The sequence below is a fragment of the Macaca nemestrina genome, chromosome 7, assembly GCF_043159975.1.
Source record: "Macaca nemestrina isolate mMacNem1 chromosome 7, mMacNem.hap1, whole genome shotgun sequence".
NCBI lineage: Eukaryota > Metazoa > Chordata > Mammalia > Primates > Cercopithecidae > Macaca > Macaca nemestrina.
Genome location: NC_092131.1, coordinates 44396495 through 44518390, shown reverse-complemented (window position 1 = coordinate 44518390; position 121896 = coordinate 44396495). Strand labels below are relative to the sequence as shown.

The window sequence follows — 121896 nt, the reverse complement described above, 5'->3', positions numbered from 1 at the left end:
GCCCAGGCAACAGAATGAGACCCTGTCTCTGAAAAAAAATAATAACAACAACAAAAAAAAAGAGGTGGCCAGACATGGCAGCTCACGCCTGTAATCCTAGCGCTTTGGTGGGCAAATCACTTGAGGCCAGGAATTCAAGACTAGCCTGGCCAACATAGGAAACCTTGTCTCTACTAAAAAATACAAAAATTAGGCCAGGCGCAGTGGCTCACGCTAGTAATCCCAGCACTTTGGGAGGCCAAGGCGGGCAAATCATGAGGTCAGGAGATCGAGACCATCCTGGCTAACACAGTGAAACCCCGTCTCTACTAAAAATAAAAAAATCAAAAAATTAGCCAGGCATGGTGGTGGGCGCCTGTAGTCCCAGCTACTGAGGAGGCTGAGGCGGGAGAATGGCGTGAACCCGGGAGGCGGAGCTTGCAGTGAGCTGAGATGGCACCACTGTACTCCAGCCTGGGTGACAGAGAGAGATCCTATCTCAAAAAAAAAAAAATAAAAAATAAACATATATATATATATACACACACACACACATATACAAAAATTAGCTGGGCATGGTGGCACACACCTGTAATCCTAGCTACTCTGGAGGCTGAGGCAGGAGAATTGCTTGAACCTGGGAGGTGGAAGTTGCAATGAGCCGAGATCGCGCCATGGCACTCCAGCGTGGGTGACAGAGTGAGACTCCATCTCAAAAAACAAACACACAAAAAATAAAAGAGGCTCAAAGTATTTTTGCTCTAAGCTTATCTATTTCTCTTCCTCATTGTAACCTCTAAAATTGCACCAGGACTGAGAGTCCAGTTTATCATCCTAGCCCTGCCTTTAATAATGGTCTGGCCTTGGTGTTTTGAATATGTGCCTCCCAACCGTCCCCTTCTTTTCCTTTGAGGCCCGCACCCTCCCTCACTTCATGTGATTCTGATGGGACTGTTACTCATGGTGCTTCCTTCTTCCCTCCCTCCTCCCCCAGAGATATGGGTACATGACTCAAGATGAGTACATGACTCAACTGGGTCTTCCCCAAGATTTGCTTTTTGAATGCTGGAGGAGGGATGCCTCTCTTCCTCTTGGATCAGAAACCATGAAATGATATAACTGTCTCCCTTTTCCTTCGTTCATCCTAGTGGAAGCCAATCCTTTAGAAGAGACTTTGGCAAATGCCAAGTTCCATCAGCCTTGTTGGAACTGCTAGATTCAGCTATACCTAAGCTAGTTTCAGTTATATGAGCCAGTAAATTCCCTTTTTTGTTTAAGCTACTGTAGAGTTTGATTTCTACAATGGAAACCCAAAAGAATACTGGCAGGCAAGTCACTTAACCTCTTCAAGCTTCAGTTTACTTTTTAGACCCTGAATCTGAGGTTTTCTAAATGTTGAGAACTAAATGAACCCTTTATGAATCTTAAGCATGAAAGGAAATAATTTAAAGTGACCCTGCCAGGAGTTCTTTCCTAATGTAATTGATCAAGTGTAATTTATTCTTGTTTTGTTTTTGTTTTTGTTTTTTTGAGACGAAGCCTCATTCTGTCACCCAGGTTGGAGTGTGGTGGCGTGATCTTGGCTCACTGCAACCTCCACCTCCTGGGTTCAAGCAATTCTCCTGCCTCAGCCTCCTGAGTAGCTGGGATTACAGGCACGCACCACCAAGCCTGGCTAATTTTTGTATTTTTTAGTAGAGAGAGGTTTCACCATATTGGTCAGGCTGATTTTGAACTCCTGACCTCATGATCCACTCACCTCGGCTTCCCAAAGTGCTGAGATTACAGGTGTGAGCCACCACACCCAGCTGATTTCTGTTTTTCTTCAAAGTTTAGACTCAAAGAAGATATTCTTAAGAGTTATGCATTTTTGGCCGGACGTGGTGGCTCACACTCATAATCCCAGCACTGTGGGAGGCTGAGACAGGCAGATGGCTTGAGGTCAGGAGTTCAAGACCAGCTTGTCCAATATGGTGAAACTCTCTCTCTACTAAAAATACAAAAAATTAGCCTGGCATGGTAGTGCAACCTGAAATCCCTGCAATTCGGGAGGCTGAGGTGGAAGGATCACTTGAACCCAGGAGGCAGAAGTTGCAGTGAGCCAAGATGGTGCCACTGCACTCCAGCCTGGGTAACAGAACAAGACTGTATCTCAAACAAAATAAATAAATAAAATAAAAAATAAAAACTATGCATTTGCTAAGTGACAGGGAGCTCAGGAAAAAAAAATTGAAAAAGGAATTATGCATATAGAGTTAAATCCTTCTAGAACACAAGGAAAGAATAGTGCAATGACCTACTAAACATGGAAATAAGCCTTATTTAGCAAACTGTATGCTGCTTTTCAATAGGTTATTTTTACTGAGTCTCTTAATACATCAAGGCCATGTTTTAGAAAATGCAACCTACAATTGAGTGTTACATCTAGGCTTCTTATCTATCATAGAGAAAGAACATTGTTTTTGAGATATCAATATAATTGGGTAAAATCTATGCACATAGTACAAATCAGAGCTAACACATTCTAAGGGGCAAGACAACCAAAAGAGGGTGAAAACTGAAATCTGAGCACACTGTTATTGAAACAAAATAAACCAATAAGGACAATGCATAGTATGGTACTTGTAAAAATCTCATATGGTACTGGTAAAAATAACTGCAAGCATGTGCATAGCAATTTAGTGCATTTTCATATGCACTTTTTAATTTAAGCCTTAACTCTGTAGATACATATTATTTTCATTTCAAAAATAAGAAAACTGAGGATCAAGGAGGTTGCCCAATGTCAGACAGCTAGTAACGAGTGGAGCCACAATCTGAATCCTGTTCGTCCAAGGGTCAGGTCTTTTCACACTATATACCAGGTTATCTCTGTGTTTAAGTCATTTGCTGCTAGTATATCCAAGTAATTGAATATGTGGCTACTATTTTCTCTGTCTTACAAAGGAATGACTAATAAGATACAGAGGTTAACTGTGACCTTTTATGAGATCATAAAGTAAAGAAAGTAGAAACAATGGTCCAAGTCCTGCATCACTATAACTCCCATTCATTGAACACTATGAGCTAGGAACTGTGGCAGACACTTTACTTGTATTATCTTGGTTTTTGTTTTGTTTGTTTTGTTTTGTTATTTGGTTTGGTTTTTTTTTTTTTTTTTAAACAGAGTCTCACTCTGTCACCCAGACTTGAGTGCAGTGGCACAATCTCGGCTCACTGCAACCTCCACCTCCCAGGTTCAAGCGATTCTTCTGCCTCAGCCTCCTGAGTAGCTGGGATTACAGGCGCCCACCACCATGCCCGGCTAATTTTTGTATTTTTAGTAGAGATGGGGTTTCACCATGTTGGCCAGGCTGATCTCGAACTCCTGACCTCGGGTGATCTGCCCTCCTCGGCCTTCCAAAGTGCTGGGATTACAGGCGTGAGCCACCAAGCCTGGCCGTATTATCTTGTTTAATCCTCAAAATAGCCTATTGATGTAGGCACTATTATTCCATTTTTTTAGATGCAGAAACTAAGATACAGAAAGCTTAAGTTTCTTTATTTTATTATTTTATTTATTTATTTATTTATTTATTTATTTATTTTTGAGATGGAGTCTCGCTCTGTCCCCCAGGCTGGAGTGCAGTGGCGCGATCTTGGCTCACTGCAAGCTCTGCCTCCCGGGTTCACGCCATTCTCCCGCCTCAGCCTCCCGAGTAGCTGGGACTATAGGTGCCCGCCACCATGCCCAGCTAATTTTTTTGTGTTTTTAGTAGAGATGGGGTTTCACCGTGTTAGCCAGGATGGTCTCAATCTCCTGACCTTGTGATTTGCCCGCCTCGGCCTCCCAAAGTGCTGGGATTACAGGCGTGAGCCACCGCGCCCAGCCTTTATTATTATTTTTAGAGACAAAGTCTCTGTCACCCAGGCTGGAGTGCAGTGATTCAACCATAGCTCACTGTAACCTCAAACTCCTGGGCTCACGCAATCCCCCACTCAGCCTCCCAAGTAGTTGGAACTACAGGCAGGTGCCACCATATCTGCTAGAAAGCTTAAGTTTCTTTTCCAAGGTTATACATCTAGTAAGTGGCAGAGCTTGGGTAGGAATTCTAACTAGAAGAAAGGCGCTGAAATTCTAAACTAGTTTATTACCTTTCCCCCGTGGAAATCCTCTATACCAGCAGTCCACAACCTTTTTGGCACCAGGGACTGGTTTTGTGGAAGACAATTTTTCCACTGACTGGGGTGTGGGGACTTGGGTAGGTGGTTTCAGGATGAAACTGTTCCACCTCAGATCATCAGGCATTAGATTCTCATAAGGAGCATGCAACCTAGATCCCTTGTGTGCACAGTTCACAGTAGGGTTTGCACTCCTATGAGAATCTAATGCTGCAGCTGATCTGACAGGAGGCCGAGCTCAGGCAGTAATGCTGCCTTGCCTGCCGCTCACCTCCTGCTGTCCAGCCCAGTTCCTAACAGGCCTTGGACTGATACCAGTCCGTGGCCCAGGGTTGGGGACCCCTGTTCGACACATTCTGGTCTATATATAGTGCTGTGTAGAGTATCTAGAAAACATAATGCCTTTCCAGCTCGTTTCCCTTGATATTTAAGTCTTTTTCAAAACACATAAAGAAACCCTATTCTGTCTTTGGAGAGAAGCACACTTTGCAGGTAGAGTTAAATTTCAGTGTGAATCCAAATCAAGCTTATTTTTTGTGTCTTAAGATTTTTCTTTTTAACATGCCCTAGCATTAGAAAAACTTTCTTCTTAATGATCAGAAAATGTTGTAGGAAACTTCGGTTTAAAGAGCTTTGAAAACAAGGATAGAGGCAAGTACATTTCCAGTACTTGAAAATGTTCTGTTTGATGGCATTTCTAAGTCAAGGAAGCATATATTCTGATTTGGAAGGTTGATGACCCAGTTAACAAGCCAATTGGCAAATGGAACAGAGTATTTATGAAAAAGTATTTTTGAAAAAAAAAAACGCATTGAAAGAGACTCATTCAAAGTATATAATCACAGCTGTCTTGACCCCTAAAATGAAACAAGTTATAATTAGCTAAAAGTCACTGCCTTCATTGGCAAACTGTGGCAAACGCTCAACTTCAAGAGAACTCATCATCTCATGATGATCAGTATATTTCCATAAGCCTTTCAAACACATCATATAGAAGTTTCCTAACCAAATTTCCATTATTGTATTTAATCATTGCCTCATACATAACATTCCATATATTGAAGTACCTACTTAGCACTCTGGGGCAACTCAAATATGAAAAAGACATAAATACTATCACTCGGCTGGGCGTGGTGGCTCATGCCGGTAATCCCAGCACTTTGGAAGGCAGAGGTGGGTGGATCACGAGGTCAGGAGTTTAAGATCAGCCTAGCCAAGATGGTGAAACCCCGTCTCTACTAAAAATACAAAAAAAATTAGCCGGGCATGGTGTGGGCACCAGTAATCCCAAGTATTCGGGAGGCTGAGGCAAAGAATTGCTTGAACCCAGGAGGCGGAGATTGTAGTGAGCTGAGATGGTGCCACTGCACTCTAGTCTGGGTGACAGAGCGAGATTCTGTCTCAAAAAAAAAAAAAAAAAAACCTATCACTCTACTGTAGTACAAGATAGTATGAACGAGGACTAATTACTATGAAAGCCCAGAGTTTGGAGCAATACCTTATGACCAGGAGGAAAAAAAGAGAGAAAGAGAGGCGGTGATACTGGTTATACTCAGAATTCTCCTTCGTGCCTGGCCTGGCATACTTGGCCTGCTTTTTGTTTGTTTAAAGTATTGTTTACGGCCGGGCGCGGTGGCTCAAGCCTGTAATCCCAGCACTTTGGGAGGCCGAGACGGGCGGATCACGAGGTCAGGAGATCGAGACCATCCTGGGTAACACAGTGAAACCCCGTCTCTACTAAAAATACAAAAACTTAGCCGGGCGAGGTGGCAGGCGCCTGTAGTCCCAGCTACTCGGGAGGCTGACGCAGGAGAATGGCGTGAACCCGGGAGGCAGAGCTTGCAGTGAGCTGAGATCCGGCCACTGCACTCCAGCCTGGGTGACAGAGCAAGACTCCGTCTCAAAAAAATAAATAAATAAATAAATAAAGTATTGTTTACTATGAGAGGCCAGGCACGGTGGCTTGCGCCTGTAATTCCAGCACTTTGGGAGGCTGAGGCGGGTGGATCCCTTGAGGTTAGGAGTTTGAGACCAGCCTGGTCAACATGGTGAAACCCTGTCTCTACTAAAAATACAAAAAGGCCGGGCGCGGTGGCTCAAGCCTGTAATCCCAGCACTTTGGGAGGCCGAGATGGGCGAATCACGAGGTCAGGAGATCGAGACCATCCTGGCTAACACGGTGAAACCCCGTCTCTACTAAAAAATACGAAAAACTAGCTGGGCGAGGTGGCGGGCGCCTGTAGTCCCAGCTACTCCGGAGGCTGAGGCAGGAGAATGGCGTAAACCCGAGAGGCGGAGCTTGCAGTGAGCCGCGATCGCGCCACTGCACTCCAGCCTGGGTGACAGAGCAAGACTCCATCTCAAAAAAAAAAAAAAAAATACAAAAAAATCAGCAAGTGTGGTAGCACACACCTGTAATCCTCAGCTCCCAGGGAAGCTGAGGCAAGAAAATTGCTTGAACCTGAGAGGCGGAGGTTGCACTGAGCCAAGATTGTGCCACTGCACTCCTGCCTGGGCAACAGAGCGAGACTCCATCTCAGAACAAAAAAAAGAAGATTGTTTACTGTGGGCCGGGAACTGTCTAAAGTGGTTCATAAAGAATATTTATTTTCGCCAGGTGCAGTGGCTCATTTCTGTAATCCCAGCGCTTTGGGAGGCTGAGGTGGGTGAATCACCTGAGGTTAGGAGTTCAAGAGCAGCCTGGCCAACGTGGTGAAACCCCGTCTCTTCTAAAAATACAAAAATTAGCCGAGTGTGATGGTGGGCGCCTGTAATCCCAGCTACTCAGGAGACTGAGGCAGGAGAATCACTTGAACCCGGGAGGCGGAGGTTGCAGTGAGCCGAGATTGTGCCATTGCACTCGAGCCTGGGAGACAAGAGTGAAACTCCATCTCAAAAAAAAAAAAGAATATTTATTTTCATTTTACCAAGTGCTCCACCAGTATTAAGTTCTTCCTTCTGCTCCTCTCTTCTCCATGGTAGACCTTCAGAGTTGGAAATTAAATATTTCCCTCACTCCCTCTGTTCTGCAATATTGAGGCACTGATCAGGATCCGGGATTCTCCTGAGATGGAGCAGCAGGAGCTTTACCAGGGACTTACTGGAGCTGGCATAGGCACAGGGGGATAATTGCTATTAGGATTCTGGGCAGGGATGCACTTAGCCTCAGCAAGCAGGGACTAGCCGTAGGATGGAAAAGCACTCAGGCCTTTTTGTCTCTGTCCCTTGCTGAGATTGGGCTTCAGTCATTCTCCTCTCACTTTCTCTGAGGGGCAGGCTAGGTCGGGCAAAATGGCAGGTCAAGCTCCCATTTTTGCATTGTCTCCATTTAATAGAGCAGCCAGAACATAAGCGAGGATCCCTTAGTGTTAATTCAAAGTTCCTGGGAAAGGGACCCTAGCCCAGGTTAGCTCAGGTACCCTCACCTGGTCCAATCCGCTGTGGTCAGGATAGGAGACTCACTGCACAAAATGAGTGTTGGGAGGCTTTCTGCTGTTTCCACGTGCACTGGAGGAGAAAAAGAGAAGAAGCTTGACATTTTGGGCTGGATGATTCTTCACGTGGGGGTGGTAGGGAGAAGAGTAGGAGCAGTAGCCCTGAGATGTACCCAATAGGTGTCTACTTAGGACATATTTATTTCCTCAAATTTGTGAAAGTAGAATTCATGGTTTAAGGACATGAATTATTATTATTATTTTTTTTTGAGACGGAGTCTCACTCTGTCACCAGGCTGGAGTTCAGTGGCGTGATCTCGGCTCACTGCAACTTCCACCTCCTGGGTTCAAGCGATTCTCCTGCCTCAGCCTCCAGAGAAGCTGGAATTACAGGCACGTGCAACCACGCTTAGCTAATTTTTGTATTTTCAGTAGAGATGGGGTTTCACCATGTTGGCCAGGATGGTCTCCATCTCTTGACCTCGTGATCCACCTGCCTCTGACTCCCAAAGTGCTGGGATTACAGGCATGAGCCACCGTGCCCAGCCCCAGGATATGAACATTTTTAAGTTCTTTTTGTATTGTGGTTGTTTTTGAGACGGAGTCTCATTCTTGCCCAGCCTAGAGTGCAGTGATGCGATCTCAACTCACTGCAACCTCCACCTACCAAGTTCAAATGATTCTCAGACCTCAGCCTCCCAAGCAGCTGGGACTACAGGCACAGGCCACCAGGCCCGGCTATTTATTTATTTATTTTTGCTTTTTTTTTTTTTTTAGTAGAAATGGGGTTTTACCATGTTGGCCAGGCTGGTTTCGAACTCCTGACCTCCAGTGATCCTCCCATTTCGGCCTCCCAAAGTGCTGGGATTACAGGCATGAGCCACCATGCCTGGTCATATTTTTAAGTTCTTGATAAAGTTCTGCCACGTTGCCGACACTGTTACCCACTTTCTCCTCTCATCTTGTTAATTACAGAGATAGAATAGACAAAATATAGAAACAGCTGGGCGCGGTGGCTCATGCCTGTAATCCCAGCACTTTGGGAGGATGAGGCAGGTGGATCACCGGAGGTCAGAAGTTCGAGACCAGCCTGACCAACATGGTGAAATTCCGTCTCTACTAAAAAGGCAAAAATTAGCTGGGCATGGTGGCGGGCGCCTGTAATCCCAGCTACCTGGGAAACTAAGGCAGGAGAATTGCTTGAACCTGGGAGGTGGAGGTTGCAGTGACCTGAGATGGAGCCATTGCATTCCAGCCTGGGCGACAAGAGCGAGATTTTTCTTTTTTTTTTTTTTTTTGAGACGGAGTCTCGCTCTGTCTCCAGGGCTGGAGTGCAGTGGCCAGATCTCAGCTCACTGCAAGCTCTGCCTCCCGGGTTCATGCCATTCTCCTGCCTCAGCCTCCCGAGTAGCTGGGACTACAGGCGCCGCCACCTCGCCCGGCTAGTTTTTTTTTTTTTGTATTTTTTAGTAGAGACGGGGTTTCACCATGTTAGCCAGGATGGTCTCGATCTCCGGACCTCGTGATCCACCTGTCTCGGCCTCCCAAAGTGCTGGGATTACAGGCTTGAGCCACCGCGCCCGGCCCACTAGAGCGAGATTTTTCAAGATAATTAAATTATGGCTCATCCATACTATAAAATACTAGGCAGCCATTAGATACAAGGGAGATGTTTTAGGCCCACTCCAGAATGCCAAAAAAGAAAAAAAAGAGAGAGAGAGAGAGAGAGAGAGAAATATAAGGGACGTGTATATTATATGGAAAAGTGTGTGTGATATCACATGAAAAAAACAGGCCACCGAACTATAAATAAAGTAGTATCCAGGCCGGGCGCGGTGGCTCACGCCTGTAATCCCAGCACTTTGGGAGGCCGAGGCGGGCGGATCACAAGGTCAGGAGATCGAGACCACGGTGAAACCCCGTCTCTACTAAAAATACAAAAAATTAGCCGGGCGCGGTTGTGGGCGCCTGTAGTCCCAGCTACTCGGGAGGCTGAGGCAGGAGAATGGCGTGAACCCGGGAGGCGGAGCTTGCAGTGAGCCGAGATCACGCCACTGCACTCCAGCCTGGGCAACAGAGCGAGACTCCGTCTCAAAAAAAAAAAAAAAAAAAAAAAAAAAAACTTTTTGAAAAGTATTGGAAGGATATACATGGAACTGTTAGTAGTGAATATCTTTGGGCATGTACTGTGGTAGATGATAAATATTAAATTATACAATTGGGTAGTGATATGGTTTGGATCTGTGTCCCTACCCAAATCTCATGTTGAAACGTAATCCCCAGTGCTGGAGGTGGGGCCTGATGGTAGCTAATGAGATCATGGGGACAGTTTCTTTTTTAAAATTATTATTATTATTATTATTTTGAGACAGAGTTTCGCTCTTGTTGCCCAGGCTAGAGCGCAGTGGCATGATCTCAGCTCACCACGACCTCCGCCTCCCAGATTCAAGCAATTCTCCTACCTCAGCCTCCCGAGTAGCTGGGATTATAGGCATGCACCACCACACCAGGCTAATTTTGTATTTTTAGTAGGGACGGGGTTTCTCCATGTTGGTCAGGCTGGTCTTGAACTCCTGACCTCAGGTGATCCACCTGCCTCAGCCTCCCAAAGTGCTGGGATTACAGACGTGAGCCACTGCACCCAGCCTGATCTTAAATTTCAAAATACATACTTCCTAATCTGCTGACCACAAAGTTGTGTGGTTTTAATTCTGACACTTTACATGATAAAGAAGTGAATGGGCAGTGAAATGCACGAAACCCAGGCAGCACTAATATGCAGGAGACATAATGTATGAGTAATCTCAAAGTTAGACGATTGAGAGTTGGTTTATGGATCAGAGAGATTGATTTACCAATGGTTCAGTAATTGAAGAGTAAATTGATTCAATGTGACATTGCTGATTGCAGTGGCAGATTACACACAATTTGCCAAATGAACAACAAAAATCATCTGACACATTTTTCGGTTTCTCTATTTTTCTGGGAATGTCATTTTTTTTCTATTTGCCTGAACTATAACTAATTTTAAAGAAATCGAGCCCTTTATTTAGCAGAGGTGGGAGGGAATGAGAGGAGAGGTCAGTATTAACTAGGCACCTATCCTGTGCAGTCATGCTAGACTGTTACCGAGTTCTTCCAATAACCCCAGGAAGTAGGTGTAATATTATTTACAAATGAAAAAACTGAGATTTTGAAGGGTAAAGTTAACTTTCTAAGACATACAAGAGGATTTGAAATTAGATGTGAATCTAGAATCACTCCCCTTTCTTTCATTATCACACAACCAGATCAATTTCCCTAATGATGCAAATTTAGACAGCATGTTGGGTTTCAATTAATAAATGGAATGTATTCTAAAACTTGAAAAGCTTGTCAAATAGTAAAACTGAGATGCAGGGCTTTCCAGTGCACAATATACAGTAAGAGTAACAATACACTGGTGATATTAGAAAGATGAAACAAGTTCCATGTTCTTCTCTAGAACTGTGATGAGCCTAAAGCCATCCAAAGCATATGGAAACCACTAGGTATATCTTCCTTAGGTTCTGGAGTGTCATCAGAGGGAATGACAGAGTAAAGACTTTTGAAAAGATACTCTTTCATTAGAGCACTGAAAACACTGACAAAAATTGTCAAAATCAATTTCTTTGGAACACTGTACAATAACAAAAGTTTTGCAGCAATTCCAGGAGCGTTATTCAAGAAAAATGGCTGGATCTTGGTAAGAACAGTGAACTTTGTGACAATTTATCTTGTTCTATTCCCCTCCCCATCTCTTTGGGTCCACAGCAATCTTGAAAACCAGCTACTCTGTGTCATGGTGAACGAACAGCCTAGCAGCCACTGTAGAAAACCAAATGGGTTTAGAGCTCCCCAAAGCACCATTCACAGAGAATTCTCATCATTTGACCTGCCTGACTATTCCCTGGAAACTTCCACTCACAGGGCTTTTCTTTATTTGATCTGACTCAGAACTCAGTGCAAAAAGTCTTTTCCCTGAGGGCATTGGTCAAAAACAATCAGTAATAATTATTAGCATTACAGTTGCTATGGTAATGTTAACAACTGGAGCAAACCGGAAGCTGACCAAAAAACACGAAAAGAAAATCTGGAGGCTGGGTGCAGTGGCTCACGCCTGTAATCCCAACACTTTTGGAGGCTGAGGCAGGTGGATCACCTGAGGTCAGGAGTTCAAAACCAGCTTGGCCAACATGATGAAACTCCATGTCTACTAAAAATACAAAAATTAGCCAGGCATGGTGGCACATGCCTGTAATTCCAGCTACTTGGAAGGCTGAGGCAGGAGAATCACTTGAACCCAAGAGGTGGAAGTTGCAGTGAGCTGAGAGCACGCCACTGCACTCCAGCCTGGGCAAAAAAGCAAGACTCCAAAAGCTGAGGTATAAGATATCCACAGGGAGCTTTGGAAAACTCTTTAACGTATTCCTTGATATCTACAAGTCCTTGAGCATGTGCAAGGTTGTGCACTTGCCCAGAAAATGCCTGAAAGTCCCTATATTCTCATCTCTGTCAGACCCTAAGGCCCTTCACAAGCAGAAAGTAAAGGCTAAGGCAGAGTTGTGAAAATCCTGCCTGAGCATTGAAGACAGGCCCCACACATACAATCTGTCAGGAAAGGCTGCGAGACGTATTGGTTCCTGGAATTTGAGGAACTTTGCGTCCAATAATCAGCTGACGCCTAAGCTAACTGAACAGATTTCAGTGCCATACCCTTGAAAAGGAATACTGATTTGGCTGGGTGCAGTGGTTCATACCTGTAGTCTCAGGTCTTTGGAAGGCCAGGCATTTGAGACCAGGCTGGAAAACATAGTGGGACCTATCTCTACAACAATTTAAAAAGAAAAAGGAAAGAGACTCAGCTGGGAGCGGTGGCTCACGCCTGTAATCCTAGCACTTTAGGAGACTGAGGCAGGTAGATCACCTGAGTTCAGGAGTTCGAGACCAGCCTGACCAACGTGGTGAAACCCTGTCTCCACTAAAAACACAAAAATTAGCTGGGCGTGGTGGCGGGTGCTTGTAATCCCAGCTACTTGGGAGGCTGAAACAGGAGAATCTCTTGAACCTGGGAGGCAGAGGTTGCAGTGAGACAAGCTCGCCCCATTGTACTCCAGCCTGAGCAGTAGAGCCAGACTCCATCTCTCCCACTGCCCCGCAAATAAAGAAAGAAACAAAAAGGCATAAGAATGATAAAATGGACTTTGGGGACTCAGGGGTAAGGGTGAGAGGTGGGTGAGGGATAAAAGATTGCACACTGGGTATAGTGTACACTGCTCGGGGGATGAGTCCACCAAAATCTCAGAAATCACCACTAAAGAACTTATCCATGTTACAGTCTTGCCAGTGCACCACAAGGTAGCAGTCTCTCCTTGCCTGAGGTAGTACCCGGAGTCCTTTGTCTCACGACCAAGAAAGTTAAGGAGTGCGGACATCCAGGATGAGGTTAGAGCAAAAGTTTAATAAGAGAAAGAAGAAAGCTCCCCGCTGCGGAGAGGGAACCTGAAGAGGGTTGCCGTTTTCCTACAGCTAAATGCAAAGGCTTTTATAAGAAACCAGTGAGGGCTGGGCATCTCATTTGCATAAGGCGTGAATTTCTGTTAGCTTACCCCCGTCCTCCTAGTGCGCATGCGAGCCCTTAGCTTGAGTTACTCCACAATGCTTTGTTCCCCTTACTACGCAATTGTCGGAAGACAGAATTTTCCATTGCTAGCATGTCTGGGCAAGTCACCTGTGCAACCTTTCTTATCTGTGCGACTGTGGGCGTGTCTTAGGCAAGCCCCTTTGTGCGAGTTCCCTTATCTGTGCCTGCAGGCTGTTCTTTGGTTTGAAAGGATTCCACCGAGGACCCACCCTAACTGGCTGCCGGACCGGGTTTTTTTTCTCTCCTCTATCATAACCAAACACCATCTGTTCCCCAAAACCTTATTGAAATAAAAATCAATAATAATTTAAAGAAGAAAGTAAAAGAAAAAAAAAAAAAAAAAACTAGCTGGGTGTGGTGTTGCATGCCTATAAGTCCTAAACGCTCAGGAGGCTGAGGCAGGAGGATTGCTTGAACCCAGGAACTGAAGGCTGCAATGAGCTAGGATTGATTACGTCACTGTGCTTCAGCCTGGAAGACCAAGAAAGACCTTGTCTCTAAAAAATAAAAGGAATACAAACTTTACAACATGGGTTCAGGAAGTCACTAAACAAAGAGCAGCAGTAAAAATCCTGGGGAAAGAAGGGAATCCAATTCAATTATTGCCATGTTATATTATGCCATGTTATATTATTTTAAATCCTCAGTTTCCAACAGAAAATTACACAACATGCAAAGAACAAGAAAGTGTGTCCCAGGCACAGGGAGAAAACAGTCAATAGAAACTCCCTGAGGAAGCCCAGACTTTGTACTTACCAAACTTTAAGTAAGATATTTAAAATATCTTTAGGCCAGGCATGGTGGCTCATGTCTGTAATCTCAGCACTTTGGGAGGCTGAGGTGGGAGGATCACTTGAGTTCACGAGTTCGAGACCAGCCTGAGCAACACAGTGAGACCTTGTCCAAAAAAAATAAATAAATTGGCCAGGCACGGTGGCTCATGCCTGTAATCCCAGCACTTTGGGAGGCCAAGGTAGGTGGATCATGAGGTCAGGAGTTCAAGACCAGCCTGGCCAACATGGTAAAATCCCGTCTCTACTAAAAAGAAAACAATAATAATACAAAAATTAGCCAGGCATGGTGGCACATGCCTGTAGTCACAGCTACTTGGGAGGCTGAGGCAGGAGAATTGCTTGAACCTGGGAGGCAGAGGTTGCAGTGAGCCAAGATCGCACCACTGCACTCCAGCCTAGGTGACAGAGTGAGACTATGTCTCAAAAAAAAAAAAAAAATAGGCCAGGCGCGGTGGCTCACGCCTGTAATCCCAGCACTTTGTGAGGCTGAGGTGGGTGATCACTTGAGGTCAGGAGTTCGAGACCAGCCTGGCCAATATGGTAAAACCTAGTGTCTACTGTTTGGGTGAGGGAGAAGGGACAAAATGGAGGAAGGTGAACAAGATGGCACAGTCCCGATTGCTTCCGGGTTCTTCATCACCAACTTTCCTGCGCCCGGGAAAGTGCAGGACAACCGAGCATGCGCCAGGTGACGTGAATCCGAAGAGATCGAAACTTACCCGGCCACGCCTACGGAGACACCCTTATCACGCCCTTATCCTGCCCACTGCCCTCCCCCTTCCAGTACCAATGCATAAAAGTCTGCCACCGGCAGGAGCCGGGGTGACTTCCTCGGCCCCCGCATTCATGGAGGTCTCCACATTCGTGGACCGGAGAACCTCACTGGAGAGCACTGGGGTAACTTCCCTGGCCCCCCATACCTGAGGACCAGAGAACCTCGCCGGAGAGTGTAGGCATATTTGCAATAAAAGACTGCCACTTTCTTATGTACTTTGGCCTCATGTTTAATTATTTAGCTCTCTTTAAATTAAATTAAATTAAATTAAGACATCTACTAAAAATACAAAAATTAGCTGGCATGGTGGCAGGCACCTGTAGTCCCAGCTACTTGGGAGGCTGAGGCAGGAGAATTGCTTGAAGCCGGGAGGTGGAGGTTGCAGTGAGCTGAGATCACACCACTGCACGCCAGCCTGGGTGACAGAGCGAGACTCTGTCTCAATAAACAAATAAATAATAAACTACCCAGGCGTGGTGATGCACGCCTGCTGTACTCCCAGCTACTCGGGAGGCTGAGGTGGGAAGATCACTTGAGCCCAGGAGTTCAAGGCTGTAGTGAGCCATGTTCATATCACTGCTTTTCAGCCTGGGTGACAGGACAGAAGCCTGTCTCAAAAAAAAAAAAAAAAGAGCTAAAGAAAAGCATGAGAAAAATGTCTCAGCAAAAAATATAGAATCTCAATGAAGACATGAAAAGCTAGAAATACATATTTCTCTATATATAACCAAATAGAAATTCTGGAGTTGAAAGTATAACTGAAATGAAAAATTCTCTAGAGGTGCTCAACAGTAACCTCTAGCTTGCTATACTAATTAATTACAAAAGCTTGAGGCTAGGTGTGGTGGCTCATTCCTGTAATCCCAGCCTTTTGGAGGCCAAAGTGGGCAGATCACTTGAGGAGTTTGAGACCAGCCTGGCCAACATGGTGAAACCCGTCTCTACTGAAAATACAAAAATTAGCTAAGCGTGGTTGCACGTGCCTGTAATTGAAGGGGTGGCCTGCCTCTCCACACCTGTGGGCGTTTCTCGTTAGGTGGAACGAGACTTGAGAAAATAAATGAGACACAGAGACAAAGTACAGAGAAAGAAAAAGTGGCCCAGGGGACCAGCGCTCAGCATACAGAGGACCCACGCTGGCACCAGTCTCTGAGTTCCCTTAGTATTTTTATTAATAATTATCTTTACCATCTTAGAGAAAGGGAAGTGACAGGATAATAGGATCATCCTAGGGAGAAGGTACAGCAGTAAGACATATGAATAAAGATCTCTGTGACATGAATAAGTTTAAGGAAAAGTGTTGTGTCTTTTTTTTTTTTTTTTTTTTGAGAGGGAGTCTCGCTCTGTCGCCCAGGCTGGGATGCAGTGGCCGGATCTCAGCTCACTGCAAGCTCCGCCTCCCGGGTTTACGCCATTCTCCTGCCTCAGCCTCCCGAGTAGCTGGGACTACAGGCGCCCGCCACCTCGCCTGGCTAGTTATTTTTTTGTATTTTTTAGTTGAGATGGGGTTTCACCTTGTTAGCCAGGATGGTCTCGATCTCCTGACCTCGTGATCCGCCCGTCTCGGCCTCCCAAAGTGCTGGGATTACAGGCTTGAGCCACCGCGCCCGGCCAAGTGTTGTGTCTTGATATGCATATGCAAACATCTTCATAAACCTTTTTAGTGCATAAAGAGCAGCATTGCTAGCAAGTCCCACCTTTCGCCCTAAGGCGGTTTTCGCCTTTCTCAGTAAACAGAACATACAATCGGGTTTTACACCGAGATGTTCCATTGCCCAGGGACGGGCAGGAGACAGATGCTTTTCTCTATCTCAACCGCCAACAACCGCCAAGAGGCCTTCTTTCCTCTTGTACTGGTCCTCAGCACAGGCTCTTCACGGGTGTCAGGCTGGGGGACGATCAGGTCTTTCCCATCCCATGAGGCCATATTTCAGACTATCACATGGGGAGAAACCTTGGACAATACCTAGCTTTCCTAGGCAGAGGTCCCTGCGACCTTTGGCAGTGTACTTGTCCCTGGGTACTTGAGATTAAGAGAATGGTGATGACTTTTAACCAGCAAGCTGCCTTCAGGCACTTGTTTAACAAAGCACACCCTGCACAGCCCAAAATCCTTTAAACCTTGAGTCACCACAGCACATGTCTCTTGCAAGGACAAGGTTGGGGGTAGGGTCACAGATTAACAGCATCTCAAATACAGAACAAAATGGAGTCTCTTATGTCTACTTCTTTCTATATAGACACAGTAACAGGCTGATCTCTCTTCCTTTTTCCCACATGTAATTCCAGCTACTTGAGAGGCTAAGGCACGAGAATTGCTTGAACCTGGGAGGTGGAGGTTTTGGTGGGCTGAGATGGTGCCACTCAGCCTGGGTGACTAAGACTCTGTCTCAACAACAACAACGAAAAAAGCTTGGGAGTGTGTTTGGGAAGAGACTGCCGTATTATCATTGACATCATTAGTTATCTCTGCCTTTTCCTTTCTGCAATGTTTGAGCAGAAAAGGCCCAGATTGGCCGGGCGCGGGGGCTCATGCCTATAATCCCAGCACTTTGGGAGGCTGAGGCAGGTGGATTACCTGAGGTTGGGAGTTTGAGACCAGCCTGACCAACATGGAGAAACCCCCATCTCTACTAAAAATACAAAATTAGCCGGGTGTGGTGACACATGACTGTGATCCCAGCTACTCTGGAGGCTGAGGTAGGAGAATTGCTTGAACCCGGGAGGCGGAGGCTATGGTGAGGCGAGATTGTACCATTGCACTCCAGCACTCCAGCCTGGACAATAAGAGCGAAACTCCGTCTCAAAAAAAAAAAAAAAAAATGTCCCTGATAACTCAGTTTGTCCTGACCTCTCATTTAATAGGTCAGAGAACCAGACAGGTTATGAGATCTTGCTAAACTCAGCTTGGCTCCCGATGTAATTTGTGATTTCTTGATGTAATGCCTTAAGACCTACAAATTAACATGATCAAGAATTTAGCCGGGCGCGGTGGCTCAAGCCTGTAATCCCAGCACTTTGGGAGGCCGAGACGGGTGGATCACGAGGTCAGGAGATCGAGACCATCCTGGCTAACACAGTGAAACCCCGTCTCTACTAAAAAATACAAAAAAATAGCCGGGCGAGGTGGCAGGCGCCTGTAGTCCCAGCGACTTGGGAGGCTGAGGCAGGAGAATGGCGCAAACCCGGGAGGCGGAGCTTGCAGTGAGCTGAGATCCGGCCACTGCACTCCAGCCTGGGCGACAGCGCGACTCTCCCTCTCAAAAAAAAAACAAAAAACAAAAAACAAGAATTTAAAGTAGATATGCTGCAGGGATGGGGGGAGTGGCTATAAATCTCACCTATTCCCATTTGAGCTAGCTCCATTCTCCTCCAGTGTTTCAAGAAATACCTTCAGGGAACCGCTGCTTTCTTTCTCCCACAATCTGTAGTTCTCTTGCTTTCCAGCTTGGGCCAGCAGGATGGCTCCTGCAAAGAAGGATGGCAAGAAGAAGAGCCTTTCTGCCATCAACATTCACAAGGGCATCCATAGCATGGACTTCAGGAAGTGTGCCCCTTGGGCGCTCAAAGAGATCCAAAATTTGCCATGAAGGAGATGGGCACTCCAGATGTGCACATTGATACTAGGCTCAACAAAGCTGTTTGGGCCAAAGGAATAAGGATTGTCCCATACCGTATCCCTGTGAGGTTGTCCAGAAAACGTAATGAGGATGAAGATTCAACAAACAAGCTCTATACTTTGGTTACCCATGTACGTGTTACCATTTTCAAAAATCTAGTCAATGTGGATGAGAACTAACCACTGATCGTCCAATACATCAAATGAACTTATAAAACAAACAAACAGAAATACTTTCTATTTCTCATCCTAAGCTTTTTTTTTTTTTTTTTGACCGGGTCTCACTCTGTGGCTCAGGCTGGAGTGCAGTGGCACAATCTCAGCTCACTGAACCTCCGCCTCCCAGGTTCAAGAGATCCTCCCACCTCAGCCCCCAAGTAGTTGGGACTACCTGGCTTTTTTTTTTTTTTATTTTTTATTTTTTATTTTTAGTAAGGACAGGATTTTACCATGTTGCCCAGGCTGGTCTTGAACTCCTGAGGTCAAGCAATCTGCCCACCTCAGCCTCCCAAATTGCTGAGATTACAGGTGTGAGACACTGTGCCTGGCCTAAAAACTCTTTTTTTTTTTTTTTTTTTTTGAGATGGAGTCTCACTCTGTCACCCAGGTTGGAGTGCAGTGGCGTGATCTCGGCTCACTGCAACCTCCACCTCCCAGGTTCAAGAGATTCTCCTGCTTCAGCCTCCCTAGTAGCTGGGTTCACAGGCACCTGCCACCACACCCAGCTAATTTTTTGTATTTTTAGTAGAGACAGGGTTTCACCATGTTGACCAAGCTGGTCTCGAACTCCTGACCTCAGGTGATCCACCCACCTTAGCCTCCCAAAGTGTTGGGATTACAGGCATGAGCCACTGCACCCGACCGTAAAAATGCTTTCTTTACTGAAATAGTGGCATTGCTGCTTTGATAGACTATTATGATTACATGGATTGGATTTGGGCCACATACACAAATGCTTGTACTAAGCATTGGTACTAAGCAAGTGCTTAGTACAAATTTATTTCAATGAATATTGATTAAAATATTAGTAGTCCTTTCCTCAGCTTCTTTCTTGCTGCTGTTTCTTTGCATTTAAAGGGTAAGAAGTAGGAGGAACAGAGAGACAGTTCTTTCCCACAGGTAGGCAGTAACATGGCATCGTCACTGCTATCCTGGGTCTCCTTTCCATTTCAGAAAATTCAAAAACTCATTTTACCTAACTGATCAAATTATTGAGTCCTTGAGTAACTTGAATAGCACACAAGCCACACCTTAATTTTTGTTTGTTTGTTTTCTTTTTTTTTTTTTTTTTTTTTTTTTTTGAGACGGAGTCTCGCTCTGCCGCCCAGGCTGGAGTGCAGTGGCCGGATCTCAGCTCACTGCAAGCTCCACCTCCCGGGTTCCCGCCATTCTCCTGCCTCAGCCTCCCCAGTAGCTGGGACTACAGGCGCCCGCCACCTCGCCCGGCTAGTTTTTTGTATTTTTTTAGTAGAGACGGGGTTTCACCATGTTAGCCAGGATGGTCTCGATCTCCCGACCTCGTGATCCGCCCGTCTCGGCCTCCCAAAGTGCTGGGATTACAGGCTTGAGCCACCGCGCCCGGCCTGTTTGTTTGTTTCTTTGAGACTGAGTTCCATTCCTGTTGCCCAGGCTGAAGTGCAATGGCGTGATTTCGGCTCACTGAAACCTCTGCCTCCAGGTTCAAGCAATTCTCCTGCCTCAGCCTCCCAAGTAGCTGGGATTACAGGCTCCCGCCACCACACCCAGCTAATTTTTTTTTTTTTTTTTTTTAAATAGAGACAGGGTTTCACCATGTTGGCCAGGCTGGTCTTAAACTCCTGACCTTAGGCGATCCACCCACTTTGGCCTCTCAAAGTGTTGGGATTACAGGCGTGAGCCACCACACTGGGTCCATCCCTTAATGTTCTGATCACTTGATTATCTTTCTAGCTCTATTACCATTCATTCTCCCTACTTTACACTTTATGCTTAAGCTAAGAAAAACTACTTGAAATTTCCTGAATGCACCATGAAAATAATGCAACCACTCTGCATTGATTGTATATAAAACATGAAGATGGCCAGGTGTGGTGGCTCACGCCTGTAATCCCAGCACTTTGGGAGGCTGAGGCAGGTGGATAATTTGAGGTCAGGAGTTCAAGACCAGCTTGGTCAACATGGTGAAACCCCGTCTCTACTAAAAATACAAAAATTACCCAGGCATGGTGGCGGGTGTCTGTAATCCCAGCTACCTGGGAGGCTGAGGGAGGAGAATCTCTTGAACCTGGGAGACGGAGTTTGCAGTGAGCCGAGATTGTGCCACTGCACTCCAGCCTAGGCAACAGAGCAAGACTCAGTCTCCAAAAAAAAAAAAAAAAATGGCCAGGTGCAGTGGCTCACACCTGTAATCCCAACACTTTAGGAGGCTGAGGTGGGCAGATCACTTGAGGTCATAGTTCGAGACCGGCCTGGCCAACATGATGAAACCCCGTCTCTACTAAAAATACAAAAATTACACAGGTATGGTAGTGCGTGCCTGTAGTCCCAGCTACTCAGATGGCTGAGGCAGGAGAATTGCTTGAACATGGGAGGTGAAGGTTGCGGTGACCTGAGATCATGCCACTGCACTCTAGCCTGGGCAACAGAGTGAGACGCCATCAAAAAAAAAAAAAAAAAAAAAAAAAAAAGTGGAGGTAAGAATATGTGACAAAAGGCTGGGCGCGGTGGCTCAAGCCTGTAATCCCAGCACTTTGGGAGGCCGAGACGGGCGGATCATGAGGTCAGGAGATCGAGACCATCCTGGCTGACACGGTGAAACCCCGTCTCTACTAAAAAATACAAAAAACTAGCCGGGCGAGGTGGCGGGCGCCTGTGGTCCCAGATACTCGGGAGGCTGAGGCAGGAGAATGGCGTGAACCCGGGATGTGGAGCTTGCAGTGAGCCAAGATCTGGCCACTGCACTCCAGCCTGGGCGGCAGAGCGAGACTCCGTCTCAAAAAAAAAAAAAAAAAAAAAAAAGAATATGTGACAAAAATAGCTAATTGTCCCCCATTATCTGTTCTCCCCTTTCACAGGTATAGAATGCCAAATTTTTAGGTGGAGATGTGATACCCAGAATAAATACTGTATTTCCCAGATAATTTTGCTGCTAGTTGTGGTTATGAGACAGTTATGAGACTGTGTTGGGCTAATGGGATGGATGTGGACTAAGAACCTGCATAAAATGATAGTTTTTAAGATCGTTTGTACTTCTTTCTTCTGTGCTATCTGGAATGTGGACGTGATGGCTGGAGCACTAACCAACATCTTGGACCATAAAGGATGAAGGACACACCTTGCTTTTGGAATAGTTGGATAAAGACGTCTAGATCTTTGTAGAGACAGAAATAAATTGTCTGACTCTTTAAACCACTGTTATTTTATTTTATTTTATTTTATTTATAATTATTTTTTTGAGACAGAGTCTGGCTTTGCTGCCCAGGCTGGAGTGCAGTGGCGTAATCTCACCTCACTGCAGCCCAACCTCCGCCTCCTGGGTTCAAGTGATTCTCCTGCCTCAGCCACCCAGGTAGGTGGGACTACAGTAGGTGTGCGCTACCACGCCCGGCTAATTTTGTATTGTTAGAAGACACAGGGTTTCAGCGTGTTGGCCAGGCTGATCTCAAACTCCTGACCTCAGGTAATCCGCTTGCCTCAGCCTCCCAAGTCCTGGATTACAGGTGTGAGCCACTGTGCCCAGCCTCACTGTTATTTTAGGTCTCTGCTCCAAGCAGCGGAACCTGCTTGCTTTGTAAAGGCTGTTCCCACTGCCTGACAGTTTGCTTGATGTATTGGTCTAGGTTCTCTAGAGAAACAGAACCAATAGGATAGATGGATGGGAAAATAGATAGGTAGGTAGGTAGGTAGGTAGGTAGGTAGGTAGGTAGGTAGGTAGGTAGGTAGGTAGGTAGATTAGATAGATAGATAGATAGATAGATAGATAGATAGATAGATAGGGGATTTATTAGGAGAATTGACTCGTGCAATTATGGAAGCTGAGGCCTCATGACATGCTGTCGAAAGGTAGAGGACCAGGGAAGCAGGTAGTGTGGCTCAGTCCAAGTCCAGAGGCTTGAGAACCAGGGGAGTCAATGGTGTAACTCTCAGTCCAAGGCCAAAGACCTGAGAATATAGGGGTCTGCTGGTGCAAGTTCTACAGTCCAAAGACTGGACAACATGAGGTTCTGATGTGCAAGGGCAAGAAAAGATGGGTGTTTCGTTGAAGGGGAAGAGGGGGAGTTCTTCTTTTCCCTGCCTTTTTGTTCGATCTGGGTCCTCAATTGATTGGATGGTGCGTGCGCACACTGGGTGAGGGCAGATCTTCCTTACTTGGTCCACTGATTCAAATGCCAATCTCTTCCAGAAATACCCTCAGAGACATACCTAGAAATAACGCTTTACCCGCTATGTGGGTATCCCCTTAATCCTGTCAAGCTGACACCTAAATTAACCATCATACTCAACAAACTTCTGTTTATCTTTCAAGACCGAGATCAATCCATTTCCTCCTCTGTGCAACTTCTGATTGCCACCTGGGGATTTAATTCTTCTTCTTTTTTTTTTTTTTGAGACGGAGTCTCGCTCTGTCGCCCAGGCTGGAGTGCAGTGACCGGATCTCGGCTCACTGCAAGCTCCGCCTCCCGGGTTTACGCCATTCTCCTGCCTCAGCCTCCCGAGTAGCTGGGACTACAGGCGCCTGCCACCTCACCCGGCTAGTTTTTTTGTACTTTTTAGTAGAGACGGGGTTTCACCGTGTTCACCAGGATGGTCTCGATCTCCTGACCTCGTGATCCGCCCGTCTCGGCCTCCCAAAGTGCTGGGATTACAGGCTTGAGCCACTGCGCCCGGCCAATTCTTCTTTAGCTTTATACCAGTTCTTAATCTTTTGCATACTTTTATAGCAAGCTGCACATTTCCATTTATAAATTTGTCTCCTTACTAAAACAATCTCTCACTTAAAAAATAATTGGAGATATCTTTTTTTTTGGAGACAGAGTTTCACTTCTGTTGCCCAGGCTGGAGGACAATGGCATGATCTCGGCTCAACCTCCGCCTTCCAGGTTCAAGTGATTCTCCTGCCTCAGCCTCCCAAGTAGCTGGGATTACAGGCACCCACCACCATGCCCAGCTAATTTTTTGTATTTTTAGTAGATATGGGGTTTCACCATGTTGGCTGGTCTTGAACTCCTGATTTCAAGTAATCCGCCCTCCTCAGCCTCTCAAAGTGCTGGGATTTCAGGCTGGGATTACACCACGCCCGGCCTGAGATCTCTTTGAATAAACATAAAAAACCTCATGGCTCGTGCGGATTCTGAAACTGCCCACCAAATCTACTGCAATATTGAATATGCCAATCCTGCAAGCCACCACTGCCTATCCAAAGATTCTGATGTACTTTTTTTCTTTTTTTGAGACAGAGTCTTGCTCTGTTGCCCAGGCTGGAGTGCAGTGGCATGATCTTAGCTCGCTGCAACCTCAGTCTCCCAGGTTCAAGTGATTCTCCTCCCTCAACCTAACATGTAGCTCGGACTACAGGCATGCACCACCACACCCTGCTTTTTTTTTTTTTTTTTTTTTTTTTTTTTTTTTTTTTTTTTTAGTAGAGACAGGATTTCAACACGTTGCCCAGGCTGGTCTGGAATTCCTGGGCTCAAGTGATCGACCCACCTCGGCCTCCCAAAGTGCTGGGATTACAGAACCACTACGCCCGGCACTGATGTACTTTTTTTTTTTTTTTTTTTTTTGAGACGGAGTTTTGCCCTTCCCACCCAGGCTGGAGTGCAGTGGTGCGATCTTGGCTCATTGCAACCTCCACCTCCCGGATTCAAGGGATTCTCCTGCCTCAGCCTCCTGAGTAGCTGGGATTACAGGCGCTTGCCACCACGCCCAGCTAATTTTTTGTATTTTTAGTAGAGAAGGGATTTTGCCATGTTGGGCAGGCTGGTCTCAAACTCCTGACCTCAGGTAATTCACCTGCCTTGGCCTCCCAAAGTGCTGGGATTACAGGTGTGAGCCACCGCACCTGGCACTGATGTACTTTTTAGGATAAGAATATGCTTCCTCCCCTCTCCTGGTCCACTCAGTTGATCCGTTGAATAGATACCTATTTGGTTGGGCACTGAGGTAGGAGATGCTGGGGAAAAGAGGTTTGGGTTCTGCCCTCGAAGAGCCTGCAATGTGCTAGGTGAGACAGATCCTCAAATGATAATATGATATATGGAGAAGAGAAAGTAGGAGGAAATAATTCATTCTGTTCTCAGGCACAGGTTATGATGATGCCTGGACTACATTCTGAAAGAATAATACTCTACCCAATGGACTGGGGAAAGGGGAGATAAGGATAACAGAATATGTAATGGGCAGAAGGAACACGTATGAAGGCACAGAGGCTAAAATACGTTGTTAATTTTAGTCAAGAGCATTGCACTCAGGTCTTAGGAAGTTTCCCTGCAAACCCATTTGCAAAACATTTCTTAGGGTGAGTTACCTCTACAGATGGTGCATCTCGTCGATTATGTCTTGATTTATCTCTGTTTTAATTCTGAGGACAACGTTTCCCCGAGCCTGTTCCCTAGACTCAATACCACTTGGTAATGACTGAAGCTGTTAATTATACTCGTCCTGGAAAAACTTTCCCTAATGCCAGTTCAAGACCCCACCGTTGACTCATCCTGCAGTTATGTACATTCAGGAGCTCTTCCTTCTAAAGGCTTATTCTTTTTGCTGACATTCGGAACACTTGGAAGACTGTATTGTAAAAACTTCCTGGTTAGTTTTTAGCTATTTGTCTTTAGTTAATAGCAGGTTTGTCAGTTTCCTGTTGTCTGTCTTTATTTTTTGCATGTGAATATATGTTCCTTTATTTTTTCACATTGCATTATATATATATATATATATATTTTTTGAGTTGGAGTTTCACTCTTGTTGCCCAGGCTGGAGTGCAATGGCGCAATCTCAGCTCACCGCAACCTGTGCCTCCCAGGTTCAAGCGATTCTCCTGCCTCAGCCTCCCAAGTAGCTGAGATTACAGGCGCATGCCACCATGCCTGGCTAATTTTGTATTTTTAGTAGAGACGGGGTTTCTCCATGTTGGTCAGGCTGGTCTCGAACTCCTAACCTCAGGTGATCCGCCTGCCTTGGCCTCCCAAAGTGCTGGGATTACAGGCGGGAGCCACCGCACCCAGCCATTGCACCATATATTGTGTAGGAAATATTTAAAAGTAAAATTTGGGGGCCAGGTGCGGTGGCTCATGCCTGTAATCCCAGGACTTTGTGAGGCTAAGGTGGGTGGATCACCTGCGGTTGGGAGTTCGAGACCAGCCTGGCCAACATGGCAAAACCCCATCTCTACTAAAAATACAAAAATGAGCTGGGCATGGTGGTGCACACCTGTAATCCCAGCTACTTGGGAGGCTGAGGCATGAGAATCACTTGAACCCAGGAGGTGGAGGTTGCAGTGAGCTGAGATCATGCTTCTGCATGACTGGGAAACAGAACGAGACTCCGTCTCAAAAAAATAAACAAAAATAAAAGTAAATTTTTTGGAGCAATTTCAATCTTTGGTACTGAGGTACTGAGGTTTAGGGTATGACTGAACCCATCATCCAGGTAGTGAGCATCACACCTGACAGGTAGTTTTTCAGCCCTTGCCCCACTCCTTCTCTCCCATCTCTAGTAGTCCCCGGTGTCTACTGTTCCCATCTTCGTGTTCATGTGGACTCAGTGTTTAGCTCCCACTTATAAGAGAACAGGCAATGTTTGGTTTTCTGTTTCTGTCTTTCTTTTTGTTTTTTGTTTGTTTGTTTGTTTGTCCTTGTTTTGAGACAGAGTTTTGCTCTTGTTGGCCAGGCTGGAGTGCAATGGCATGGTCTCTGCTTACTGCAACCTCTGCCTCCTGGGTTCAAGTGATCCATCCACCTTAGCCTCCCGAAGTGCTGGGATTACAGGCGTGAGCCACCACGCCTGGCCTCTGTTTGTGTCTTAGTTGGCTTGGGATAATGGCCTCCAGTTCTATCCATGTTGCTGTAAAGGACATGATTTCATTCTTTTTCTATGGCTGCATAGTATTCCATGATGTACATGTACCACATTTTCTTTATCCAGTGCACCACTGATGGACACCTGGGTTGATTCCATGTTTTTGCTATTGTGAACAGAGCTGTAATGAACATATGAGTCCTCTTGGTAGAAAAATGTATTTTCCTCTGGGTATGTAACCAGAAGTGGTATTGCTGGGTTGAATGGTAGTTCATCACTTAGTTCTTTTTTTTTTTGAGACAGAGTCTCCCTCTGTCGCCAGGCTGGAGGGCAGTGATGCAATCTCAGCTCACTGAAACCTCCGCTTCCCGGATTCAAGTGATTCTCCTGCCTCGGCCTCCTGAGTAGCTGAGACTACAGGTGTGTGCCATCACGCCCGGCTAATTTTTGTATTTTTGGTAGAGATGGAGTTTCACCATATTGGCCAGGCTGGCCTCTATCTCCTGGCCTCATGATCCACCCGCCTTGACCTCCCAAAGTGCTGGGATTACAGGTATGAGCCACCACACCTGGCCCATAACTTAGCTCTTTCAGAAATCTTCAAACTGCTCTCCACATTGGCTGGACTAATTTATATTCCTACCAACAGTGTATAAGTGGCTGGGCAGAGCTGCAACACTCTGCCTGGTAATTCCTTTTAAAGTTGGATTGAGTTTTCTGTAAGCCTGGATGGCTATTCTGGATCTGAATGCCACCTGTAGGCACCTGGAGGTGCTGTTTTCTCTTAGTTTCCATTGTTCTTTACTCACATCTCTGCAGATACATGTACGACATGCTGTAGATTTTTACTTCCATTTCTGACGGTTCCCCAGTGCATGTAGCCATCAATCATTACCATCATTAGCACTGACCAAAGCCAAATAATTGAATTAATAACAGTAAGTGTCCCATCTTGTCAATAAGTTTTTTTTTTTTTTTTTTTGGTAACAGGAGCCTCATTACTTGGCCATGAGTGATAAGGACAGAGTTAGAGTGCTTAACCTTCATATCAATCTGGCCATGCAAATGTATTCATTAATAGATGTTTAATTAATAGTTCCCTCTAGATTAGGATTGCTTGTTTTTTGCAGCAATGTGGTCCTTTTGCTTCTCTTTACTGCTGCATCTGTTGCAAAGCAAACAATCACTGCCAGCCGTGGTGGCTCACACCTGTAATCCCAGCATTTTGGGAGACTGAGACAGGCGGATCACCTGAGGTCAGGAGTTCGAGACCAGTCTGGCCCACATGGTGAAACTCCGTCTCTACCAAAAATACAAAAATTAGCCAGGCGTGGTGTCGGGTGCCTGTAATCCCAGCTACTTAGCAGGCTGAGGCAGGTGAATTGCTTGAACCCAGGAGGCAGAGGTTGCAGTGAGCCAAGATTGTACTATTGTACTCCAACCTGGGTGACAAGCGAGAGTGAAACTTCATTTCAAAAAAACCAAACCAAACCAAAACAAAACAAACAACAACAAAAAAACAATCACGGCTGGGCACGGTGGCTCACGCCTGTAATCCCAGCACTTTGGGAGGCCAAGGCGGGCGGATCACGAGTCAGGATTTTGAGACCAGCCTGGCCAACACAGTGACAGTGCAGTGGCACGATCTCGGCTCACTGCAACCTCCGCCTCCCAGGTTCAACCGATTCTCCTGCCTCAGCCCCTCAAGTAGCTGGGATTACAGGTGTGCACCACCACGCCCGGGTGATTTTTGTATTTTTTAGTAGAGACAGGGTTTTACCATATTGGTCAGGCTGGTCTCGAACTACTGACCTCAGGTGATCCACCCACCTCTGTGTCCCAAAGTGCTAGGATTACAGGCATGAGCCACCACATCGGGCCCATTATCACACAATTTTGTACTTACATAATGCTTTCCAGCGTTCAGAGAACTTTCATATTCATTATCTTGCATGATTCCATCACTACAACACTGTTGGCTAGTACAGTCAATTATGCCATCTCCGTTTTATAAATTCATTCATTCAACATTATTTATCGAAGACTATTATGCACCAGGCATTGCTATGTCCTGAACATTCAAAGATGGAAACTCATGGTCCCTACTCTTACATTAACAAAAGGTATCTTTGGAAGTATGTGTTGTTGTTGTTGTTGTTTGAGACGGCCAGGCTGGAGTACAGTGGTGCCATCTTGGCTCACTGCAACCTCCGCCTCCAAGATTCAAGCAATTCTCCTGCCTCAGCCTCCCCAGTAGCTGAGATTACCGGCGCCTGCCACTATGCCCGCTAATGTTTGTATTTTTGGTAGAGATGGAGTTTCACCATGTTGGTCAGGCTCCTCTCGAACTCCTGACCTCAAGTGATCCACCCACTCCACCTCCCAAAGTGCTGGGATTTCAGGCATGAGCCACCGTGCCCAGTCAGGCGTATGTTTTTAAGGGACATTTTACTTTTACTTTTTACACTTCATTTGAATTTTTTTTTTTTTTTTTTTTTTGAGACGGAGTCTGGCTCTGTCGCCCAAGCTGGAGTGCAGTGGCCGGATCTCAGCTCACTGCAAGCTCCGCCTCCCGGGTTTACGCCATTCTCCTGCCTCAGCCTCCCCAGTAGCTGGGTCTACAGGCGCCCACCACCGCGCCCGGCTAGTTTTTTGTATTTTTTAGTAGAGACAGGGTTTCACCGTGTTAGCCAGGCTGGTCTCAACCTCCTGACCTCGTGATCCGCCCGTCTCAGTCTCCCAAAGTGCTGGGATTACAGGCTTCAGCCACCGCGCCCGGCCTTTTTTTTTTTTTTTTTTTTTTTTTGAGATGGGTTTTGTTCTGTTGCCCAGGCTGGAGTATGGCGGCACAATCTCGGCTACTTGCAACCTCCACCTCCTGGGCCCAAGCGATCCTCTCACCTCAGCCTCCCAAGTAGGTGAGACTACAGGTGTGCACCACCACGCCCAGCTAGTTTTTCTGCAGTTTTTTTGTTTTTTTGTTTTTTTTTTTTTTGAGACGGAGTCTCGCGCTGTCACCCAGGCTAGAGTGCAGTGGCCGGATCTCAGCTCACTGCAAGCTCCGCCTCCCGGGTTCACGCCATTCTCCTGCCTCAGCCTCCCGAGTAGCTGGGACTACAGGCGTCCGCCACCTCGCCCGGCTAGTTTTTTGTATTTTTTTTTTAGTAGAGACGGGGTTTCACCATGTTAACCAGGATGGTCTCGATCTCCTGACCTCGTGATCCGCCCATCTCGGCCTCCCAAAGTGCTGGGATTACAGGCTTGAGCCACCGCGCCCGGCCGTTTTTCTGCAGTTTTTAAAGAGACAGTCTCGCCATGCTGCCCAGACTGGTCTGAAACTCCTGAACTCAAGCGATCTGCCTGCCTTGGCCTCCCAAAGTGCTGGGGTTATAAGGTGTGAGTCACCATGCCGGTACAGAAGTGGCAGTTAAGCGGAGACAGAAAAAAAATGAGTAAAAGTTTGCCAAATGAGTGGAGAGAGAATTTCAAGCAGAGTAAGCGTGAATGAGCATGGTATATCCCGAAAGAACTACCTACTGTTCAGTGTTGCTTCACATGAAGTGAGGGGCAAATGATGTAAGTTAAGGTTGCTTAGGTAAGAAAGAGTCAAATAATGAAACAGAGATGTTCAGAATTTGCCCTATAGGTGTAAAATTATCTCCACGAAGAATTTTATGTTGGGGAGAAACATGGTCGGATTTGTCTCACACTGTTGGCAGTGTGTGTGATGGAAACTGATCATTCTCTAAAAGGCTAATGTGGTCAAGGCAATATTAATATCTGAATGCAGAACCTCTGAGCCCAGGTTTAGTGAGTTTTCTATTAAGCCATGTTGACTCCCCTATAAAGCAATAAAAGATTCCACTACTCACTGTATTGATTTGTTAGTGAAATTTAAACTCTTGACTAAGGGGATAAGAAACTATTTCATGTAATCACTAAGCAACCCAACCTTGTCTTTTATCCCTCTGGGGGGATATGCCTATTAAAAGGAACTTTTCTCTTGAATTTCGTCTCTTCATTTGAATGGAAGTGAACTTACGATTCATGAATGCTTCAGATATGTGACAGCATCATTTCCACTGAACAATTTGTTCCAGGGCTTATATACCCTTTATAAATTCATGCAATTTTTGTTCTAAGTTTAATTTCTATTGATACAGTGTAATCCCATTTTCTCCAGTTCATTTCCTAAGATTGCGTATCAAGTGCAAAGATGTGAGGACAGCAGCCTTTAGTAGGAGAGTTTGCTTCTTTCGTGAGACGATAACTCATCCTGGAGTGTTGAATCCCCTCTTTACTTCACCCTCCAGTCCCCATCAGAGGGCTTCAGTTGGCCTCGTGTGCAGCAAGCCGGCCAGCACGGAATCTTCCACTTGGTGTGATAATGCTTTTGCTTCCAATGCTCCTCACCCCACCCGCCCATACCCCAGAGTCCATGCTGTGTGGCAGAAGAGAAGGGGAAGAGGGTCCTGCACTATCAGCACTCCCTTGGGTTTTAATCCCTAGAGCGCAATCCTATTAATCTGAAAGGACCTTATCATTAGCATTCCATGGGTTTCCCATCTCCTCAAACCTTCATGGCTGGTATGATCCTGTGTGATCATCAGAGCTTTACTCTGAATTCATCCTAGGGATGGTGTCATCATTCTGGCAAAATTCATGTCATTAAATGTCTCTTTGCCATCTGTGTTCCACTTCCTGCTTGCTCCTCTCTCTCCTGGGGCTAAGTTCAATTTTTTTTTTTTTTTTTTTTTTTTGAGACGGAGTCTCGCTCTGCTGCCCACGCTGGAGTGCAGTGGCCGGATCTCAGCTCACTGCAAGCTCCGCCTCCCGGGTTCACGCCATTCTCCTGCCTCAGCCTCCCGAGTAGTTGGGACTACAGGCGCCCGCCACCGCGCCCGGCTAGTTTTTTGTATTTTTTAGTAGAGACGGGGTTTCACCGTGTTAGCCAGGATGGTCTCGATCTCCTGACCTCGTGATCCGCCCGTCTCGGCCTCCCAAAGTGCTGGGATTACAGGCTTGAGCCACCGCGCCCGGCCAATTTTTTTACACTATTCCTAGCAACATGGTCTTCTTATTCATGCACGCACTGGTTCATGTATCCATTCTTTTTGAGTGCTTATTCTATGCCAACTACTGTGCTAGTTACTTGGGGCACAGTATTGAACAACACAGGTCCTTCCATCAGGAATCTTCTGCTCTAGTGACCCTGATATTGGGGGAGGGCGTTGTTAAAAGTAAAGAACAGCTTGTTGACTGAGACTGGGAGGAAATGAAAGCGTCTATAGTTGCCAACAGTGTAATTGATGCATCTTAAGTAAGAAGTTTAAACATATTTTAATGGTTATATATGAGCACGATTGCTATTTTCAATTTAATTAGAGGGAAGGCAATATGCCACCTCTTCACATATTGCACTACACTCCGTGAGAATGGGGCTATTTGTTTAAAAGTTAACATGATTCTTCAAAAAACTAAAAATAGAATTACCATATGATCCAGCAATTCCACTTCTGAGTATATATCCAAAAGAACTGAAAGCAGGATCTTGACGAGATATTTGTACACCCATGTTCATTGCAGTATTACTCCCAATTGGCAAGAGGTAGAAGCAGCCCAAATGTCTGTGAACACATGAAAGGATAAAGAGAATGTGGCATATACGTACAATGGAATATTATTCAGCATTAGAAACAGAAGGACATCCTGCCACATGCTACAATATGGAGGAACCTTGCGAGTATTATGCTGAATGAATAAGCCAGTTATAAAGGGACAGATTCTGTAGGATTCCACTTATGTGAAATGTCTAGAGTGGAAATCCTGGACACAGAAAGTAGAATGATGGTTCCCTGGCACTGGCAGGAAGGAGAAATAAGGAGTTGTTTGATGCGTACAGAGTTTCAGTTTTGCAGGATGAAAAAGTTCCAGAGATCTGTTACACAACAATGTGAATACAGTTAACATTACTTAGTTCTACACTTACAAAATGGTTAAGTGAGTGAATTTCATATTACATGTGTTTGCCACAATTTTTTCTTTTTCTTTTCTTTCTTTCTTTCTTTCTTTCTTTTTTTTTTTTTGAGACAGTGTCTCACTCTGTTGCCCAGGCCTGAGTGCAGTGGTGTGATCTCGGCTCACTGCAACCTCCGCCTCCTGGGTTCAAGCCATTCTCCTGCCGCAGCCTCCCAAGTAGCTGGGATTACAGGCACGTGCCACCATATCCAAGGCTAATTTTTGTATTTTTAGTAGATAAATGTTTCACCATGTTGGTCAGGCTGGTCTCAAACGCCTGGCCTCAAGTGATCTGCCCTCCTCAGCCTCCCAAAGTGCTGGGATTATAGGCGTGAGCCACCGTGCCCGGTCCGCAATTAAAAATAAATTTAAAAAAATACTTTAACTCCGGTACAGTGGCTGGAGCCTGTTATCCCAGCTATTCAGGAAGATTACTTGAAGCCAGAAGTTCATGATCACCCTGGGCAATATAGCAAGATCTTGTCACATACACACAAATGAAAGTTAACATGCTCAGGAGACTGAGGCAAGTGGATTGCTTGAGCCCAAGAGTTCAAAGCCAGCTTGGGCAATATAACAAGACTCTGTCTCTTAAGAAAAGTCAGGCCGTGCGCAGTGGCTCACGCCTGTAATCCCAGCACTTTGGGAGGCCGAGGCAGGCGGATCACCTGAGATCAGAGTTTGAGACTAGCCTGACCAACAAGGAGAAACCCGTCTCTACTAAAAATAAAAAATTAGCTGGGCGTGGTGGCACATGCCTGTAATCCCAGCTACTTGGGAGGCTGAGGCAGGAGAATCACTTGAACTCGGGAGGCAGAGGTTGAGGTGAGCCGATGTCACGCCCCTGCATGATGTTGTTGCCTGGGCAACAACAGCGAAACTCTGTCTCAAAAGAAAAAGAAAGAAAGAAAAGTCAACACAGTTAATACAGAAGCAGCTGTGGGTATGGTAGAAAGGGTAGTGAAGTGGAATCAATTAGAAGGTCAGGGTTGCAGACCTGGCACTGCTAATTCCTAGCTGTGTGACGTAGGGCTTACATTTAACCTCTAAGCCTCCGTGTCCTCACTGGTAAAGTGAAGATCATGCCTCCTATTGCGAAGAGCTTTGCAAGGGTTAAATACAATGATGTGTGTGCAGGATGGCCAACACTAAAGCATGATTCAAAAGGAAGGCATGGTGATAACGATGGATTTCTCTATAACTCGGCTTTCCCACTGTCATGTCTGGCCATATCTGGGCATGGTGGGGCATTGAGGGACCAGCTCCAGCTTCTTCACTTTTCCATCCATCCTACTTTCTCCACATCAGGACATCAGGTTAGTTTATCAAGTTTAACTGCTGGCTGGCGTGGTGGCTCAAGTCTGTAATCCCAGCACTTTGGGAGGCCGAGGCAGGTAAGGTCAGGAGTTCAAGACCAGCCTGGCCAATATGGTGAAAGTCCATCTCTACTAAAAATACAAAAAATTAGCTGGGTGTAGTGGCGGGTGCCTGTAATCCCAGCTACTCGGGTGGCTGAGGCAGAAGAATCACTTGAACTTGGGAGGCGGAGGTTGCGGTGAGCCGAGATCGAGCCAGTGCATTCTAGCCCAGGTGACAGAGTGAGACTCCATCTCAAAAAAAAAAAAGTTTAACTGCTAAAACTTGACTTTGTTTCTCCTTTGGCCCCTCTCTCCAATATCATACTATTTAATTTAGAGGGGCAGTTTCTTCTAGTGTACAGCGAATAAAAATATACAAACTATTCTTGCTGTTCAATCTGCTAATTAACTTCAAATCTGAAAGAATAAGTTTTGTAAGATTCAGTCACCCTACAAGTATTCATTAGTGTCAAGCATTGGCTAACGAATACAGTAATGAACAGTGGACAAGATCATTGCCCTCAAGGACCCAATCATTTTAGCAAGTGAGACAGGTATTAAATAAGTAAGCAAAAGTATAGACTGTGATCATTGCTAGGAACGAAATAATCAGGGTGGTGTAATGGAGAATGACTTCAAAGGCAGGGACTCCTTAGATAATAATGCACAGGGTGTGGTGGCTCACACACCTGTAATCCTACCATTGTGGAAGCTGAGGCAGGAGGATCACTTGAGCCTAGGAGTTTGAGACCAGCCTGGACAATATAGAGAGACCTTGTCTCTACACAAAAACTAAAAATAAAAAAAAGTAGCCAACATGGTGATATGCTCCTGTAGTCCTAGCTGCTCAGGAGGCTGAGGCAGGAGGATCACTTGAGCCTAGGAATTTAAGGCTACAGTGAACTGGGATCATGCCAGTGTACTCTAGCCTGAGCGACAGATCAAGACTGTTTTAACAACCAAATATATATATATATATAAAATGTAGCTTATTTGCTAATATTGTTTAGCCTCTCAAAGAAAAATTAGGGTGGGAATGGTTACAATATGCCATCTTCCATGAATATATCCAAGTCTTTTAAATTCTACCTCAGGTTTGTATACTTGCTGTTTCCTCTGCCAAGAATGTGCTGCCTTCAACTTTTTAACTCCTTATCTTTCAGGTCTCAGTTCAAATATTGTCTCCTGAAAGCAAAGCAAAGCTTTCCAAAAAGCTAGTAAGGTTTATACATACCATGCTTCTGCAGTCATGTGCCACATAATGACATTTCAGTGACAGATCACATATATGATGGAAGTCCCATAAGATCATAATGGGTATTTTCACCGCACCTTCTCTATGTAGTGGCACGATCTCGGTGCACTACAACCTCTGCCTCCTGGGTTCAAGTGATTCTCCTGCCTCAGCCTCCCAAGTAGCTGGGATTACAGGCGCCTGCCACCATGTCCGGCTAATTTTTGTATTTTTAGTAGAGATGGGGTTTCACTATGTTGGCCAGGCTGGTCTCAAACTCCTGACCTGAGGTGATTCGCCTGCCTCGGTCTCCCAAAGTGCTGGGATTACAGGCATGAGCCACAGAGCCCGTCCCCTTCTGTATGTTTACTTACTATTGTGTTACAATTGCCTACAGTATTCAGTGCAGTAACATGCTGTGCAGGTTGGCAGCCTAGGAACAACTGGGTATACCATATAGCCTAGGTGTGCAGTAAGGTATACCATCTAGGTAGTGTAAGTATACTATCATGTTCTCACAACAAAGTTGTCTAATGATGCATTTCTCAAAATGTATTCCCATCATTAAGTGATGCATGGCTGTATTTCTTTTCTGTTGTTTGTTTGTTTTTTGAGACGGAGTCTTGCTCTGTCACCCAGGCTGCAGTACAGTGGCACCATCTCGGCTCACTGCAACCTCCGCCTCTTGGGGAGCAATTCTCCTGCCTCAGCCTCCTGAGTAGCGAGGATTACAGGCACCTGCTGTGGCACCCGGCTAATTTTTGTAGTTTTAGTAGAGACAGGGTTTCACCATCTTGGCCAGGCTGGTCTTGAACTCCTGACCTCGTGATCCACCCGCCTCAGCCTCCCAAAGTGCTGGGATTACAGACGTGAGCCACTGTGCCTGGCCTTTTCTGAATATTTGTAATTGATCTGTCTTAGTCTTCTGTTGTATCTGATTAGATGTTAAATTCATCCATTGAGTTAACTTAGTGACAGAATGTCCATTTGAATTTTTATAGATATGTTACTGTTGAAATTATCCACCTTTTCATCTTTTTAAATGTTTCATATGTTAATCAGTAATTACTTTTAAATTTTTTTCATTCAGGAAGTTCCTAAATTATTATTTTAAGCCTTTTTCTGCAAATGCTAATCTTTGGATCTCCTTTTATTGTATGTTTTTTCCCTCTAGATTATCAGTCTATGGTTTTGTCTTTTTTTTTTTTTGAGACGGAGTTTCACTCTTGTTGCCCAGGCTGGAGTACAATGGCGCGATCTCGGCTTACCACAACCTCCGCCTCCCGGGTTCAAGCTATTCTCCTGCCTCGGCCTCCCAAATAGCTGGGATTACACGCATGCGCCACCACGCCCGGCTAATTTTCTTTCTTTTTTTTTTTTTTTTTTTTTTTTTTGTTGAGACGGAGTCTCGCTCTGTCGCCCAGGCTGGAGTGCAGTGGCGCGATCTCCGCTCACTGCAAGCTCCGCCGCCTGGGTTCACGCCATTCTCCTGCCTCAGCCTCCCGAGTAGCCGGGACTACAGGCGCCCGCCACCACACCCTGCTAATTTTTTTTTTTTTAATTTTTAGTAGAGACAGGGTTTCACCGTGTTAGCCAGGATGGTCTCGATCTCCTGACCTCGTGATCCACCCGCCTCGGCCTCCCAAAGTGCTGGGATTACAGGCGTGAGCCACTGCACCCGGCCTTTAATAGCCTCATTTCTTTTTGACCTTTCAATATTCACATGAATGCCTCTTATTAGTGAATGTGCCAGACTAAACTGGATAGGAAAGAGGATTCTGAGAAATGCAGTTCCTAGATTCTCTGCAATGCAGAGAAACCCTTAAAATGGGGGTGTTTGTGATGCCAAGTTGACAACAAACAATTCAGCTTAAAAAGGGCATTTGATCCAATGTCAGATTTGGGGCTACAAACTTTTCTTCAGCATTTTCATCACAGAAAACAACTCAAAATTTAGCAGTAAAACACAAAGCAAACAAAACAACTACAGCCTGACAATCTGTTAGTGTAATTCAACTGGAATACCAAATTCCAAACCAAAAAGCTGTTATTTGAATTATTATTATGAGATGGAGTCTCACTCTGTCACCCAGGCTGGAGTGCAGTGGTGCGATCTCAGCTCACTGCAACCTCCGCCTCCTGGGTTCAGGCAATTCTTCTGCCTGAGCCGCCCGAGTAGCTGGGACTACAACTGGGACTACAGGCGCGCACCACCACGCCCGGCTAATTTTTTTTTTGTACTTTTGGTAAAGACGGGGTTTCACCATATTGGCCAGGCTGGTCTCGAACTCCTGACCTCGTGCTTTGCCCACCTTGGCCTTCCAAAGTGCTGGGATTACAGGCGTGAGCCACCGCGCCTGGCCTCAATTATTTTTAGTGCAATTTTCTCTTGAAATACTTAGACCTGGCGCAGTGGCTCATTCCTGTAATCCTAGTACTTTGGAAGGCCTAGGCTGGTGGATAGCTTGAGATCAGGAGTTTGAGACTAGCCTTGGCAACATGGTGAAACCGTCTCTACAAAAAACACAAAAATGATCTGGGCATGGTGCTGCCTGCCTGTAAATTGTGTCACTGCACTCCAGCCTGAATGACAGCGTGAAACTCTGTCTTAAAAAGAGGAAGGAAGGAAGGAAGGAAGGGAGGGAGGGAGGGAGGGAGGGAGGGAGGGAAATGCTTGGCTTCGGTTGAGTGTTCTTTGTAATCCAGCTGGTAAGAGGTAGTTGAAAGCAAATATATGTGTAATTTATTTCGTTTTTCATTTTTTTTTTTTTTGAGACGGAGTCTCACTCTGTTGCCCAGGCTGGAGTGCAGTGGTGCGATCTCGGCTCACTGCAAGCTCCACCTCCCAGATTCACACCATTCTCCTGCCTCAGCCTCCTGAGTACCTGGGACTACAGGCGCCTGCCACCATGCCCGGCTAATTTTTTTGTGTTTTTTTAGTAGAGACGGGGTTTCACCAAGTTAGCCAGGATGGTCTCGATCTCCTGAGCTTGTGGTCTGCCCACCTCGGCCTCCCAAAGTGCTGGGATTACAGGCGTGAGCCACCGCACCTGGCCTATTTACTTCATTTCTTATTTCTCTCTGTTTTTACGTGGACCAGTCTGCTGGTACAATAATGGTAAAATAACAGTGGACCAACTAACATTTATACTGTTGCTTTCAGTAACTTATTGGGGAATTCACCTAATAAAGTTGCATGAATATATTACTGCTTTAGAGCAATGGCTGAACTTCCAGATGTTGTTGCTGTTGTTTTTTTTTTTTTTTGGTTTTGAGACAACGTCTCTCCCTGTCACCCACGCCAGAGCGCAGTGGTGTGATCACTGTGCTCTGCAGCCTCAACCTCCAGGCCCAAGTGATCCAACCACCTCAGCCTCTTGAGTAGCTGGAACCACAGATGTACACCACCACACCTGGCTACTTTTTTTGTTTTTTTGCAGAGATGGGGTCTCACTATATTGCCCAGGCTAGTTGTCTCAAACTCCTGAGCTCAAGCAATCTGCCTGCATTGGCCTTCCAAAGTGCTGGAATTACAGGTGCGAGCCACTGTGCCCAGCCTTGAACTTCAAGTTTTTTTTTGTTTGTTTTTGTTTTTTTTTTTTGAGACGGAGTCTTGCTCTGTCGCCCAGGCTGGAGTGCAGTGGCCGGATCTCAGCTCACTGCAAGCTCCGCCTCCCGGGTTTATGCCATTCTCCTGCCTCAGCCTCCCGAGTAGCTGGGACTACAGGCGCCACCACTTCGCCCGGCTAGTTTTTTGTATTTTTTAGTAGAGACGGGGTTTCACTGTGTTAGCCAGGATGGTCTCAATCTCCTGACCTTGTGATCCTCCCGTCTCGGCCTCCCAAAGTGCTGGGATTACAGGCTTGAGCCACCGTGCCCGGCCGAACTTCAAGTTTTTTAAAGGAAGATAGGGTTTTCCAGTGATAAGTGATCAGATCTATTTTTTTTTTTTTTTTTTTCTGAGACAGAGTCTTGCTCTGTTGCCTAGGCTGGAGTCCAGTGGTGTGATCTCGGCTCACTGCAACCTCTGCCTCCCTGGTTCAAGTGATTCTCCTGCATCAGCCTCCCAAGTAGCTGGGACTACAGGTGCGTGCTGCCACTCCCGGCTAATTTTTGTATTTTTAGTAGAGACGGAGTTTCATCATGTTGGTCAGGCTGGTCTCCAACTCCTGACCTCGTGATAACGCCCGCCTCCACCTCCCAAAGTGCTGGGATTACAGGTGTGAGCCACTGCGCCTGGCCCTGATCAGATCTTTAAAGAGAAAACAAATTAATAGTATAGACTCATAAAAGTAGTATTGGAGAAGAGAAAAGAAGCAGACTGTAAGTAAATAGAAATAGCAACAAATACAAAAACAACAAATAATACCTAGGTGCCACTGTCCAATAGAATATGCAATCTAATAATTTCCACAGCTTAAGATCATGTTATCTTTTGTTTTTCTTTTCGGGACAGGGTCTGACTCGGTCACCCAGGCTGGAGTGCAGTGGCATGATCTCAGCTGCCTGTAACCTCTGCCTCCTGGGCTCAAGCCATCCTCCCACCTTAGTCTCCCAAGTAGCTGGGGCTACAGGTGTGCACCACCACGTCAGGCTAATTTTTGTGTGTATATATATCATATATATGTAATGTATATATTCTCATATATATATATATATATAGAGAGAGAGAGAGAGAGAGAGATGGGGTTTTGCCGTTTTGCCCAGGCTGGTCTCAGACTCCTGGGGTCAAGCGATCTGCCTGCCTTCACCTCCCAAAGTGCTGGGATTACAGGCGTGAGCCACTGTGCCCCGCCAAGATAATGTTATCTACATTAGAGTTACCTTTAATTCTTGCTATTTTGTAGACCTTGTTTTCAGCTTCTTTCTGAATTTTCTCTTAGAGAGCAAGGGAGCAGTGATGCGCAGGTGTGTATACAGAAATGCAGGCTCACTAACTGGGCAAGGACATGAGCTTGTTGGGGCCACTTGAGACCAGTTGGGGAAAGAGTTTGAGGCTCAGTGGTAATTGTGGTGGTAGCTGGACTAACGCAGTGTTGAAAGTGAGTTCACAAGAGGTACAAGATTTTCTCCTGGTCGGGCACATTGGCTCACACCTGTAAACCAACACTTTGAGAGGCTGAAGCAGGAGGATCATTTGAGCCCAGGAGTTCGAGGCTGCAGTGAGCTGATTGTGCCACTGTACTCCAGCCTGGGCAACAGAATGAAACTCTGTCTTAAAAAAAAAAAAAGAGAATCATAGGCAAAGAAATAGACCCTCTTCCACTGGATGTTGTTGAATGTGGATGTATCACTGGTACTGTTACAGTCATCTTATGAACTTGAAGGTAACTAGCTGACAAGCTGAAGATTTGCAGAACAAAAAAAATGGAGAGCCAGGGCGGGGGGCCGGCGGGTGGCAGTCATCTGTAGCTCCAGCTACTTGGAAAGCTGAAGTGGGAAGATTCCCTGGGCCCAGGAGTTGAAGGCCAGCCTGGGCAACACAGTGAGACCCCATCTCCAAAAAAAGAAAAAAGGTAAGAATTTGGATTCTTGCTCACAACCAATCCTGGAAATGTCCCACTTCTGAACTTACGTGAGGTATTTTTTTTTTTTTTTTTTTTTTTTTTGAGACGGAGTCTCGCTCTGTCTCCCGGGCTGGAGTTGCAGTGGCCGGATCTCAGCTCACTGCAAGCTCCGCCTCCCAGGTTCACGCCATTCTCCTGCCTCAGCCTCCCGAGTAGCTGGGACTACAGGCGCCTCCACCTCGCCCGGCTAGTTTTTTTTTTTTTTGTATTTTTTAGTAGAGACGGGGTTTCACCATGTTCACCAGGTTGGTCTCGATCTCCTGACCTCGTGATCCACCCGTCTCGGCCTCCCAAAGTGCTGGGATTACAGGCTTGAGCCACCGCGCCCGGCCTTTTTGTTTTTTTGAGACAGAGTCTCACTCTGTTGCCCAGGCTGGAGTGCAGCGGTATCATCTTGGCTCACTGCAACCTCCACCTCCCAGGTTCAAGTGATTCTCCTGCCTCAGCCTCCTGAGTAGCTGGAATTACAGGTGCCTGCCACCACACCAAACTAATTTTTGTATTTTTAGCAGAGATGGGCTTTCGCCATGTTGGGCAGGCTGGTCTCAAACTCCTGACCTCAGGTGATCCACCTGCCTCAGCTTCCCATAGTGCTGGGATTACAGGCATCAGTCACCGTGCCTCGCCGGAATTTTAAAATTTTATGTAGGAATGGGGTCTCACTATATTGCCCAGGCTGGTCACGAACTCCTGAACTCAAGTGGTCCTCCTACTTCAGCCTCCCAAAGTGATGGGATTACAGAAGTGAGCCACTTAGTCTGGCCACATTTGTATGTTTGCTGTGTGCCTGTTACTAGCTCCCAAACACACCAATATCTATTCAAAGTGACTTTCTTTTCAAATTTATTTTCTTTCTCCTTCTGTCTTCCTCCCTTTTTCTTTCTTTCTTTCTTTTTTTTTTTGGAGACAGAGTCTCACTACTGTGTTGCCGAAGCTGGAGTGCAGTGGCACCATCTCGGCTCACTGCAACCTTCGCCTCCCAGATTCAAGAGATTCTCCTGCCTCAACCTCCCGAGTAGCTGGGATTACAGGTGTGCACCACCACGCCCAGCTAATTTTTGTATTTTGAGCAGAGATGGGGTTTCATCATGTTGGCCAGACTGGTCTTGAACTCCCAACCTCAAATGACTGGCCCACCTCCCTCCCTTTTATTTCTATACCCACTCCCATTCCTTTCTCCCCCATGCCAGGTAACCATTCTATGGTGTTGATACATAAAATCGTTACGAGTTCTTGCATAAAGTGAATTGTTGGTTATAATATTTTAATTAATATAAATGGTTTTCCCCACACATGCATTCTTCCTGCTTTCACTGGGTACTATGTTTTATGATTGAGCCATATGGCTAAGTGTACATCTTGTCTCTGGTTTTTAACTATTGCTACTTCATTGTGTACGTTCACCACATTTTTACCTTTCTCCAAGTGTAGATATCCAGGTTGTCTCTGACCCCATGATGTCAAAAATAATTCCCAATAATGGATATTTATGAAAATCTCTTTGGGATATTACACCAAGCACAGCAATTACTAGGTCAGAGGGTACATGAACACTTAGGTATGTTCTTGCTCTCCAGAATAGGTACATCCATCTACACTTTTTTTTTTTTTTTTGAGACGGAGTCTCACTCTGTCGCCCAGGCTGGAGTGCAATGATCTCAGCTCACTGCAAGCCTCCCGGGTTCACGGCATTCTCCTGCCTCAGCCTCCTGAGTAGCTGGGACTACAGGTGCCTGCCACCACGCCCAGCTAACTTTTGTATTTTTTAAGTAGAGACAGTGTTTCACCATATTGGCCAGGCTGGTCTCAAACTCCTGACCTTGTGATTGGCCCACCTTGGCCTCTCGAAGTGCTGGGATTACAGGCGTGAGCCACCGTGCCTGGCTGTTTACACTTTCATCAGTGGTGCAAGTTGGGTTTCTTCAGGCCCACGTGCCTCCAACATTTGGTGTCATTCAATTTTACAATTTTTGTAACTCTAAATAGTATAAAGTGGCCATTTAAAATTTTCATTTCCTTATTTTATCTTTTGGGACAGGGTCTCGCTTTATTGCCCAGTCTGGCTTGCAGTGGCTCGATCATGGCTCACCACAGCCTCAACACCCTGGAATTAAGCAATTCTCTCACCGCAGCCTCCTGAGTAGCTGGGACTACAGACACGCACCACTATGTCCGGCTAATTTTTGTATTTTTTGTAGAGATGGGGTTTTAACATGTTGCCCAGGCTGGTCTTGAACTGAAGTAATCCACCCACCTTGGCCTCCTAAAGTGAAGGAATTATAGGCATGAGCCACCACACACAGCCTTTCCAACACTTTCTTCTATTACAGTTCTAACCTTTTGCCATTTAATATATCTGGAGTATAGCTTTGTGTTATGAAGGGATCTAACTTTGGCTGGGCACAGTGGCTCATGCCTGTAATCCTAGCATTTTGGAAGGCTGAGGCAGGTGGATCACCTGAGGTCAGGAGTTCAAGACCAGCCTGACCAACATGGTGAAACCCCATCTCTACTAAAAATACAAAAATTAGCTGGGCACGGTGGTAGGCACCTGTAATCCCAGTTACTCAGGAGGCTGAGGCAGGAGAATCGCTTGAACCCAGCAGGCAGAAGTTGCAGTGAGCCGAGACTGCAACATTGCACTCCAGCCTGGGCAGCAATTGCAAATTTCTGTCTCAAAAAACAGAAACAAAAACAAGAAAAAAAAATTAGCTGGGCGTGGTGGCAGACACCTATAAACCCAGCTATTCAGGAGGCTGAGGCAGGATAATTGCTTGAACCCAGTGGGAGTGGAGGTTGCAGTGAGCCGAGGTCATGCCACTTCACTCCAGCCTGGGTGCAAGAGCGAACCTCTGTCTCAAAAAAAAAAAAAAAGAAAAGAAAAGAAAAGAAAAAAGACAAAGAAAAAGAAGAAGTGATCTAGTTTCATTTTTCTCTAGCAAGACCGTATCCTCAACTCCATCTAATAAAAACTCTTCCTTTTTCATGGTGTCATCTTTGTAAATATTAAGTTGCCATATATCCATGGGTTGTCTCTGGACTCTATTCATTTGCATTATTCTTAGGTCATGTCACAGTTTTTACTACTATGATTTCGTAGAACGTCTTAGTATCTTAGTATCTTAGTAGGGAAAATCATATCTTTTTTTCGGGGGATGGAGTTTCACTCGTCGCCCAGGCTGGAGTGCAATGGAGCAATCTTGGCTCACTGCAACCTCCACCTCCTAGGTTCAAGCAATTCTTCTGCCTCAGCCTCCCATGTAGCTGGGATTATGGGCGTGTGCCACCATGCCCAGCTAATTTTTGTATTTTTTAGTAGAAATAGGGTTTCACCATGTTGGTCAGGCTGGTCTCCACCTCCTGACCTCAGGTGATCCACCAGCCTCGGCCTACAAACTGCTGGGATTACAGGCGTGAGCCACTGTGCCTGGCCCTTCCATATAAATTTTAAAGTAAGCTTGAGTTCATCAAAAGATCCAACCGGAATTTTTATTGGGATTAATGTAATCTGCTTTTTCACATTAAATTTAGAATGTTCACTTTTATAATATTGCCATCTCATTGGAAGCAAAGAATGTTCCTTAGATTATTTTCTATGTCTTCATTAGAGTTTTAAAGCTTTCTTCAGATAGACCTTGTGTAACCTTGGTTAATTCCTTGATATTTTACATTTTTATACCTATTGTGAAATGATATGCTTTGGATTTTCGTTGGCTGATCTGATTTATACTGGCGACCTTGCCGAGTCTCTTAGGAGTTAGAATAGTTTGTTGATGGTTGAATTTTTTAGGCAGATATCATTTGCAAAGGAGAGGTTTTGTTTTTGCTTCTCTTCCAATCCTTACATGCTATAATTGTTTTTCTTTCCTTATAGTATTAATCAGGATTCATACTACTATGATAGGCCTCTCCAGTGACTCGTGGTCTCAAAAGGAATGCATTGAATCTAACATTTCTCCACTAAATGTAATGTTTACTGTAGGTTTTGGTGTTTTGTTTTTCTGTTTTTTTTTTTTTGAGACGGAGTCTCGCTCTGTCGCCCAGGCTGGAGTGCAGTGGCCGGATCTCAGCTCACTGCAAGCTCCGCCTCCCGGGTTCACGCCATTCTACTGCCTCAGCCTCCGGAGTAGCTGGGACTACAGGCGCCCACCACCTCGCCCGGCTAGTTTTTTGTATTTTTTAGTAGAGACGGGGTTTCACCGTGTTCGCCAGGATGGTCTCGATCTCCTGACCTCGTGATCCGCCCGTCTTGGCCTCCCAAAGTGCTGGGATTACAGGCTTGAGCCACCCCGCCCAGCCCTTGGTTTTTGTTTTGAGACACAGTCTCACTCTGTCACCCAGGCTGGAGTGCAGTGGTGCGATCATGGCTCACTGTAGCCTCCCACCTGAGCCTCCCAAGTAACTGGGACTACAGGAACACACCACCACACCTGGCTAACTTTTTGTATATCTATTTTTAATTTTTGTAGAGATGGGATTTTGCCATGTTGCCTAGGCTGGTCTCAAATTCCTGGGCTGAAGCACTCTGCCTGCCTTGGCCTTCTGAAATGCTGGGATTACAGGTGTGAGCCAGCAGACCCAGTCCCTACTGTAGGTTTTTATTGTATAAACTTTCACCAGGTTTAAGTACTGTATTGCTAACTTAGCCAGGTGTGGTGGTGTCCCAGCTACTCAGGAGACTGAGGCAGGAGAACTGCTTGAATCCAGGAGGTAGAGGTTGCAGTGAGCCAAGATTGCACTCCAGTCTGGGCAACAGAAGACCCTGTCACACACACACACACACACACACACACACACTCTATTGCTAAGTTGATGTTTATATTTTTCATAAATAGTTGTGAAACTTTCCCATGTTTTTCTGTATCAATTAAGAAAATCTTGGCCAGGCGCAGTGGCTCACGCCTATAATCCCAGCACTTTCGGAGGCCGAGGTGGGTGGACCACCTGAGGTCAGGAGTTTAAGACCAGCCTGGCCAACATGGCGAAACCCCATCTCTACTAAAAATACAAAAAAAATTAGCTGGGTGTGGTGGTGGGTGCCTGTAATCCCAGCTACTTGGGAGGCTGAGGCAGAAGAATTGCATGAACCTGTAAGGCAGAGGTTGCAGTGAGCCCAGATTGAGCCATTGCACTCCAGCCTGAGCAAAAAGAGTGAAACTTGGTCTCAAAAACAAAAAGATAATCTTGATTTTTTTTTCCGTTTGTCCATCACTGTCATAGATTTTCCTATTTTGAGTCATGCTGGTATTCCTCAAAGTCTACTTGGTCATGTTTTTTCTTTTTAAAGATACCATTGAATTTGGTCACCAAATATTTTTAAATGTGAATACATATTGATAAGCAAAATGGAACTATTTTCATTTTTATCTGGTTTGGGATCAACATTACATTAGCCTTATAAGTTATTAAGATAGCTGCCCTGGCTTTTCTTTCCTATTTGGCATTTTTGTTTTGTTTTGTTTTTGGTAACAGCTTTTACTGAGATAGAATTCATTTATTTAAAGTGTACAATTCAATGGTTCCTAGTATATTCATAGTTGTATAACTATCACCACAGTCACTTTTAATACCCCCTCAAAGAAATCTCAAACCCTTTAGCTGTCACCCACCAATCATCCCATCCTTCCCCCTCCTCCCAGACCAAGGTAACCTCTGACACATGTTCTTTCCCTATAGATTTCACTATTTTGGCCATTTCATATAAAGGAAATGGTTCAATATATGGTCTTTTGTGGCTTTTACTTAGCATGTTTTCAGGATTCATCCAAGTTGTGGCATGTATCAATATCAGTATTTTGGGGCTGGGTGTGGTGACTCATGCCTGTAATCCCAGCACTTTGGGAGGCCGAGGCAGGTGGATAATTTGAGGTCAGGAGTTTGAGAGCAGCTTGGCCAACCCGGTGAGACCCCATCTCTACTAAAAATACAACAATTAGCCAGGCGTAGTGGTGTGCACCTATAATCCCAGCTACTTGGAGCCTGAGGTAGGAGAATCGCTTGAACCTGGGAGGCAGATGTTTCAGTGAGCTGAGATCGTGCCACTGCACTCCAGCCTGGGCGACAGAGTGAGACTCTGTCTCAAAAAAAAAAAAAAAAAAAAAAAGATTCATTCATTTTTATGGCTGAATAATATTCCACTGAATGGATATACCACATTGTTTGTTTTGTTGTTTTGTTTTTTTCACAGCCAATTTTCATACTGTTGTTTCACATTCTCACAGCCCTCAGCACATGCCACATCCCAGCCCAGCTCTGGGACTTTGGTTCAGGGCTCAGAGCCTCTGGTCTGGGCTGATCGAAAACCTCCTTTGATCCTGTGGCAGTAGGTGGACCTTGGCTCTGCTCGTCCCTACTCAGAGCTCAGGGCAGTGCCCCATGCAGCTGCCCCACTTCCACGAAGGCCTCCACGCGGCAGTCAATGTCTTCCTTATTGTGCACTGCTGAGATCTGTACCCAGATCCGGGCCTTGCCCTTGGAGACCACGGGGTAGCTGAACCCAATGACAAAGATGCCTCTCTTCAGCATGTCATCCGCCATGCAGGAGGTCAGCTGGGCATCACCCAGCATCACAGGGCGGATAGGGTGACTGGCTCCCGAGACAGTGAATCCAGCAGCTTCCATCTTACTACAGAACCACTGGGTCTTGGCAGCTGTAGAGTGGATGATGGTGTTGCTCTCCAGGAGCAGATTTAGGGCCTTGGAAAGGCAGCCAACAACAGCAGGTGGCAGACTGTTAGAGAAGAGGTAGGGCCGGGCGGCAGCAGGGACACCAGGGGCCCATGCCCTGTCGTGTAGCCCCCTGTTGCTCCACCCAGGGCCTTCCCCAGGGAGGAGTTGATGATGGTGACCTGGCCCATCACGTCCAACAGCTCATCTGTGCCCCCTCTTGTGGGTCCCTTCAGGAAGCCAGTGGCACGGCATTCATCCACAAAGACCAGGGCGCCATGTCTAGAGGCGAGGCGGCAGATCTCCTGTGGAGGTATGCTGTCGCCATCCATGAAAAAGGCCCCATCGGTGGCCACCAGGCGCAGCCGATGCTTCTGGGCCTCCTGCAGCTTCTAGGTCGGCCACGTCCAGGTAGCGATAGCGGTTACTTGTGGGCCTTGCACAGGCAGATGCCGTGGATGATGGCGGCATAGTTCATCTCGTCCGACAGCACTGCATCCTTAGAGGTCAGGAGGGCCTCAGAGGCCGGCATTGGCGTCACAACAACTGGAATAGAGGATGGCATCCTCCCGCTGGTGGAAGCGGGTTATTTTTGCTTCTACATTCTTGTGGATGCTTTGGGTTCCACGGACGAAGCAGACAGAGCTAAGGCCAGCTCCAAAGAGCCTTCAGACCTGCCTGAATCACCTCGGGGTGGCTGCTCAGGCCCAGGTAGTCGTTGGCACAGAAGTTGAGGATTCCTCCAGAGACGCCGTCCACGCGGATGTGCGGCCCCTGACGGGACGTGATGACCCGCTCACTCTTCCAGGTGCCAGCTCCGCGGATCCCTTCCAGCTCCCCCTCCAGAATGCCGCGCAGCTGGGCCAGCGCTGACTGCGCGCCGCCCCGCAGGGCACTCCGGAGAGCTCCGCGCGCCAGGCGTTCCCAGCCCACATTGCTCTCACCTCGCCAGAGCGCGCCTGCCTGCCGGAAAGCCATGCGCACTGCCCACATTGTTTATCCATTCATCTACTGATGAACACTTGGATTGTTTCCACCTTTCGGCTAGTATGAATGTTACTATGAACACTCATGTCCAAGTTATTGTGTGGACATATGTTTTCAATTCTTCTGGGCATATACCCAGGAATGGAATTGCCAGGTCAAATGGCAATCGTACAATTGCTTGAGGAACTTCTAGACTATTTTCAGCTCCACCATTGTACACCAGCAGTGTATAAACGTTCTAACTTCTCCACATCTTTAGAAGACACAATTTTTATTACTATTATAGCCACCTAATGGGTGTAAAGTGTTTCGGTTTGCATTTCTCTGCTAATGATATTGAGTATCTTTGCATTTCTCTGCCAATGATATTGAGTATCTTTGCATGCGCATACTGGCCATTTGTATACCTTCTTTGGAGAAATGTCTATTCAGATCCTTTGATCAATTTTAAAATTGGGTTGTCTTTTCAATATTGAGTTTTAAGATTTCTCCATAGTTCCTTATCTATGATTTGCCAACATTTTCTCTCATTCTATGGGTATTCTATGGGTTAATATTCTATGGATTAGTAGTCTATGGGTTGGTGCAATTACTTTTGTACCAACCTATCTTTCTGAGGGTCTCTTTTAATTGGTGAGTTAAATCCACTTATACTATTTACACTGTTCTCCACATGGTCAAATGCACTGGGTAACCTGTAAGTTGATTTTTCTCCCTGGACAGCTCCCTCCTGACATCCTCTGTCCTGCTCCAATCTGGACTGAATACTCTAGCGCTGCAAAGCTGTTATCTTGCCACAATGCTGGGTTAGTTCCCTGATTTTTGCTATCTCTGCTCTTCCTTGATTTACTTCCTTAATTTCTGTGGAGTATATCCTTCAGCAGCCTTTGAAAAAAATGGCATGGAGAGTAAAGTTTGAGATTTTGTGCCTGCAATGTTTTTAACTTCATGCATGAAGACAGCCTGATTGGTCATAGAATTACTGTTTCCTGGGTTTGATCAATGAGAGTTTGGTTACAAATGGATACTTTGTTAGCTATATCAATTTGGTTTCTGAGGTTCAGAAAACTAGGAAATATTTACTTGACAAGGGATATCTCAAAAAATTTATCATCTATTTACTGCATGAGTTTGGAGAGCTGGAAATTCAATAGGAATCTGTCCTCAGAACTCTGAAGGCATTGATCCACCATCTTTTGTCATCCAGATTTGCTAATGAGAAGTCTAACACAAATGTAAATCCGTTCCTAAGTGATTTTTTTTCTGGACATTTGCAGGATCTTCTATTTACTCTGGGGGTTCTGAAACTTCACAGTGCTATGCCTTGATGTGGATCTTTTTCATTCATTACACTTGACACTCTGCTATGCCTTTTAATCTAAAGATTGAAGTTCTGGAATAGCCACTGTATTAGTCCATTTTCACACTCTATAAAGAACTGCCCAAGACTGGGTAATTTATAAAGGAAAGAGGTTTAATTGACTAAGAGTTCAGCATGGCCGGGGAGGCCTCAGGAAACTTACAATCATGGAAGAAGGCAAAGGGGAAGCAAAGCACCATCTTCACAAGGCTTCAGGACAAACAGTGAGGAGTTAAGGGGGCAGAGCCCTTTATAAAACCATCAGATCTTGTGAGAACTCACCCACTATCACAAGAACAGCATAGGGGAAACCAACCCCAGGATCCAATCACCTCCCACCAGGTCTCTCCCTAGACACGTGGGGATTATGGGGATTACAATTCGAAATGAGATTTGGGTGAGGATGGCCGGGGGCGGTGGCTCATGCCTGTAATCTCAGCACTTTGGGAGACTAAGGCGGGCGGATCACAAGGTTAAGAGATCGAGGCTAGCCTGGCCAACATGGTGAAAACCCGTCTCTACTCAAAATACAAAAATTAGCTGGGTGTGGTGGCACACGCCTGTAGTCCCAGCTACTCGGGACGCTGAGGCAGGAGAATCACCTGAATGCGGGAGGCAGAGGTTGCAGTGAGCCGAGATTGTGCCACTGCAGTCCAGCCTGGCGACAGAGAGACTCCATCTCAAAACAAAAACAAAAACAAATTTAGGTGAGGACACAGACAAACCATACCAGTCATTTATGTTATTTCTAATAACCCACTGCCTCCATTTCTATTTTAACTTTTTTCACTTTCTAAAACTGTTAGTCTGGTTTTAGACCCCTATATTTATCTTCTGTGGCTTTCATCTTTTCTCTTTGTCTCTTTCAGTTCCCCTTTCAGGAATATTTTCTCACCCGCATCTTCCAACACTATTAATTACTTTTGAATTTTAAATATTTTTAATTTTAAAGAGCCCTACTGTTTTGATACTGCTTCACTTCGAATTGTTTTATGAATGTGATTTCTCCAGATATCTTTCAAACTAATTCTTTCATTCACTACGTAGCACTGTCTTGTATTTTAAAGATTCTGAAAAACACAATTTTTTAACGCTTAGGTAGTGCTACATCAAAACATCAATGTACTGAAGATTTTAAGCAGCATGCGGCATCATCAGATGTTTTTGTTTCTTCCCCCTCATTTCCCCACCCCTACCAGATCTGTTTTTGATGTTTAGCCTAGAAGTAGCAAGAAGGATGAACTAAAGCAGATTAGGGATCAAGCTGGTAATCCAGGTGAGAAATAATGAGTCTTCTCTAAGGTAATAGTGGTGAGGTAAAGGCAAAAGGATAGCTGACAAACATTAGGAGGTGAAATGGCAGGACTTGGTGAAAAACTGGTTAGGAAAAGAGGGAAGAGGAAAGTCCAGGTTATCCTCAAATTTATGGTTTGGACAACAGGAAGAATAGGAATTTCTCCAAGTTGAGTCCTATTATAAACATTTTCAGTTTTGTATTTCACTTTGAGTCTCAATCTACCAAGATAACTTCCTTTCAATCAGCAAAACACCTGTTTACTACTTACTAACAATATTAAAGATGCAAATATTTACTAAACATATTTTTCTCATTTTACATACATGGCTATCATTTTATTTCTAAAAAAGTTTAATTCTATTTACTCACTAAAATACTTACATTTAAATACTCCAACATAATACATTAGGTGTATTAAATATAGAGATGCTCCTCAAATGAAGAATATAGTCTGATCTGGTTTTATACACAATAACGACAATTTAAAATGTAAAAAACTGGGCTTAAAAAATGCAGCCAACCACCTGTTTTACTAAGTTTTACCAGGTATCTCCTTCTAAAAGTTCCTTATCAGAGCTATTTCTTTAAACCCAACATTTACTACATTAACAGATGGATTCTTTAAATGAGAAATTTTACTTTCAACTCACTGATTTTATACTTAGAGGCTTTAAAATTTTTTAGAATATGTGAAGACCGGAATTAAACCATTCTCCCCGTATTTTTCCTGGACTGTTTGCTGACTGCTTGTTTTTACATAAAGCTTTAAACATGTCTACCATGGGTAGTAAACAAAAAGGACTACTTGAAACTATAAAACCTACCAAAGTGCCAAATGCATTATCACTGCTTTTTCCTTCTTTTATAAGAATCATTACTATGAACTCGTACTCGTTGGTGCACAGAAGATGCTATTTTCATGCTCTCTTTCTTAGTAAAGGTCTTCTCTATAGCTCCAGGTTTCCAAAGTAACAACTGTGCATCTTCTCCTCCAGTCAACAAAGAATCATCTTGCACATTCCAACAGAAAGAACGGACTGTAGCAGCATGCCCTCCCTGAAGGCTAGTCACATGAGTCAGTCCTGATGTGCTGCAGTTCATCAAGTGAATCCTTCCTGTGTTTGTTCCTCCAATAACATGCAATGTGTCTGTCTTTTCATGGTACAGGCCACCAATCAAATAGTCCAAAGAATCTTCTTTCATGTTAACTGCCTCTCTGACATCCTGGATGTTCAAACGTGTAACTGGTTCATCAGTATCCAGATGATTAAGATCCCACCAATAAAATCCTTCATCATGTGTCATGCAGTAAATCTGTTTATAACCTTTCCCAGACCAACCAATACAGCTTACTGATGAAATTGAGTTACAGGTTGTAACCAGTGCATCCTCCTCATTATCAACATTAATATCAAATACATTTACCAGGCCATCAGATGAACCTGAGACTACCATGTTGGGATTGCTGGGATGGAAACGTACTTGAGTGACATCATCACTATGTGTCTCTGAATATGCACCAAGTGGGTCTTTAGTTGTAGATAAATCCTGAGAATTCATCCTTGCATCCCAAAACACCAACAATGCATCATCATCAACTTTTTCTGTACCAGCACAAATAATATGATCATTACAATTAATATCAAAACTGATAAAAATATTGGAAGGGTAACCCTTGAAGAGCTGAACAGGTTTTTCTCTGGCTACTCGAGCATCCCAACATTTCACAGTGCCATCAGTACATGCTGAATATACACTATCACAGGAATTTGCAAATCTGACTCCATTAAGAAGTCCAGGATATCCACTAAATTCTCGTAGTACATTTAACCTTTCTTTATCATATATTCTGATTGATCCATTAGAACATAAAACAGCAGCCACATTTTCTGTTCCTGCTTGGACAGTCTTTGATGTGTCTATACCAAGAAGGTAAGTGGGCTCTTTGGTTCCTGAGGAAGATTTAACAATGTGCAGATTAGCAAACTGTTCCTCAATCTTTTCCATATCAACAGCAGCATCCAAGGGTAGTAAAACTCTGTAAAATAAATAAATAAATAAATAAAAATAAAAATTAATGCTTAACAATGGAGATACATAAAAAATTTTAACCTGAAGTTTCTCTAAAATTGCAAATAAATCAAGAACATTTTCCTCTGAGGGCTGGCATGAATCAATCAATCAATAGAAATGTATTCTAATACTATAATCGTTTCTTTACTATGATGTAACTAAAACTCAGTTGCCTTCTAATTCAATCACTCTTTTATACTGAATTTACTGCCAGGAGTGGTGGCTCACACCTGTAATTTCAGCACTTTGGGAGGCGAAGGCAGGAGGACTGCTTGAGGCCAGGCATTAGACACCAGCCTGAACAACAAGGTAAGACCCCCGTCTCTTCAAAAAATAAATTAGCAGGGCATGGTGGCCTATGCCTGTAGTCCTAGCTACTCAGGAGGCTGAGGTAGGAGGATTGCTTGAGACCAGGAAGTTGAGACTACAGTGATCCATGATCATGTCACTGTCCTCTAGCCTGGGGAATGAAGTGAGACCCTGTCTCAAAAAAGAAAAAAAAAAAAAAAAAAAAAGCTGAATTTACTATATATATTTTATGCTAGTAAGAGAATAAAAAGCATGTGCAAACACCACCCAGCAGTTCTTTTTAGCTCAAACCCAATTAGTGGTTCTACTCAAGTCATCCTCAGCATTGGCAAGGATCTCCACTTTGGAATAATCTTCTCCTGGCCCCAGCTGCCTTACACAACTTTAGAATTTAAACATAGATATGTGGGGGGGGCGGGGAAAGGTTTCCCCAAAAAATTCATGCCTTAATCCCTGGAACCTGTGAATATGGTTACAAAGGAAAACTGAAGTTGCACATGGAATTAAGGTTTTAATCAGCCTAATTTAAGGCTAACCTTAAAATAGGGAGATTATCCTAGATTATCTATTATCCCCCTGGCCCAATATGGTAACAAGTGTCTTTAAAAGTGGAAGAGGGAGGCAGAAGAGTCAGAGGAAGAGGTTCCCATAGAAGGCAAAGACACAGAGAGATACAATGTTGCTGGTTTTGAAGACAGAGGCTGAGGGTGGCCTCTAGAAACTAAAAAGCAAGAAAAGATTTTCCTCTAAGCCTCCAAATGGAAATGCAGTCCTGTTGACATCTTAATTTTAATTAAGCCCAGTGACATCCATTTTGGACTTCAGACCTCCAGAACTGTAAGATAATAAACTTACGTTATTTAAACAACTAAGTTTGCAGTAATTTGTTATAGCAGCAATAGGAAACAAATACAACAGAGGTTCCCAGTATAGAATCCCAGAGAAGTGCTTCTAAGGCAGTAGCAGCTTGCCATGGTACAATTGGGATTTGATCCTAGGTATTCTGGCTTCAGGCTTCACACACGGTGCTCTACACCACCATACTAGACTGCCTCTCCAGGGTGGGCTGTATGTAGGACAAGTTCAAGGTCAGAAAAACATGCATGCCTAGTAACACTATCATAAATCCTTCTATTGTGCTTTCTCATCAATGAATATTCTTTCTAGCCTGTGTAACAAATTCATTTTCATTCTTAAGACGAAATGTTTTTTCTGTTGCTTTGGTGATATCTTCTTAAGCATCTGTCTTTTCATCTTTAAAAGGAGAAATGAGTACTAACTCAAGAACTGTTAGGAAGTTTAATGCATGCCATGTGTTCTGCACAACGTCTGGCATATCATAGTACATACACAATAGATGTAATAGGCCAGGCGTGGTGGCTCATGCCTGTAATCCCAACACTTCTGGAGGCCGAGGCAGGGATCACTTGAGGTCAGGAGTTCGAGACCAGTCTGTCCAACATGGTAAAATTCCGTCTCTACTAAAAATACAAAAATTAGCTGGGCGTTGTGGCACACACCTGTAATCCAGCTACTCGGGAGGCTGAGGCAGGAGAACTGCTTTAGGCAGAGGTTGCAGTGAGCCAAGGTCATACCACTGCACTCCAGCCTGAGCAACAGAGCGAGAATCTGACTAAAAAAAAGAAAAAAAAAGAAAAAAAAAGATAGCTGGACACGGTAGCTCACACCTATAATCCCAGCACTTTGGGAGGCCGACATGGGCAGATCACCTGAGGTCGGGAGTTCGAGACCAGCCTGACTAGCCAGGTGTTGTGGCACATGCTGTAATTCCAGCTACTTGGGAGGCTGAGGCAGGAGAATCACTTGAACCCAGGAGGCAGAGGTTGCAGTGATCCAAGATCGCACCATTGCACTCTAGCCTGGGCAACAAGAGTGAAACTCCATCTCAAAAAAAAAAAGATGTACTTTAGTAAGTTGGATTTGGGTTTATTATTATTATTATTATTTTTATATTTTTAGTGGAGATGGGTTTCATCGTATTAGCCAGGATGGTCTCGATCTCCGGACTTCGTGATCCGCCCGCCTTGGCCTCCCAAAGTGAGCCACCATGCCTGGCCTGGATTTGGGTTTAAAATAGAAATAGAAATAAAATAGAAATAAGCATTCCCCCTAACTTTTAATTTTCAACATTTATTTTTACTTATTTTTTTCCTTTGGAGATGGCATCACAGCTCATTAATTTTCAACATTTATAAGTGCACACACACAAAAAGCTCCAATGCACAGACACAGTTCACCCTCTAGGTTCACTGTTAACTTCTTGCCACATTTGCTTTCTCTCTATATACATACACGCACACACACACACACACCCCCCACTGCTTTTTAAAAATGAACCCTTTGATGAGAGTTAGCTGCAGACAAAATATCACTCCATTCCTAAATACTTCACCATAACAGCATCTCTCCAACCTTCTGTTTTTCATGTCATGGAATTTTTTGAATATCCTATTCTCCAACAACTTTCATCCAAAGAGTTCAGGATCTATTGATTGTTCTTGCCTGAATCAATGATTATGCTAGAATCTGCAAAACAGTCATTTTCTAATTCTATCATTCTTTCTACCTCAGCAGGCATTCTTCTAAAAACAAGAGCTTTTTTCCTTTCTCTATTTCTTTGACTAGAAAATCATGATTCTTAAAAATTGTGTATCACAATCTATTGCTTTGTTGCTTTTTGATGCTCAAAGTGTCTGGACTTGGCCATTAAGACCCTTCAAGCCAGCTTCTGTAGCCTTTTGACAGGACCCCATCAGTCTGTAAACCCTACATGAGAAACTCCATGGAAGCATTAGGTAGCTCTAAAAATGGTGTGCTTCCCTCAACTTAAGTATTCAGACATGAAATGACCATTTTCCAGTAATGCTGGGGTAGTCACCTCCACAGCTGCTGAGGTAACTAGAACAGTTCTGTGGTTTTCCCGCCAGATGAAATGGCCTTACCTTGACCACATCAGGTTTGCTCCTGCCTCAGGACTGCAGCAACAGCTGTTTGCCTGGAGTATTCTTTTTTTTTTCTTTTTTTTTGAGGTGGAGTCTCGCTCTGTCACCCAGGCTGGAGTGCAGTGGTACGATCTCCGCTCACTGCAAGCCCCGCCTCCTGGGTTCACACCATTCTTCTGCCTCAGCCTCCTGAGTAGCTATGACTACTGGTGCCCGCCACCACACCCAACTATTTTTTTTTTGTATTTTTAGTAGAGACGGAGTTGCCCTGTGTTAGCTAGGATGGTCTCGACCTCCTGACCTTTTGATCTGCCTGCCTCGGCTTCCAAAGTGCTAGGATTACAGGCGTGAGCCACCGCGCCCGGCCTGCCTAGAGTATTCTTTCCCTGCATGTCTGCATGAGTGACTCCTTCCTGTTATCCAGGTCTCAGCATATGTCACCTGCCCAGAGAGAGTCTCTCCCCCACCAATCAACGTGAAGAAGTCCCTGGTCATTTCCCATCACATCCTTATCCTGTTTCATTAAAAATTAAAAATGCTGGCCAGGTGCAGTGGCTCATTCCTGTAATCCCAGCACGTTGGGAAGGCAGGGCAGGCAGATTGCTTGAGCCCAGGAGTTCGAGACCAGCCTGGGCAACAAGGCTAAACCCCATCTCTACAAAAAATCCAAAAATGAGTTGGGTGTGGTAGTGTGCGCCTGTAGTCCCAGCTACTCAGGAGGATTGCTCAAGCTCGGGAGGTGGCGGTTGCAATGAGCCAAGATCATGCCACTGCACTCCAGCCAGGACAACAGGGTAAGACTCTGTCTCAAAAAAAAAAAAAAAGACAAAATTTAAAATGTTTAATTATGAAGTATTTCAAATGTACAAAGGTGTAGAAAAAAGTATAACAGACACCCAAATATGTACCACCAATACTTAACAAATATTAATACAACAAATATTAATACTTTTTACTCTATCTGCCTCAGTTTAACAAAATGGAACATTACAGACACAAGTAAAACACTTCACTCCAATAATTAAGAATTTAGAATAATGGCACCACATTTACGTGTATCTTTCTTACAATTTGCTCTTTTCACTCAATATAATTTTTAAAAAGTCCTGTTTTAGTGGTGAACGTATTACCTGACTCTTTCTTGCTTATTGGTTAATAAGTGGTTGCTGAATACATTAATGCGTAATTGATTCAACTTTCACACATTAAAATCACCACGTAAGGACGCTGTGGTCAACGACAGACCACATTTATGACAGTTAAGATTATAATGGAGGCCAGGTGTGGTAACCCATGTGTGTAATCCCAGCAATTTGGGAGGCCAAGGCGGGCAGATCACTTTAGCCTAGGAGTTTGAAACCAGCCTGAGCAACACAACGAAACCCCGTCTCTACACAAAAAATACAAAAATTAGCCAGGCATGGTGGTGCATGCCTGTAGTCCCATCTACTCGGGAGGCTGAGGCAGGGGAATGCTTGAGCCCGGGAGGTTGAGGCTGCAGGGAGCTGCTGTGATTGCACCACTGCACTCCAGCCTTGGCGACAGAGCAAGACTCTCTCTCACTCTCTCTATATATATGAGCTGAGAAAGTTCCATCATCTAATTGTGGTCCCTGCAAATTCATGGCACAATGCATTACTCATGTGTCTGTGGTGATGCGGGTATAAAGAAACCTACTGCATTGCCAGTGATATAAAAGTATTGCACATACAATTATGTACAGTACATAACACTTCATAAAGACAATAAAGGACTATGTTAAGGGTTTATGTTACTGGTTTAAAAGTCCAATACTATACTTTCTTTTTTTGAGACGGAGTTTTGCTCTGTCAACCAGGTTGGAGTGCAGTGGCACTATCTTAGCTCACTGCGACCTCTGCCAAAATGCCCAGCTAATTTTTGCATTTTTAGTAGAGACAGGGTTTCACCATGTTGGCCAGGCTGATATCGAACTCCTGATCTCAGGTGATCCACCCACCTCAGTCTCCGAAAGTGCTGGGATTACAGGCGTGAGCCACCATGCCCGGCAAGCCTATACCTTCAATCGTTATTTTAGAGTGTACTTTCTCTACTTATTAAAAGGAAGTTAACTGTAAAACAGCCTCAGGCAGGTCTTTCAAAGGGTATTCCAGAAGGCACTGTTCTCATAGAAGATGACAACTCCATTTGTTATTGCTCCTAAAAACCTTCCAGTGGGACAAGACATGGAGCAGAAGACCACAAAATTGATGATCCTGACCCTGTGTAGGCCTAGGCTAATGTACATGTTTGTCTTTTTTTTTTTTTTTTTTTTTTTGAGGCAGGGTCTTATTCCATCACCCAGTGCAGTAGTGCCATCATGGCTCCCTGCAGCCTCAACCTCCCAGGCTCAGGCCACCACATCCAGCTAATTTTTTTGTATTTTTGGTAGAGACAGGGTCTCACTATTTTGACCAAGCTGGTCTCAAACTTCTGGGCTCAAGCAGTCTTCCTGCCTCAGCCTCCCAAAGTGGTGAGACTAGAGGCATGAGCCACTGCCCCCAGCCTGTGTCTTAATTTTTAATAAAAGAGTTTTAAAAGTAAAATTAAAAAATAAAATAAAAATTAAAGTAGAAACAGGCTTATGGAATAAGGATATATGAAGAAAATATTTTTGTACAGCTGTACCATGTGTTTGTGTTTTAAGCTAAGCATTATTACAAAAGAGGATAAAGTTAGTATCACGATGAGTGCTCTCTACAGGTATACCATTTGTTATCATTTATACCATAATTTTATTATACCTTTTTATGTTTAGATATACAAGTACTTATCATTGTGTTATAACTGTTTACAGTATTCAGTAGAGTAAAACGCTGCACAGTGTAGTACAGGTCATACTGTATAGCCCAAGTATGTAGTAGGCTACACTATCTAGGTTGGGTAAGTACAGTACACTGCATGATGTTCACAGGATGAAACTGCCTAATGACCCATTTCTCACTGTTAGGCAATGCATGACTGTAATCACAATTGGATTTCAACAAATGCTAGGCTATGTGCTCGAAACTTCTATCCAGTTTTTAAATCCTAATCATTTAACCCTATGAGGCAGATACTATTATCACTATTTTACAAAAGAAATTGAAGCTCGGAGAGACTAATCTGCCCGTGCTTTCATAGCTACTAAGTGAACATATTGGAGGAGTCTGGTTTGAAATTCAAGTTATAACTTCAAAACCTGTGAATCTGTGTTCATTCCAATGTTAAGCTATTGATCTTCTATGTAAGTATTAAAGTAATGCTGTCAACTTTAATCCAGGGATATGCCCAACAGGCTTTAGAGGAGGAATTACATGTAAATTATATGTATCAGAAGAGAAAGGAAGCAGTATATGATTGTAAAAACATGTAACAACCCAGAAAAGGGTTACAATAAACAATCATCCTTTACTTTTAATTTTTCATGTGATATACTTTTCTAAAATCTTTTTTTTTTTTTTTTTTTTTGAGACGGAGTCTCACTCAGTCACCCAGGCTGGAGTGCAGTGGCACCATCTCGGCTCACTGCAAGCTCCGCCTCCCAGGTTCACGCCATTCTTCTGCCTCAGCCTCCCAAGTAGCTGGGACTACAGGCATCCGCCACCATGCCTGGTTAATTTTTTATATTTTTAGTAGAGACGGAGTTTCACCGTATTAGCCAGGATGGTCTTGATCTCCTGACCTCATGATTTGCCCACCTTGGCCTCCCAAAGTGCTGGGATTACAGACATGATAAAACTTTTTCTTATGGAATTTGCATGAAGTAGAGAACAGTAAAAGAAATCCCCACATGCCCATTATCCAGCACAATTATATTTCCCAAAAGTTATCAGGGATGGAGAAGTCAGTTATACATATTTTACTGAAGGGCAATTAAGAAACCCCAGGCTGGGCATGGTGGCTCACATCTGTAATCCCAGCACTTTGGGAGGCCAAGGCAGGCAGATCACCTGAGGTTGGGAGTTTGAGACCAGCCTGACCAACATGGAGAAACCCGTCTCTACTAAAAATACAAAATTAGCCGAGCATGGTGGCACACACCTGTAATCCCAGCTACTTGGGAAGCTGAGGCAGGAGAATCGCTTGAACCCAGGAGGCGGAGGTTAGAGTGAGCCAAGATCATGCCATTTGCACTCCAGCCTGGGCAACAAGAGTGAGATTATGTCTCAAAAAAACAAAACAAAACGAACCCCAATGGACAAAATGATGAAACTCTTCAAATTCTTCCTTCCCGACCCCCACACTCCCGCATGTGGCATCAATATAATTTCCGGACTGATCCCAGCTCCAGGGACAGATCCTGATTAGCTCAAACCAATCACAGTAACCCTACCCCCCTTACCAGTTCAGAAACCTTACATTTTGGGCAATCTGGGCATGCAGTCCCTTCCCAACTAAAAGTACCCAGACATGAAACACTAACTTTAAAGTGGACGGACCCAAGCCAACTAATGAACAGCGCTTTTACACCATATCTACGAGCTTCAACATTTTCTGATTATTTAAGTCAGTTTGCAGCAGAAATTTTTTAAGTACAGCCAGAACCACCTTAACTAACTAGAGATAATCAAATAAAGTCTTGGGTATATCACCAAGTACTGACCTAAGGTAAGAGGCCCCTATAAAGAAAGATTTAAGAAACATTTTTTAAAAAGTCAAATTTCTAGGGCCGGGAGTGGTGGCTTACGCCTGTAATCCCAGCACTTTGGGAGGCAAAGGCGGGTAGATCACCTGAGGTCAGGAGTTTGAGACCATCCTGGCCAACATGGTGAAACCCTGTCTCTACTAAAAGCATAAAAAATTTAACTGGGCATAGTGGTGGGTGCCTGTAATCCCAGATACTTGGGAAGCTGAGGCAAGAGAACTGCTTGAACCCTGGAGATGGAGGTTGCAGTGAGCTGACATGGTGCCACTGTACTCAAGCCTGGGCAACAGAGTGAGACTCCATCAAAAAAAAAAAAAGTCAAATTTATCCACCTGGAGCATGTGCTGGCAAGAAAAAAAAAAGAAAAAAAATATATATATATATAAAAAATCCCAGCACTTTGGGAGGCTGAGGCAGGCGGATCACAAGGTCAGGAGTTCGAGACCAGCCTGGTCAACATGGTGAAATCCCGCCTCTATGAAAAATACAAAAATTAGCCAGGCATGGTGGCGCATGCCTGTAATCCCAGCTACTTGGGAGGCTGAGGCAGAAGAATCGCTTTAACTCCCAAGGCGAAGGTTGCAATGAGCCGAGATTGTGCCACTGCACTCCAGCCTGGGGGATAAGAGTGAGATTTCATCTCAAAAAAAAAAAAAAGGTCAAATTTCATTCACATTATTTAATTAATTAATTTGGAGATAGGATCTCATCCTGTTGGCCTCGCTGGAGTGGAGTGGTACAATCACAGCTCACTGCAGCCTCAGCCTTCCGGGCTCAAGTGATCCTCCTGCCTTAGCCTCCCAAGTAGCTGGGACTACAGGCACACACCACCATACCTGGCCAATTTTTAAACTTTTTCTCCAGAGACTAGGTCTCATTATGGTGCCCAGGCTGCTCTCGAACTCCTGGGCTCAAGTGATCCACCTTGGCCTCTGAAAGTGCTGGGATTACAGGTGTGAGCCACTGCATCCTGGTCTTCATTCACATTAAAAAGGGTGACTTTGGGCTGGGCATGGTGACTCATGCCTGTAATTCCAGCACTGTGAGAGGCCAAGGTGGGCGGATCACTTGAGGTCAGGAGTTTGAGACCTGTCTGGCAAACATGGTGAAACTCCATCACTATTAAAAACAGAAAAATTATGCAGGCATGGTGACACACTCCTGTACTACTTGGGAGGTTGAGGCACAAGGACTGCTTGAACCCGGGATGTGGAGGTTGCAGTGAGCTGAGATCACGCCACTGCACTCCAGCCTGGGCGACAGAGTGAAACTCTGTCTCAAAAAGAAAAAAGGGAGGGGTACTTTGATCTTTTGTTCTCCCTGGCTCCCTTACTGTTTTTGTTCAAAAATAAAAAGGAAAAATGAGATACACAGAGGAACTCTCAGAAGACTCTCTCTAAAAATCTATGCTCAGTAATAATGGTAGGATCCCTGATTCCAAACACATCAACAAAATGCGAAATGATCTAATTTATCTTACTTTATTTTTTGAGGTGGAGTTTCACTCTGTCACCCAGGCTTGAGTGCAGTGGTGTGCCCTTGGCTCACTGCAGCCTCTGCCTCCTGGGTTCAAGTGATTCTCTGCCTCAGCCTCCCAAGTAGCTGGGATTACAAGCACCCACCACCACACCCAGCTAACATTTGTATTTTGACTAGAGACAGGGTTTCACCACACTGGCCAAGCTGGTCTCAAACTCCCGACCTTAGGTGATCTGCCCGCCTCGGCCTCCCAAAGTACTGGGATTACCAGGCTGGGCGCAGTGGCTCATGTCTGTAATCCCAACACTTTGGGAGGCTGAGGCGGGCAGATCACAAGGTCAGGAGTTTGAGACCAGCCTGGCCAACATGGTGAAACCCCATCTCTACTAAGATTTTATACAAAAACAAGCCAGGCGTGGTGGTGCACGCCTGTAATCCCAGCTACTCGGGAGGCTGAGGCAGAAGAATCACTTGAACCTGGGAGGCAGAGGTTGCAGTAATTGGAGATTACGCCACTGCACTCCAGCCTGAGCAAAAGAGTAAGACTCTGCCTCAAAACAACAACAACAAAAACAATTTAATGTAGAATTCCATCTGGCTGGGCATGGTGACTTACACCTGTAATCCCAGCACTTTGGGAGACTGAGGCAGGAGGATCACTTGCAGCCAGGAGTTCAAGACAAGCCTGGGCAACAGAGTAAGTCTTTTTCTCAAAAAAATAAATAAATAAATAAATAAAAATAAAAAATAAAAAATCTGTCTAGCAAGTTTCTATGTTTTAGTAACGTATTTATATTTTTGAATATATAACATAGTCACATGGTTCAAAATTAAAAAGGTCCCCAAACTATCTTAGAACATCTCTGTCCTCAAGTCCCTTTCCTGTCCCAGGAGGCAATGTTACTAGTTTCATATAAATATTAGTAATTTCAGAGGCTGTCAATTTGGAGTACAATGTAAATACTGCAGTGAGGTTCTCAACAAAAACCAGCCAGTGTGGCACATACACACACGTGCACGTGCACACACACACATGCACACACACACACATGCACACACACACACGTGCACACACACGCACACACACACACACAAATAGGTTTAAGAAGCAAAACCCCTAGTGCTGGCAATTTGGATGAAGACCATGCCTGCCGCCTTTAAGAAGTTGGGAGACAGAAAAGTAAACAATTACAAAATAGGAAGACAGGTGGCCAGGCGTGGTGGCTTGGTGGCTCACGCCTATAATCTGCTCACTTTGGGAGGCTGAGGCGGGTGGATCATGAGGTTGGGAGATCCAGGCCATCCTGGCCAACATAGTGAAACCCCATCTCTACTAAAATACAAAAAATTAGCCGGGCGTGGTGGTGCACCTGTAGTCCCAGTTACTCGGGAGGCTGAGGCAGGGGAATCGCTTGAAGCCAGGAGGCGGAGGTTGCAGTGAGCTGAGATAGCACCACTGCACTCCAGCCTGGCACAGAGCAAAACTCCCATCTCAAAAAAAATAATTAAAAAAAAAAAAAAGAGAGACTGGTGCTAGGACAGGGGTGATAGAAACACAAAGCAGACGTATGCAGAAGGCACAATTTTTGGCATAAAGAAAATAAACAACGAATATTAATTTCCTTTCTATTTTCATTTCATTTAGTCATTTAAATGCATTTCATATTTTATTTTATTTTATTTCTCGAGATGAAGTCTCACTCTGTCACCCAGGCTGGAGTGCAGTGGCGCGATCTCGGCTCACTGCAAGCTCTGCCTTCCGGGTTCACACCATTCTCCTGCCTCAGCCTGTGGAGTAACTGGGACTACAGGCGCCCGCCACCATGCCTGGCTAATTTTTTGTATTTTTAGTAGAGACGGGGTTTCACCGAGTTAGCCAGGATGGTCTCGATCTCCTGACCTGATCTGCCCACCGCGGCCTCCCAAAGTGCTGGGATTACAGGCGTGAGCCACCGCGCCCGGCCTTCATTTCACATTTTAAAAGCTACGATTCTTACAGCTTTTTGGAAACTTAACACAGTTTACTTTTATATTAACTATTTTAAAAAACAACATGCAATGTTCATGAACACAAAATTAAATAAACAACCCTCAAATCTGAATAACTATAGCCGTACCAAATTGAGCTGGTGCTTTCTTAGATTTTATTTTTCATTTTGTAATTAAAAATACATTTCTAAAGAGCATATGGCCGGGCGTGGTAGCTCCTGCCTGTAATTCCAGCACTTCGGGAGGCCGACTAACCAGAGCCTCAGGAGTTGGAGACCAGCCTGGCCAACATGGTAAAATCCTCTCTCTACTAAAAATATAAAAATTAGCCGAGGGTGGTGGCACCCACCTATAATCCCAGCTACATGGGAGGCTGAGGCAGGAGAATTGCTTATACCTGGGAGGTGGAGGTTACAGTGAGCCAAGACCGCGCCACTGCACTCCAGCCTGGAGACAGAGAGAAACTCTGTCTCAAAAAAAATAAAAATAAAAATAAAACAAAACTCAAAAAGCATATGAACTTCACTATGTTTCAAAAGATGACTGTGTTTCACTGCCCAAGGTTCTCAGTGAACTCTCTCAAGATTCTTATCTTTTAGTTAGATACCAATCAGAATGGTTTGAGATGTAAACTATTAAAAATGCCCTTCAGTTCCTTGGAGAAAGAAGAATTTAAAAGGAAAAACAAAAAGACATAGGAGCCAAGAACTCCACTGGCCACTCTAAAGCAATCTCAACAACAAAATAACAATACTCATCTGAGCGCAGTGGTTCACGCCTGTAATCCCAGCTGCTTGGGAGGCTGAGGCAGGAGAATCGCTTGAACCTGGGAGGTGAAGGCTGCAGTGAGCCAAAGTCATGCCACTGCACTCTGGCGGGGGCAAGAGTAAGACTCCGACTTAAAAAAAAACAAAAAACAAAAAACAAAAACAAAAAAAACTCTTGGATTACAATCCAAAGAATAAATATCCATGAGTCCATACTGATAAAAACGAAATCAGTAAATGAGGTAGAAGGAACAAATCTGCCTTATAGAACTCAAGTAACATGTAGATATACTCCCTCTAGAAAGTAGAGTTGAATTATCCTCCCCTTGAATGTAGGCTGGACTTGGTTACTTGCATTCAAATAATAGAGTACCGAAACAGTAAAAGATAGTAACCTCACTGTGGAGAAGCTCAGATGATATCACTGTGACCAACTGATCAAGGGTAACATCATCAGCAATATGTCATGTTCCTATCATGAACCCTCTGGTATGATAAGAAAGGCATTCCATTCACCTCTGTGATATTCTTCCCCAAGTAGAAAACCCCAGTCTAATCATGAGAAAACCTCAAACTAACCCAATTTGAGGGATATTCTTTTTTTTTTTTTTTTTTTTTTTTTGAGAAGGAGTCTCACTCTGTCACCCAGGCTGGAGTGCAGTGGCACGATCTTGGCTCACTGCAACCTTCACCTCCTGGGTTCAATCAATTCTCTTGCCTCAGCTTCCTGAGTAGCTGGGACTACAGGCATGCACCACCACACCTGGCTAATTTTTGTATTTTTAGTAGAGATGTGGTTTCACCACATTGATCAGGCTGGTCTCGAACTCCTGACCTTGTAATTCACCCACCTTGGCCTCCCAAAGTGCTGGGGTTACAGGCATGAGCCACTGTGCCTGGCCAATTTGAGGGATATTCTACAAATACCTGGCTAATACTCTTCAAAAGCTTCAAGATCAGACCAGGCACAGTGGCTCATGCCTGCAACCCTAGCACTTGGGGAGGCTGAGACAGGCGGATCTTGAGGCTAGGAGTTCGAGACCAGCCTGGCCAGCACGGTGAAACCCCATTTCTACTAAAAATACAAAAATTAGCCAGGAATGGTGGCACACACTTGTAGTATCAGCTACTCAAGAGGCTGAGGCATGAGAATCACTTGAACCCAGGAGTCGGAGGTTGCAGCGAGACAAGATCGCGCCTGCACTCCAGCCTGGGCAACACAGCAAGACCCAGTCTCAAAAAAAAAAAAAAAAAAAAAAAGGCTTTAAGATCATGAAAACGAAAGACCAAGAGATCATCACAGATTGGGGGAGACCATGATGATGTGATGATGAAATTCAATATGGCGTCCTTGATTAGATCCTGGACTAGTAAAAGGACATTCATGGAAGACCTGGTGAAATCCAAATAAAGTCTGTCATTTAGTTAATAGTATTATCCCAATGTTACTTTCTTAGTTTTGACAAATGTTCCATGGTTATGTTAACATTAGGGAGGCTGGGTGAAGGGTATACAGGAACTCTATACTATTTTTGCAACTTTTCTGTAAATCTAACATTATCCCAAAACAATAACAAAAAAAATTTTTTTTTGAGACAGGGTCTGGCTCTGTCCCCCAGGCTAGGCTAGAGTACAGTGGCACAATCTCGGCTCACTGCAACCTCTGCCTCCTGGGTTCAAGCAACTCTCCTGACTCAGCCTCCCAAGCAGTTGGGATTACAGGTGTGTGCCACCACATCTGGCTAATTTTTTGTATTTTTAGTAGAGATGTGGTTTCACCAAGTTGCCCACGCTGGTCTCGAACCCCTAAACACAAGTGATCTGCCCACCTCAGCCTCCCAAAGTGCTGGGATTACAGACTTGAGCCACCAGGCCCGGCCGACAAAAAATTTTTAACATATCATGGATATTTAAAGTTCTAGACAGAAAAATATTTCGGATATTAACACACTAGGAATGTCCCAATGCTGAAAAGCTCTTCAGTCAAACTCAACTCTAGACCTGAGATGGCTCTAGCAGGCCAATCAGGACTACCACCACCAATCTCTGCCCTAGTCGTGTCCCTAATCTAGCTTCATAATAAACTGGAAAATATAGCAGAGCCAACAGAATCTCCTTCCATACACCAATATCCCCTTCCCCAAAGCAGTACTAAGGAAAGGTAAAAATAAAATTTCAAGTTTTTGTTTGTTTGTTTTTTTGAGACATAATCTCCCTCTGTTGCCCACGCTGGAGTGCAATGGTGCGATCTCTGCTCACTGCAACCTCTGCCTTCCGGGTTCAAGCGATTCTCTTGCCTCAGCCTCCCGAGTAGCTGGGAATACAGGGGTGCGCCACCACACCTGGCTAATTTTTGTGTTTTTTTTGTAGAGACAGGGTTTTGCCATGTTGGCCAGGCTGGTCTCGAACTCCTGACCTCAGGTGCTCCATCTGCCTTGGCCTCCCAAAGTGCCCCAAAGTACTGTAATCCCAACAAGCATGAGCCACTGTGCCTGGCCAAATTTCAAGAATTCTCACAAATACTCCCAAATTTGGAAAGAAGCAAACTGAGGGAGTTGGTAGGCAACCTCAAAAAATCTCTCGAAAGTAGTAAGTACTCCTACTTACTACTGCAGGAGCTCAGCAAAGGCATGAAGAGATGGTAGGGCTATTTTTTAACATCTCCACGCTCAGCTTGGGAAATGAGAAGCAGCCCCTAAGAGTAGAATATACCTGGGACTTGTTGGAATGGGATTTGGTATAGGACATTCAATGGGATCTCAGATGAAAGGATAGATTCCAGGTCACCCACCAAGGACTGTCTCAGCCCCAGTATGTGACTAGTTTTTGCCAGTGGAAGCGATGCCTGCCGCAGTTAGGCTAGGATTAAGAGATAATGGGTCTTCTCTACCTTCTCTTTGCTCAACTGCTGGCTGGATGGAGAGGACTCCTTGGTCCGACAGGATGGTACAGCCATAAAATGAAAGGAGTTGCAGCCTACCAATCACCAGATGAAAGGCTATCTGCTGACCAGGAAAACCTACATTTGGCTGCATCAGTCAATCAGCGGTGAACATATCTGAAACATGTAGTTTTAAAACTCCAAATCTGCTTGCAGAGGTGGCATCCTACAACTTCTTAGGGGACAAGTGAGAAAAAAACCCAAAAAACTCCAAAACACAATGATTCCAACTTCTTAATGTTATTCATTATTTTAAAAAACTTAAAGTGAATTTCAAGAGTCAGAAGCTCTTGTATTAAAATACCTAAATTTCAGTCATTTCTTTCATACTATTTATTTTTTGGGATTCTAGCTCTTTTTAATACTGTTGAAATTTTTTTTTTTTTTGAGACAGAGTCTCACTCTGTTGCCCAGACTGGAGTGCAGTGGCGTGATCTCGGCTCACTGCAACTTCCACCTCTAGGGGTCAAGCAATTCTCTGCCTCAGCCTCCCGAGTAGATGGGATTACAGGTGCCCGCCACCACACCCAGCTAACTTTTGTATTTTTAGTAGAGATGGGGTTTCAACATCTTGGCCAGGCTGGTCTTAAACTCATGACCTTGTGATCTACCCGCCTTGGCCTCCCAAAGTGCTGGGATTACAGGTGTGAGCCATTGCACCTGGCCACTGCTGAAATTTTTAAACATTTTTTTTTTTTTTTAAATACAAACGGGGTTTCACTATGTTGCCCCAGCTGGTCTCGAACTCCCGCATGTAAGAAATCCTCCTGCTTTGGCCTCCCAAAGTGCTGGGATTACAGGCATGAACCAATACGCCCAGCCTATTACTGAAATTTTTAATGATGATGACAACCTCATAAGAATCCCAAAAGTACTATTACATCCATTTTGCTGATGAGAAAAGCACAAGTAATATGCAGTAAAGCCGGTTTCTGAATTCAAGTTTTCTTATTCCACAGCCCATGCTCTACATGATTATGTACAGTAGAGTACATAATTCCTGTACTCTACTGTCTCTACATAAGCATGTAGTATATTAATATTTTTAAAGGGGGGGTATTAGCAGAGCACCTGGAAGCAGTAGCTGCTAGTGTCTAAAGTGGCAAGGTCAGTGGCAAACCTGAAAAATCTACTGGCAGCCACAAAAGCTTTATACGAGACATTCAAGTAGCTTAATATTTATCAGGCATATCCTTTCTTTTCTTTTCCTTTTTTTTTTTTTTGAGACAGGATCTCACTCTGTGGCCCAGGCTGGAGTACAGTGGTGCAATCACAGCTCACCGCAGCCTTGACCTCCCTGGCTCAAGCAATTCTCCCACCTACCTCAGCCTCCCAAGCAGATGGGACCACAGACATGTCACCATACCTGATTATATTATACATATCTGATGTCAGCTTATCTGAAGCAAAACTGCACAGAGGAATCTTAACAATCTGGTTATTAACATTTCAGAGAAACAGGGAAGAGTCAAATAGGAACAATCACACATATGCATTACCAGTATGTCCCAGAGGAAACAATACTTTGGGATAAAAAGCATACATTGGTTTAATTTCAGGAAAATCGTTTCCAGAAAACATTTATAATGTAGAGGAATGTATATGTATGTTTTAAACTAACACAGAATTAGCTCTAAGACAATTTGCCAAAGAGCCATTTGTTTTAAATTCAGAAGAACTGCTGAATATTTAGTGGAAGGTATGCTAAACTGACATCTGCTACAACTCTAATATAATTTTAAATTTCACATTCATTAATGACTAAGACAATGTCTCTGTAAATTAATCCTGCTTAGCTAGTCTGATTATCGTATTCTTATTCACACAAACGTTCAAGATAGTGGTTGCAGCAACATATGGCATCCCATGCATTAAATATACTAAAATTCTCAGGAAAAGCACAATTTTTAAAGTACAGGAATCTGTTACCAAGGAAAAGGGGGAGGACTGGAAGGAAATGACACATACTTTCTCATGCAGTGTGAGATTATGCTGCAGGTTCCAGATATAACATTCAAAGCATCTTTTTAAAAACAAAAATATTTTCCTCAATAACATTCTGAGATGTCCAGTTTTGCATGTACATCTTGCATCCAAACGTCACCCTTTACGGTAATTCCACAAATGCCCAGAATCCTTCAACAAGAACAATTAACTGCCTTTTTCCTTTCCAGAACAACCAGCTGGTTAACCAAACAGAGAAACCAAATTTCCCTAGTCACCAGATGTCTTAATTTGGAACAGTTAGAAGCAATTTGAAATAATCCAATTCTAGAATTGGTACTACTTGTTTACTATTTCTTCATTTTCTAATTTTGAAAAGATGCTTTTAAGAATTAAGCAAATGCTATCTTTAATAACTGCAAAAACAATGAGGAAAAACAAAAAGAACCATATCCTGTTACAGAATGATGTTTACATTATCTAAAAGCCAGCTACTTAAATATTGTACACATTATAGTTAGAAACTGATAAGCTCGAACAACATTAAATCTGCTCAAAAGTTCTAAAGAATTACCCTACTCAAGAATTCAAAAACAGCCAGGCCCAGTGGCTCACGCCTGTAATCCCAGCACTTTGGCAGGCCGAGGCAGGCAGATCACGAGGACAGGAGTTCAAGACCAGCCTGGCCGACGTGGCGAAACCCCATCTCTACTAAAAAATACAAAAATTAGCCAGGCGTGGTGGCGTGTGTCTGTACTCCCGGCTACTCAGGAGGCTGAGGCAGGAGAATCACTTGAACCTGGGAGGCAGAGGTTGCAGTGAGCTGAGATGGTGCCACTGTACTCCAGCCTTGGCAACAGAGCAAGACCCTGTCTTTAAAAAAAAAAAAAAAAAAAAAAAGAATTCAAAAACAATTCTTGGCCAGGTGCGGTAGCTCACACCTACAATCCTAGCACTTTGGGAGCCTGAGGTGGGTGGATTGTTTGAGCCCAGGAGTTTGAGACCAGTTTGGGCAACACAGCTAAACTCCATCTCTACAAAATTTAGCTAATTTTTGTACTTTAGAGCTACATGTACAGGGCGTGGTAAAGTGGTGGTAGTCTCAGCTACTCGGTATGCTGAGGTGGGAGAAGCACCTGAGCCCAGGGAAGTTGAGGCTGTAAGTCGAGCTGTGATTGTACCACTGCACAACAGCCTGGGTGACAGAATGAGACTCTGTCTCAATACCAAAACAAACCAACAAAAAAACAGTTCTGGAAAGGTTATGACATGACAGGCCTAGAACATAACAAATTCAGCAAAGAACAGTCATGAAGTCCCTTTCTTCATGCAGGACAGGATAGAAGGAGATAGGTATATACATAGCCCAATAACTAATTATAATAATAAAAATAGTGATGAGTGTTATAAAAAAATAACAACATAAGGTAAGGCAAGAAAAATGAGGCAGGAAAAGCCATTTCTATTCCATCATTAAAGGAAGCTTCCCCCACGAGGTGACATCTGAGCCAAGACCAGGACAAAATGAGGGAGGCAAGGGAGTGGATTACATGGAGCAAGAGCTGCCTAGGCAGAGAGAAACAGCAAGTGGGCCAGTGTAGCTAAAGTCAGAGAAAGAAAGAAGGGTGTAGAAAATGAGATTAAAGAGGTAGCCGGAGTCAGATACCATGACTCTGTCGGTCATGGTAAGAACTCTGGATTTTATTCTCAAGTGAGAACGAAAGCCACTGTAGGTTGAGAGCAGGTAAGAGACACTGAGAATGGGTTCCTTGGGCTGCTGCCTGGAGAACAGACCAGAGGGCAAGAGAGTATAAGTAGTTTAGAGGTTTGTGCAAAATTCTGAGAAAGAGTTATGACAGAAATGGCTGGATGTACGTCACAAATATGAAAGAATTTTCTGGTAAGACTGCAAGTGGTGTGTGAGAAGAGCAGTCAAAAATGATTCTTGTCTCAAAAAAAAAATGATTCTTAGGTTTCTGGCTTAAGCAGCAAGGTAAATATGAAATATGTTGTTGGTATTATTAATACTTTAATTACAAGCTTTTTTTTTTTTTTTTTGAGACGGAGTTTTGCTCTTGTTGCCCAGGCTGGAGTACAATGGCACGATCTTGGCTCACTGCAATCTTTACCTCCCAGGTACAAGCGATTCTCCTGTCTCAGCCTCCCAAGTACCTTTAATTACAGGCATGCTCCACCACGCCTGGCTTTTTCTTTTTTTGTATTTAGCAGAGACGGGGTTTCACCACGTTAGTCAGGCTGGTCGCGAACTCCTAACCTCAGTTGATCCATCCGCCTCAGCCTCCCAAAGTGCTGGGATTACGGGAATGCACAACTGTGCCTGGCCTAATTACAAGCTCTTCAGATAAGATGATTAACTGGACAATTTGATAATTATCCAGTTGTTTATACAGGCATTACTGATAAATTGTGGTATGTAAATATAATAGAATTCTCTTTTTTTGTTGTCTTTTTGAGACCAAGTCTTGCACTGTAACCCAGGCTGGAGTGCAATGGAATGATCTCGGCTCACTGCAACCTCCCGGGTTCAAGTGATACTCCTGCCTCAGCCTCCCAAATAGCTGGAGTTACAGGCACCCACCACCACACCCAGCTAATTTTTGTAGTTTTAGTCGAGACGGGGTTTCACCATGTTGGCCAGGCTGGTCTCAAACCCCTGGCATCAAGTGATTCGCCCACCTCGGCCTCCCAAAGTGCTGGTATTGCAGGCATGAGCCACTGCGCCTGGCCTAGAATTCTACATAGCAATAAAAAACATACAACTGGTACATGCAACAATGTGGATGAATCTCAGAACTGGTTAGACGCCTGACACAAAAAGGTCCTACAGGATTTCATTTATATAAAGTTTAAAAAAAGGCAAAACAAATCTATAAAATGGGAGAAGTAAGAATATTACTTATTTTGGGGGGAGATATAAACTGAGAAACAGAACAAGAGAATTCTGGGTGGTGATTACGCTCAGATGCATACATTTAAAAATAAAATTATGGTGCTCGCTTCAGCAGCATATGTACTAAAATTGGTACAATACAGATTAGCATGACCCCTGCACAAGAATTACAGTGTGTGAAACATTCCATATTTTTAGAGGCGTGTGTGTGTGTGTGTGTGTGTGTGTGTGTGTGTGAGAGAGAGAGAGAGAGAGAGAGAGAGAGAGAGAGAGAGACAGGGTCTCACTCTCTGTCACACAGGCCGGAGTGCAATGTCACAATCTTGGCTCACTGCAACGTCAGCATCCCAGGATCAAATGATCCTCTGGCCTCAGCCTACCAAGTAGCTGAGACTACAGGCATGCGCCACCATGCCTGGCTAAGTTTTGTATTTCTGTAAGAGATGGGGTTTTGCCATGTTGCCCAGGCTGGCCTCAAACTCCTGGACTCAAGCAATCTGCCCACCTCAGCCTCCCAAAGTGCTGGAATTATAAGCAGGAGGCACTGTGCCTGGCTTTTACATGTATTTTAACAAAGAAGAACATTCAGATAACAAGAAAGAATTCTTGGAAATTAAGAATAAGATAGCGGCCGGGCGCGGTGGCTCAAGCCTGTAATCCCAGCACTTTGGGAGGCCGAGGCGGGCGGATCACAAGGTCAGGAGATCGAGACCACGGTGAAACCCCGTCTCTACTAAAAATACAAAAAATTAGCCGGGCGCAGTTGTGGGCGCCTGTAGTCCCAGCTACTCGGGAGGCTGAGGCAGGAGAATGGCGTGAACCCGGGAGGCGGAGCTTGCAGTGAGCCGAGATCGCGCCACTGCACTCCAGCCTGGGCGACAGAGCGAGACTCCGTCTCAAAAAAAAAAAAAAAAAAAGAATAAGATAGCAGAAATACAAAATCCACAGAAGAGCGAAAAGATATGGTTAAGGAATTCTCCCAACTAAAGTAGAAGAAGAAAAAAGAAAGAATGAAATCAGAGGATTGATCAATCAATCTAAGTCAAACATCCTAAAAACGAAAAGTCCAGAAAGAAAAATAGAAAGAAAAAAACAAACAAACAAACCTGAGTGTTCAGCAAAAAGGACAGCAAAAGAAAGCCATACCAAGTCACATGTATCTTGAAATTTCATAATGCTGGGGATAAAGGAAAGATTCTACAAGTGTCCATGGAGAAAAGGGGTCTCATAAAAAATCTGAGGAATAGTAACAACATCAGACTTCTCAACAGCAACCCTCAGGGAAAAAACGAATAATGGCTTGAAAATTCTGGGTCAAAATTCTCTCTAACCTGGAGTCTTTTTAGCCAGTCAAGTTAACAATGAAATGTGGGTCTAGAACAGAGATATTTTATGTGTGTGTATTTTTAAAAATCATGGAGTGAATGACTCCCTACTTTTGCCAAGCCTCAAACTGTGGAAAGAGCACCGATGGTAGGCAGGTGGTGGGGAAGAGCATGGAGAGAAACCTCCTGTTGGGGCCTGCTGAGACTGAGTAGAGCGGCGACAAGGAGAAAACCCTCCAGCATCCCAGGCCTGACACTAAGCACAAGATTGTAACAGCTCATAGCTGAAGGAATTTGAAGTTTTGGGTATGTTAATGTCAACTACAGTAACACCAAAACCCAAACCAGGCTAGATTGTTCAAACCGCAACACTGAGTCTGATAGAAGCACAGGTATCCATTTCTGAGGCTAAATACTACTTACCTTAGTCTCTACTATTCTTCTACACATGATGTACAGAATTCAATTTTAAAGAGACAGAGAAATATCAACAAGTTATCAAGAAATGAGGCAATAAACAGAAAACAACCCGGAGAACACTCAGATATATACTATATACCTACTAATAGTGTAACTATACACTCCCACTGCTTCACTTGACAAGCCTTAAAAGCAAACAAAAAAAACTGAAATAATTGTGAATTGGTTATTTTTAAGCACCCCCCAAAACAGAAAACAACAAGTATTGGCAAGAATGTAAAGAAACTATAGTACAGCCAAAATGGAAAAGAGTATGAAGGTTCCTAAAAAAATTAAAAATAGGCTGGGCACCGTGGCTCACAGCTGTAATCCCAGCACTCTGGGAGGCCAAGGCAGGAGGATCACCTGACGTCAGGAGTTTGAGATCAGCCTGGCCAACATGGTGAAACCCCATCTCTAGCAAAAATACAAAAATTAGTTGGGCATGGTGGCATGTGCCTCTAATCCAAGCTACCCAGGAGGCTGAGGCAGGAGAATCGCTTGAATCTGGAAGGTGGAGATTGCAGTGAGCCGAGATCATGCCATTGCAATCCAGGCTGGCTGACAGAGTGAGACTCCATCTCAAAAAAAAAAAAAAAAAAAAAAAAAAAAAAAAAAAAAAAAAAGAAATGCAATCAGTATGTCAAAGAGATATCTGTACTCCCAGGTTCACTGCAGCATTTTTTCACAACAGCCAAGATATAGAATCAACCTAAGTGTTCTTCAGTTGATGAATGGATACAGAAAATGTGGTGTAAAAATACAAAAATTAACCGAGCATGGTGGTGTGCAGCTGTCGCCCCAGCTACTCAGGTATACATTTGTGTATATACACAATGGAATACTATTCAGCCTTAAAAAAGAATAAAATCCTGTCATTTGTGAAACAGATAAACCTGCAGGACATTATATTATAAACTAAAGTAAACCAGATATAGAAAGCCAAATATCACATGATCTCATCTAGATGTGTGCATGTATATAAAGTAAACCAGATATAGAAAGCCAAATATCACATGATCTCATCTAGATGTGTGCATGTATACAAACATACATATCTATATGTGAAATCTAAAACAGTCAAACCCATGGAAGCAGAGAGTAGAAAGGTGGTTAACCAGGGCTGGGAAGGAGGGAGAATTGGGGAGATGTAGATCAAAGGGTATAAAATTTCACTTGGAAAGAGGAGTAAGTTCAAGAGCTCTAATGTACAATATGGTGACTATAGTTAGTAACAACGTACTGTATACTTGAAAATTGCTAAGAGGGGGCAGGCACAGTAGCTCACGCCTGTAATCTCAGCACTTTGGGAGGCCGAGGCAGGCTGACTGCTTGAAGTCAGGAGTTTGAGACCAACCTGGCCAATATGGTAAAACCCTGTCTCTACTAAAAATACAAAAAAAAAAAAAAAAAAAAAAAAAAATCAGTTGGGCATGGTAGCAAGTGCCTGTAGTCTCAGCTACTCAGGAGGCTAAGGCATGAAAATTACTTGAACCTGTGAGGTGGAGGTTGCAGTGAGCTGAGACTGTGCCACTGCACTCCAGCCTGGGTGACACAGCGAGACTCCATCTCAAAAAAAAAAAAAAAAAAAAAAAAAAGAAACCCGCCAAGAGTTGCTAAGAGACTAGATTTTAAGTGTTCTCACCACATCCAAAAAAATGTATGTAAGGCAGTGGGTATGTTAATTGGCTAGATCTAGTCATTCTGCAATGTATACACATATCAAAACATCTAGCTGTACACCATAAATATATACAACATTTATTTGTCAATTAAAAAATACATTTTTTGCCGGGCGCGGTGGCTCACGCCTGTAATCCCAGCACTTTGGGAGGCCGAGGCGGGCGGATCACGAGGTCAGGAGATCGAGACCATCCTGGCTGACACGGTGAAACCCCGTCTCTACTAAAAATGCAAAAAATTAGCCGGGCGAGGCGGCGGGCGCCTGTAGTCCCAGCTACTCGGGAGGCTGAGGCAGGAGAATGGCGTGAACCCGGGAGGCGGAGCTTGCAGTGAGCCGAGATCGCGCCATTGCACTCCAGCCTGGGCGACTAAGCGAGACTCTGTCTCAAAAAAAAAAACAAAAAACAAAACAAAAAAAACACATTTTTTAAAAAAGAATGTGAAGAAACTGGAACCCTTATATATTGCTGGTGGAAATGTAAAATGTAGCAGCCTCTATGGAAAACACTTTGGCAGTTTCTCATAAAGCTAAACATACGTTCATGTAAAAACTTATAAATAAATTTCATAGTAGCATTATTATTATTTGAGACAAGAGTCTCACTCTGTGGCCCAGGCTGGAGTGCAGTGGGACAATCTCGCAATCTCAGGTGACTGCAACCTCTGCCTTTTGCAGCACTTTGGGAAGCTGAGGCAGGTGGATCACCTGAGGTCAGGAGTTTGAGACCAGCCTGACCAACATGGTGAAACCCCATCTCTACTAAAAATACAAACATTAGCTGGGAGTGGTGGCGGGCACCTGTAATCCCAGCTACTCAGGAGGCTGAGGCAGGAGAATCGCCTGAACCCAGGAAGTGTAGGTTGCAGGGAGATGAGATCATGCGATTGCACTCCAGCCTGGCTGGCAGAGCAAGACTGTCTCAAAAAAAAGAATTACTTCAGTCTTCGCATCAAAAACTATGCAAGCCAGAGAAGAAAGGAATGACAATTTTAAACACCGAAAGGATAGAAAAACCTACCAACACAAAACTCTATACCCAGCAATATCTTCTGAAACAGGGTATAAAACAAAGACTATCAGTCTGGTCCAAAAGTAGTGAGTTACCCAACTGATTGCTCACAGTCAGCTACAGGTCAAACTCCCTGTTCCACTCCTCCCCTCTTCTCACTACTGCACTTGATAGTCTTCAAAAAGGCAAACAAGAAATATTATCAGACAAACACAAACTGAGAAGATTCACTGCCAGCAGAACTGTTGCTGTTAAATTGTTATTCAGGCAGAAAGAGCATGATAACAAACCGAAATCCGGATTGACACAAAGAAATAAAGAACACTGGGAATGGTAAACATGAGGGTAAATACATTTTTTCCTTTTAAATTTTTCCTTAAAAGATAATTGCTGTCGAAAGTAAAAACTAGTAATAATAAACCAAGGGATTTATGACATGTCAAAGTAAAATGCATTGGCCGGGTGTGGTGGCTCACCTGAGGTCAGGAGTTCGAGAACAGCCTGGCCAACATGGTGAAACCACGTCTCTACTAAAAGTACAAAAAAAGTAGCCAGGCAGGCTGAGCGTGGTGGCTCACGCCTGTAATCCCAGCACTTTGGGAGGCTGAGGCGGGTGGATCACTTGAGGTCAGGAGTTCAAGACCAGCCAGGTCAACATGGTGAAACCTCATCTATAGAAAAATACAAACAAATTAGCTGGGCGTGGTGGCACATGCCTATAACCCCAGCTACTTGGGAGGCTGAGATAGGAGAATCGCTTGAACCCAGGGGGTGGAGGTTGCAGTGAGCCGAGATTATGCCATTGCCTTCTAGCCTGGGCAACAGAGCGAGACTTCATCTCAAAAAAAAAAAAAAAAAAAAAAAAGTAGCCAGGCATGGTGGCGGGTGCCTGCAATCCCAGCTACTCGGGAGGCTGAGGCACAAGAATTGCTTGAACCTGGGAGGCGGAGGCTGCCTGAGATCAGCTCACTGCACTCCAGCCTGGGCAACAGTTCAAGACTCCATCTCTAGATAAATAAGTAAATAAATAAAATGCATGACAATAATAGTGAGAGGATGGGAGGAGGGAAGTGGAAGGATAATGTTCTAAGATTCGTATACCATAAAATGTTATCACATTATTTGAAGCTAGATTTTAACAACTCAAAAAGGATATAATGGGCTGGGCACAGTGGCTCACGCCTATAATCCCAGCACTTTGGGTGGCCAAGGTGGGTGGGTCACTTCAACCTAGGAGTTCGAGACCAGCCTGGGCAAAATGGCAAAACTCAATCTCTACAAAAAATATAAAAATTAGCCAGGCATAGTGGCAGGTGCCTGTAGTCCCAGCTACTCAGGAGGCTTAGGTGGGAGGATCACTTGAGCGGGAGACAGAGGTGGTAGTGAACCCAGATCGCACTACTGCACTCCAGTCCGGGTGACAGAGAAAAACCAGGTCTCAAAAAAAAAAAAAAAAAAAAAAAAAAAAAAGCATATAGTAAACCCTAGACCAACCACTTCAAACAAACACAAAAAAACTAAACAGTAAATTCACAAGCCAAAACCAATCATAGAGAAAATCCACCCAATCAAAAGATGAAAAAAGAAATAAAGAACTGATGAGAAAAACAGAAAATACAAAAACAACTAGTGGCCGGGCGCGGTGGCTCAAGCCTGTAATCCCAGCACTTTGGGAGGCCAAGACGGGTGGATCACGAGGTCAGGAGATCGAGACTATCCTGGCTAACACGGTGAAACCCCGTCTCTACTAAAAAATACAAAAAACTAGCCGGGCGAGGTGGCGGGCGCCTGTAGTCCCAGCTACTCGGGAGGCTGAGGCAGGAGAATGGCATGAACCCGGGAGGCGGAGCTTGCAGTGAGCTGAGATCCGGCCACTGCACTCCAGCCTGGGAGACAGAGTGAGACTCCGTCTCGGGGGAAAAGAAAAAAAAATCCAACCATACCAACAATTACGTTAAATATAAATAATATGACACCTTATTTAAAAGACAGAGATAGTCAGGATGCGAGTGGTGGAGAGACAGAAGCAAGACCCAACTACATGCTATCTAAAAGAAACCCATTTTAAATATAAAGCCATAGATAGGTTAAAAGGAAATGGATAGAAAAAAGATATACCATGCAAACATTAATAAAGAGAAAGCTGCAATGGTTTACTAATATGAGACAAATGAGAAGTCAGAACAGAGCATATTAACTCAAAATGGATCATAGACCTAAATGTAAAAGCAAGAACTACAAAACTTGTAAGAGAAAAAAGGGAATCTATGACCTTTGGTTGGGCAAAGATCTCTTAAAATACAAAAAGTACAAACCACAAAAGAAAAGTTTGACTTAATTAAAATGTAAAACCTGCTTTGAACAGTCAAGAAAATGCGAACTACAGGCCCAGCACAGTGGCTCATGCCTACAATCCCAGCACTTTGGGAGGCCCAGGGGGGTGGATGGCTTGAGTCCAGGAGTTCAAGACCAGCCTGGGTGACATGGCAAAACCCCATCTCCATCAAAAATACAAAAATTAGCCAGGCGTGGCGGCACATGCCAATAGTCCCAGTTACTCAGGAGGCTGAGATGGAGAGATCACTTTAGCCCAGGAGGTGGAGCTTGTAGTGAGCCAAGATTGCGTCACTGCCACTTCAGCCTGGGTCACCGAGTGAGACCCTGTCTCAAAAAAACAAAACAAAACAAAAAAGCCCACAACAAAACAAACAAAAATAAATATTAAAAAAAAAACCAGAAAATTAAAAAAAAGAAAATGCCAACTACAGACTGGGAGACCATATTTGCAAATCACAATCTGATAAAGTTGCTATATCCACAATACATAAAGAATTCTTGCAACCAAATTATAAGACAAATAATTCAATTAAAACATGGGAAAATATTTGAAGAGATACTTCACCAAAGAAAATAAATGAATGACAAATAAGAACGAGAAGCTCAATAATATTAGTCATCAGAGATATGCAAATTATATTAATAATTACCTATTATTACACATTTGCTAAAATGCCTACAATTAAAAAGAACTAACAATACCAAGTTCTGGCAAAAATGCAAAAGTAACAGGAACTTTCATACACTGATGGTAAAATGTTATAGCCACTTTGGAAAGTGGTTTGGCAGTTTAAAAGTTAAATACATACTTACCCAGCAATCCCACTTTTAGGTATTTACTCAAGAGAAATGACAACTTATGTCCATACAAACACCTGTACACGTGTTCATCACCATTTTATTTGTAACAAATACCTAGAAAAAAACCCAGAAATATGGGTAAGCTTAAGCACAGAAAAAATAAACAACAAAGACCCTCCCTCCCCCAGAAATAACTGTCATCTACTGAATGGAAAAACAAACTGTGGCATATACATATAATGGACTCTGACTCTGCAATAAAAAAGGAACCAGAGATACATGCAACTTAAAAGAGTATATATTGTATGATTCCATTTAAATAACATTCTGGAAAAAGCAAAATGATAGGAACTGGTTGTTAGGGGCTGAGGTTGTTGGGAGGGCATTGATGATTAAGGGGCACAAGGAAACTTTCTGCGTGATGAAAATATTCTATATCTTAATCAGGGTGCTGGTTACACAACTGTGTAGGTACACACACGTGTCAACTCATCAAACTACATACTTACAAAGTTTAAAAAGGTAAATTTTATTGAATGTAAATTATACTTCAACAAACCTGATCTCCCATGCCCAAAGGCAAACAAAACATAAAAATCATAGTCAAAACTAATGTATGATGATAGAAATTAGAATGGTGGTTATCTGTAGTGGGAATGACTGGGAAGGGTCATCCAAGAGGTTTCTTTTTTTTTTTTTTTTGAGACAGAATCTCAACTCTGTCGCCCAGGCTGAAAATGCAGTGGCACGATGGCTCACTGCAACCTCCGTGCCCCGCCTTGGTTCAAGCAATTCTCCTGCCTCAGCCTCCTGAGTAGCTGGGATCACAGGCGCCCACTGCCATGCTCAGCTAATTTTTGTATTTTTAGTAGAGAAAGGGTTTCACCACATTGGCCAGGCTGTCTCGAACTCCTGACCTCAGGTGATCCACCCACCTTGGCCTCCCAAAGTGCTCGGATCACAGGTGTGAGCCACCGCGCCCCGCCTCAAGAGGCTTCTTGGGTGCTGGTACCAATTTGAGTGTCGTTGGCACAGATGTCTTCAGTTTGTAAAAGTTCACCGAGCTCTACCCCAGACTTGTAGACCTTACAGTAGTTATATTTTAATAAATAAGTACAAAAAAAAATAATTAGTGCTATTTTAACTGATCATTGTAGAAAATGTGGAAAATCACATTTTAAACACAAAGAAGCAAAACATACAATTTTGGAGTAGAAGAGTACTTTTTCTTTTTCTTTTTTTTTTTTTGAGACAGAGTCTAGCTCTGTCACCAGGCTGGAGAGCAGCAGCGCGATCTCAGCTCACCGCAACCTCTGCCTCCCGGGTTCAAGCGATCCTCCTGCCTCAGCCTCCCGAGTAGCTGAGATTACAAGCATGTGCTGCCACAGCCAGCTAATTTTTGTATTTTCAGTAGAGATGGGGTTTCACCATGTTGGCCAGGATGGTCTTGATCTCCTGACCTCATGATCCATCCACCTCAGCCTCCCACAGTGCTGGGATTACAGGCGTGAGCCACCGCACCTAGCCAAAGAGGACTTTTAAAGCAAAACTGGAACCCAGATGCCATGAAGGCAAAAAGTGAGAGATCTGATCAGACAAAAACATAACTAAAATAAGGTAAAATATATTGAAAATATAGTTAAAAGAAAACTGAAATTGGAAGAAAATTTTCATAACACACAATTAAGGGTTAATACCCTTACTATGCAAGGAATTTATCTGAACATAAAATAATAGCTAAAAGAAGCAGTAAGTCATAAAAGGGAAAATTCAAATGAACAAGAAACGAAAAAAGATGTTCAATCTCGCCAGGCGTGGTGGCTAATGCCCGTGATCCCAGCACTTTGGGAGGCCAAGGTGGGCAGAACACGATCACATGAGCTCAAGAGTTTGAGACCAGCCTGGCCAACACGGCAAAATCCCATCTCTACTAAAAATACAAAAATGAGCTGGGCGTGGTGGTGCACACCTGTAATCCCAGCTGCTTGGGAGGCTGAGGCATGAGAATGGCTTGAGCCCGGGAGGCGGAGATTGCAGAGACAAGATCACACCACTACATTCCAGTCTGGGCTACAGAGTGAGACTGTCTCAAAAAAAAAAAAAAAAAAAAAAAAAAAATAGTTCAATATTACTAACAGTTGAGGAAATAAGATGCCATTTTCACCTATCAGGTTAGCAAAAATTAAAAACATTGATAACATCAATGCTGATGGGGTATGGGGAAATGGGCATTTGTAAACATTCTAGGCTGGGCACGGTGGCTCACACCTGTAATCCCAGAACTTTGGGAGGCCAAGGCAGGAGGATCGCTTTGAGACCAGGAGTCTGAGACCAGCCTGGGGAATCACAAAGAGATCCCGTCATTACAAAAAATACAAAAATTAGCTGGGTGTGATGGCGTACACCTGTAGGCCCAGCCACTCAGGAAGCTGAGGTTAGAAGATCACTAGAGGCTAGGAGTTCCAGGCTGCAGTGAGCTATGACTGTGTCAATGCACTCCAGCTTAGGTGACAGAATGAGACTTTGTCTCTAACACACACACACACACACACACACTCTTTCTCTCCCTCTGTTAAAGTTTTTGACAAGTATTCTGGTACTATATAATAAAACTAGAAATATGTGTCTCCTTGAATCCAACAATCTCCCATAAGCATCTACCCAAAATTAAATATATGTGTATGTAAGGAAGGATATTTATTATAGAATCGTAATAACAAAAAAAAGCCTAACACCCTGAATCTCCATTAATTGGGAAGTGGTCGAATTAGAGTACTGCCACATAAAACAACATTAAGTAGCTTTTATAAAAAAATTAAAGTCCACTGTTTACCTTAGGGTTCACTTTTCGTTTTGTACAGTTCTATGGGTTTTGACAAATACATGTAAGGAATACACCATTATAAAATTTTCGCCACCCTAAAAATCCTGTGTTCTGCCCATTCATCCCTCTGCTCACCCTGAACCTTTATCAGCCATTGGTCTTTTTACTGTCTCTTTAGTTTTGCCTTTTCCAGAATGTCAAATAGTTAGAATCATAAGGCGAGTGGCCTTTTCTGGTTTCCTTCACAAAGATATAAACACAGAGTTCCTCTACGTCTTTCAGTGTCTTAAAAGCTCATTTCTTCTTATAACTGAGTATCACTGAATTAAATTCCACTGTATGAAAAAAAAAAAAATTCAGCTGGGTATGGTGGCACATGCCTGCAGTCCCAGCTACCAGAAAGGTGAGGTAGGAGGATCACTTGAGCCCAGGAGGTCGAGTAGAGAAAGTTATTTCAATACTTGACTGGAAATTTTAATAACTTTTTTGATTAAATTTCTCTAACAGGCTGAGTACAGTGGCTCATGCCTGTAAGCCCAGCACCTTGGGAGACTCAGATGGGAGGATCCCTAGAGCCCAGGAGTTTGAGACCAGTCCAGGCAACATAGTGAGATCCCATTCTCTACAAAAAGTTTAAAAATCAGCCAGACGTGCTGGTGTGCACCTGTCATCTCAGCTACTTGGGAGCTGAGGAGGAAGGATTGCTTAAGCCTGGGAAGTTGAGGCTATGCGATCAATCAGGTGAGCCATGATCACTCCAGTCCAGGCAACAGAGCAAAATCTAGTCTCAAAAAAAAAAAAAAATCTAAAATAGTTTAAAAACTTAGTTTCTTTTTTAGAATTTATAACTTTACTCATAAAATATCTGAAGAGAATTTTTGCTGACCAAAGAAATGCTATAATTTTGTTCCAACAGTTTTACTGAGTTGACTGTTATTCTGAGGCTGCAACATTCATCATTCAACTCAGCTATAAAGAAATAAATATATAACAAGAAGAATGGCAAGCTCTATGATGAAAAATAAACGAGAGTTTAAGGTATGTAACATGATGAGAAGAGAGAAGATGAGGTCAAGATCTTTTAGATAAGATGGCTAGGACAGACCCTAGAGATGTAACATCTGGGGAGACACCCTAATTTAAAAAGTGAGCAATGCAAATCTCTGGAGAAGTAGCTGTGATCCTAGCAATTTGATGTCAACCTTAAGAAAAAAATAATAATAAAAGGCAGGCCACTGGCCGGGTGCGGTGGCTCATGTCTGTAATCCCAGCACTTTGGGAGGCCGAGGTAGGAGGACTGCCTCAGCCTAGGAGTTTGAGACCAGCCTGGGCAACATGGTGAAACCCTATCTCTACCAAAAACACAAAAAATTAGCCAGGCATGGTGAGGTGCATGCCTGTAGTCCCAGCAACTTGGGAGGCTAAGGTGGGAGGATTGCTTGAGCCTGGGAGGCTGAGGCTGCAGCGAGCCAAGATGGCACCTACACTCCAGCCTAGGTGACAGTGTGAGACCCTGTCTCAAAAAAAAAAAAAAAAAAAAAAGGATGTTTGCCTATAGTAAGGACTTTACACAAACTCTTACTAGTCAAAGTTTCAAATACTGCCTCTCCATCCCTGGTGATGTCCTAAATGTTCTTCCCTTTATCACTTTCTTGGGTTCCCTTCTCCTTGAATCCCACTGCAACCCAAGCTTAGCAGAATGTTTAATAATTAAACACTAGTGTTAGGCACTCTTCTAGGTGCTAGAGAGACAGTGATAACTAGAACTTGATTCTGCCCTCAAAGTGTTAGTGGATTCAGGAACATTTGTGTCTTTCCATTTTGAAATGTTAATTTTGCATATACCGGATCAAAAGCCTTTAGTAATTACTTCCAGATCTTTATCTACAAATTTCATGTCTTTAATCTCTTTCTGAAGCTCTAGTATTGTTAAATGCCTGCTACATGTGCTGCCAGAACTTAAAATTCAGATTATCCAAAATTTACTTCATTAGCTTCTCTCTTCAACCCATGCTCCCAATTTCCGTGAATGATAGCAAAGTCTGACAATCAGTGGTTCTTCCTTTCTCCCTCAGGAACAGTTTACTTTCTTGGCTTGGCATTCAGGATCTTCCACAATCCACAATGTCTGTTACTCATGAGCTCTGTGGCTTTGTCAAAATGATCTGGTCACTGAACATCTGAATATGCTGAATATGAGGAAGGACAGGCCTGAAAAGTAGTGGAAGCAAGGGAAAAAGAGAAAGTTTGGTATTGCTGATCACAATGCTGGATGGGAAAGGAGATGATGTTGAAGAAAGCAGCAGGGCAGATCTTAAGAGTTTTCTATCTTGTCTACCCAACTAAAACGTCAAGCTTTCTTTTTTTATTTCTTCTCACAAAACCAATTCAGTAAGAAAGGAGTTAGAACATTCAATGGGTTATAGAGAATGACTAAAGCAGTATCTTATTTTAACCTAGGGCAGCTATGTTAAACTATTTGAATAAATAAATGAACTGGAAGGGGTCGGTAGCAAAAATATTACATACTCAGAGTCATATACACATTTTTTTTTTCTTGAGATGGAGTCTCACTTTGTCACCCGGGCTGGAGTGCAATGGCGTGATCTTGGCTCACTGTAACTGCCCAGGTTCAAGCGATTTTCCTGCCTCAACCTCCCAAGTAGCTGGGACTATAGGCATATGCCACCAAGCCCAGGTAATTTTTGTATTTTTAGTAGAGACAGGGTTTCGCCATGTTGGCCAGGCTGGTTTCAAACTCCTGAAATCAGGTGGTCCACCCGCCTCGGCCTCCCAAAGTGCTGGGATTACAGGCGTGAGCCACTGCGCCCAACCCAGAGTCACATACTCAATTGCTCACATTTACAATGTAGAAGATGGATTTAAATAGGGAGAGGTAAGGCTGAAGGCTGGGAGACCATAAAGGTCATTAAAAAGTCCAGACAAGAGGTGCATGCCACCATGCCTCAGCTAATTTTTTAATATTTTTTTTTTTGTAGACACAGGTCTCACTATGCTGCCAGAGCTGGTCTTAAAAATCCTCTGGCCTTAGCCTCCCAAAGTGCTGGGATTATAGGTGGGAACCACTGGGCCCAGCCTGTACGGTCTATTTCAAAACAGATAGGAGAGGACTGTTGCATGTTCTCACCACAAAGTGATCAACATGTGAGATGATGGATACACTAATTAACTTGATTTGATCATTACACAAAGTATATGTATATCAAAACATCACACTATACCCCAGAAATATGTACATTATGTGTCAACTAAAAATCAAACTAAAAGAGATAATGGAGTTCCCAACAGTAGGAATGGGGAAAAAAGGTAAATTTGAGAAACATTTTTCTTTTCTTTTTTTTGCTTCTATTCACTATCAATACTATATTATAGTTTGACAATTTACGTATTTATTTGCACAGAGTCTTACTCTGTGGCCCAGGCTGGAGTGTAGTGGTGCAACTGCCACTCACTGCAGCCTCAACCTCCCAGGCTCAAGCGATTGTGCCACCTCAGCCTTCCAAATAGCTGAAAATACAGGTGCACACAACCATGCCTGGCCAATTAAAAAAAAAAGCTTTAAAAAAAAAAATTTTTAGTACAGATGAAGTCTTGCTATGTTGCTCAGGCTGTTCCCGAACTCCTGAGCTCAAGTGATTCTCCTGCCTCAACCTCCCAGCCTCTCATACCTGGGATTACAAATGTGAGCCACCACACCTGGCCAGAGAAATATTCAGGAAGTTAACATTAGTGAAGCCTGGCACTGACTCGATTTGCAGGCACCGGGGAGGAGCCGGTGGAGAAGGAATCCAGTCTGATTCTTGCATTAGATGACCAAGCGGAGCTGAGTCAGAAAGTGAATCCAGGCCAGGTGCGGTGACTCATGCCTGTAATCCCAGCACTTTGGGAGGCCTAGGCAGGCAGATCACCTGAGGCCAGGAGTTTGAGACCAACCTGGCCAACATGGCGAAAACCCATCTCTACTAAAAATAGAAAAATTAGGCGGGTGTGCTGGGACATGCCTGTAATCCCAGCTACTTGGGAGGCTAAGACAGGAGAATTGCTTGAACCTGGGAGGTGAAGGTTGTAGTGAGCCGAGATGGCGCCACTGCACTCCAGCCTGGGCGATAGAGCGAGACTCTGACTCAAAAAAAAAAAAAAAAAACCAAAATAAGAAAATGGGGGAAAAAATAAAGAAATGCCTTAGTTTTACTCATATAAGCTTGAGGGACTTCTGGGGATGGCCAAGGGCAAATGTGCAGCAAACATTTGTATATATCAGTCTATAACTCAGAGGGAAAGTATGGGATTCTGTTATCAGACTATAGGAAGTATCAGCAATTAAAAACTAGGAAAGTAGGCCAGGCGTGGGGGCTCATGCCCGTTATCCCAGCACCTTGGGAGGCCAAGGTGGGTGGATCACCTGAGGCCAGGAGTTCAAGACTAGGCTGGCCAACATGGTGAAACCTGTCTCTACTTTAAAAAATACAAAAATTAGCCGGGTGTGGTGGCACAAACCTGTACTCTCAGCTACCAGGGAGGCTAAGGCACGAGAATCAGTTGAACCCGGGAGGCAGAGATTGCAGTGAGCCGTGATCACACCACTGCACTCCAGCCTGGATGATAGAGCAAGACTCCGTCTCAAAACAAACAAAAAACAAAACAAACAAACAAAAATACCAAACTAGGAAACTGGATGTGCCTGCTACAGATGAATTATACCGAATGATAACAAGCAGCAGGCCAAGCATCCTATAATAGAGAAAAATGAAAGAAGAATGGGAAGAAAACCAGAAAAGTAGCCAAATGACAGCTAATACTAACTGATCATTACCATTCTAGGTTACTATGTCAGCCTCTTCACATGAATTGCTTCACTGAACCCTCCCCAAAACCCTAAAAGATAGTCCTCTTATTACAATGTTTTAGATAAGGAAGCTGAGACAGGTATTGCATGATAGCTGAGAATGGGTGTAGAGTCTGACTGCCAGAGCGCAAATCCTGGCTTTACAAGCTATATGTTTCAGTTTCCTATAGTTTAAACAGGAGATAGCAATATCAAGGCCATAGGGTTTCATAAATTAATTACCACGTTAAGTGCTCAGAGTGGTACCTGGTGCAAAAGCAGCACTCAAATACCACTAGGTGGGAGTATAGAGAATGTCAAAGAAATGCAATATGTAGTGTCAAATGATAACCTGCAGAATAAACTAGTATTTGACCGGATTTCTACCCCTTTTATATATAAATGTGTGTGTAAGTATATATATATTTATGTACGTGTATAGACTAGATGCTTCCAAGGTGAATTCACAATACAAATGTTCCCCTAAAAATGCTACCCTAATTCATCAAGCAGAAAGACACTTCAACATATTAATGATTTTTTAAATTTCCACTGTTAATTGGTAAATGAAATAAGATTAAGCCTGAATGAGGCTTTTTCTGACACTGGATAGTTTATAATCATGTAAACATATCTCTCAAGACAATAAAGCAATATTTTAAATATTTATTGACAGCTACAGACTCTGTTTTGCATTTTGAGGCTGATTCACTATTTAATTTTCCAAATGAAGAGACCATTCAAAAGGCCTACATTGAAAGAGAAATCAAAACAAATCCCTAAACATAAATATTTACAGCCTGTATAATACTCATGTAAAGATACAGCAGAACTAGTTCTTTTAACCACTTTGGTGTTATAATCTGGGAAGATCAGAACCTACTAAGTTCTAAACTCATTTCCTCTCTACTGAACACAGTAAAAGACCCTGATCTCAGAGAAATAACAAACAAAAGGCTTAATTATTGAACTATCCAGAAAAAAATGGACATTAAGAGGATAAAAAGTTCACATGTGCTTTACAGATCAGATTATGAAGGATAAAAAGAACTGAAAATCAGCTATAACTTACTAAACTTAAGAATTAGACTTGGCCGGGCGCGGTGGCTCAAGCCTGTAATCCCAGCACTTTGGGAGGCCAAGACGGGTGGATCACGAGGTCAGGAGATCGAGACCATCCTGGCGAACACCGTGAAACCCCGTCTCTACTAAAAAATACAAAAAACTAGCCGGGCGAGGTGGCGGGCGCCTGTAGTCCCAGCTACTCGGGAGGCTGAGGCAGGAGAATGGCGTAAACCTGGGAGGCGGAGCTTGCAGTGAGCTGAGATCCGGCCACTGCACTCCAGCCCGGGCTACAGAGCGAGACTCTGTCTCAAAAAAAAAAAAAAAAAAAAAAAGAATTAGACTTAAGATATCAAATTGTTTTAAAGGTTGCCTTCCCGGCCCTTGGCATTGATTACTACTGCCATCTAGCAGGAGGTCCAAAAATTAAAATTATGAGAACTGTAAAAAATCATAAGGACATAATTCCAATCTCCAAATAGAAAGATATTTAACATATTAATAATTACTTAAATTTCAGGCTGGACACAGTGACTCACACCTAAAAACCCAACACTTTGTGAAGCCGAGGCAGGTGTATCACTTCAATCCAGGAGTTTGAGACCAGCTTGGCCAACATGGCAAAACCTTGTCTCTGCTAAAAACACAAAAACTGGCCAGGGGCAGTGGCTCACACCTGTCATCCCAGCACTTTGGGAGTCCAAGGCGGGTGGATCACCTGACATCAGGAGCTCGTTACCAGCCTGACCAACACAGTGAAATCCTGTCTCTACTAAAAATACAAAAATTAGCTGGGCCTTGTGGTGGGTGCCTGTAATCCCAGCTACTCAGGGGGATGAGGCAGGGAGAACTGCTTGAACCAGGAGGCAGAGGTTGCAGAGAGCCGAGATCATGCCACTGCAATCCAGCCTAGGTGACAGAGCAAGATTCCCTCTCAAAAAGAAAAAAAAAAAAAAAGAAGTGAAGGGAGAAATATTCAAGGAAATATATAGCTTAAAGAAAAAACAAGGCCAGGTGTTGTGGCTCACGCCTGTAATCCCAATACTTTCAGAGGCTAAGGGAGGCAGATTGCCTAAGATCAGGAGTTCCAGACCAGCCTGGCCAGCATGATGAAACCCCGTCTCTACTAAAAATACAAAATTAGCCAGGCATGGTCGCGCATGCCTATAATCCTAGCTACTTGGGAAGGCTGAGGCAGGAGAATTGCTTGAACCCAGGAGGCGGAGGTTGCAGTTAGCCAAGATCACACCATTGCACTGCAGCCTAGGCAACAAAAGCGAAACTCCATCTCAAAAAATAAATAAATAAATAAAATTTAAAAATAAAAAAATAAATCAGCTGGACATGGTAGTGCACACTTGTTGTCCCAGCTACTTGGGAGGCTGAGGCAGGAGAATGCTTGAACCCAGGAGGCAGCGGTTGCAGTGAGCCAAGATTCCAGCCTGGATACAGAGCAAGACTCCGTCTCAAAAAAAAAAAAAAAAAAAAAAAAAGTTCAGGACCAGATGGATTCACAGCAGAATTCTACCAGACATTCAAAGAATTGGTACCAATCCTTTTGACACTATTCTACAAGATAACGAAGGAACTCTCCCTAATTTATTCTATGAAGCCAGTATACCAAAACCAGGAAAGGACATAACCAAAAAACAAAACTACAGACCAATACCCTTGATGAACATAGATGCTAAGATCCTTAACAAAATACTAGCTAACTGAATCCAACAACATATCAAGAAGATAATCCTCCATGATCAAGTGGGTTTCATACCAGGGATGCAGGGATGGTTTAACATACACAAGTCAATAAATGTGATACACCACATAAACAGAATTAACAACAAAAATCACATGATCATGTCAATAGATGCAGAAAAAGCATTTGACAAAATCCAGCATCATTTTATGACTAAAACTGTCAGCAAAATCAGCATATAAGGGACATACCTTAATGTAATAAAAACCATCTATGACAAACCACAGCCAACATAATACTGAATGGGGAAAAGTTGAAAGCATTCCCTCTGAGAACTGGAACAAGACAAAGATGCCCACTCTCACCACTCCACCTCAACATAGCACTGGAAGTTCTAGCCAGAGCAATCAGACAACAGAAAGAAATAAAGGGCATCCAAATCAGTAAAGGAGAAGTCAAACGGTCACTGTTTGCTGAAGACATGGTCAATTACCTTGAAAACTCTAAGGACTCCTCCAGAAAGCTCCCAGAACTGATAAAAGAATTCAGCAAAACTTCTGGATACAAGATTAATGTACACAAATCAGTAGCTCTTCTATACAGTCAATAGCAACCAAGCAGAGAATCAAATCAAGAACTCCACCCCTTTCACAATAGCTGCAAAAAAACCCAAAAACAAAAAACTTAGAAATACACCTAACAGGCTGGGCTGTGGCTCAAGCCTGTAATCCCAGCACTTTGGGAGGCCAGGGCATGTGGATTACTTGAGGTCAGGAGTTCGAGACCAGCCTGGTCAACATAGTGAAACCCCATCTCTATCAAAAATACAAAAAATCAGCCAAGCATGGTGGTGCACGCCTGTAGGCCCAGCTACTTGGGAGGTTCATGCAGGAGAACTGCTCAAACCCGGGAGGTGGAGGTTGCAGTGAGTCGAGATCGTGCCACTGCACTTTAGCCTGGGCAACAGAGCAAGGTTCCATCTCAAAAAAGAAAGAAGAAGAAAAAAAAGAATATACTTAACAAAGGAGTTGAAAGACCTCTACAAGGAAAACTACAAAACACTGCTGAAAGAAATCATAGACGACACAAACAAATGGAAACACATCCCATGTTCATGGACGGGTGGAATTAGTATTGTGAAAAAGACCATGCTGTCAAAAGCAATGTATAAATTCAACGCAATCCCCATCAAAGTACCACTATCGTTCTTCACAGAACTAGAAAAAACAATCCTAAAATTCATATGGAACCAAAAAGGAGCCTGCAAAGCCAAAGCATGACTAAGCAAAAAGAACAAATCTAGAGGCATCACACTAACTGATTTCAAACTATACTATAAGGCCACAGTCACCAAAACAGCATGGCACTGGTATAAAAATAGGCACACAGACCAATGGAAGAGAATAGAGAACCCAGAAACAAACCCAAATACTTACAGCCAACTGATCTTCGACAAAGCAAACAAAAACATAAAGTGGGGAAAGGACATCCTTTTCAACAAATGGTGCTGGGATAATTGGCTAGCCACATGTAGGAAAAATTAAACTGGATCCTCATCTCTCACCTTATACAAAAATAAACTCAAGATAGATTAAGGACTTAAAGCTAAGACCTGAAACTAAAAATTCTAGAAGATAACATTGGAAAAACCCTTCTAGACATTGGCTTAGGCAAGGATTTCATGACCAAGAACCCAAAAGCAAATGCAATAAAAACAAAGATAAATACCTGGGACCTAATTAAACTAAAGAGACTTTGCACAGCAAAAGGAACAGTGAGCAGAGTCAACAGACAACCCACAGAGTGGGAGAAAATCTTCACAATCTATACATCTGACAAAGGACTAATCCAGAATCTACAACAAACTCAAATCAGTAAGAAAAAACCAAGCCCATCACAATGTGGGTAGGCTAAGGACATGAAGAGACAATTCTCAAAAGAAGATACACAAATGGCCAACAAACCTATGAAAAAAATGCTCAGCATCACTAATCATCAGGGAAATGCAAATCGACACCACAAAGTGATACCACCACACTCCTGCAAGAATGGCTATAATTGAAGAATCAAAAAACAGTAGATGCTGGCATGGATACAGTAAACAGGGAACACTTCTGCATTACTGGTGGGAATACAAACTAGTACAACCACTATGGAAAACAGTATGGAGATTCCTTAAAGAATTAAGAAGTAGAACTAACATTTGATCCAGCAATCCCACTACTGGGTATCTACCCAGAGGAAAAAAAGTCATTATTTGAAAAAGATACTTGCACACGCATGTTTATAGCAGCACAATTCACAACTGCAAAATCATGGAACCAACCCAAATGCCCATCAATCAACAAGTGGATAAAGACACTGTGGGGTGTGTGTGTGTGTATACACATGTGTGTATATATAATGGAATACTACACAGCCATAAAAAGGCATGAATTAATAGCATTTGCCATGACCTGGATGAGATTGGAGACTATCATTCTAAGTGAAGTAACTCAGGAATAGAAAACCAAACATTATATGTTCTCACTGATATGTGGGAGCTAAGCTATGAGGACACAAAGGCGTAAGAATGATACAATGGACTTTGAGGACTTGGCCGGGGGTGGGGAGTCAAGGGATTAAAAGACTACAAATATGGTGCAGTGTATACTGCTCAGGTGATAGGTACACCAAAATCTCACAAATCATCACTAAAGAACTTACTCATATAACCAAATACCACCTGTACCCCAATAACTTATGGAAAAATAATTTTTTTTTTTTTTTAAACAGTCTCCCTCTGTTGCCCAGGCTGGAGTGCAGTGGCACGATCTCGGCTCACTGCAACCTCCACCTCCCAGGTTCAAGTGATCCTCCTGCTTCAGCCCCCCTAGTAGCTAGGACTACAGGCACGCACCATCATCCCCGGCTAACTTTTGTATTTTAAGTAGAGACAGGGTTTCGCCATGTTAGCCAGGCTGGTCTCAAACTCCTGACCTCAGGTGATCCACCTGCCTCGGCCTCCCGAAGTGCTGGGATTACAAGCGTGAGCCACTGTGCTTGGCCAAAAAATAATTTTTTTAAAAAAGTCACTGCCCCCTCCAAAAAGGAAAATTACAAGAAGCTACATCAGCTGGGCACTGTGTTGCATGCCCATAGTCCCAACTACTCAGGGGGCTTAGGTGGGAACATCACTGGAGCCCAGGAGTTTGAGTCCAGCATAGGTAACATAGTGAGACCCCCAACTCTAAAAATAAATTTAAAAGAAAAATAGGCCGGGCGTGGTGGCTCACGCCTGTAATCCCAGCACTTTGAGAGGCCGAGGTGGGCGGATCACAAGGTCAGGAGATCGAGACCATGGTGAAACCCCGTCTCTACTAAAAATACAAAAAATTAGCCGGGCGCAGGGGCGGGCGCCTGTAGTCCCAGCTACTCGGGAGGCTGAGGCAGGAGAATGGCGTGAACCCGGGAGGCGGAGCTTGCAGTGAGCCGAGATCGTGCCACTGCACTCCAGCCTGGGCGACAGAGCGAGACTCCGTCTCAAAAAAAAAAAAAAAAAAAAAAAAAAAAAAAAAAAAAAAAAGAAAAATAGTAATGAAACTACAGAATAAACAGTCTCTTCTCTAGAACAGCAATGCTTTGATATAATTCAAAACGCATCAACTATGAACATATAAAACTGAATGCAGAAGTCACAAACAATTTTAAATTATAAGATTTGAATTCAAAGAAATTTTACTCTTCTAAAGCATTAATTTAGGCTTTGTTTCCAAATATCACAGGAATATTCATTTACCTTTGTTACTAAAGATATTCCAGTGGAAGTTGGAGAAGCTCCAACCTATGGTGACTTAGGTTATTTTCACAGGAATAAAAATGTCTAACTCAGCAACCATTTACTGTGAATTTCTTTTTCTCTTATAGTCCCTATGAAACTTTACGGCATAGGATGTTTTACTCTTCTTTATACCTTCCTGTGGTAGGTCGAACATTGGCCCTCAAAGATACATAGGTCTTAATTCCTGGAACCTATGACTGTTTCATGATATGAAAAAAGGGGCTTTACAAAAGTATCGAGATGGAAAGAGTATCCCTGATTATCTGGGGGGTCCTTAATATAAGTGTCCTCATAAGAGAGGCAGAGGGAGATGTGACTACAGATGAGAAAGTGATATGATGATAGAGTGATGTGCTGTGTGGAAAAGAGACACAAGCCAAGGAAGACAGGCAGCCACTACAAGCTGAAAAAGGTAAGGAAATGGATCTTCCTCTCAGAGCCTCCAGAAGGAATTGGGCCTGCAACACTTTGACTTTAGCCCAGTGAAACTGATTTCATACTTCTTTTTTTTTTTTTTTTTCTTTTTGAGACTGAGTCTGGCTCTGTCGCCCAGGCTGGAGTGCGGTGGCCGGATCTCAGCTCACTGCAAGCTCCGCCTCCCGGATTCACGCCATTCTCCTGCCTCAGCCTCCCGAGTAGCTGGGACCACAGGCGCCCGCCCCTTCGCCCGGCTAGTTTTTTGTATTTTTTAGTAGAGACGGAGTTTCACCGTGTTAGCCAGGATGGTCTCGATCTCCTGACCTCGTGATCCGCCCGTCTCGGCCTCCCAAAGTGCTGGGATTACAGGCTTGAGCCACCGCGCCCGGCCCTGATTTCATACTTCTGACCTCCAGAACTAAAAGAGAATAAATGAGGCTGGGCATGGTGGCTCATACCAGTAATGCCAGAACTTTGGGAAGCCAAGGTGGGAGGACTGCTTGAGCCCAGGAGTTTGAGACCAGCCTAAGCAGCATAGTGAGACCTCATCTCTACAAAAAAAAAAAAAAAAAAAAAAGGAAGAGGTGACTCTCTTGAGTACATCTGCACTCCCCTTTCTTGAGTGTGTACTTTTCACCAAAGGGAAAAAAAAAAGGAAAAAAAGGCAGAAAGAATAAATGTGTGTCATTTGAAGTCACTAAATTTGTTGTAATTTGTGACAGTAGCTATATGAACTAAATACAGCCTTCTGACAGTTTAGCAATATCTGTACATAATCTGCCCTAAAATACTGAACAGAATTAACATAAAGACCATTCCAGTTCAGATTTATCAAAATTCTCCTGTATTTTCTACTGAGTAAATGAAAAGATCTTAAATACACAGAAATCACTGAAAATGTAGTTCTTTAAAGCACATAGGGAAAAAGCAAAAAAGCAGTAGTATCTTCAGTCGTATTTGTAGTTCATAGTGTCAGTCGCAGAAAAAGTAGTCATGACTTCAGTACAAAAACACAACTGAAAAACTTCATGGGTTTGGCACAGTGGCTCGTGTGTAATCCCTGCCACTTGGGAGGCTGAGGCAGGAGGATCACTTGAGCCCACAAGTTCGAGGCTGCAGTGAGCTAAGACTGCGCCACCGCAGTCCCGTCTGGAGAAACACCCTGCATGGATCATAATACAAAGTGAGAGAAAAGAACCCACAAAGTACTTACATGGGCTTGATTTTACTTTTGCTTTACAATAGCTACAGCAATCTAAGGTAAGAATACAAACCAGATACGTAACATAGCTGCACTCACAGGGAATACTTTCCTGAATACTCAGCAAAAAGATAAGCGGTCCATAAATGTTTCAGAGGATTTCTCACTTAAACCGTACTTGACTGCAAGTTACTACTGTTTTACTCGGCCATAGCTTTTAGTGACTTTTTAAACAATTTCAAAAAGTAAAGTCACTACTGTTTTACTCGGCCAGGCTTTTATTGACTTTTTAAGTAATTTCAAATTACTAAAGAAAACGGCCGGGCACGGTGGCTCACGCCTATAATCCCGGCACTTTGGGAGACAAAGGCGGGTGAATCTCCTGAGGTCAGGAGCCTGACCAGAATGGTGAAACCCCGACTCTACTAAAAACACAAAAATTAGCCGGTCGTGGTGCCAAAAGCCTATAAACTCGGCTACTCGGGATGCTGAGGCTGGAGAATCGCTTGAACCCGGGAGGCGGAGGTTGCAGTGAGCCGAGATCGCCCCACTGCACTCCCGCCTGCGCGACAGAGTGAAACTCCATCACGAAAAAGAAAAGAGAGAAAAACAGGAGCAACATTTTACAAGTTATACCATCTTTTAATTTTACATCCATGGAAGCTGAAGGCTGCATTTTGGCAGAGACAAGCTAAAGAAAACACAAGAATGAGTAACGTCTAACACTGCTTCTTCCCGTGAAAATGAGAACACTCACAGTACCTACCTCTTTAGATAGTCATGTGGTTTAAACGATATAATAAACCAGTTGCTGGTATCCTACCAAATCCCATACTACGGGACGTCTCTTCCCAAGAGAAAATCTGCTTTCTGGCCTACGAAAGGATTATACTAAACTCAGAAGGTGGTGGAGAGAGTATCCGCGGAGAGTGAAGAGCAGGAGGAAACACGTCTTTCCCTGAAAATGAACAAGGGCGTTTGGCTTTTACTGAAAAATGCCCCAGAGGAAGTGCTGGGAACCGCAACTGCAACAGCAGCCTCACCCGCAGAAGGTTCTTTGGCCAGGGCCAGCAGGTTTGACCCGGTGACTCCCACTGCGAGGCGAGACCTCCAACACGTGCACACTCCGACCAGACCTCCCACGTCCCTCCTAGCTCCTGCGATAGATGTCCAGCGACTTTAGCTTTCTAGACTCAACCACGGCGTCGCCGCTCGTCGAGAGGGCTGCCCATCCCGGGGACCCAGCCCAGCCTGGCCCAGCAAAATGTACCTCAGGTGCCAGCCCTCAACCTGTACCGGAGAAAACGCAGGCTGCGCGGCGGCTTAGAGCGGTCCACTGGAACCCCGCCTCGACCTCTCTGATTGGGTAATGCGCACAAGAAAATCAAGAGGATTGGTCGGCTGCAGAGAGGCGGGCCGTAACGCGACGCGAAAGCTGTGGGGCATAGAGGCCCGGGGAATTCTTGCTAGCTTCCGATTGGATGAGAGCAGAACAGCTGCCCCTTCGTAGACCCAGCGTACGTACAACTCTCACACCACCACGCCATACATTTCTTTAGCGGAAGTGTAATGGCCCCATTGGTGGGATGCGTGGCCAATAAAGGGCAAGAATAAGGCGGTTTCCGCCTTTCCCCTGGTCGACTACATTTATCCGCTGGTACTGATGTACGTCAGTTTTAGCATTTAGACGTTCGAGTTTCCACCGAGCTAGAGTTGGGTAGAGAGTTATTAAGGTCACTAGGAGACTAATGCGGGGAGAAATAATTTAGTAGTTAGACTTAGGCCCTGAAACTGCCACTCATGTTCAGAAAGTCTACGTAACGTTAGACTACCTTAGTGTTCGCACGCCAAGAAACCAGGCCTTCTGGCCGGGCTGAATGTGGTTTAGTAATTTTCTGGCGCTCATTGGGTGAAAAAGCTATCAGTTTGAAGGTAGCTCCGCCTCGACTCTAGGGAACTCTGGGATTTGTAGTCCGGAACTTTCGCGTCCTGTCGCTTTAAATGTGGTTGTTACTAGAGTTCTTCCATATTGTTAATAACACCCGTTGACATTTATTGTGGTTTTGTTGTGTTCCGTTGGACTTTTTATCATTTGGTTTATCAGCAGCATTAAAGACAAAATTTAAGAAGTGTGTAAACACTGCATGTATGTTCGTAAACAATAAATGTTAGTGTTTCCAACAATTTACTGCTATGCCTGGCTCTATGCTGTATGTTCCTGATTACTAAGTAGATACTAAAATTATTTATTTCTAAAACTTTTGCTGTTACAACAAAACAGTCAGATTTTCATATTAGTGTCCATTTACGATTATTTGAACCCTACATTTAGGGATTATGTGTACTGCGATGGCATGGGTAGCAGCTGCTTACACGAGTCAAGTGTTGATATGACATGAAGCAGAACTGGCTGCTGTCTTCACAGGAAAATAGGGCTATGCTTAAAATGACCACCATCAGGAGGAATAGACATTGTATGTTATTAAAGATTGTATTATAATGTCTATTTTCAGCCTTTATAAAAACAGTTTAGGGCAGGCTTTTCCTGACTCTATAGAATCCTGAACTCTTCTGTGAGCTAATTTAGCAGTATTTCATGTTTGTGTCTAGCAAAAGCAAAACCATTAATAAATACAAAAAACTTCCTGAGTAGACTTTTCGCTTTCGAAAAGTTTTAGTATTTTTTTCCTACTTTACATGTAATACAAACTTAAAGTAGAGACGGGGTTTCACCGTGTTAGCCAGGATGGTCTCGAACTCCTGAGCTTGTGATTCACCTGCCTCGGCCTCCCAAAGTGTTGGGATTACAGGCGTGAGCCACTGCGCCCGGCCGTATTTTTTGTGTAGACAGAGATTTGCTATGTTGCCCAGGCTGGTCTCGAACTCCTGAGTTCAAACGAGGCTCCTGCCTCGGCTTCCCAAAGTGCTGGGATTACAAGCTCATGCTCCTTTTTATTCCCAATAAATGAAGAGCAAAATTGGGTGTAAATCATCGATATATTTAATATGCATATTAAATATATATTAAAATATATAACATTAAATATATTAAATGTATTATATATTAAATTTATAATATAAATCATATTTATAATTTATATTATAATATAAATTATATAAATATACAATATAATATAAATTATATTATAATTTATAACAAGTTTATAATATAATATTTAATAATTAATGAAAATAATATAATAAATATGCAATGTATATATTAATATATAATGTGTTATAATGTATAATATATGATGTGTTATATAACATAATGTATAATATATAATGTATATTATATAATATATGTTATATAATATATAACATATACAATGTATTATATGATACATAATGTATATAATATATGCAGTATATGTTATATGTATATATGATATATAATATATAATACATTATATATTGTATAATAAATATAAAAATATAAAATAAAACAAATATGTTATATTAAATTTATAATATAAATTTATAACAAATTTATAATATATTTATACATATTAAATATATTTAATATATATTTTAATATTCTATATGATGTAGTAGGTGAAATGTATGGATGTGGTGAAGATGACTCTGTGGCAAAAATGCAGAATTATCATTTTTAATACTTTTCATTGGCTAGCATTTTAATGGTGTTTTCCTTTTGCCTCTTATTTTAAATCAGTAGTTCATTTAACATGTTAATTAAATGTCATATAACTAAGAATAAACACCATTAAAAACTGAATCAAGGCTACCGTGGTTAGCACTGTTCAGCTGAATGATAGATCAGCTGAGTGACTAAACTGTGGCCACATTTGGCTGATTTATATTCTAACTGTTCTCTCGGCACTTTTGGAAGCTTCTGAAATGTTTCATTTCTTTATTTATTTTTGAGACGGAGTCTCCCTCTGTCACCCAGGCTGGAGTACAGTGGCACAATCTCGGCTCATTGCAACCTCCACCCCTCCAGTTCAAGCAATTCTCATGCTTCAGCCTCCCAAACAGCAGGGATTACAGGTGCGTGCCACCACGCCCAGCTAATTTTTTCTATTTTCGATAGAGACTGGATTTTGCTATGTTGGCCAGGCTGGTCTTGAGCTCCTGGCCTCAAGAGATCCACCTGCCTTGGCCTTCCAAAGTGCTGGGATTACAGGTGTGAACCACTGAGCCGGCCAAAATGTTCTATTTTAAAGAAAAAAAATTATGTTGCGAATTTAAAAAACATATTTAAACGGGCACCATTACTACCTTTTACAGTGTGAACCTGTGAATCATCTTTGTACTCTGTGGGGAAATAGTTTAAGAAGTGAATTCAGGCTGGGTATGGTAGTGCACACCTGTAATCCCAGCAGTTTGGGAGGCTGAGATGGGAGGACTGCTTCTGCCCAGGAGGCAGAGGTTACAATGAATCATCATCTTGCCCCTGCACTCCAGCCTGAATGACAGAGTGAGACCCTGTCTAAAACAAAACAAAACAAAAGAACCAAGTAAACTCAAAGTGAGATGAATGAAATGGCTCTTGAGATGCAGGAAGAGAATATTACAACCCTTATTTCTATGTCCTTTTTATTCTCAACATTTTTCTTTAGATTTCTGTATTTTAAAATTTTTTGCATATAACAATATGTTTTTTTAAAAATCTTTTTTTTTTTTTTTTGAGACAGAGTTTTGCTCTTGTTGCCCAGGCTGGAGTGCAGTGGTGCGATCTCGGCTCACTGCAACCTCTGCCTCCTGGATTCAAGCGATTCTCCTGCCTCAGCCTCCCCAGTAGCTGGGACAGGCATGCGCCACCACGCCTGGCTAATTGTATTTTGAGTAGAGAGAGAGTTTCTCCATGTTGGTCAGGCTGGTCTCGAAGTCCGGATCTCAGGTGAGCCACCATGCCTAGTCCTTTTTTTTTTTTTTTTAAATAGGGACGGGGTCTCACTATGTTGGCCAGGCTGGTCTCAAACTCCTGGCCTCAAGTGGATCCTTCCACCTCGGCCTCCCAAAGTGCCGGGATTACAGGCATGAGCCACCAAGCCTGGCCATTCTTTCAATGTATATGTAAAAATATATATGTATTGAGTAAATGGTAAAATTTTTTTGAGAAGTATGTGATCAAAACTGTATTTGGAGGTCAGTGATTTAGGACATGACAACTGCAGTTTAAAGATCTTGTGGGGGGAGAAGTCAAAGAAAAAAACACAAATGTTTTAATTAGTATCTGATATGAAAGAACGGTATTGGCCAGTTAGCTCAGGTGGTTAAAACTGTGGAAAGAAAATAATCTCAGGACCCCAAAATCACTAAGCCAAAAGGAAAAGTCAAGCTGGGAACTGTGTGGGGCAAACCTGCCTCCCATTCTATTCCTCAATGAGATAGCTGCAAGAATAAAACAACTGCTTACCTCCTTCATCACAATTTGCCACAAGGAAATTCCTTGTGGACTTCCTCCCTACTTCAACTTATTCCGCCTTTCCAGACTGAACCAATGTACATTACTTGTATTAATTGGTGTCTCGTCTCCCTAAAATGTATAAAACCAAGCTGTGCCCCGAACACCTTGGGCACATGTCCTCAGGACCTCCTGAGGCTATCATGGGCACATTCTTAACCTTCGCAAAATAAACTTCCTAAATTGATGGGGCTTGTCTCAGTTACTGCTTGGTTTGCAGAATGTATTGCTGATATGAAGGAAAACTTGAGTTCTTATAACTAAAGTAGAAAAAAACAGAGGCTGAATGCTATTCTTTAATTTGTCGCTTAAGAGCTATTTAGGAAAAAAAAAAAAAACTTTTTATCTGAAAAATGCAAGCCCTGGCCGGGCGCGGTGGCTCACACCTATAATCCCAGCACTTTGGGAGGCCGAGGTGGGTGGATCACAAGGTCAGCAGTTCAAGACCAGCCTGACCAACATGGTGAAAGCCCGTCTGTACTAAAAATACAAAAATTAGCCAGGTGTGGTGGTGTGTGCCTGTATTCTCAGCTACTTGGGAGGCTGAGGCAGGAGAATTGCTTGAACCCGGGAGGCAGAGATTGCAGTGAGCCAAGACTATGCCATTGCATTCCAGCCTGGGCGACAGAGCAAGACTCTGTCTCAAAAGAAAAAAAAAGAATGCAAGACCCTTTAAATTTTCAGGCCCAGGGAGGCATTTGAAATGTAACAGCATTCTTGTCTCACTCTCTGTTGAACTAAATAATTACTCTTGAAGCCATTTGTTATATAGTCTCCAGACTGACGCCAAGTAGCCATAGAATGCCATGCATCCTGTAGTTCAACAGTGTATCACTAGCCAATGTTATTTCTGTAAACCAATGAGAATACCTAATGAACAAGTTTTGTAATTGTCCCTTCTCCTGATTCATCCTATTTTCTTCAAAAACTTGAGCCTCTGTTTTGTTCTCTGGAGCACTCAAGGCAACTTGGAAGTGTTCTAAAATGCAGTCCTCAAACTTAAGCCCCTCAAAAGTTACTTTTGCCTCAACTTCTTCCTTTTAGGTTGATACTATCATGAAAAAAAAAAAGTAAGGAAATGGTTTTAAATTGCAGTGTTAAGGGTTTAAGTCATTAAGAAACTATTTACCATTAAAAATTATATATACCCACACATACACTCACATATATTGCTAAAATACGCCATAGAGTCCAAATTATACACAATACTTAAATAAATAACTAAATAATTTTAAAATGAGCTGGGTGCAGTGGTGCACCCCTGTAATCCTAGCTACTTGGGAAGCTGAAGCAAGAGGATCGCTTGAGCCCAGAAGTTCAAGACCAGCCTGAGCAACAAAGCAAGACCCCGTCTCAAAAAAAAACCAAAAGCGAATTGTATGTCATACTACTTGCAAGTTCTCATGCTCAATCACTGTATCAGGGCTCCATCAGGAAAATAAAATCAATAGGAGACATATATTGAGGGTTTTTTGTCAAGGAGTTGACATACAGTTGTGGCAGCTCCCTAGGTAAGTCTAAAATCGGTAGAGCAGGCCATCAGGAAAGGCAGGCTGGAACTCAGGCATGAGCTGAAGCTGCAGTCTAAAGCAGAATTTTGGCTGGACGCAGTTGCTCATGCCTGTAATCCCAGCACTTTGGGAGGCTGAGGCAGGAGGATTACTTCAGCCCAGGAGTTAAAGACTGCAGTGAGTTATGATCACAGCACTCCATCCTGGGCAACAGCGAGACTCCATCTCAAAAAAAAAAAAGAGAAGGAAAAGCAATTCAGAGCAGCCTAAGCTATGTGAAGTATGCAAAACTTGTTAGGCTTACAGAGACATGACTGAGACCTCAATCATCCCCCAACCCCGCCAACCCACACTAACTGCCCAGTGGATTCACCTTCCCCGCTACCTAGACAGAGCTGATTATCAACACAGGGGAATTGTGTGGAGAAAGTAATTCACGTAGAACCGGCTGTGCAGGAGACGAGTATTATTACTCAAATCACTATCCTTGAGCATTCGGCGATCAGAGTTTTTAAAGACAATTCGACAGGTGGGCTTGGGAAGTGGGAAGTACTGATTGGTCAGGTTGGAGATGGAATCATAGGGGGTCGAAGGGAGTTTTTCTTGCTGTCTTCTGTTCCTGGGTGGGATGGCAGAACTGGTTGAGCCAGATTACTGGTCTGGGTCTGGGTGGTGTCAGCTGATCCATGGAGTGCAGCATCTGCAAAGTATCTCAAGCAGTGATCTTAGGTTTTACAAAAGTGACGTTATCCCCAGGAGCAATTTGAGGAGGTTCAGAGGAGCCCAAGGTTGCTTGACCTGTAAACTGTGATTTCTAATTTTTTTTTGAGATGGAGTTTCGCTCTTGTTGCCCAGGCTAGAGTGCAGTGGCACGATCTCAGCTCTCCGCAACCTCTGCCTCCTGGGTTCAAGCGATTCTCCTGCCTCAGCCTCCTGAGTAGCTGGGATTACAGGTGCCCACCACCAAGCCCAGCTAATTTTGTATTTTTAGTAGAGACAGGGTTTGTCCATGCTAGTCAGGCTGGTCTGAACTCCTGACCTCAGGTGACCCGCCCGTCTCGGCGTCCCAAAGTGCTGGGATTACAGCTGTGAGCCACCCCGCCCGGCCCTGTAATTTCTAATCTCATAGCTAATTTGTTACTCCTGCAAAGGCAGACTGGTCCCCAGGCAAGAAGGGGTCTTTATAGGAAAGGGCTATCAGTTTATTTTATTTGATTTTTTGAGACAGAGTCTTGCTCTGTCACTCAGGCTGGAGTGCAGTGGTACAATCTCAGCTCGCTGCAACATCCACCTCCCAGGTTCAGGCGATTCTCCTGCCTCAGCCTCCCGAGCAGCTGGCATTACAGGTGCCTGCCACCACGCCCAGCTAATTTTTATATTCTTAGTGGAGACAGGGTTTCACCATGTTGGCCAGGCTAGTCTTGAACTCCTGACCTCAAGTAATCTGCCCGCCTCATCCTCCCAAAGTGCTGAGATTACAGGCGTGAGCCACCGCACCTGGCCATGTCATCAATTTTGTTTCATAGTCAAACTATGAACTGAATTCCTTCCCAAAGTTAGCTTGGCCTACGTGCAGGAATGAACAAGGACAGCTTAAAGGTTAGAAGCAAGATGGAATCGGTTAGGTCTGATTTCTTTCACTATCATAATTTCCTCAGGTATAATTTCATCAGTTGTAATTTTGCAAAGATTGTTTCAACACCCAGGGGTAACTGTTTAAAGACATTTTATTCTGTCCAGGTGTGGTGGCTTACGCCTATGATCCCAGCACTTTGGGAGGCGAGGTACGTGGATCACTTGAGGCCAGGAGTTCTGAGACCAGCCTGACCAACATGGTAAAACCCCGTCTCTACTAAAAATACAAACATTAGCCGGGCATGGTGGCGCACGCCTGTAATCCCAGCTACGCGGGCAGCTGAGACAGGAGAATCCACTTGAACCACGGAGGTGGAGGTTGCAGCGAGTCAAGATTGCACCACTGCACTCCAGCCTGGGCAACAGAGCGAGGCTCTGTCATAGTGATCTATATATACACGTGTGTGTGTATATATATATATATCATGTATATATATGTATATATATCATATATATATGATAAACACATTTTATTCTTTTTTTCCCTGTAGTTGCCAGACTAGCTGACAAATTACCTAAAATGTTAAAGTTGCGGAGTAGGACCCTCACCCATTATCTTCATGTTCCTGGAATTTGTGATACAAAGAACAGTGTATCGCCAATCAATAGCTTATGTTATTTTAATGAACCAATATAGGAACTGCCCCACTTTTTAAAACCCACCTGAATATATGATGCTAATCAGAGCATATATTCAAGGCAACTTTAATCTGTGTCTCCCAGGTTGCAGTCCTCAAATTTGACCTAAATAAACTCTACTTATATTAATTTTTACCTCAATTCCTTTAGTTTGACAGTCTTATATTTGTGGGAGTGGGTCAGTATAGCATACAAGATGTACAAGCTAATCCTATTTTCCCCTCTTTTTATTTTTTTTTTGTTTGTTTGTTGTTGTGGCAGGGTCTTGCTCCATAGCTCAGGCTGGAATGCAGTGGTGCAATCTTGGCTCACTAAACCCCCTCTGATAAAATACATTTAACAGGAATAGCCCTAACCTCACACTCCATTCCAGCCTGGCTCTCTCCCTCTCAAACTCCATTCCAGCCTGGCTCTCTAACTTTCTGCCTCATTCCGCTGGCTAGTCCTTAAGACCCTGACCTAATAATACTCTCTTTTTGAAGTCTCTGGCTCCAATCCTAAGCACCATATTCCTTTGCCCAAATCTGGAATCCCAGGGCCTCTTGAAGGTTTCCCAGTACATGTAAGGCCCACTCCTAGGCATGCATGCATGCCTCTACTATGTAAGGAGTACTTCTGGAAGCCACCAGCTCTAGAGTTTCTGAAAACGTCAACAAGACTGCCTTTGAAACCAGAGGGTGGGTGGTGGTGAGAACATCCTGTGAAGGGTGCCAGCTGGTTTATACCAGTCAGTGTGCCAAACTGCTCCTCTAAAGATAAGAGGTGGTGCTGTTTTCATTCCTCCAGTTTTAAGATGCACTTTACTATTATTACCCTCTTTAGTTTAGAAAGATAAAAGTTGACGAAGAGGCAGGGCTAGCACTGAAACCGATAATTATGTTAATCAAAAATCCCACCCACCTCTAGAAAACCTTTTCACAGAGCTGCTGAAAGTGGTAAATTGATTGGTTTAAGCTGTATGTTCTCTTCATGCCACTTTCCTTTTTTCTTTTTTTTTTCTCTTCCCGCCACTTTCAAGCTAAAAGAGTGAACAGATAGTAAAATAGCTACACTAAATGGAGTTAAGAGGAGAAAAAAAGGACAGACTATTTGACAAACCAGTGTCTGGGTCTTCTAGTTAAGAATTAGAGGCCAGGTGCAGCGGCTCACTCCTGTAATTCCAGCACTTTAGGAGGCTGAGGCAGGTGGATCACCTGAGGTCAGGAGTCCAAGGCCAGCCTGACCAACATGGTGAAACCCCGTCTGTACTAAAAATACAAAAATTAGCCGGGCGTGGTGGTGGGCGCCTGTAATCCTAGCTACTTGGGAGGCTGAGGCAGGAGAATCTCTTGAACCCTGAAGGCAGAGGTTGCAGTGAGCCAAGATTGTGTCATTGCACTCCAGCCTGGCAACAAGAGACAGATTCTGTCTCAAAAACAAAACAAAACAAAACAAATAAGCAAAACATAAGAATTAGGACCATACTTTTATTTTATTTTATTACTTTTTAGACAGGAATCACTCAGACTGCATTCTTTCTCTCTTACTCTCCTGCAGGAAGAGAATGATCATGAATGGCAAATGGCAGGTGCAGTGAAGCAAGAAAAGCTGGCTTCAGGGTCAGAAGAGAATGCTGTGCCTCTTCCTCATGGTTTCCGGTGCCCTGCATGTTCAGAGAAACTTCTCTAGTAATGAATGAACTGTAGAAATGATCCTTGAAAATATGGTCTTGATACTTTATTTTTGTGGCGATTTTTTTTTTTTTTTTTGAGATGGAATTTTGCTCTTGTTGCCCAGACTGGAGTGCAATGGCGCGATCTCCACTCACCGTAACCTCCGCCTCCCGGGTTCAAGCAATTCTTCTGCCTCAGCCTCCCAAGTAGCTGGGATTACAGGCATGTGCCACCCTACCCGGCTAATTTTGTATTTTTAGTAGAGACAGGGTTTCTCCATTTTGGTCAGGCTGGTCTTGAACTCCCTACCTCAGGTGATCTGCCCACCTTGGCCTCCCAAAGTTCTGGGATTACAGGGGTGAGCCACCGCACCCGGCCAGGACCAAAAGGAGCAGCTTGGGATCCTTATACTGTGAAAACACGTTCACATCTTTCTTAATTAAGATTTTATGCTGGGCAAGGTGGCTCATGCCTTTAATCCCAACACTTTGAGAGGCCAAGGTGGGCAGATCACTTGAGGTTAGGAGTTCAAGATCAGCCTGGCCAACATGGTGAAACTCCGTCACTACTAAAAATACAACAATTCGCTGGGCATGGTGGTACATGCCTGTAGTCCCAGCCACTCAGGAGGCTGAGGCACGAAAATCCCTTGAACCCAGGAGGCAGAGATTGCAGTGAGCCGAAATTGTGCCACTGCACCCCCGCCCAGGCGACAGAGCAATACTCCGTCTCAGACAAAAAAAAAAAGATTTTAAAATACCTATTTGCCAGTTCATATGTAGTTGATATGGAGCATGTGCTACAAGATTGGTTCTAAATATACATAAACTAAGAGCTGAGAAAGTTATTGCTAAGCTAAATTCAACCAGTTATACTTTCTTTTTTTCTGCTCTCTCCTTGCACCTATATTATTCTTTTTTTTTTTTTTTTTTTTTTTTTTTGAGACGGAGTCTCGCTCTGTCGCCCAGGCTGGAGTGCAGTGGCCGGATCTCCACTCACTGCAAGCTCCACCTCCCGGGTTTATGCCATTCTCCCGCCTCAGCCTCCCGAGTAGCTGGGAGTACAGGCGCCCGCCACCTCGCCCGGCTAGTTTTTTGTACTTCTTTTTAGTAGAGACGGGGTTTCACCGTGTTAGCCAGGATGGTCTCGATCTCCTGACCTCGTGATCCGCCCGTCTCGGCCTCCCAAAGTGCTGGGATTACAGGCGTGAGCCACCGCGCCCGGCGCACCTATATTATTCTAATCCTATTTGTCAGGCTGCTTACTTTTACAATCTTTTTTAGTATAGAAAAGGTAGAAAAAAGGTAGAAAAAAATGATATCATGAACACTTTTCTTTAATTAAAAAAATTTTTTTTAAATAGAGACGAGGTCTCACTATGTTGCTCAGGTTGGTCTCAAACTCCTGAGCTCAAGCGATCCTCCCTCTTTGGCCTCCCAAAGTGGTGGGATTACAGATATGAGCCATCATAGCAGACCCAAAGCAGATGTTTCAATAAGCACTATTACTCAAAGCCAGATATGTGATTTTGAACAAGTTACTTTATTTTCCTCAAAACTCCAAATTACTCAAGTGATAATTCCTGTTCAGGGATTTTATGAAGATTAAGTAACAATAAAATTAAGCACAAAATAAACAAAAAAATAGCACAGTGTAGGCATTCAGGAATTATTAGTTGAAGTTCCAACCCTTCCTCTATGTATACCCCTTACTTTGTGCAATTACAGGAAGGATGACAAAAAAGGATATGGTGGGGTTTTTTTTGTTTTTTTTTTTTGAGACGGAGTTTCACTCTTGTTGCCCAGGCTGGAGTGCAATGGTGAGATCTCGGCTCACTGCAACCTCCGCCTCCCAGGTTCAAGTGATTCTCCTACCTCAGCCTCCCAAGTAGCTGGGATTACAGGTGCATGCCACCATGCCCAGCTAATTTTTGTATTTTTAGTAGAGACGGGGTTTCTTTTTTTTTTTTTTTTTTTGAGACGGAGTCTGGCTCTGTTGCCCAGGCTGGAGTGCAGTGGCCGGATCTCAGCTCACTGCAAGCCCCGCCTCCCGGGTTCACGCCATTCTCCTGCCTCAGCCTCCCGAGTAGCTGGGAGTACAGGCGCCCGCCACCTCGCCCGGCTAATTTTTTTTGTATTTTAGTAGAGACGGGGTTTCACTGTTTTAGCCAGGATGGTCTCGATCTCCTGAACTCGTGATCCGCCCGTCTCGGCCTCCCAAAGTGCTGGGAGTACAGGCTTGAGCCACCGCGCCCGGCGAGACGGGGTTTCATCATATTGGTCAGACTGGTCTCGAACTCCTGACCTCAGGTGATCCACCTGCCTCAGCCTCCCAAAGTGCTGGGATTACAGGAATGAGCCACCACATCTGACCTTCGTTGTTTTTTTGAGATGGAGTCTCCCTTTGTTGCCCAGGCTGGAGTGCAGTGGCACAATCTTAGCTCACTGCAACCTCCGCCTCCCAGGTTCAAGTGATTCTCCTACCTCAGCCTCCTGAGTAGCTGGCATTACAGGTGCCTGCCACCTTGCCCAGCTAATTTTTGTATTTTTAATAGAGACGGGGTTTCACCGTGTTGGCCAGGCTGGTCTCGTACTCCTGACCTCAAGTGATCCACCCACCTCAGCCTCCCAAAGTGCTGGGATTACAGGCATGAGCCACTGTGCCCAGCCCAAAAAAGTATATGTTTGCTGAGGCCTTTAATTGTTGAAAATGATCCTTGGAAAAAAGAAAAATTAATGACAGGACTAGGAATGTACACCAGCCAGGAAGTAGAATTAAGAAAGTTTAAATGCAATGGATGAAAACTATAGGCAGGCCGGGCACAGTGGCTCACGCCTGTAATCATAACACTTAGGGTGGCCAAGGCCAATGGATCACTTGAGCTCAGGAGTTTGAGACCAGCCCGGGCAACATAGTGAAACCCCATCTCTGAAGAAAAATACAAAAATTAACAGGGCATGGTGGCTCATGCCTATATTCCTAGCTACTTGGGGGATGAGGCAGGAGGATTGCTTGAGCCCAGGAGGCAGAGGTTTTAGTGAGCCCAGATCGCTCCACTGCACTCCAGCCTGGGTGACAGAGTCAGATCCTGTCTCAAAACAAAAAAGAAGAAAATTATAGGCAAAGAAATGTAGATTTCTTTTATTTAATACTTAAAAGAGAGTTATTGTGAAGTTGATATGAATTTATGTGAAATAAGACTACCAATGCCAGGCGCAGTGGCTCACACCTGTATTCCCAGCACTTTGGGAGGCTGAGGCGGGAGGATCACCTCCGGTCAGGAGTTTGAGACCAGCCTGGCCAACATGGCGAAACCTCATCTCTACTAAAAATACAAAAATAAGCTGGGTGTGGTGGTGCACCTGTAATGCCAACTACTCAAGAGGCTGAGGCAGAAGAATTGCTTGAAACTGGGTGGTAGAGGTTGCAGAAGATTGTGCCACTACACTCCATCCTGGGTGACAGAGCAAAACTCCATCTCAAAAAAAAAAAAGACTACCAGACTAATGTGGTGTTTTTAGGATTTTTTCTCTTTTCTTTTTTTTTTTTTTCTTTTGAGATGGCCTGGCTTCTTCTTTTTTATCATATGATCTCTAACTGATGTATGTGACACAGTAATACAAAACTATCTGAGCTATAAAAGAAATATGAAAGGCTATGAAAGGCTTCTGTTTTCTTTTGTAGGGCTTCTGGAACTTTGCTTCAGACTCAGATACCAATGAGTCCTAATCATACCAATATCCCTACTCATTGCCTGCTTGTTTTTGGATTTACATATTTGACTCTCTCATCTTATATCCTAGAAAAGTATTTAGTAAGAGTTGGATCTGGCCAGGTGGGGTGGCTAATGCCTGTAATCCTAGCACTTTGGGAGGCTGAGGCGAGTGGGTCACCTAAGGACGGGAGTTGGAAAGCAGCCTGGCCAACATGGTGAAACCCTGTCTCTACTAAAAATACAAAGATTAGCTGGGTGTGGTGGCGGGTGCCTATAATCCCAGCTACTCGGGAGGCTGAGGCAGGAGAATCGCTTGAACCCTGGGGGCAGAGGTTGCCGTGAGCCAAGACTGTGCCACTTCCCTCCAGCCTGGGTGAAAGAGCAAAACAACAAAAGAAAAAAAGAGTTGGATTTAATTTTCTAAGCATTAGGTTAAATTTGTTATGCTAGATAACATGATATCCTAAGATAAGCCAAGCATTATAAAGATGGATCTGATGATTGCCAGGAATGTATTATCTATGCATTAATGATAACGCATTGAAACAAAGCCATGTTTTCTCTCATTTTTAAAAACATGTTTTGATGATGAAGGATATAAAATACAGAGTCACAGTGAAAGCCTGCAGCTTGAGTACACTTATAATCAGATGATTACAGATGATTGCTATGAGGCTAATGAAGTGAAATTTACTCCTAGGTTTGAGTAGATGATAAAAGGAACATTAAGTAGATTATAGTCTCAATCATGAATATATTCATCTAATTAACATTTTCCTACCTTTGAATTTAAATATCAAAATTGATACATGAGAGTTGATTTGTAATACAAAATTTACTACTTTTGATAGTCATTTCTCACCTAAGCTTGCAGCATGTAATAATTTTTTTACCACAAATCTTTTCCTACATTAAAAAAATATATAAAAAACTTGGCCAGCCGTGGTGGCTCTCGCCTGTAATCCCCGCACTTTGGGAGGCCGAGGTGGACGAATCACCTGAGGTCAGGAGTTGGAGACTGGCCTGGCCAACATGGCTAAACCCCATCTCTATTAAAAATACAAAAATTAGCCAGGCGTGGTGCCGCGCACCTGTAGTACTAGCTACTCAGAAGGCTGAGGCAGGAGAATCGCTTGAACCTGGGAGGTGGAGGCTGCAGTGAGCCAAGATCGTGCCACTGCACTCCAGCCTGGGCAACAGGGCGAGACCCCATCTTAAGAAAAAAAAAAAAAAAAAACTAACTTATTTGGGTTGGGCGCAGTGGCTTGCGCCTGTAATCCCAGCATATTGGGAGGCCCTGGTGGACAGATCACTTGAGGTCAGGAGTTCAAGACCATCCTCGACAAAATGGTGAAACCCAGACTCAACAAAAAATACAAAAAACTAGCTGGGTGCGGTGGCGCTTGCCTGTAGTCCCAGCTACTGGGGAAGCTGAGGCACGAACGCTTGAGCCTGGGAGGCGGAGGCTGCAGTGAGCAGATTGCAAGATTACACCACTGCACTCCAGCCTGGGCAACAGAGTGAAACTCTGTCTCTAAAACAAACAAACAAAAAAACCTTATTTGACTACTTCTTAAAGCAAAATGTGCAGTGAAAAGAAAACTGTTTCTTTCAAAAAGCAAAATCATAAATATATACCTAAGTATAAGTGGGATAAATTGTATCCTTTGTCCTCAGCCCCTGCGAGAATGCTCAGGGCAGAAGATAAATCTCCCTCTCTCCCCATACAGATGCCTTAACTACCTATTTGATCAGCTAAGATAAGGAAAAGCAAGGATTGGGTCCTTGAGCATTAGATGATAGCCCTGCAGGTAGAAGACTCTGTAACATGAAACTATCATTATGGTTCTCCTTCCTTATGTACAAATAGGCCTCTGGGCGTGATTAGGTAATTGGAGGATAAAAAATGAGGAACAGAAACCACTCTGCACAAATAACATAAAGTAATACATTACATGGAATGTGTTTTATTTAGAAATATATTTCTCTTTAACGTGATTCATTCAAGAGATGTTATTCATCACCTATTATGCACCAAGTATATTCTGAGTCCTGGAGAGACAACATTTGACAAAGTCCCTGTCCTCGTGTAGTTTATTTTCTCGTGGGCAAACAGACAATATCTATTATTTTTATTAAAAACAATATAAGGTAATTTCAGCCAATGATAAGTACGCTGCCCGGGTGGGATATTCAAAATATTTAACACAGGTATGGCCAGCTTGGTATCACATCCTCATGTTCTCTCTTGTGTTTGCTTTCTTCCTTCCTGCCTCACTCCCCTTTCCTGCTCACTCCAACTTCCTTGACATTGAACTTCCCAAAAAAGTGTTAGTATATAAGCTTTAGTTTGTGATTGTGTTCCCATATACTCCCCATCTTACCCCCACATCACCCGCAATTAGAATATAGGCCAACCTTAGCCTTCTTGTGACTAGTGTTATACTTCCGGTTGCTGGATCTTGGGAAGGTCTAGGAGATGCTGGGATAGCAAGAGCAGGGGATGTCTTGGGAAACACCACACTATCCTCTAGTTCTCTTCCATCCCATTTATCTTTCAGTCCCTTTGATTCTCCTAAATGTAAGTGTCCCAAAGTCCACAAAAAAACTTCTGTGTTCCCTTTTTTAGTGGCTTCACCATCCCAGTCAACCACATTAAAAGATTTAACATCACTTTTGACCCTCAACCTAATCCTCTGCGCTTAGTCACACATTCATAGCACTGTGTGGGGAAGAAAAAGCATTTTCATGCACTCTTGCTCCCCCTCTGGATAACACCCTATTTCAGATTTGTTTGGATTTCGCAATAGCTTGAAACCAACTTTGCATGCCTCCATTTTCCACCTCTTCCAGCCCTTTGTATTAAGGCACCAATGTTTAATGCCTTAAAAGATCCAGCGGATCACTTGATGTCAGGAGTTCAAGACCAGCCTGGCCACCATGGTAAAACCCCGCTTCTACTAAAAATACAGAAAAATTAGCTGTGCGTGGTGGTGTGTGCCTGTAGTCCAAGCTACTCAGGAAGCTGAGAGAGGAGAATCACTTGAACCTGGGAGGCGGAGGTTGCAGTGAACCGAGATTGCGCTAGTGCACTCCAGTGTGGGTGACAAGAGCAAGACTCTGTCTCAAAAAAATAAAAAAATAAAAATAAATAAATAAATAAATAAATAAATAAAAATAAAGATGAAATCCTTAACTCTCCTACAATGAACTCTTGGTTTAAATAGTGGAGTACTGTAAGAGCGTCTTGCTTCTTTCTGCCATTTTATTTTTTCTTTTCTTTTCTTTTTAGACAGAGTCTCACTCGGTCACCCAGGCTGGAGTGCAGGGGCATGATCCTGGCTCACTGCAACCTCCCTCCCAGATTCAAGCGATTCTTTTACCTCAGCCTCCCGAGTAGTAGAGTCAGGGTTTCACTATGTTGGCCAGGCTGGTCTCAAACTTCTGACCTCAAGTGATTCGCCAACTAAGCCTCCCAAAGTACTGGGATTTTAGGTGTAAGCCGCTGCTCCTGGCTTTTCTCCCATATTCTTATTTATTTATTTTATTTATTTTTTTATTTTTGTGAGATGGAGTCTCGCTCTCTCGCCAGGCTGGAGTTCAGTGGTGTGATCTCAGCTCACTGTAGCTTCCGCCTCCCGGGTTCAAGCAATTCTCCTGCCTCAGCCTCCTGAGTGGCTGGGAATACAGGCTTGTACCACCAGGCCCAGCTAATTTTGGTATTTTTAGTAGAGATGCGGTTTTACTATGTTGGCCAGGATGGTCTCGATCTCTTGACCTCGTGATCTGCCTGCCTCGGCCTCCCAAAGTGCTGGGATTACAGGTGTGAGCCATCATACCCGGACCTTTTTTTTTTTTTTTTTGAGATGGAGTCACATTCTGTCACCCAGGCCGGAGTGTAATGGTGCGATCTTGGCTCACTGCAACCTCTGCTTCCCGGGTTCAAGCGATTCTTCTGCTTCAATCTTGCAAGTAGCTGGGATTACAGGTGTCTGCTACCATGCCACGCTAATTTTTGTACTTTTAGTAGAGATGGGGTTTCATCATGTTGGCTAGGCTGGTCTCAAACTCCTGACCTTGTGATCTGCCCACCTGGGCTTCCCAAAGTGCTGGGAACACAGGCATGAGCCACTGCACCCGGCCTTTTCTCTCATTTTCTAAGGTGACCATAAAAAATTTTCTTTTTCTTTTTTTTTTTTTTTGAGACAGGGTCTCGCTGTGTTGCCCAGGCTGGAGTGCAGTGGCACAACCTGGGCTCACTGCAAACTCCACCTTCAGGGCTCAAGTGATCCTCCCACCTTACCTCTCAAGTAGCTGGGACTACAGGTGTGCACCACCACACCCAGCTGATTTTTGTATTTTTAGTAGAGATGGGGTTTTGCCATGTTACCTAGCCTTGCTTGCCTGCCTGCCTGCCTTCCTTCCTTCCTTCCCTCTTTCTCTCTTTTCCATTCCCTTTCCTTTCCCTTTCCCCTCCCCTCTCTTCCCTTTCCTTCCCCTCCCCTCCATCTCTCTCTCTCCCTCTCTCTTCTTTTCTTTTTCTTTTTTTGAGATGGGATCTTACTGTTTTGTCCAGGTTGGTCTCAAACTCCTGGGCTTAAGTCATCCGCCCACCTGGGCCTCTTCTGTACCTGGGACTGCAGGTGCACACCACCATTCCCAGCTTGGCTTTGAATTTTTAAAAGGCTAATAACCCAGAAGGACCAGGCACAGTGTTTCACACCTGTTAATCCTGACACTTTGAGAGGCCAATGTGGGAGGATCACTTGAGCCCAAGGAGTTTGAGACCAGCCTGGCAACGTGATGAGACACTATTTTTACAAAAAATTTAAAAATTAGCTAGGCATGGTGGTGCATGCCTGTAGTCCTAGCTACTCAGGAGGCTGAAGCAGGAGGATTGCTTGACCCCAGGAGGTCAAGGCTGCAGTGAGCCATGATGGCACCACTGCACTCCAGCCTGGGCAACAGAGTGAGACTCTGTCTCAAAGGAAAAAACAAATACAAAAAACCCAGAAGCACAAAGCAAATGAGAGAAGAGATTTTAGTAGATTTACAGAAGACAGGCCGGGTGCAGTGGCTCACACCTGTAATCCTAGCACTTTGGGATACTGAGGCTGGTGGATCGATGGCGCCCAGGAGGTTGAGGTTACAGTGAACTCTGATCATGCCACTGTACTCCAGCCTGGGCAACAGAGCCAGAACCTGTCTGAAAAAATAAAAATAAAAATAAAAAAGTATGGAAAGCAGAGACATAAAATAGAAGAAAAAAATTTATTTTTTTATTTATTTTTATTTTTTTGAGACGGAGTCTCACTCTGTCCCCAGGCTGGAGTGCAGTGGTGCGATCTCGGCTCACTACAATCTCTGACTGCCTGGTTCAAGCGATTCTCCTGCCTCAGCTTCCCAAGTAACTGGGATTACAGGCACGTGCCACCATGCCCAGCTAATTTTTGTATTTTTAGTAGAGACTGGGTTTCACCATGTTGGCCAGGATGGTCTTGATCTACTGACCTCGTGATCCATCTGCTTCAGCCTCCCAAAGTGCTGGGATTACAGGTGTGAGCCACTGCGCCCAGCCGAAAAAATTTTTTGAAGGATTACTTCAGGAGGTTTAATTAATGTGACATCCAGAAAGAAGAGAGAAAACAGACACATTTGTCAAAGAAACAATACCAGAACACGTCCTAGAACAGAAGCACGAGTCTCCACTGTGTGCCCACTAAGATACATAATGTGAAATACCAGTATCTTAGGCCCACAGAGAAGACAGAAAAAGGCATTCAAAATAACAGAGAGGATGGGCCATGGTAGAACAAAGTCCTCATCTGCTATGATGGGAAGTCAATATCCAAAGTTACTAAGTCAGGCCGGGCACGGTGGCTCATGCCTGTAATCCCAGCACTTTGGGAGGCCAAGGCATGCAGATCACATGAGGCCAGGAGTTTGAGACCAGCCTGCCCAACATGGTGAAACCCCATCTCTACTAAAAATATAAAAGTTAGCCAGATATGGTGGTGCATGTCTGTAATCCCAGCTATTTGGGAGGCTAAGACACAAGAATCACTTGAACCCGGGAGGCAGAGATTGCAGTGAGCTGAGATCACCCCACTGCACTCCATCCTGGGTGACACAGTGAGACTCTGTCTCAAAAAATAAACAAATATAAAATAAAATAACCCAAGTCAAAAATTCCTCTACAGAACATTGTTTAGAAATATGGCTGTTTAGGTAGGTAAAGCTAGAAAGCTTGAGGACAGCTGCCTGGTCAACAGAACTGGAGACAAGTGGAGCAGGGAAATGCGTATAAAGCCTGTTAGTATTATGTCTTTTTTGTTTGTTTGTTTTTTGAGATGAGTCTCACCTTGTCACCCAGGCCAGAGTGCAGTGGCTCAATCTCGGCTCACCACAAACTTCGCCTCCCGGGTTCAAATGATCCTTCTGCCTCAGCCTCCCGAGTAGCTGGGATTACAGGCACCCACCACCACACCCAGCTATTTTTTTGTATTTTTAGTAGAGACGGGGTTTCACCATGTTGGCCAGGCTGATCTCAATCTCCCGACCTTGTGATCCACCTGCCTCGGCCTCCCAAAGTGTTGGGATTACAGGCGTGAGCCACTGCGCCTGGCCTGTATTATGTCTTTTTAAAAATGTAAACATGTATTGCCTTGGGAAAAAATTAATATTATTAAGAAACCTTTAGACTACCTTCAGGGATCATTTCTATAATTTGTTACTAGACAGGTTTCTCTGAATGTGTAGAGCAGTTATTTTTTTTTAATTTCAAATGAAATTAAAAAAGAAAAAACGGCTGGGTGTGGTGGCTCACACCTGTAATCCCAGCACTTTGGGAGGCCAAGGTGGGCGGATCATGAGGTCAAGAGATCGAGACCATCCTGGCCTACATGGTGAAACTCCGTCTCTACTAAAAATATAAAAATTAGCCGGGCATGGTGGCACACGTCTGTAGTCCCAGCTACTCAGGAGGCTGAGGCAGGAGAATTGCCTGAACCCGGGAGGTAGAGATTACAGTGAGCCGAGATCGCGCCACTACACTCCAGCCTGGTGACAGAGTGAGACTCCGTCTCAAAAAAAAAAGAAAAGAAACTTTTCTAGCTTCCCTGTTTCCTTTTGCCTACATGACAAGCCTTAAATCGCCACATTGCGCTCTTTTAAATCAGGCCTCAGCCTGCCTTCTGAGCTCATCTGACAGCCTTCTCCCCAGCTTCACACATGCTAGTCTCACATTCCTTTAAGGAAATATATTGAGCACCTATGGTGTGCTAGTGGGTATAGAAACATGAATAAGACATCCTCAGTTCCTCAATGAATTGTCTAATGGCAGAAACAGATGCATAAAAAATAAATACACTTCAGTGGATTTGATGCTTAAATAAAAGCAAAGACAATGGCCTCTTCTATGGAAAGGCAAAAAGCAACACGTTGCCCCAGTTTGTCATTTATGGCTCCATGCCCTTGATAATGCTGGTTTGTTTGGTTGAGGTTTTGTGTGTGGGTGGCTGTATAGAAGGACAACATGACATTTTCTCTTACCAGTCCTGCCCTCTCCCTCCCCCAAGAAACAAAGGCTTGTTTTTCTTCCTTGCTCACCAATCAGTTTGTCCATTATGCTCTGATTCTATTTCAGTCAGGAAGCATTATAAGACAGTAATTAAGAAGGCCAGGACGGGCACAGTGGCTCACGCCTGTAATCCCAGCACTCTGGGAGACTGAGGTGGGTGGATCACCTGAGGTCAGGAGTTCGAGACCAACCTGGCCAACATGGTGAAACCCTGTCTCTACTAAAAATACAAAAATTAGCCGGGCATGGTGGTGGGTGCCTGTAATCCCAGCTAGTTGGGAGGCTGAGGCAGGAAAATTGCTTGAACCTGGGAGGCAGAGGTTGCAGTGCACTGAGATTGTGCCACTGCACTCCAGCGTGGGCAATACAGTGAGACTCTGTCTCAAAAAAAAAAAAAAAAAAAAAGTAATTCAAGAATAGTTGATGGAGACTTTGGGACCTGAACCGGGGTTAAAGGATGGATAACAGCCAGATGGCGGGAGCGGCCAGTGCAAAAAGTTTGTCTTTGGGAAAGAGCACATGCATGGGGACTAGTGAAGCAGTCAGCCTGGCTGCAGAGAAGGTGCGTTGCTAGTTAATGGGAGATAAGACTGGTACATGGGATAAAGTTATGAGCATGAACACAGGCACCAGTGTTTATATCTGAAGTAAACAGGGACTCTGTAGGCTCTTGAGCAAAAATAACATGATAAAATCAATACTTGAGGAACCTTAGTGTGTAAGTTAGCAGGATGCAGAATGAATTCCTGGCGTGCCTCCTTCCCGAACTCTCCACACTGGATTAGCCGCCACACTTGGCATGCAGCTAAATGAAAACTATCCCTCTAAGTTTTAGCAATGAAAGGGAAAAAAGAGTCCATGGCTGCCTATAAAGAGCAGCAGGGTTAAACAAAGATAAATTTGAAAAGAAGAGCAGATCTGGAAGAAAACAGCAATATTCAGTTTTTAATTCACCAAATATTTATTGAGCCTCTAGTACATGCAAAACACTGCTAAGTACTGTGCTGAATACACAGTTCCTTTTTTCAAGGAGAGAGAATAATACAGGTACACAACTCCCTATCATGGAATGCAAGAATGCTGGGAGAATAGGAATGAAGAAGAGAGTATTCTAGACAAGTGGCTCTCAAACTTTTTGGTCTCAGGACCCGTCTAAACTCTTAAAAATTATTGAAGGCCTCAAAGAGCTTTTGTTTATGTGGGTTATGTCTATCTATCGATATGTTCAATATTAGAAATGTAAACAAAAATCTGGCCGGGCGTGGTGGCTCATGCCTGTAATCCCAGCACTTTGGGAGGCCAAGGTGGGCAGATCATGAGGTCAAGAGATCAAGACCATCTTGGCCAACATGGTGAAACCCTGTCTCTACTAAAACTACAAAAATTAGCCGGGCCTGGTGGCACGAGCCTGTAGTCCCAGCTACTTGGGAGGCTGAGGCAGGAGAATTGCTTGAACCCACGAGGTGGAGGTTGCAGTGAGCTGAGATTCTATTTCAGTCAGGAAGCGTCATAAGACTGAGATTGAGCCACTGCACTCCAGCCTGGGTGACAGACTCTGTCTCAAAAAAAAAAAAAAAAAAATCCAAAAGTCTAAAAAGATGTATTTACCCATTTTTGAGTGTCAATATTAAACCCATTACATGTTATCAGAAACATTTTAAGAAAACTATATTTTCCAAAACAAAGAAAAATAGGTACGACAAAGAGTTATTCTGTTTAATATATTTGCAGATCCCCTGTCTGGCATGTAGAAAAACCTGGATTCTCATATCTGACTCTGCCTTCAAACTATTGCGATTTTTTTTTTTTTTTAAGTATTTGAGGCAAACCTGTCCTCATACAGACATGGAGTAGGAAAAGGGAGAAATTTTCAGACCCCTTGAAAGAGTATTGGGGACCCCCTGGAGCCTTCGGTTCACATTTTGAGAACCCCTTTTTAAAACTGTAATTAGTTATATAATCCTCCAGTAGGATTTATTTGTCAAAAAAACTCCCTGCATTCCCAACACCAATTAGAGCTAATAGAATGGGGATGACACTTGTCAGTTTTTTTGTTTGTTTTTTTGCCCAGGCTGGAGTGCAATGGCGTGACCTCGGCTCAAGCGAATCTCCTGCCTCAGCTTCACAAGTAGTTGAGATTACAGGCGCATGCCATCACTACTGGCTAATTTTTGTATTTTTTGTAGAGATGGGGATTTCACCATGTTGCCCTGGCTAGTCTCGAACTCCTGAGCTCAAGTGATCCACCTGCCTCTACCTCCCAAAGTGCTGGGATTACAGGTGTGAACCACCGCACCTGGCCTAAATTGTTTTTTGTAATCTAAAAAGAGGAAATTAAATTTTATTAATTGTTGTGCCAAACCCCTATTAACCTCTGTAAGGAACCAGGTTCAAGAGGTCAAAGGAGAGACCCAGAGCCAGCAAATAAGACCTGGGGTTTTATTAGGGGATTACATACATGGAAGAGAATCCAGTAGCAGCAGGCTGGACAGGGGAATTGCCTTAATGATAGAAATGGCCCAGTGGCAGTGGGATGGACAAGATATCTGTCTTACCTACAATCCAATGGTGGCAGGTTGGACAACGTGTCCGCCTTCCTATAGTCCAGGGCTGGTGCACTGGACATCACAACCACATGGCCCAGTGGTGGCTGGCTGCACGGAAAAACCGCAACCATTTGCAGATAGCATGCAGTTAATATAGCATTTTCATCTAACACCTTCCCTCTAACAATCTCCACTTGGCAAGCTGCACCCAACCAAAAACTTAGGTCCTTAATCCCCTGTATGGTCCCTGTTCCACAGTGTTACGGGATCCTTGTGGGTGTTGCTTTTCCAGCCGGAAACCTCTGTGGCCAATGCTGCCTTTGCCTGAGTTTTGCTCAGGCCCATTGGGCCCAATTGGCCTGGCAGGCTATGCTCAGCTCATACTACCTGCCAAGATCCCATACCTTCTGAGGTGAGTGGAGTGGTGACAGGTGTGTGAGTGAGCGAGCATGGGGTCCAGCCACTGCAAACAGTCAGGCACATTGGCTGCAGTAGGGCAGGCAGCTCCAGGCACCACCAAGGGCACTGGCTCCCTGCAAGGCTTCAGCTGAACCAGGTATGCCACAAGTAGCTTCCACAGCTGGCACTGGGGAATGCAGTGCCGCCCAGAAACTTGGAGATGCCAGGAAATGCAGAGTGTCAAAGAGTGTGTCACAGCCCTGGCTTAGGGAGCTTCTAGGTCTGAGCTCCTCAAAGGGCCACAGTTCTTCTCTCCTTGTCTCCTGCAATGTGGTGAGCAAGGGGTGTGTTTCAGCCCTGTTTGTGTTACAGCTCTTTTAG

At 43.9% G+C, this 121896-nt stretch overlaps 1 protein-coding gene, 1 non-coding gene and 2 pseudogenes across 11 annotated transcripts; 1 reads left to right on the top strand and 3 right to left on the bottom strand.

Moving 5' to 3' along the window:
* Positions 1 to 602: 602 nt before the first annotated feature.
* LOC105473683 (WD repeat domain 89) lies at positions 603 to 97781 on the bottom strand. 10 transcript variants are annotated; one of them, XR_011625813.1, is made up of 5 exons: positions 97175 to 97737; positions 80555 to 80656; positions 51731 to 52944; positions 31913 to 32046; positions 603 to 690 (listed from the first exon to the last, which is right to left on the bottom strand). XR_011625813.1 is itself a non-coding variant. In XM_011727609.3 (4 exons), the coding sequence occupies exon 3, from the start codon at positions 52911 to 52913 to the stop codon at positions 51750 to 51752; it is 1164 nt and encodes a 387-aa protein (XP_011725911.2). In that variant the 5' UTR covers positions 52914 to 52944; positions 80555 to 80656; positions 97175 to 97737; the 3' UTR covers positions 31453 to 32046; positions 51731 to 51749. The 10 variants fall into 10 exon arrangements, 8 of the variants coding, with proteins under 8 accessions (XP_011725911.2, XP_011725909.2, XP_011725906.2 ...); XR_011625812.1 differs by lacking the exon at positions 603 to 690 and adding an exon at positions 7049 to 7647; XM_011727609.3 differs by lacking the exon at positions 603 to 690 and having other exon boundaries at positions 31453 to 32046.
* Positions 46710 to 49602, bottom strand: LOC105473684 (2-amino-3-ketobutyrate coenzyme A ligase, mitochondrial pseudogene; annotated as a pseudogene).
* LOC112425197 (U6 spliceosomal RNA) lies at positions 73027 to 73123 on the top strand (annotated as a pseudogene).
* A 9339-nt stretch (positions 97782 to 107120) lies between the features above and the next one.
* On the bottom strand, positions 107121 to 107334 carry LOC112429194 (small nucleolar RNA U3). Its single transcript, XR_003021343.1, has one exon. It is a non-coding gene; the product is annotated as a small nucleolar RNA U3 (small nucleolar RNA).
* Between the last annotated feature and the right edge of the window lie 14562 nt (positions 107335 to 121896).

Coding starts and splice junctions, on each gene's coding strand:
- LOC105473683 (XM_011727607.3), bottom strand. CDS start 52,913: ATGGAAAAGATTGAGGAACAGTTTGCTAATCTGCACATTGTTAAATCT.